General features: G+C 39.5%; 1 protein-coding gene and 1 pseudogene across 1 annotated transcript; both read right to left on the reverse strand.

The window, feature by feature from the left end:
- Nucleotides 1-1,707: 1,707 nt before the first annotated feature.
- On the reverse strand, nucleotides 1,708-104,175 carry wdr11 (WD repeat domain 11). Its single transcript, XM_061961438.1, has 29 exons — nucleotides 103,966-104,175; nucleotides 98,436-98,547; nucleotides 78,266-78,419; nucleotides 77,855-78,028; nucleotides 77,477-77,678; nucleotides 68,513-68,678; nucleotides 58,772-58,883; nucleotides 57,942-58,140; nucleotides 55,310-55,410; nucleotides 54,512-54,688; nucleotides 39,420-39,504; nucleotides 36,905-37,011; nucleotides 35,733-35,808; nucleotides 28,952-29,060; nucleotides 28,205-28,326; nucleotides 27,896-28,043; nucleotides 24,969-25,075; nucleotides 24,605-24,719; nucleotides 22,764-22,935; nucleotides 22,490-22,598; nucleotides 22,102-22,164; nucleotides 21,307-21,372; nucleotides 19,116-19,305; nucleotides 15,365-15,460; nucleotides 13,436-13,601; nucleotides 13,010-13,107; nucleotides 11,936-12,081; nucleotides 11,360-11,442; nucleotides 1,708-2,620 (listed from the first exon to the last, which is right to left on the reverse strand). Exons 1-29 carry the CDS (start codon nucleotides 104,049-104,051, stop codon nucleotides 2,427-2,429), a joined length of 3,735 nt encoding a protein of 1,244 aa, XP_061817422.1. The 5' UTR covers nucleotides 104,052-104,175; the 3' UTR covers nucleotides 1,708-2,426.
- LOC140679505 (uncharacterized) lies at nucleotides 17,902-18,568 on the reverse strand (annotated as a pseudogene).
- Nucleotides 104,176-144,179: the final 40,004 nt, after the last annotated feature.

Raw genomic sequence — 144,179 nt, forward strand, 5'->3', positions numbered from 1 at the left:
GATTGCCAAGTCTTGGTCCAAATATTTTTTTTATTTTTGTCTTTATTTTGTCAAGTAAAGCAGACATTGCGTTGCATGACACAAGTAGTCAACATAAGCAATATTTAAACCTCTTTTGGGCAACTGATATACATACAAGATGATTGCAATATATCATTAGCACAATAAATATATATTTTTGTACAGTTGTTTATCCTATGAAGCTATATCAGTGGAAATAATAAAATTATGAGATTACATAGTGGTTGTGTAGCTTTGTGAAATCCAACCATTTGTACTCCAACCGTGTCATAAACTCCCAAAGTCTAAATGTATTAAGGAACGATGAATGTAATCATTTTATAATCTTTCAACATGATTTATCTAACAAAATATTATGCTGCAATCCAGATTTTTTGGTCTTTAGTCCAAAAAAGTAATGATTGACAGTGTGGCCACACACAAAGTAAAATACCTCACAACCTATTCACAAAGTGCTATGCAATTCAATTCAAAATGAGTAAAATAAACAACACTTCAATGACCCACTACAGTACAGCTACATGTAAATAACTACATGAATACAGCCCTATATTTGGATTAGTAGGCTCTAACAAATACACAATATATCCACGATTAAAGGAAGGCTTGAACATTGTGAAATGTGATGTGTTTTTTATGCGAGTATGACCTTTACTTCGGGCGTCACTGATTTTGTGTCTGAAAAGTTTTGCGGAAGATTGCGTACGAAAACAAACCTTTTTCTGTGGTCAAGTTTTCTACAAATTCCAACGTTTGCAGAGAAAGTTACTTACAAACATTTCAACCCTAGAGGCCCAACTTTTCTCAGTCTGCCAGAGAATAAAAAGATGTGCCATAAGGGATCAGTATTTAGACCCCTTCTAGGGGTGTACGGTAAATGTATTCATATTAGTTCATGCTCATATTACTATATTAGTCAGATCTAGATTACATCTGAACGATCGTATTCAGAATTTTCGGCACGCAAACAGTCGTACGGAATTTTCACACACTGCCATACGCTTTAAAAGTGAAAGACAGGAAGTGTATCTGGTGTCAGATATTTACTCGTTAATCAAATGCAAGCAGCTCCTCTATTTGCAGTGGGAACAAGATTCAGATTTGCAGGGCACCCCGACAAGCGCGTGGAGTGTGTATTACCAACTCCGCGAAAGGCAAGGTGTGGAAGCGTGCAGCACACTTTACCAAGTGTGCAGCGCAGCCCAGACTAGCGATAAAGCTAAGAGGGCAGAACCTGGAGGTGTACACCAGGGGTGTCCAAAGTGCAGCCTGTGGACCATTTGCAGACTACGCCTTGTTCTGTATGGGCCCAGGACACATGACAGAAATAACATAATATAGTAAACATTTTTTTTTTATAAAAAGTCCCTTCCTGGGGCGATTTGTTGTCAGCAACATAATCTAAAAATAAAAGTAAACTCATCCTGCAGAAGAACATTACAAAAAAGTAATATGACTTGTCTGAAATATGTTGACATATTGAATGTAAACATCTATCCAACATACAATTTGTTTGGTCTCATGTTAACATAAATCTGCATTTTAAAATGTTTCTCTATGCAAGAGGAAAAATGTTTGGACACCATTTTTAGGAACTTACCTGCAACACATTGGATATGCCTGTGTTAATGTATAATACCTGTAACTAGATTTGGATATGGAACTTTCTGGCAGAATGTAAGAAAATACTGAAAATTTATTTATTTTGTCTCATGCATTTTCAACTAAAAGATAGTTATTCAACAAATTCAGCAATCAAAACCAACAAAAATGACCCGACTATGAATAATTTCAGGCTTTACATGTAAGTTTCAAATAGGAATGGATTATGCACGTTTGGTCGTTAATTTCAAGCCTTCTTTTGCAGCGCAACACTGACACTCTCAGCTCTTGCAAGTTATTATTCTCATTTAGGTTCAATCAGAAAGTGCAATATTTTGGTGGAATGAGCTAACAGTGGGAGTAATATTTCCTTAAGAGAGTGCATACTCAAAATGAAAATATTGGAGGGTGCAACTAACTCATACGTTTCATCACAGCAGCAGAACAGCAATTTTTGCTACACTAATTAACACACGCACACGCAATAACCACTATAATAAATGAGTTAAATTCTATAGTCAGACGTCACTGTGAACAATAATGTGCATTACTTTACCTTTTGGGAAAATAACATATAATCTTTAAAGGCAGCAGCATGCAAACACAGCTGCCCACAAACAACAATGTTTGCACCATTACAAAAAACAAACATTACGAAATGTCAATCCTGCCCCAGCCACAGATGCGGGTAGACCGAAACAAGCAATAAATGACAAAATGGAAACTCTTCTGTCTTCTAATGATGCAGATGATCACAGTTCCACGGAAAAAAGGTTTATTTTCCGAACGTAATCCGTCCATCCTCATGCGTCAGTCGCCAGCTTGGCTTCATCATCATTAAGTGTGACTTCTGGCCCTCCTCCGTCCCCCTTGAACAACTCTTCCATCAGCTGCTCCCCCGCGGTGCCTGCCCGCGATGCCCAGAGAGCCGCTCCTTCTCGTAGGCCAAGCGAGCGCAGCAGCCGTGCGTACTCCAAAAACGTAGCCTCGATGAGTTTATGTGAAAAACACCGGGTCAAGGAAGACGTACAAGGTCAGAATCAAACACATGTCAACTCATTATGTAAACAAGCCTAAACATGCATTTTAAGACAATGAGTGATGACAATGCATTTTCTTGCTTAAAGGGGAACATTATCACCAGACCTATGTAAGCGTCAATATATACCTTGATGTTGCAGAAAAAAGACCATATATTTTTTTAACCAATTTCCGAACTCTAAATGGGTGAATTTTGGCGAATTAAACGCCTTTCTAATATTCGCTCTCGGAGCGATTGTGACGTCACATCGGGAAGCAATCCGCCATTTTCTCAAACACCGAGTCAAATCAGCTCTGTTATTTTCCGTTTTTTCGACTGTTTTCCGTACCTTGGAGACATCATGCCTCGTCGGTGTGTTGTCGGACGGTGTAACAACACGAACAGGGACGGATTCAAGTTGCACCAGTGGCCCAAAGATGCGAAAGTGGCAAGAAATTGGACGTTTGTTCCGCACACTTTACTGACGAAAGCTATGCTACGACAGAGATGGCAAGAATGTGTGGATATCCTGCGACAATCAAAGCAGATGCATTTCCAACTGGACTGGACAGATCAGCTTTCAGGAAAAGAGAGCGGATGAGGGTATGTCTACAGAATATGATGAAAACTGGGCTGTCTGCACTAGGGATGTCCCGATCCAGGTTTTTGCACTTGCGATCCGATACGATATTGTTTTTGCATTTTCGATCCGATACCGATACTGACCGATACCGATACTGACCGATACTGGCCTATCCGAGCATGTATTAAAGTTTAAAGTTATTTAGCCTACTTAGTTGTCAGAATCATGTTGAAAAGGGTTTTAGTACTCTTGATAACAACTAGCCAGCTGAATTAGGGGAGTTTGAATAATACACAATGGTTGGTAACAAGAAACTGACCTGTTTATTCAAAGATAAACACAAAATAGACAAAATTATACATGACAAACAGAAATGGCATCATTGAACTAGGGCTGGGCGATATGGCCTTTTTTTAATATTGCAATATTTTAAGGCCATATTGCGATACACAATATATATCTCGATATTTTGCCTTAGCCTTGAATGAACACTTGATGCATATAATCACAGCAGTATGATGATTCTATGTGTTTTGATTGATTGATTGAGACTTTTATTGGTAGGTTGCACAGTGAAGTACATATTCCGTAAAATTGACCACTAAATGGTAACACCCCAATAAGTGTTTCAACTTGTTTAAGTTGGGGTTCACTTAAATTGATTCATGATACAGATATATACTATCAGATATATACTATCATCATAATACAGTCATCACACAAGATAATCACATTGAATTATTTACATTATTTATAATCCAGGGTGTGGAGGGGGGCGCCAAAAAGACAGCCAAAAGAGTTTGATATGAGAATAAATCGAAAGTTAAAATATAGGGTAGAAATGCACCCATTTGCAGGAAATGTCTTGATTTTCAAAATGTTCTTTCAAGGCTTGCATGTCTACATTAAAACATTCTTCTTCATACTGCATTAATATATGCTACTTTTAAACTTTCATGCAGAGAAGGAAATCACAACTAAAAAAAATCACTAATTTTTTCATACGGTGTTGATGTGGAAATCTTTGCCATTTTGATGGTGTGGAGTCTGGACGTGTGGCACCGAATGGAGACAAGCGTCTCGACAGACATCACAATATTTGAACAATGATGACGAAAACTGTTGTCTCTGTCGTGTCCGTGTGTCGAAAATTGTTATGCGCTTATTTTTTTATTTGATTTTGTGCGTGCATAGATTTGCCGTGCGCAGAGGACGCTTGAGCAGGCGCGCACCTTAGCGGCTGCGCTAGCATCACAGCTAACGTTAGCCATGCCGCTACCTCGCTCTCTGCTGGGAGAGGACGTATACGTATGTGACGTATGACGTGACAGTATGTGACATATGACGTGACAGTATGTGACGTGTATAAGAAGGTGCGCTCGCTGTCTGTGAGAGGGAGACACAGGAAAGAGTGAGAAGAGCCTGTCGTGTAATGCCAGCAGCTAAAAGCAACTGCGTGAGAATTGTGGATGTGTTGAAGGTGTGCTGGAAAATGCGGAACGGAAATTACGGAGCAGCAGAAAAGTGGAATGTATTATTTAAATCGGTGCGTTGGAAAACACGGACCAGAGTTTTTTTTTAAACTGGATCTGGATCGGCATTTTCCCATGCCTTGCCGATACGCAATTTTTGGCAAATATCGGCAGCCGATCCGATCCAAATATCGGATCGGGACATCCCTAGTCTGCACTCTCAAAGTGCATGTTGTTGCCAAATGTATTTCATATGCTGTAAACCTAGTTCATAGTTGTTAGTTTCCTTTAATGCCAAACAAACACATACCAATCGTTGGTTAGAAGGCGATCGCCGAATTCGTCCTCGCTTTCTCCAGTGTCGCTGGCTGTCGTGTCGTTTTCGTCGGTTTCGCTTGCATACGGTTCAAACCGATATGGCTCAATAGGTTTAGTTTCTTCTTCAATTTCGTTTTCGCTACCTGCCTCCACACTACAACCATCCGTTTCAATACATTCGTAAACTGTTGAATCGCTTAAGCCGCTGAAATCCGAGTCTGAATCCGAGCTAAAGCTATAGCTTGCTGTTCTATGCGCCATGTTTGTTTGTGTTGGCATCACTATGTGACGTCACAGGAAAATGGACGGGTGTATATAACGATGGTTAAAATCAGGCACTTTGAAGCTTTTTTTAGGGATATTGCGTGATGGGTAAAATTTTGAAAAAAACTTCGAAAAATAAAATAAGCCACTGGGAACTGATTTTTAATGGTTTTAACCCTTCTGAAATTGTGATAATGTTCCCCTTTAAAGATTAGCCAGATGTCAGAAAGTTTTATGAATTACAATTTACCTCCAAAGAAAAACTGTGCACTCAGACTAGTCTGTTTATTTTTATTTGGCTTTGTCTCTGCTGTCACAAGTCTTGACATATAAAAAGTAAAGAACAGCAGGATTAGATGGAAGGAAGCACATACAACGGTAACTCAACTTAAGAGTGCCCCAACTTAAGAATGTTTTGAGATAAGAGCTGTCTTTCGGCTAATTGTTATACTTTAGAGGGGAATTGCACTTTTTCTAGAATTTTGCCTATCGTTCACAATCATTATGAAGGACATGGCAACGGATGGATTTTTTAAAATTGCATTCTAAATATTAAATAACCGTAAAGAAAAGTCTGCTTAGAGCGTAGCCAATGGGAACTCCACTTACGCAGACAAACCATTTATAGCGGCGCTGTGGTCAATTCCTGTATTACATCATCAACTGGTCAGCTGCTTCCTCCTTTCCCTGCTCCCACTAAGTTTATTATAGATTATAAAGCATGCCTCTGTCCTGAAAAATAGATGGCTGAAGATATAACCCGACAATTTGATAGCCATTTAGGATCTGGAACTGGCGAGAACGACACCCTGTTTTTTCGCGAGGATTTTGAGACATTTTTCATCAAAATGGGAATATATGAACATCCTAGCAATCGGCATTCTAATGACAGCGAACCTTATACAGTAAGTAATGTTTTATTATGTTTGTTAGCTCTCATCAAGCTTGCAGTGATGAACAAAAAAAAAAGCAAACGTGATAGGTTTGTGAAAATAATGCGCCGTGTATGCTTAAGATGATCAAAATACGTACATATTAAATGGCATGCCACCCAAAATTCTCAGCAACTTCTATAGAAGTACGGTTGAGAGTGTCCTTACCAGCTCAATCACGGTCTGGTATGGAAACTGCACTGCTAAGGACAGGAAGGCACTCCAGCGAGTGATTAAAACTGCTCAGTACATATCAGGAGCAGCCTTCCCCTCACTACAGGACATGTACTCTACCAGGGCAACCAGGGGAGCACACAACATCATAAAGGACAGTACACACCCCCAGCACAGTCTCTTCAGCCTCCTACCATCAGGCAGACGATACAGGAGCCTGAAATCCAGGACTATGAGACTGACAAACAGTTTCTACCCACAGGCCATCAGGCTTGTGAATGCTAACTTGTGAATGTTATATTACTTACTGTGCCTTGTATATACATTTTTATTTTTTATTTTTTTAGCTAAGTACCATGTGACTTGTTGAAGGGTGGACTAGCAAATCAAGATTTTCATTGTACGGCAAACTGTCTGTTTAACTGTGCATATGACAATAAACAATCTTGAATCTTATTATAAATGTGCCCGTTACTACATTACATATAGACTTACATCCTGTATGTAAAACCCTAATGGAGGTATTTGGATGTTTTTTTAGGGGCTCTACAGGCAGAATTGAACGGCTCCCATAGGTTCCATTGTAAGCAAATTATAAAATATTTAGAATGCATTAAAAAAAATCCATCCGTTGTCATGTATTTCATAATGATTGTGAACGATAGGCAAAATTCCAAAAAAAGTGCAGTTCCCCTTTGAGTTACAAGCAAGACTGAGTTACAGGCATCCCCGCCATTAGTTGGTGTATCAAATATCACAGTGAACCACGCAAGATCTGACCAAAATATCTGGTCTTACTCAGCATTAGTACTTAGCATTAGCTTATAGCTAGAGATCGACATGACATAAGAAAGTGAGTGTGAAAGAAAGTGCTGAGCAGGAGAAGCGGGTGATATTCATTTAATTAATACAAATATTAATGAGAATCAGAATCAGAATCAGAATCAGCTTTATTGTCATTACGCAAGGTAACGAGATTGAGGCCATTCCATACAGTGCGATGTGTGCATGCTAGAAAAACAATGTGCAAATATATAAAAATATAAAAAATGTAGAAGTGCAATGAATATGGTGTGAAATGAATATATACATGAAAAAAAAACAAAAAAAAACAGGGTGGTTGGTGGAATGGGTTATTGCACCGAAGAGAAGGCAGTTATGAGGGACAATGGGGCAGTCCGTTCAGGATGGTTATGGCCCTGGGGAAGAAGCTGTTCTTTAGCCTGTTTGTTTTGGTTTTAATGCACCTGTAGCGCTTCCCAGAGGGCAGCAGGTGGAACAGGTCAGAGCCAGGGTGGGTGCTGTCCTTGATGATGGCACTGGCTCTGTTGAGGCAGCGGGAGGTGTAGATGTCCGTCAGAGAGGGGAGAGGGCGGCCGATGATCTTCTGAGCCGTCTTGACCACTCTTTGCAGCCTCTCCCTGTCTGCTGCAGTGCAGCTGCCGTACCATACCGTAATACAGTAGGTCAGCAGGCTCTCGATGGACGAGCGGTAGAAGGTCAGCAGCAGGTCAGGCTTCAGGTTGTACTTCCCGAGGACTCTAAGGAAGTGTAGCCGCTGCTGAGCCTTCTTGATGATTGATGTGGTGTTGACTGTCCAGGAGAAGTCATTAGAGATATGGACTCCAAGGTACCTGAAGGTGTGGACCCTCTCTACACGCTCGCCGTTGATGTAGAGGGGGGCAGGGTCGGTGCTGCTCCTCCTGAAGTCGACGATGATCTCTCTGGTCTTGCTGGTGTTGAGAGCGAGGTTGTTCTCCGAAGACCAGGCCGTCAGCTTCAGGACCTCCTCTCTGTAGGCAGCCTCGTCACCCCTGGAGATGAGCCCGACCACTGTGGTATCGTCGGCGAACTTGACGTTAAGGTTGTCACTGTGGGCCGGACTGCAGTCATGGGTGTAAAGGCAGTAGAGGAGGGGGCTCAGCACACAGCCCTGTGGGGAGCCGATGCTCAGCGTGCGGGAGGATGAGAGGTGCGGGCCAAGTCTCACATTCTGGGGTCGGTCCGTTAGGAAGTCCCTTATCCAGGCGTTTGTGAGAGGGGGGAGGCCAAGAGTGTCCAGTTTATTGCAGAGTCTGTCCGGGATTATTGTATTGAAGGCAGAGCTATAGTCCACAGAGAGCATCCGGACGTAGCTCTGCTGCTGCTCCAGGTGGTTCAGAGCAGAGTGGAGAGCAACAGCGATGGCGTCCTCTGTGGACCTGTTCGCCCGGTATGCGAACTGGTGGGGGTCGAAGTCTGGAGGGATATGGTCCTTGATGTGCTGGAGAACAAGTCGCTCGAAGCACTTCATGATTACCGGAGTGAGGGCCACTGGTCGGTAATCATTCAGGCTGGTGATGGGAGACTTCTTCGGCACCGGGATTATTGTAGATGACTTCAGGCAGGATGGGATGACTGCCTGAGCCAGGGAGAGGTTGAAGATCCTGGTGAGGGGGGGAGCGAGCTGGTGGGCGCACGTCCTGAGCACCTTTCCAGGTACTCCGTCTGGTCCGGTAGCCTTCCTGGGGTTCACAGCCAGGAGCACTCGTCTGACACTGTGCTCCTGTACAGTGAGTGGAGTGGCGCCGGAGCCCGGTGGGGGCGGGGGCAGGGCTGGAGCAGATGAGTGTCGCTGGGGGGTTTCGAAACGGGCAAAGAAACAGTTAAGCTCCTCTGCCAGTGTCGCACTCTGATCCGCAGTTGTCATATTGCAGCCTCTGAAGTTCGTGATGTCATGAATGCCCCGCCACACCTCCCGTGAGTTTTTGCTGGACAGATGGGACTCTATGCACCTCCTGTGGTCCGCCTTTGCTTTTTTAATCCCTCTCTTCAGGTCGGCTCTAGCAACACTGTACAGTGCCCTGTCCCCTGACCTGAAGGCTGCGTCGCGGGCCCTGAGGAGTGTGCGGACCTGGCTGGTCATCCAGGGTTTCTTGTTGGGGTAAACCCGGATGGTTTTTTCCACAGTCACATTCCCGATGCAGAACTTTATGTAGTCCAGCACCGTTCCTGTGGCTGTCTCCAGCTCCTGTTGTTGGAAGAGGTCCCAGTCTGTGTGTTGGAAGCAGTCCTGAAGTTTGGGGAGTGCATCGTCAGGCCAGGTCATAACAGTCTTTGTGATAGGCCTGGCCTGGCGTCTGATGGGGGTGTAGGTAGGAGAGAGCAGGAGGGAAAGATGGTCTGACTGTCCAAGCTGGGGGAGGGGTGTAGCTCTGTACGCGTGCTTTATGTTGGTATACACGTGGTCCAGGGTGTTCTTGCCCCTTGTAGAACACTTCACGTGCTGGTAGAACTTAGGGAGTACAGTCTTCAGATTGGCCTTATTAAAATCCCCTGCTATGATATGAACACCGTCGGGGTGGGCCCGCTGCTGTTCGTTGACGGTGTTCAGCAGAAGAGAGAGCGCTGTGTTTACTTTGGCGTCCGGTGGAATATACACAGCCGTGATGATAACAACAGACAGCTCTCTCGGGAGAAAAAAAGGCCGACATCTAACAGACATGTACTCCACGTCCGGGCAACAGTGCTGTTCAGTGATTGTCCCGTTGTTGCACCAGTTCTCATGCACGTAGATACAGAGCCCCCCTCCTCTGCTCTTACCGGAGTCCTTAGTTCTGTCCCGGCGGAGCAGAGTGCGTCCGGCTAGCTGCATGCTAGCATCGGGTATTTCCGGGTGAAGCCAGGTTTCGGTGATAATCATAGCACAACAGTCCCGAACATAGCGGTTTCCAGCAAGTTGTAACTCCAGGTCGTCCATCTTCTGTACAAGGGATCTGGCATTAGAGAGGAACAGGCTCGGTAGAGGTGGCTTGTGGGGTTGTTTCCTAAGCCTGAGCAAGACGCCGGACCTGCGGCCACGCTTCTGCTTCCTCTCCCTCCTCCGTCTACGCCGTCTCCCAGACCCGACAACAAACCACGGAGAGCCCTGTACTCTCGCTATGTCATCTGGGATGTTGTGCTCGTGGTGAAAGTCGCTCGAAACAGATATCTGGTGCGAGTTACCGATATCCAAGAGTGACTGGCGGGTGTACCGGGTGTTTGCAGTACAGGTGGTGCACAAAAGGAAAAAAAACATGAAGAAAAGAAGGAAGAAATAGCACTGAAATGGAGAGCCGTAAGCCGCTGCGTCTGTGCGCGCCGCCATCTTGGATTTTTTTTTTTATTTATTTATTTTTTTTAATGAAATTGAAATGAATATTTAATGAATGCTGAGTTTGAGCTTAGCATTCCTAGTCTGCATGAAACTGAAGCAGAAGTCAGCTTTAGTGCCAGCCAAGGACATTAAAATAATATTTAAACGGACATTTATTTATGAAAATATGTAAAAGCTGCTGATGATGTGTTTGACGGAAAAGCAGCTCGAAGGACATACCGTAAAAGTTCAAGGTGAATATTTACATTAGTACTAAAATACTTCATAAAACTATTGTAGTTGTTGGTAGTACAACGTATCATATTGTTTTTCGAACATTTATCTAAAAGTGTTTATATTTTTAAAAAGCATGTTACATGTTAAAATAGTTTTGTTTTAGGAGACAAAGCACAAATTAAAATTGATTTCAAATAATTGTAATGGGCGAAGATGATATTGGATGAGTGTTTTGTAAGTTAAGGTACACTGTATTTATAAATTATTACCGACCACAGGGGACTGAGATGAGTGTTTTGTAAAAAAAAAAGAAAAAAAAAAGGGAGAAAATCTTATACAAATGGGCAGGTTTTCCCACAAATAAAGTATTTCTTTAAGTAATAAGATATCTGCAAATATGCAAAGCATACATGCTGAATATGCAGGGGTCCACTTCTTAGATACTTAAGTTGTTGTATATTTATGTTGAAATTGTCTGCTAAGGTTTGATATCAGCCTCAACAATTGAGAAACCAAATAGCTCTCTGAAAAGCGCTCGCCCATCACAGAGAAGCCATAAAAAGTTACCGTAAAAGCTAAATCTCGGGTCCTTGGAGCAGCGTAATGGGTTTTCGAAAAGGATATTAGACGAGTCGTTGACCTCCATGACCCCGTATTTCAGACAGGCTTCGATAAAGAGGGCGGCGCTGTCGAAGTGCCTCATGCTGGCCGCGAGGCAGGAGGAGGAGAAAGACACAGACAATTGTCAGAAAACAGCACTATGCCTCCTTTGATGTTCGTGACCCTGATACATCCACCACAGTTGATGTTCCGATGCCTCCTGAATGTGCTTCAGAACATAAGGTGTCATAAAAGAGGATGAGATTACCAAGAAAAAAAAATCAATACCGAGGAACCATGACATAAAATAAGATAAGTGGCCACAATAAAAACTTGTTTAAAATTACTGATGGTGATTTCAAAAGGAAGATAGACATTCTTTAAAAAAGCGGATAAGAAGCATTCATATTACATTTTCCAGTTGCTTTTAGTCGCTTAAGATTTTGGTATATTAGATGGCATACTTTACCTTGAAATATTCCATCTATTATACCCAAAATTGTGTCTAGTATATTCAACAAGAAGACATGATGAACCTTGTTATATCGTGCTCGTACAAAAATGTAGACAAAAATTACAATAAAGGTTCCTTCATACCTGTGCAGCATCTCTCCTACTTTGTAAAAGCAGCCCAAGGATAGCAGCACCAGAATGGCTTTAGACTTCTGATTGACCTGAGGGGAGCACAGATGCTCTGCCCATCGCTTCAGCACGTCTGAACTCTCTGCTGGGCTGAGACGCACCTGACAAAAGAGCCATTCGTAGGGCAATCAATCAACCTTGTGCAGCAACACGGCATAGTATTTTGACAAACAGGGCAGTTCACATTATCCTACACGTGGTTGTGTATCCCAGCACAGAGATTGTGATAAAAGGTCAAACAATCTTAATTTGGCTCAGCACAAAATTGTATACATTTGCAGATACCCACTTCCTGCATATGGATGAATCTGATTATTAAGATTCATGCATTATTCACTTACAAGATAAGGAACATTGTGGAACGATGCCCCCATGCCCTCTAGAAAGATGCCTGTGCAGCAACATTTTAATGTGTTCTTCCTTGACCCATATACCACCCCTCTCACTATAGGCTGTCAATATGACAACAACAACACAGCTTTTTATCAATGAATACGTATCTCGCGCACGCACAAACACACACACGCGTGCACGCACGCAAAATTAGCCACAATGGGGCCAAAACAGTTCGCCAAAACAAGAGCCAGCACTTTGGTAAAGATGACAAAACACTATTAAATTAAAACAAACTTGTAGCAATGTACAAAGGTACCTGTCTCCTCTCTTCCTCCCTCTTCACTTATCGCTAACAAGTTTACACTTAAAGGGAAAAGTGATGTTAAACGTTCATTTCCATGTACTTCACATGGTTTTCTGCATGTACAACTTTAATAATTCTCTATAACATGTGTTTTGTGCTAATATTTTGGGAGGTCCAGATCAGATTAATTGGATTTGCATTATTTATTATGAGAAAAATAGCCTGAGTGTTCGTATAATTCGGTCATAAAGCTGTTGGATTGGACTGTTGTGGATGTTTGGATGCTATTCTGACCTCCTATATAAATATAGATACATATCATCTAATTACTGCTCACCCTCAACATATCTGATGTGTCCTATTGATGGACAGTGTTATCAGTAAGTTACCTTAGCCAGCCAGGCGGCACGATTCCATTCCCCGTAGGTCTGCAGGTAGCGGCAAGCATCCGCAGCCTTGTCAATCAAACACAGCAGCTGCACCCCCTCTAGTAAAACAAAAGGGCATGTTGAAAAGCTATTTATGTGATGACAAGTGATGATGTCCTTCATAACTTTCTTTCAACGCTGTAAATTTGCCATAGTCTTGATGCACCATTTGGATGTGATCCAAAATGACATTTTTAAACAAGTGGCTGGTTTTTGTGAGTGGGTCAATGAGACACCACTCCTGTAATAGATACATTTCAATTAAATTAGCTTCAATTACATGCTTGAAGTTTTGCTGATTTAATTAAAGCTGTATGACATTCAATAGAACACACTGGCTTCTGCTTGCAGAGTACAAAAAGGTTCATACGAGGTACTAAAACATACCAGCTAGCTTGCCATTGGCGATCATGTTAGTGGCCACAAGTTTGATGGTAGACTGGGAAGGACCAGATGAGGTGATTGTGGTCACCAAGCACGCCTTGAGTGAATCACAGTAGTAGCTGGGGTTGTCTGCACTCGTCTCCAACAATAATTGAACAGCGCGGTCCGTCTGAAAGCAAAACCAGAATGCACTAGAAGGTAATGTCTGAGGTTTTACCTGAGCTATGGCTGGAGCTCCTAAAAGGCAGGGAGTGATGACCAAACTATAGGGGGATATTATGTTCATTATCATGCTTTTTATCTGGTGGAGATGAAGGCTCTGTGCTCTGGTCAGAGCTTTGTCGAGAGAGAAAGACAGGTCCAATACACAGCCTGCTGATTGCAGCCTGTGATTAGAGCAGGAACAGTGAGAATGGGAGGTGACTACAATCACTGTGGGCTGAGATACAAGTGAGGAAAGAGGGAGCGGTTATCCTCCATCTTGATTCATTTGGTCCACACTGCACAGGTATCCTATCTAACCGCATGACAATATATGGGTACTGATTTCGGTACTTTTATAGGCATTGCCGCCGGTACTACCGAGTACCCATCCATCTAAAATCAAACAGTGCCATATTTTGATACCTTCGTTGCACGTGACATCACGTCTTGTTGCAGCCTCGGCACTGGCTCAATCACATAGCTGGGAAACATGCAGTCAAGCACTCAAGAGCGGACTGCCTTCAAGTAATGTTACAATTTTTCATGTCAACAAAGCAAGAAAAAGGCGCTAGAAATGAGAGTAAGTCTCCACTTTTAGAGAGGCGCAAACTTGATGCTTGGATTTGCCATAGACATGCTCCCAATTAGCATTAGCAATTTTACATTTCAACACTTCAAAATTTTGTAATCAGAACTACAACTAAGATGCACGTTATAATCAAACAGCTGGTGTGTAATGAATACAGTATTTACAGTATAAACATTTTGTAACAGTGAAACATGATAAACGAATGAGTAAAAACAAGACTACATTTACTCTAAGTTTAGGATGTCACCATGGCTGCTATTTATATATTTGACAAAGCGCTAATACGCATAATTAATAATAACGCATCTCAACAAAAAAAGTAAGGCATATGATTTCCGCAAGCGTTCATGTAACCGCAAACAGAGTCACATAATTTGCTGCTGTTGAATCCGCTGTTAAACACAGAGAATATCAGGGAAATTGACACACATGTGAGTCAAATGTTGTTGGAGAAGGAACATTTGATTGGGAAAATAATGTTTTCGGGACTGCGAAGCTAAAGCAAGAACGATCCATACACCCACAACACATCTCATCTGCTTTTTTTGTAGTGAATGACATCATCGATGTTGCTACATGAGAGGCTCTCTTTTTTACAGCCTCAAATTGTCTCCTTAATCATCAGGCTGAGAACAGCAAAGCAACTTTCTCACTTCACAATATAAGTGCGCTAACAAAATAAAGGTTTCAAAAAAGTACTTTACACACGCAATATGCACTTAAAACACTTATTGATACATTCCCACAATTATTATGCTTTGACCTAAAATACTGGTCAAAATTGTCCAAAGATGTATTGCACCAATAAATGTGAGAAAAAACTGAATGTTATTGTTTTTTATATTGCCATTGTTATTTCTAGTATTCTTATTCATTACTTGTTTTTGTTTATTTGTTACTAAGTTGAGTTTTGGTGGGACAATATATACTAATGTTTTCAAATTAATGAATATTTGTGTTATTAATCATGATTACAATATCAATCAAAATAATTGCGATTATTATTTTTGCAACAATCGTCCAGCCCCAGTATGCAGTAGAAAAATAAAATGTTTTCAAAATACTAGATCAGACTGTGTATGTAAACAAAAAGGTAAAGTGGGACAATAGAAACTCTTTTGTGACAGTGCAGCACTTACCTGGCCAAGCAGAAGAAGCTGGTCAGCACATTTCTTAGTATGCTCATAACTGGAGCGCTTCACCTCCTGCAGGTGCACACGATCCAACTGGAATTTCTGAGGAGCAATAAAGTTATCAGTTCTTGCTCGCTATTTCCCAACAAGCCTTATCAAACAGAAACAAGTAAAATACTTTTTAAAAACAGCAAAACGTTTTCATGACTAAACAACAAAGATTAAGCTACAGGACATTAGCAGTGATTAGGAAGAGCGAAATACAAAAGACAGAAGATAATTATACAGACACTGCATGAATACAGATGATTTAATATTCATTATGCAAGCTTTTAAATATTCAGGAGTTTCTAGGTTTAAGTGTCGCAGTCTGTATAATGGTGCATTATTTCCAAGATACCAGCGTATGTGCACTGATGAGATATTTTGTTGTTGTTTTGTGTAAAACATGAAAACAAAGATATATTTCAGAGTCAGAAAGCTCATTATATGCTTTTGACAGCTCGAAGAAAAATAGAAGAAAGGGAGCGTGTGTGTGTGTGGGGGGGGGGGGCTCTAAGCAAACTGGACTATCCACTGTATATCAGAGACAGAAGCTTTATTTTTCTTCATGTTGTTATGCTCAACTCTTTAGTGAGTCACAGCCCAGGGTGTACATCAAATGTGTTTAAAAGCTTCTGAACTGTGTACACTCCGTCGGAGTCTCAGATATTAGTAATTACAGCCACGCTGCTGCCACAGCGGCTGTTTCATGACAGCATGAGCCAAACGCAGTTACAGATTGTCGGTGTAGTTCTTTGAAACTTTTCCATTTGTAATCACTATGAGGCTCCTCATTAAAAAAGTGGTACAACTTTTAATAAAACAAAATGGTTTATTAAAATGTTTTTATTACATAAGAGCTTTCCTAGCTGAAATTAGAAAGTCAAATTGCTTTCACATTCTTCAGTGTCATCTAAAAGCTTTTTCTCGTAATTTGTTAATCTTGCTTCATAAAATGTGAATGTGTCTTTTTATCTATTCTTTATGCAAGTTAAAGCCAGACGCTATTAGTCTAACCTTGCTTCATGCCTCTGAAATATTAAAACATTTTTTTCTTTGAAAAATTAGTACTTTAATTTCAGTGAGAGCACATGTCTGTAATAGGGTTTGAGGCTGAGCATAGAAACAACTGAAGTTGAAACATTTAAAATTGTATTTAATCCAAAGGAAATCCACCACCACCAACAAGCTCCGAAATGCCGGACCACCACGCTCCAAAGAAAAAGGCACAAGCCCACAGGCGAACCGCCTCTACACGCAAGTGAAAACAAAATCTAAGCAGAGAAAACACCGGACGAAGCAACCCTGAGGACCCTCAACTCGGACACCGAAGAAGATGACCCCAGCATCCCCAGCACACAGAAGGAGGAGAAAGAATAAAGACAATGTTATCCGGTCGGCTACTGTATGCCGTGTTACAGGCATTGTCTTTAGTTAAATATTTCATATTTCAATGTTTTTACCTGCGACTAATTGACGTGTGCGGCCAGTATATATACAAAATACAATTTGTCTAAAAATTAAGTGGGTGCGGCTTATATTTGGGTGCGCTCTATAGTCCGGAAATTATGGTTCTATTTTTTTTTGTAAATAAAGTTTCTTATTGCCTGATGTGCAGCAATAATAGTTCCAGCTTGTAGCCCTATTTCCGATCTCTACTGAACAACACCGGCACACTATTTTTTTCTTATTTATTTGCCTGTGTTCGTTAATGTATTTCATCGAGGAAGCAGAACCTGTGTGAAGCGGAGTGTTCCCAAACAGGACATTTTAACAACTGTAGATCATTTTCATGCTTTGGCTTTTTTTCCTTGGCACCATCGCTAGCCATGAACTCTGGTAGCCAAGCCTGGGCTGCACTGTATTTATTTATGTAATAAACGCTTGAAAATAGGCATTTAAACTTTCTTAACCCCCTTAAAGTGTGCCGTGTGGTTACTCAGTACGCCTCACTGACGAATGCTTCTTTACAAAAAAAAACGGATTATAATTAATTAATTAATAAGTACAGTTGGTTTATGTGCTTACAAGTGCTCAAAGATACTCTTAAATATATACAGGGCATCCGGAAAGTATTCATAGCGCTTCAATTTTTCCATATTTTGTTACGTTAAAGCCTTATTCCAAAATGAAGATTCATTTTTGTCCTAAATTTTTCACGCAATACCCCATTATGACGTGGAATGAATGTGGAGAAGGTTTTTTTTTAGAGATTTTTGCAAATGTATGAAATATAAAAACTAAGAACTCACATGTACAAAAGTATTTACAGCCTTTGTTCAATACTTTGTTGATGCACCTTACAGCCTCAAGTCTTTTTTGTTATGATGCCACAAGCTTGGCACACCTATCTTTGGGTAGTTTTTCCCATTCTTCTTTGCAGCACTTCTCAAGCTCCATCAGGTTTAATGGGAAGTGTCGGTGCACAGCCATTTTCAGATCTCTCCAGAGCTGTTCAATTGGATTCAAGTCTGGGTTCTGGCTGGGCGACTCAAGGACATTTACACAGTTGTCCTGAAGCCATTTTTTTGATATCTTGGCTGAGCGCATATGGTCGTTGTCATGCTGAAAGAAAAACTGTCGCCCCAGTCTGAGTTCAAGAGCGATTCGGAGCAGGTTTTTATCCAGGATGTCTGTACATTGCTGCATTCATCTTTCCCTCTATCCTGACTAGTCTCTCAGTTCCTGCCACTGAAAAACATGCCCACAGCATGATGCTTCTACTACCATGCATCGCTGTAGGGGTTGTATTGGCCTGGGGTAGAGCAGTGTCTGGTTTCCTCCAAACATGACGCCTGGCATTCACGCCTAAGAATTCAATCTTTGTCTCATCAGACCAGAGAACTTTGTTTCTCATGGTCTGAGAGTATTTCAGACACTAAGGAATGGCTTCCGTCTGGCCACTCTACTATACAGGCCTGATTGGTGGATTGCTGCAGAGATGGTTGTCCCTCTGTAAGGTTCTCCTCTCTCCACAGAGGAATGTTGTAACTCTGAAAGAGTGACCACCGGGTTCTTGGTCATCTCCCTGACTTGGACCTTTCTCCCCCAATCACTCAGTTTAAAAGGCTGGCCAGCTCCAGGAATAGTCCTGGTGGTTTTAAATGTCTTCCATTTACAAATGTTGGAGACCACTGTGCTCATTGGGACCTTCAAGACAGCAAATATTTATCTGTACTCTCCCCCTGATTTATGCCTTGAGAAAATTTTGTGTCAGAAGTCCACAAACAATTTCTTCAACTTCATGCTTGGTTTGTGCTCTGCCATGCACTGTCAAGTGTGGGACCTTCTTTATAGATAGGTGTGTGCATTTCCAAGTCATGTCTAATCAAGTCCAACACAGTTTGAAACTAAACCCTTTTGAGCTACATGGCAAAGGCGGTGAATACTAATGTACATGTGAAAAGATAAATAAACTTTTTTACATTGTCATTATGTAAAAGGGTAAAAAATTGTTTTTCATTTTTCAATAAGGCTGTAACAAACCGTGGAAACAGTGAAGCGCTGTGAATACTTTTCAGATTCACTTTATACCTTATCTACATGCATAGAAATATATGATGACATTGATTGTTTGCGATTCACAATTTAGTCAAACCAGTGAGCTAATGAATGGATTCCATTATTTAGTCAATGTTTTTGCTATAGGACACTTACAGATTATATTGATCTGAGGTCAAATAAAGAAAGGACATTCTTCTCTCTTTTCACTGACCTGGAAATAGGAGCTCTCACACAGCACGTCATTGCAGATGTCTAGGTGATTCTGAGGAGACTGCTGGGATAAATCACTTTGAACCTGGCCCTCCGCTGTGGCTACACTGAGCTGACGAGCCTGGGCAAATGACTGGAGGTAGTGTGAAGCCACAGTCCAAAAGTGAAGGTCAGACTCATCCCCAAACAGCCTGCGGTGAGCCACAACATGGTATCAGTCTGAATCAGCATGCCGGGTTGTCTTTCTAGTTGTAGCTCTCTAATGACTCCATTTCTTGCATCTTGCAGTCCGCATTTTTTTCTCTGCGCAATCTGCCCGCCACTTTCACCAACCACATTTTCCTGTTATTTATTTTTTCAACCACTTTCCTTGTCCTATAGCATATCTGCCCTGACACACATCTGTTGCTAGGTTACCAAACCACATGAACAATGGCCTGCCAACAGATGCAGAGAGATTACACATTCATGAGTACTGTGAAAGCACACTCTCATTATTTACAATGCCAGAAGTTTATTTTTATTCGTTCCAAGTTAATTGTGACACAAACATAGGAGTTGCTATGTAGCGATTGTTCCAGATTCGCTGGAGCAAATTACAGTTGGAGCAGAGATGAGAGCAGAGTTGCAGACACCTGCTGCCATGTGATATTTCTCTGTGGGGATGCAATACAGTGATGTGCAATTAGACAAAGTACATTTTGGCAGATTAAAGTAAATAATTGGCCTGCTCTTATGACTAAGAATGGGCATAATACTTGAGTATTTGATTAATTGATTAGGAAAAATTATGTTGATTGCGTAAAATTAATTGGTGATGAGTGCTCACTTGATGTAACTTAGGCAAAATGAAGTGCATCACTCACTGCAACCAGCAGCGTTGTTGTTGATATCTAGTTTTGTATTTAGTTTGTAGCCAGAGGAGCAATGTTTTGTTGCTTTTGTGGTAAATTATTTCATTTTTTATTACCTATAAATAGTGGTATATATTTTATTTTTGAAATTAATTATGTGACAAAAATGCATCTAAAATATATATTTTTTAAATTCAATTGTTTTTCTCACATTCTTTATCAAAGTACTGGCACCAATGACTTTTTCTTGCCCCATGGTTGGTTATTTTACAGCCATATTCAACTATTAAAAGAGGCACAGTCTGTCTAAAAGGCTATTTTAACATTTCACGGCGCTTGACACAAAGAAAAGAGACTAAACACGTTTTTCATCGTACTGTGTGTGTTTTATGAACAAAATAAACCACACACGATAAAAAATATTCAAGGATTCCCTGATTGAAATTTGTCTATAATGTCCTGACCTAACAGGGGTGTCCAAACTTTTTTCAGCTAGGGCCACATACAGAAAAAATTAAGTATGTGGGGCCCACTTTGATACATTTTGCGGATTAAAGACACTTAAAGCAACACAATTTAGGTGATAGAATAAATGCCTAACTATTTAAACAAAACATCCACATCTTAGCTTTGTGTTACAGCTGACAATGCGAGTTAGTGTAATATCTAATGTAACCCCATTGAGATATTTAATTAATTTTTATAATTCTTTATTGACATGATTATTCCGCCAACTAAAATGTTTTTAAAGGCTTTAGCACACTCGAAAACGTATATCTTGTAAAAAATGTGTACACATGTTCATCATGACAGGGCACACGTAAATCATTGAAGACCATATACAGTAGAGCGCACAGGTCATTGGCCGTTTTCTTTTTCAGGTCCCACTTTTAGTAAGATTTGGACCAGCTGCATTTTTTATTAGTTTTTTGTTTCATGTTTTAATCCTAGATGTGTTTATTTTGGATTTAGAACGGGTCTCGGGCCAATAAAGAATGAACTGCGGACCGTAAATAGCTGCACTTTGTACACCCCTGCTCTATAAGAAACAATATCCATTTCTTCAAAAACTTTACAAATTACTGTATAAATCACTGCATAGATAATTTACTCACAGTATAGTGATTAGTCAAAAATGGTTTTGTAAAATATATGCAGTACTGCATTTTAGTAGTCCCTTTGTATGTGTTACTGTACTACTGTGTTATTTTATTTTCACCTTTTCTATCTTACACTAGATATGTAACTGTGGTTATAAGTTGCTTTAAAAATCTAAAAGATTGTGTTGACCAGCAAAGCCTCAAGAAGAGTGCTCTGTGTGTACTGCCAGCAACTCACCGTGAGACCAGCAGGCAGCGCTGCAGCAAGCTGAGCTCTGGGTCCTGCAGCACACTCTTCATATCACTGGAGAGCCAGTCAAACAGACACTATCACAATATAGCTTGAGCAAGCCCAATTTTATAAAACTGTCATCAATGGGATTGTTGCTACTTTCATTAAAACATTCATTAAATAATCTTAATCAGAGGTCTTCAACAGGAGTCTGCAATGCCTAGGCTGTCTGCATATGTACTGCTGGAGTTCGAGAAAATTTGGGTTGATTAGGCACACGTCAAAAGTGGTAAGGAATGGCTAAATCAGGCTAGAATTAAGTTTTTAGAATGGCCTTCCCAAAGTCCTGACTTAAACATGTGGGCAATGCTGAAGAAACAAGTCCATGTCAGAAAACCAACAAATTTAGCTGAACTGCACCAATTTTGTCAAGAGGAGTGGTCAACAATTTAACCAGAAGTTTGTGGATGGCTACCAAAAGCGCATTATTGCAGTGAAACTTGCCAAGGGACATGTAACCAAATATTAACATTGCTGTATGTATACTTTTGACCCAGCAGATTTGGTCACATTTTCAGTACACCCATAATAAATTCATAAAATAACCAAACTTCATGAATGTTTTTTTGTGACCAACAAGTATGTGCTCCAATCACTCTATCACAAAAAAATAAGAGTTGAAGAAATTATTGGAAACTCAAGACAGCCATGACATAATGGGTCTTGGCCTTGGTCTGGAAAATGTTGAAGACCCCTGATCTAGAAATTAATTTGTCCAAACCGAGCAATGTAAAAACTTACTTTGACAATGAATTGAGTTGCTCCTGAATTAGGCCCTTGATCTCATCTTTTTCATTGTAGTCTCTGAAAATGCAATCACACTTAGTCAAGAGGCTGCTGTAGTCTGTATATTGTAGTTTAATTAATATGCTGAGATAGCAGGCAACAGTATACTGTATAGTTAGTTTGTATATAGGATTTATAAGACGTCAGTGTATGTGAAAGCAGTACCACACTCATAACTAACATGCCATGTTAAACTATTGCATTTGGATGTGGAATGATTAATGTAATACTTCTATTTAGAATTGTCAAATTTTGGGAGATAATTGTAGCTCTACTTTCACCCAAGATACACATGATGTGTGAGAGGATGCTTATTGACAAATGATTGAATGGTTGAACATACACTTGTGTAATGTCCATTGTGAAGGTTCCTGACCAGGGCTGCAGCAGGAGAAAAGCCTTGAGAGTAAGGGCTGCTCGTGGTAGCAGCAAATAAGGGCACCACACGGAGTCTGTGCATATCGGCCACAAAGCAGGCACAAAAACAACACAAGATGAAGAATTACAATTTGTCAGAATACAACTGAAAAGAACATTGAAAGCAATCTTGCCTCAACTTGCTTTTTTTAAACTCTACATAGAGTATGTTTCTATTGTATTTTTCTGAAGTGCCTTACCAGTTAGATCTTGTTCGTCCATACGATAGCTAGCAGACTTCATGGCCATCTCCAGCACACGAACGCAGCCGTCGTCTGAAGCCAACACAACTTTGTCCGAAGTGCACCAGTCAATGTCGAGGACCCGGTAGTTAACATTGCGACCAATCCGCATGCTGCTGACCATTTGAACCTACAATAGGTTAGAACGAATGGAGATCAAAATACAAGTGTGCAATTATTGGACATCCCTAGCGATGCAATACAAGGTTTTGTCAGATAAAGAAATGTTGATCCTTATACAGTGCAACCTTGATTTAAGACCCCCTTGTTCTTTTAACTATTCTATTTACAAACCACAGACCAAATACAAATATGCTTTTTTGTACAAACTTTGTCTCAGTGTACAAACAATTATTCCATACATTGTGTGTCTCGCAGTGCAGCCATTTTGTGCCCGACAGAACAGCAATTGTGGGTGGGCTCATTGATTTCCGATGCTCATTCAGTCAGCAGAGCACAGTGCTGTTGCTAGCTACTGTGCTACTTTATGTGCCTTTTAAAAATATATACATTTTTTAAATTTTTCTGGACCAATACGAGTACAAAGAAAGCAATAGACAAGCGTTGTCAAGTTTCATTGAGGAAACATTCATGAAGTATCCACAGCGTTGTCAACACTGTCTCCTCCGCGTGTGTCGGCACAGTGGCTGAAAAAGAGGACAGTTTAGCTAGTTGTTTTGTTTTGTTATTAAATATAAAGCTGATCCGTTACCCCAGTGTTATGTTTGTTTGATCTACAACACTGTATGGCGCTTTATAATATGTTCAAAGTGTACAAACCTTTGCTACTTTTGTCGCGACTTGAGCCCATCATTCATTGATATTTACATTATTTTCTATGGTGAAATGTGCGTCAATATAGGAACTTTTCTATTTATGAATCCTGTTCAAGAACCAATTCGTAAATCAAGGTTCATGTGTATTATGTTGAATAAACAGCAGAATGTGGACTGCAAAAAACAGACTAACCAACCAACTAAGGGGTGCAAATGGCTCTCTCGTATGGTATTGGAATGTACAGAAGTGAGTACAAGGCAGCTGTCAGCAGAGTGCTGAAGCATTTGGGAGCTTTTCCTGCTCCTCCCGCTCTCCATTTTTCTATGACTGACTTGTTTCCCTCTGTGACTTGATCCATCTGCTGTCTGCCTTTTACGATTGGGGACTGAGCACTGCGTCTTTTCTCTCCCCGTGTCTTTTCTCCGTTCCCATAAAGCATCTTCCTACTGCCGGCACTACTAAATACATCAGAGACCAAACCCGTGTGCACATTCATCCAAAGCAGTTTGCATCACTCCTTCATCCTGGAAAAGTAACATGTTACTTACTGATGAGTACATGCAAAATAAAAATAAGTCCAGTCTGTGACCTTAGCTAAGATGATGAAAATAAGATAGAAGCATCCAGAGCTTTTCTTTAACAAGATATAATGAAGACAGTGCAAAGAGAGGCCTGCATTGTAAAGACAGCCGGAACTGAAGCTGCTTGAAAAAACATGTTCATTCAAACTGCTATGTTTGAGCCTATACTTGTCAGCGCAGCGTTTATAAGCCTGTTTGTACAGAGTAATGTTGCATAAGGTTTTAATATTTGTTTACATGTACAGAACAATTAAGCTAATACACTACAATTAATAATAAATGGACTAGGCAATCAAACTTGAAATCAATACCACCAGAGCCATGCATAACTAGAGTCCAAACGCAAAAACATTATTTAAACTTAGAATCAACCAACACATTCGTTGATCAATATTAGATATTGCCAGCAAGATTGTGTTACCCTGGCAATTTGAGTCCTACCTCTTTGGTGTCCCAGACCTCTGCTCCATCTGTGTACATAACCAGCAGTTTCTGGTTGCCTTTTCCTGGTGCAAAGCGAATTTTCTTCACCCAGGCGCGATGAGTCGGTATTCCCCTAAAAATACCAATGGCATTGGAACATTCAATATCATCATTTAATTTTTCGGAATAAATGCAGCTTATTGTATTCTTCTACTGTATACACACATTAATTTTAAACACTAAACATGACTGTGCACTAAAAAGTTCTGCCAAAAATAATACTCAAATGTGCATGCAGTTTTAAAATAATATTAAGTATACAATCATTTTGAGAATGGTCAGCAGTGATGTAGCTTACAATGACAACCTTTATTACAATTACCTGGACAAACGAGCTTTAAGGTCCCAGAAGTTGAGATTTCCATCCACATCGCCAAGCACCAATGTGTCACCTTTCCAGGCAATGCAGGCAATACTACCCATACTTCCCTGCAACATATTCAATAAGCAAGAACACATGTTTACAATTCCACATTTCCCAGCATTTTCTAACATAAAACTATCCCTGACATGTTATGTTCAGAGGCAAAAAGATAATTGGACAAGAATATATAAATATTTATGACAAATAAGTAAACAAGCATGGATGAGTTCAAGTTAGATTATGTCGCCAGACAAGTGGCAATGTGAAGTCGCTGCATGTCAGTGTGTACGCAGTGGCTGACAGGATAAAACCTTTAAGAAGTTTCTGCCTGTGTGCTGACAGATATGAAGGCTGCAAAACCTTTGGGGTATGCAAATCTTTCTGAAATGAATCTGCATCAGTCATGGAGAAGTTATGAAGGACTTGAAATCCCCAGGTAACCCCCTGGTGTCTATTGCTGTAGAATGAAAACCTGCAAGTAGAGTGTAAAAAAAATACCCTCCCTAAGAAAATCCAATTTGCTTCTAAGGAACAGAAATATTTGCAAAACAGTAAATAACAGAAATTGCAAACCAAGCAAAATTGCCATTGTATTTTCAACCATCAGGGGTATGATAACACTTTCGTTAATAAAAGCAAATTTTCTATTACATTTGTAATATTTTATCCTTGAAGTAAGTTCAGTGTCAAGCTAATAGTACCTGTGTTACCTAAAAGTGAATTTTCCTTACCCTTGTACCACAAATAAAAATCACTCTATTCTGCCTGTGGGGCATTTAAAAAACATCCAAACACTTCCATTAACATCTTGTATACATGCCGTAAGTACATTTGTAATGCACGGTAGTATGGTAGGCACATTCATATAAACATGTAATATTTGCGTATGTTGCTCATTTAAGCATACAGCAGCGGCGCACTAATTTCACAAACATCCCATTGATGGCTTTTTCCTTCAACAACATCACTGATTACTACTAACTGCAGACAACATGAGAGACAACAAACGTAATTAAACATCATTTACTGTACAATGTTTGCTCTCAGTGGCATGCCAATGATTGGGATGTTCATATATTCCAGTTAAAATGAAGAATGACCCATAATACTCGCGAAGAAAAAAGGGGGTGGAACAAAGCATTTTTGGCTTCATTTGGCTGCAATGTAAGATTCCTTGTATTTACCTTTATTTACAAGTTAAATTGCATAAACAAATAGACACACTGTAGGTGTTTTGTCTCTCATAAGGATTGTGAATTATAGGCAACATTTAAAAAAAGTGCAGTTCCTCTTTACCAAGGTCAAAAGAGTAATGATATTGGCTTACAGTATAGAGTATAATTTTCCTAATGAGCTCTAAAAATGTACCTTGATATCTAAACACACTAAAAGAGGACTAAATTGTGATTAGAGGGATGTAAGGACATTTCTATTTAGTGAAGTCAAACTTTGGTACTTTATTTTATAAACTATAATAGAACATAAAATACAGTGGGACCTCAATTTATGAGTACCCCAACTTACAAGTATTTTGAGATACAAGCTGTCTCTTTGCTTTTTGTTATGCTTTAAGTTGCCAGCATGCATTTGAGTTACAGGCTTCCCCGCTGCTAGTTGCCGTAGTGAACGTCAAAGTGAACACCGTAAGATTTGCCCCAAAACATCCGGTTTGATTTGTTAGCAATAGCTAATGGCTACAGATTGATATGACTACTCCAGGATGCGATGTCCAGGTGTTCTGTAATGCCACAGCGCACCAAACCGGTGGTGTCGTGCTTGTCTGGCCCTGCTGCTTCACAACATAATTAAGGATATCTGCTTTTTTAACACCATTACTCACTGCTATCTAGGAGCCAAATGTATGGACATTGCTAACGCCCTCCCAGCCTTATTGACCAGCCTTTTCTTCTTCAGTAACTCAGCTTATTTTCTATGTTGAATGAGATGGTAAGACACCAATCAGAAAAAATAAAATTAAATCCTTGTAAGTGTGCTGGGAGAGGTAAATACTGTACATTATTACTATATTACATTACGTATGTTTGTTTATAGCACATTTTACAATATTGTTGTTCAAACTATATGTATCTAAAATTTGTTTTTCCTTCTTGTCTCATCGAATTGTCATCAAAGCTTAGCTTTATGCATTTACACACAGAGCCAGCAATTGTGAAAAAGATGAAGTGGTATCAAAGGGAGTAAAGTAAAAATACACATTTATCTGTAGCAGTGACGGAAAAAGTTATGTACAAGTTTCACTTTTGCGTCTTAAAGCACATACAGTAACTGTAATGCATTCAAGGACTGTCAAATAAAATGTGTTTGACGAAAAACATTGGTGGTGAAACAAATATATAAACCTCTAAAATAGTGTGGGCTTTCTGATCATTGAGTGTCCCATGTACAGTCTGCAGAAAACCAGCTGATGAGTGATTGATGGAACAATATACATACAGATATATAATCTAGATCTTAATCTGAATAGGGTTTACATGCATTTTAAAAAGCTGGTTTCAACCAAATGTATTCAATAATGTTTTACTGTGTGTAAACAAATTGTGTGCAGGTAGGGTGGGAGGCGCCTTCAGGAGGCTTATATATTCTTTAGATATTTTATCTACCAATTATATTCACTCACAGTTGCCGGCGGCTGACGGCAGCTTCATATATGATGGGGTTTAAATTCTGATCCACTTTCTACGCAGGAATCAATAAACAAAACTATTATGCACTAGTGTCTTATATTTACTACTTGGACCCTTATTGCACTTATGGATAATGTCTCATAATTCAGCGTTATGAGGAGGAGGCATTCCTTATGCAAAGGAAAAACAAAAACATACAGTTCAAACACAACAAAAAAGTGTAATAAATCCTGGACTCACATCAGGGGGAATTCGGGCACCATCTTTGACAGTGTTGCCTTCTACGGTGATATGGTAGACCTGTCCGTCAGTGTCAGTGAACACAAAATGCTCCCTGGCTGATATGGCCTGGCTGGTCTCAGACTTGCTCTCTGCATCCTGCAGCAGACTAGAGAAGGAAAGATACAATTCCTTTTAAATACTCAATGTATATAGATCAGGTACATTAACCGTAAAACAAACATAAGATAAACAAAACCATTACCATAAACAGGCAAACTAGTTGAGAATATTTTAAAAAGTAACATTCAGATGCTTTCTAGTGCTGACCTGATAACTGAGGACTCAACAATATTTTGTTCCGCATCTGACACAGTCTGCCGAGCCATGGCTTCTCTCGCTGCCATCTGTTTCTTCTTTAGACTTTTTAGGTTGTGTGATGGGGACCATTCCTTTTCACACAGAAAATGTGAGGTCAAAGGAAAATGCCTATACTGTATGCATGCAGGGTTTCCATTACAGGGTTAAAGGCAGACATACATTGGAGAAAATAGATGGGTTTTCATAGTACAGTTGCTGCTCAATTACAAAGGAAGTAAAGCACACACATGTATACCTTAACCTTTCAGGAGTAACTTTTGGAGCACAGTGGGATTGGTCTTGGATCTCAGGCTTGTAATCAATATGGAAATGAGGCAGCAATATGGTACTAAATTTATTATTAAAGCTACTTGTGGTTTTATTTGCTGTGTCAAGGATTTTACAGCCCCACTGTAAGGTTTGGCCTACATAACATTGCTTTTATTACCACTCAGACTAAAGATGACACTGTGCTTTTTTTTTAAGAAAATCATGCAAATGGCCCTCATGAGCTAAGGATGGACGGTATAGAAGACAAAAAGACAGAAATAAGAGGCAGTGTCAACATGTTTTTGCTAAGCACTTTAAGAAAACATACTATAATCCATGCATTAAAATGGATAACATCAAATATTCATTTTAGTTACAGAAGGTAAGACACATGTTCCCAATATTGCTGTCCATTAAGTATTTCATTGGCAGTATATTTCCTCATACCAGAGCTGTAACAGTAGGGAAGTTCTTAGCCATCTCTCGTAGAAGCGTCCCCGTCCTGATGTCCCACAGCTCAAGGGGCTTCTCCCTGAACACCACGACCAGGTACTGCCTGAGGATGAGTTTGGGATACAACATAAACACACAGGAATTTTCTTTATTTTGCAGTAGTTAGTCCTGTATCCTACAAGTAATGTTCCGCTTCAGTTTGTTGTGTAGGAGTCTAATTGTAAAAGTACATTTGCATGAAGGCAGTCTTGTGCAAATGCCACAGTAACCTTTTGTGCCCAACTTGTCATCACTTTGCTGCAGTTACAGACTAGTATGTAATGTAACAAATTATATTTGGATGACTGTTAATCCTAGTGAGCTTTTTATTTTGAATACTGTTCATTGTTGTGACTATGGTTTTAGTTCATTTTTGGAACGGTATTAATAGTCAAAGTTCATTCATTTTTATCTTTTTTTTTTACATTTTAACACTGTTTCAATGTTTTTTTGTACATGATGTGTCTTTAATCAACTAAGCAAAACCATGCAAATTACAGTAGGTTACCTGCCTAGCCATTATTGCCCTGTTTGAGTTTATTTCGAACATATATACTATAATAACATGATACATCACAATTTCCAGTTTCTCTTTTTAACATGTTCAAAGAGGATTAGGAAGAAGCATAGCTTATTTAGTCCTACCCTTTTTCCATTACATAGCAATTGCTCATACTTTTGTTCACTTTCTGTTCTCAATTTATTCACAATATACTCCATAAATAATAAGTTTAATAAATAAATAATAATTAGTGAAGTAAGTTGTACTTAATATTGTAAGATAAATATGATTATCAATAAGTTCAGAATGTGTATCATGGTTCTTCTTCTTTGTACTTTGTAAACACTTTGAGTTTGAACAGTTTCTTACATTGGATCATATTATAACACCGTTAGATTTATTAACTTAATCCATTCCCTAATCTTATTCCACATACAGATTTACTAAAGGTTTGTAGTGTTGTGCATGCATACAAGTACTTTAAATTACATTTTTCTCTAAGGTTATATTTTTCCTCTTTTGTTGAGAAGAATTGTTATATGTTCTTGGGTATCAGGTTATAGTTTGCTCTGTGCAAAATTTTAGCTGTTTGCAAATTCACTATATTGTAGAATTGAAAGATTTTCGATTCAAAAATAAAAGGTTTGAATGTTCTCCATATACAACATTATGTATTATTCTAATATTTAATGTAACAGTTAGTGACTGAAGCGTACTTTTGAGGTTATTTCCCCATATCTCAGCACAATAACTTAGATTTGGTAACACTAGTAAGCAGTAAAGAATATCAAGTGATTTTTGGTCCAATACATATTTACCCTTATTCATTATTGATGTATTTGTTGCCACCTTATGTTATGTATACGCAGTGTTGGGACTAACGCGTTACAAAGTAACGCGTTACTGTAACGCCGTTAGTTTCGGCGGTAACTAGTAATCTAACGCGTTATTTTTTATATTCAGTAACTCAGTTACCGTTACTACATGATGCGTTACTGCGTTATTTTACGTTACTTTTTATGTAGTATAAAGTGTGTTTTATCGGAGCGCTGCTCTGTCATCGTTCTGATTCTTCTTGTGTCACAAGCCGGAGAAGAGAGACGTGCGCTCTGTGTGTGTGAGTGTGGAGGGAGGAGAGGGAGGGAGGGGAGGGAGGGGAGGGGGGCGTGTCTGATCATGGCGGAGCCAGAAGTCGAGTTTGCTAACATGGAGATATTTTCACTACTTTTCTTTTGTCGAGCACAAAGAAAAGAACATTTTAGTTAAATGTAAATTGTGCTTTGGATCAAAGATCCCATCTACTGCCCAAAACAGCAATTCAAATCTGCTGAAACAAGCTACATAAGCAACATGCTTCGACGAAGCTAGTAAAGAGAGACAGAGACTCTGATGCCACTTCACCTCCACCATTTAAGGATTAACTTTGCCTCTTCTCATCATTCACCGCTGAAGGTACACACTCTGTCAATCAATGTTCCCTCTAATTGTTCATGTGTGTGAGCAAACGCAAAAACTCCCTGAGCATTGAGTGGAGCCCATGTGAGCAACATCACACGTGCACACTGTGGCTACACCAGCAGCACACCTGTCCCAAACCTCACTAAATAACAAGTTCAATCTCCATCCATCCATCCATTTTTACTACCGCTTGTCTCTTTCGGGGTCGCAGGAGCCTATCTCAGCTGCATTCGGGCGGAAGGCAGTGTACACCCTGGACAAGTCCCCCCCTCATCACAGGGCCAACACAGATACACAGACAACATTCTCTTATTATTATAATCAAATGACAGCAGTCATTTCCATTTCTAATATAAGTGTTTAGGCCCACTTACAATGACAATAACAACAAATATTGTTTTTCATGAACTGTGTACTTGTATTGTTTGTCTGGGTGGAGGTCCTGCTTTGGAAATAGTTTGTACCCCTTTTATTTAGTTCCCATTAAAACATTCACATGTTGCACAATGAGATGTAAGCAGGGGATCATGTGTACATTCCTGCAACTTCCTGTTTGTAAAAAATATATTTTTATTAGTATTTATTTAATATACTAACAGCATTTAATAATTAATATTTATAAATTAAGATTCCTAATAAATGACACTAGAATAAGCACACATTTGATTGGTAAATCATAGTGTAACGACCTGGAATTACACTTTATGTGTGGTGTTGGAGTTGTCTGACTTTTTGTGTGGCTGTAAACTCATCACTGGCTAAGTGCCATATGTGCAAGTGTTGGCACACGTGAGAAAGAGCTAGTGGCTGCTGTTGATATAACAAAGTAGCTTTTGGTCTGGTTTGTACTGCAGAAAATGACCACTTTTGCTAGATATCATTTTTTTTACTAATGTTTTGGTGATGTGTTTATGGCCGACAATAAAGAGTTTTGCTCAGTAAAGAAAATGCCTGGTTAGGCTTTGTGTATGTAGTGTGTGCCTTTCTTGGTTTACATCTATGCTGTTATTATGCTGTTTGTTACTTATGTACGTTATGTTGCAGCTATTTAAAATAGTTTTGTCAATTTGTTCTGGCCAGAAACAAATTGGCCTTTGTAACATATCTTTGTCTTTGTGTGTTGTATGTAGAGCACATTGCTTAGCAGAGTTCAGTGATGCAAATGCATGTCAAGTTGATCAACATATTGTATTATTCTCCAGTGCAATAACAGTACTGAAATGAAGGCTAAAAGGGCATTAATGGGAGCTTTAAAAAAAAAAAAAAAAAAAAAAAAAGAAGTAACTAAATAGTTACTTTTCACAGTAACGCATTACTTTTTGGTGTAAGTAACTGAGTTAGTAACTGAGTTACTTTTGAAATGAAGTAACTAGTAACTGTAACTAGTTACTGCTCTGCAGTAACTAACCCAACACTGTGTATACGTTATATTTTTTACATGAGTTTTCCAGTTAATTTTATCGTCAATCATTACACCTAAACAATTGATATAATTTACTCTTTCAATTTCTATTCCGTCTATTTGTATTTGTGTTGGACTTTCTCTTCTACTGTTACAAAATAACATTATTTTATTTTTACTGAGGTTTAAGGATAATCTGTTTGTGTCAAAGCATCTTTTTGATTTATTCATTTCTGATGTTATTATTTGTATTAGCTTCTGTGTGTTCTCTCCTGAACAAAACGCTGTTGTATCATACGTCTTTTGTAACTTTATCAATGTCATTTATATACAGAACAATTTGAACAATGTTGGTCCCAGTATTGATTCCTGTGGTACACAACAGGATATATTTAGTGTTGTAGATGTGTGTTGGCCTAGCTAGTATTCTTGCTTCTGGACATCCATTCAGCTTGATGTACTTTTTACAGTTGGCGCTCCAAGTTTCCTGAATTGTTCCCTGCTTTCTCAAGTTGTGTGCTGTTTTGGGGATTGCATTATTACATTTTGTGAGATGCTCATTCATGGACACAATTCTACTCTTCTGCTTCTTTCCCTGTTTCAGCAGGGCCATTTTCGATTTTCTGTTAACGAGTATCAAGAGAATGACCGACGTGGTGCTGTTGTTTCTTCCATTCAGTGGTATGCATGTTTCGATAATATTAATGTCGATTTCAATTTCCTTTCATTACAGAAAGTTGACCACTTGCTGTTCTGCTGAGGCTACATCCATTTAATCTGGTTCTCCTCCATTATTCACAGCTTTCGCCTGGGATCTTGGTTTAATTCGGTACCCTGTCACGATGATATAATTAATTTGTTTATCCTGATCCATTTCATCTATGATACTGCAATATTTTCTTCTTAGAGAATCTTCACTTCTTGACGCATTTCCTGAAAGTCCCTTCTTATGTTATTATTCCGAGTTTGCAGACTTTCTATATTTTCCCGCAGACTTCTCAGATCTTCTTTGTATTCTGCTGTTGCTTTTCTCAGATCTTTACGTTCTCTTATTACTCTTTCCAGGTCTGCTTTGTGTTCTAATCTTGCATTTTCTATGTCATGGCCTTTTTTTTAGCATTAAGTCTTGCTTGTCATCGTGTCCAACATCAAATCTTGCTTCTCCTTTTGTCCTGTGTCCAGAGAATAATTTTAATCAGATGACACCGCAGGTTTCGTGATTTACGTTTTTCTTTTAGATTTTGACATCGCAGCAGCTAGCTGACATCAGTGCCTCTTGTATCAGCTTGCTAACGGCAGTTGCTTCTTTAGCAACTTGCAGCACTTTTATCTGGTTTATTTCAACAATTTCGTACCTTACACTGTTCAGAGATCAACTTGAAGTGTCAGCCTGTCAACTTATATCACTCTGTGTTGTCGGAAGCACTTCAAAACGGCTTCAAACTCTCGCCGTAGTTTCCACTTTTAATTGCGGGGGGCTCTTCCAGCTCGCCTTATTTCAGCAAAACAATGCCTCTCACCAGACCACAATCAGTTCGAAGATGCCATGTAAGCAGTGACGTGCGGTGAGGTTCATGGCTGGTGAGGCACTGACTTCATCACAGTCAGATTTACAAACATATGAACCCTAAAGAGTATCTTATTCACCATTTGATTGGCAGCAGTTAACGGGTTATGTTTAAAAGCTCATACCAGCATTCTTCCCTGCTTGGCATTCAGCATCAAGGATTGGAATTGGGGGTTAAATCACCAAAAATGATTCCCGAGCGCGGGGCCGCTGCTGCCCACTGCTCCCCTCAACTCCCAGGGGGTGAGCAAGGGGATGGGTCAAATTCAGAGGACAAATTTCACCACACATAGTGTGTGTGACAATCATTGGTACTTTAACTTAAGTTTAACTTTACACATACAAACTGTAGCACACAAATAAGCACATTTAATTTAAAAAAACGTTATTATGGTCTTACCTTTACTTATATGTGCGGGAACAGTGGTGTTCGTGTTGGAGGAGTTGTGAATGAATGAAATATGAAATCCGTGCTGCAGTCTGCAGGTGTACCTAATGTTGTGTCCCTGCAGTCGTTCACGGCTCCTCCGGCGCAAGCAATGTTGTTTTTGCACTTTTTGGCTTATTGTTAAGTGACTTTTTTGGGGTGGATTCGGTCTTGCACGTGGAGGGTTTGGGTGTGGGCTTTGGCTGGTGTGGCGCTCCCGTCGGGGGGTGCAGTCTGCGGCGGAGGTGCAATAACCGGCACCAGGAGGCGGGATTACGCGAGCCTCACACAGTGCGTCTTCGCAGCAGTTTTATGATTGCTCAGCACAAGAAATACGTTACACACATACAGTTGTTGACAAAATACACTGTACATTATATACCTCAGCTAACTAAACTATGGAAATGTATAATATAATTCATATAGCAATACGGTCTCACTGCACAGCAGGCCAGCAGTTAGCCGAGTCCGCAATCCATGGTGAGGCACAACTGAGTGACGTGCCTCAACTGGCTGCTGATCACCGCACCGTCTCTTCTCAGTATTTGAACGGCAAATGTGAAAATTCAGCCATTTTGAATAAAAATAATCTAAAACTGGTGAAGTTAAACGGAAAATAACTTTATAGTATAATCACTGGATACATATAACAATTTAATTAATTTTTTTTCTTTCCATGATGGCAGGTGAGGCGCAGCATGCAGTGACCGCACGTCACTGCATGCAAGTCTCCTGTGGCTGTGATCACAAATCAGTGGTCACAAATCTTCAAATTTATCAAAAACCCCAAAAGCAAAAGCAGAGCCTTTTTTTTTGCGTCTTCTCCCATTGACAGGAAGTGACAATTTATGACTATCTTATTAATGGGACTGTTGAATTAGTCAAAGCTCAATTCTAACCTGCTGCTACATACTGGCTTTCAACTAAAATTTGGCAATATGTGTTTGCTTAAAAGTTGTAATAGGAATACATCAAATAAAAAACAAGTGGCAATAAGCCTCATGATTAAGTGACTGTCACTTATAATCATACAGCAAAGTAGAAACATTAGCCTGGGTGTCAAACTTTATTAAGAAGACAATCCATGAGTCTAGGCAAGGGCTTTATATTGCTGCAAATCAATCACATATTTTTATATTGCAGCTGAGTGCACAAACAGAAAAGAAATGCTCTCAGAAAATTAAGGGCAACACATGTAAAAACGGTGTCATGAGCTTCATATTTGGTGATGCTAAAACAACACAGAGGACAAATAACTCATAATTGTGAATTAATTGTGGAGTTTTGTTGAAGTTAGAAACAATAGGTACCACTAAGTAAGTATAGCAAATGGAGGATTAGTTTGTATTTGTAAGATTATGTGGAAAACGGGAAACTCACTTGAGATGAGACACTTTAATCATCTCAATGGGTGGCTCATCATTTCCTCTTTCTCCTCTGAATGCAAAGCACCGGCCTAAAAATCAGAAAAACACATATAGGAAGAGGTAAAGTTAGAAAGGCTTGATGAATAAACAGAATATGGTAACTTATGTTTGCACTTGTAAAAACAACTGATTCTTCCTATTTTACATTAGTCCCAGCGCCAGACGGTATTACCTCATTTTTTGAAAGTTGGGGGACAAAACGACGGACAACTTATTTTCACTCGAGGTGGACCACTTTTCTATGTACAGCTGGTGACGTCTCTGCACTGCGGACTTGTCTACATGGAAGAAGATCCCCTATCCGATGGACTGGTCTCTCACATTATCTATTAATGTAACAATTCAATAATTGTACACATTTGGCATCTATTACAGCCGGTCACCCTGTCGGGCGGTCGCCACATCTTCAGCCCTTTTCAAAGATTTCTTAATTTCCCAGTCAGAGGGGGCCCAAAGAGGGAAGCGGGATCATGCCCAAATTCAGCCACATATTGTCTAACGCAGTGGTCCCCAACCACCGGGGATTGATACTGGTCCGTGACGCATTTGCTATCAGGCCGCACAGAAACATTAAATAATTTATAAACAAGTGCATTTTCTCCAGCCTAAACCCAATAAACTTGTTTATTGATGTATAATACAACTCCTGATTGGAAATCACCATTTGTTGTATTTGCTATATCTTTGTTTCATGGGATATGGCACATACTGTATAATGAACATATACAATGTATAGTACATGTGCCAGATTATAGCAAAAGGCTAATTTTCATCTGCATGGGATGGTATGTTGATGGTATATATAGTATATGCACCATTAACATGCAGGAGACCATCTCATCTTAAAGAAACAAACCCCAAGGAACCACTAACTCAGCGTTATGGTGTGTTGTATTTTTCATACACTTATTCTTGCTGTATTTATCTGCGACACATGGAATGCCGGTCTGTGAAAATAATGCCTACATTAAACCGGTCCCTGGTGCAATAAAGGTTGGGGACCTCTGGTCAAGCGTGTGTAAGTATTAAAATATGCTATACCAAGTACATCAGGGGTTTCACATTGGCTTTAACATCAAACTATTTTTACACCTGCCTAAACTTTTTCTTGTGTGTGTCTCTCACCCGTTGGCAGATCAACATGCTGCAGCTCGTTTCGAACCAGGCCCATGTTGTTGGGAGAAGATGTGGCGAAAGATAGGAAACTGGTGAGACTCACCCACTCAATACCCCTGTGGAATTAACATACATGCAGTGTTGAAATTGCACTGTAAATCAAATAGACCAAAAGAGCAATATACATTTTTTTTAAAGGACTCTGGGAGCAAAAACTGCATCGTGAGATGGTAAAGACCCATGTGATTAATTAGTCAATTTCCCTCAGTAAATGTAAATGAGATGCTAAGCAGTATGGCCTCCTTGGCTGTGATGGGGCATCGGTTGCTTGGCTAATCTGTATAAAGCCCTCATGTCCCTCCCATATCATCCAACTGACAGCAGTACTGCACATGAGGGAGAAAACCCCATTCCAAAATTGCAACTTTAATGACATATGCAAAATAAATGTGGAACATTAAATGGCTAAAAAACATTGAGTGCATATCTGTGTGGGTGTACTTGCAGTGGTGGGAATAATTATTTGATCCCCTGCTGATTTTGTAAGTTTACCCTGTTACAAAGACCTGAACAGACAATATGTTTATGGCCATTTTGTTAGGGAGAAAGGCAGAATATCAATGCAGAAACAAGAAAAAAAAGCATTGACTAAAAGGTTGTAAATTAATTTTTATCTGAGTTTGTGAAATAAGTATTTCATCCACTGATTTTGAGCCCCACAGACGGTTATGTGCCCTGGATGCACACACATGAGTTATGACCCTTCAACAAAATTCTTGGGGAAAAAGAGACCCGCTCAGATGACTTCAGTTACTTTTTAAGAAAAAAATAATTGATTTGAATTACCGACAGTGAGCAAGTACACAGTCTCGGGTGAGCATAGGACGACGTGCCACACATTGAAAACCCCTGCCATAGAAAATCTGTGGAGGGAGCTGGAACATTGTGCAGCCAAGCAACAGCCTGCTGATTAACATTTTGGTGACCACTGTACTTGCCAACAAGGTTTCTCCATTAAGTATTAAGCCATGTTTATCTTGGGATGAAGGATTTTACTCAATCAATAAATGAATGAATGTATAACTTTAACTTCATGATTTTTTTTCTAGATGTGTTGTTGAAATTATGTCAAGAAAATGATGGACTGTTCATGTCTTTGTTAGGGGGTAAATGTACAAAATCAGCAAAGGATCTAATAATTATTTGCATCCACTGTATGTGCATCTGTTGAGTTTTTCCTTGAGTGTGCAATTTAAGAAAAAACAATTGAAAAAATAATTTCTCTGAGTAAAAAATGCATGTGGCATGGTTTTAAATACAGTGAATTGTTACCAAATACTCATTACTGAATAATAATAGCGCCTAAGTAATCCTATTAAAAATACTTAGCCCATTAAAGATAAATGCTGATACTGACCATTATATTTTGCTGAAGCAGCAATACAACAACCAAACATCAGCTGTCATAATAGTAAGAGTAACTAAAAAAAAAAAAATCTTAAAAATCTCACCCATACGGGCATGATGGTGAGTAAAACATCCCCCTCTCTTGATATCTAAATAGAACCATTCGGGTTTGAATGAAAGCAATCCAATATCAGAGTGGCGGAATGAGAGAGATGATTCTTCCAAAATTAATCTTTCATATTTTATGAATTGCTCTGTTTTTTTGTCCTAGTTTCTATGAAGTATTCATGTTTGAATTGAACCAAAATCTTAGACCTCTGTCCCCAAGAGCCTGGGTCTTTTCCATTGCTGAAAGTTTCTACCCTGCTCCCTGCTTGCTGTCTGTCTATCCTCAGGTCCAATTAAGCTCACCAATGACAAGGCTCAATTTGAAGTGCTAAAAAATCCGAGTGCACAGTTTTCCCCTGTAACATTTCCAACTCAAAATTCCCTCTCATTCTTGTAACTTTTGAAACATCACTGAGCTTGACAATGACACATTGTCATAAAATAGTCAAAATTAGAGGCATTGTCAGAAAAAATAGCAAAGATCCTGAAAAAACAAATAGTGGTGACTTTAATTTAGCTGATCTGAAAGTAGTCTAGTCTCAGATAAGGGTAACTCCTTTCTATGGCGAAGTAGGAAGAAGGAGTGGCAGGGTGAGCTTTCTGCCATCGCTCTGCCACCAGGTGATGTACTGGGGTTAACATCCATGACCGATGGTCCCCAGTTGATGGCGGCCCACAGAGGTGTTCAGAGGAACATAATTGCACAAAGGCACCGATGGAGGTAAGTCAGGCAGCAATGACCGTTAAACTGTAACTTCATAAATCAGGATATTTGTGATGGATGACTAGGAGAATGTCTTTAAGAGCTTCAGGTACATCACATGAGGTTCACATGAATTACTTAGAGCCTGGTGGGTTTCGATTGGCCAAGTCAAAGAATGGATGCGACCACTCCTACTTTTGAAACAGAAAAGGCCTATTTCAAAGCTGAAAAGTAGTAAGATCTTGTCTAATTCTCAATGTATGTTCACTCAATGTCAAATGAATGTTAACGTTCACAGCATCTTACCTGACTTCACAAGAGTGGACACTGAGCTCCTTGTGCAGAAGACCACTGGTAAGGTTGTAGACCAGTACAGACCCATTACTGGTGCCTTAGAAGGGACAAAGTTAGTGCAATAGATTAATACAGAATATACTACAATGCAGCATCTATCGTTCAGCATGAAGACAGCGTGTCAGTGTCAAACATCTACATGATGCCTGTCAATGCAGTTTGTCAGTCAAGTGTTTAAAGTGGTCTTAGCGAGAATCAAATCGGTGACCTTCTTGCCATGAAGCAAAAGTGTTAATCATGCTTCCATCCTACAAATGCATGAAAGCAAACAACCAAAAACAGGTACGTGGATTTGATGCTGACCGAAATTAGTATTGTTTGGTTTGATGGAGCCGTGCACTACAAAGTGCCATTTAGATTGGCATCATGTAAATGTCAGGGTTAAGGTCCAAGCTTTAACCATTAAAGTCATTGTGCATTGTAATTGCATGTTTTCCCCTTGAATTAAAAAGCTTTTAAGGATTAACAGAACAAAAACAGGACAAAATAATGGTTAGGGAAAGGAGGCTGCGAGGTGCTGCAATTAAAATAATTACTCAAATGGGGAACATTGTAAAATACATCAACATAGTGAGAGCATATAAGTAAATGTTTATAGATATGGGAAGTATTTTTTCCATCATAGGCAGAAACACATTTAGAAGTACTTAAGCATATCGAGTCATGTGGAGGGCTACTTGATTGACATTATGTTACTTTTTATAATGACGAATTGAAAGGATGAATGAACATTTGAAAGCACTCGTGTTATTTTCAAGGACACATGGACAATGACTGTGCAATTACACACATTCTGTATGTGAGACAGTGCTCTACGACACAACATGTCACCCTGTCGCACTGCACAAGTGGAAAAAAATGCACAAAACTGACGCAAAGGTTGCACAAAATAAGACCAATTGAAATTAAAAGGTGTGGAATTAAAGTAATGGGACCTAAAATGGACCAGATGCACAGTACGAGTACAAGCTAGTGTACAAGTGGATAAACAATCCTCCTTAAGGGCCAAAGAAAAAACAAAACATATTGGGGAGGGCTGTGCCAAAAGTCTGAAATCATTTACACTTAATATCAGTTCTATTTCTTTATAAAAGCAGAAAAAAAAATAAAAAAATTCTGACTTGTATGAGGAAATGCGATGATTAAGCAATGGAAAAAATTTGAAAAATCCTTCTTTATTATATGTCCTGTAAATTACTCAAAACACCAGTAAAAAGAGTGTGCATGTTCAGAAATGTAACCTGCAAGAAATGTATCCTTGCAAACCATAGCATAATGAATAACCTGAGGATGGGCTGAATTGCATTGACCAAGATGGGCGCAAAACAAAGCACTGATTCATACCTGTTTGTAGAGTGAGAGGGGAAACATAGCTTACTGTAGCAACATAGATTGAAATTGGACATCTTTCCGTACTTTATTTCTTGTGTGTTACTACATTCAGAGGGCGTACAGCGCACCTACCGTAACATCTTCTAAAATTTTGAATCAACATCCGCAATTAATGTGACTGTTGTAACACATCGATTAGTAAGCAAACAAGGTAAAGGAAGCTTATTGGAATTAATCACACAATTAGAGATAAATAACCTTACATGCAGCAGTCACGGACCGGCATAGGGGCAGATGTGGCCCGTGGGCCATATTATGCACAGATCCGGCTTAAAGTGAGTACAGCTAGACTGCAACATAGTTAACATTGAATAAGAGCACCTATGCTGCCAAAAAGAACACTTAAGTTTGTCTCAACTGACATGCACCTGGGGATAGGTTGATTGGCAACACTAAATTGGCCCTAGTGTGTGAATATGAGGGTGAATGTTGTCTGTCTATCTGCGTTGGCTCTGTGATGAGGTGACAAGACAACACTTCTGTTGTCTTATCCTTCGTAATGATTGTGAACGATAGGCAAAATTCCAAAAAAAGTGCAGTTCCCCTTTAATACAGTAATTTCCACATGCTATTTAATATAACAGATGACCGTTTTTAATATATACTCCCCACAAAACATTAAAGATGGGTGGGGGAAACAAACAAATTACTATTCACTAGCTCATGAGATGTGTATTATTTCAAATCAATTTATGCTTTAAGTTTTATTTCATGTACTGTAGTGATTTTCTTTCTTTTTTAATTTTTGAGAGTCTAGTTGGGGATCTTTTTTAAGATGTGTTTGAAAGTGTTTTTCAATACATATCGTAACGGAAAATGACACATGGAGAACAGCGCATATTTAAGTTATGTACAGTAGATCAGTGGTATAAATGAGAAAATGCAAAGTGAACTTTGCCAGCCATTCCATATTCGTCATTGTACCAAATCCGGGACAGCTAGAAGCAGCTGTGCCATGCCAAGGTTGAAAGTGTCATTATTCATTCCCTTCTCTGCAGGTCTTGGGAGGCAACGTATCTCTGAGGTAAGATTAATTTATGTGGGCCAAGTCAGGAGATTGAGCATAGCCTATTTTTTAGCTTCATAACTAAACTGAGAGTTTGATGTGTTTGGAAGGTGCTTCTGCAGCACATCTTCGTACACAAACATGGAGCCAGCAAAAAGATACAAACTATACACACAGCTCTCATTCTTTCAATTTTCTAAACACATTGTGACTTTACTCTGACAGGACTTTAAGGAGCATCAAATGAAGAAAACAACAATGTTCATCATCACAAAAAAGAAACCCTGCAAGAGCAGCCTTGGTAAGTCACATACAGTACTGCACATTTTACCTCGTGTTCGATTGCAGTTGTAGTTATAGTTTTGGTGCACTCTAGGAAAGCTTTGCTGCAATCATACATTATTCAATAAAAGCAAAATACCCTACGGATTCGAAGACAGTACTTTTTCCCTGAAAAAAGTCGGTAGGTGTCTTAGTCCATATTCAGGAAGAGTTTTAAAAATGCAAACCAACAGTGGCAGAAAATAACTGATCAGCAGGGTAGTCAGAGCTTTTTTCCCTGTCACTCTCACACACCAGTAAGCTGGAGAGTTGCAGCCACAGCACAGAGAAAAATGTTGGGCAAGTTTAAGAAAGAACACAAAAACTTGCCAATTTTAAGATGATGGTGAAAAAGACAATCAAAACAGTTCAGCAGAAATATATATTTTTTTATTGCAGTCGTTTCACTGATGTTCTGTCACAAATATTTTGAGATTGTTGTCTAATTGTGTAATATAAAAAGTATTATACATGGAAAATAGTGATTTATAGATTATGTTGTTTGTGATGTAACACCAGCACCACTTGTGATGCTGTGACTGCAAGTATTTTCCTTTATAATTACAAATAACAAACCCCCAAACCAGTGAAGTTGGCACGTTGTGTAAATCGCAAATAAAAACAAAATACAATGATTTGCAAATCCTTTTCAACCGATATTTAATTGAATAGACTGCAAAGACAAGATACTTAACGTTCAAACTGGAAAACTTTGTTATTTTTTGCAAATATTAGCTAATTTGGAATTTGATGCCTGCCACATGTTTCAAAAAAGCTGGCAAAAGTGGCAAAAAAGACTGAGAAAGTTGAAGAATGCTTATCAAACACTTATTTGGAACATCCCACAGGTGAACAGGCTAATTGGGAACAGGTGGGTGCCATGATTGGGTATAAAAGCAGCTTCCATGAAATGTTCAGTCATTCACAAACAAGGATGGGGCGAGGGTCACCACTTTGTGGACAAATGCATTAGCAAATTGTCGAACAGTTAAAGAACACCTTTTCTCAAAGAGCTATTGCAAGGAATTTAGGGATTTCACCATCTACGGTCCGTAATATCATCAAAAGGTTCAGAGCATCTGGAGAACTCACTGCACATAAGCGATGATATTACGGACCTTTGATCCCTCAGGCGGTACTGCATCAAAAAGCGACATCAATGTGTAAAGGATATCACCAAATGGGCTCAGGAACACTTCAGAAAACCACTGTCAGTAACTAGTTTGTCGCTACATCTGTAAGTGCAAGTAAAACTCTACTATGCAAAGCGAAAGCCATTTATCAACAACACCCAGAAATGCTGCCGGCGTCGCTGGGCCTGAGCTCATCTAAAATGGACTGATGCAAAGTTCAAAAGTGTTCTGTGGTCTGACGAGTCCACATTTCAAATTGTTTTTGGAAACTGTTGACGTCGTGTCCTCTGGACCAAAGAGGAAAATTGTTGTAGGCGCAAAGTTGAAAAGCCAGCATCTGTGATGGTATGGGGGTGTATTAGTGCCCAAGGCATATGTAACTTACACATCTGTGAAGGCACCATTAATGCTGAAAAGTACATACAGGTTTTGGAGCAACATATGTTGCCATCCAAGCAACGTTATCATGGACGCCCCTGCTTATTTCAGCAAGACAATGCCAAGCCTCGTGTTACAACAGCGTGGCTTCATAGTAAAAGAGTGCGAGTACTAGACTGGTCTGCCTGTATTCCAGACCTGTCTCCCATTGAAAATGTGTGGCGCAATATGAAGCCTAAAATACCACAACGGAGACCCCGTATTGTTGAACAACTTAAGCTGTACATCATAATTCCACCTGAAAAGCTTCAAAAATTGGTCTCCTCAGTTCCCAAACGTTTACTGAGCGTTGTTTAAAGGAAAGGCCATGTCACATAGTGGTAAAATGCCCCTGTGCCAACTTTTTTGCAATGTGTTGCTGCCATTAAACTATAAGTAAATGATTATTTGCAAAAAAATAATAATACGTTTCTCAGTTCGAACTTTAAATATCTTGTCATTGCAATTAAATATAAGTTGAAAAGGATTTGCAAATCATTGTATTCTATTTTTATTTACGAATTACACAACATGCCAACATCGCTGGTTTTGGGTTTTGTACTTTGATATTGATCTTCTGTAACAGTAGTTTGACTGAATTATTCTACACCAAAACATCTTCTATTTCTGCCTCTTCCTATAGCTGGGTTGTAATCATGTGACCGAGAGGTACTTCCAGGTTTCAGGCAATGGTCTACAGTCCCATTAGACTACTGTTTATTTACCTACATCAGTGCAAATTTGGGCGTATTTTGAAAGGTTTAGAGGCAAATACAAAAGTGATCATGAAAAAATATTTAAAGTGGGTTTGACTGAATTTATACAATACCGTATTTTTCGGATTATAAATCGCTCCGGAGTATACGTTGCACCGGCCGAAAATGCATAATAAAGAAGGAATAAAACATATATAAGTCGCACTCGAGTATAAGTCGCATTTTTGGGGGAAAGTTATTTGATAAAATCCAACACCAAGAATAGACAAATGGAAGGCAATTTAAAATAAATAAAGAATAGTGAACAACAGGCTAAATAAGTGTACGTTATATGACGCATAAAAAAACAATTGAGAATGTGCCTGGTATGTTAACGTAACATATTATGGTAAGAGTCATTCAAATAACTATAACATATAGAACATGCTATACCAGGGGTCGGCAACCTTTACCACTCAAAGAGCCATTTTGACCCGTTTCACAAATTAAAGATAACAATGGGAGCCACAAAACTCTTTTGAAATTTAAAATGAAATAACACTGCATACAAAGTTTTTTTTTGCTTTGTGCTATGTATAAACCAGGAGTCTCAGACACACGGCCCGCACCTTAATAAGAAAATGTAATGTTCGGCCCACAAGTGTTACATGAATGGCGCTTGACAGCGTCATACTTGCCAACCCTCCCGATTTTTCCGGGAGACTCACGAATTTCAGGGCAACTATTCTCTCGATTGTCTATTGATTTTCACCCTTACAACAAAAATAAGGGCGTGCCGTGATGGCACTGCCTTTAGCGCCCTCTACAACCTGTACATACAGCGTGCCAGCCCAGTTACATGTTATATGCTGCTTATGCTCACACACGTAAGTGACTGCAAGGGATACTTGCTCAACAGGCCGTATAAACAACTTTAACACTCTTAATAATATGCGCCACACCAAACAAGAATGACAAACACATTTCGGGAGAACATCCGCACCGTAACACAACATAAACACAACAGAACAAATACCCAGAATCCCATGCATCCCTAACTCTTCCGGGCTACATTATACACCCCTGCTACCACCAAATCCCGCCTCAAACTCACTTCCTTGGACACTTAACATTATTAAAAAAAAAAGAGAGATTGGAGGCACATGTTTACATCTGGAGGGGTCCACAAATTATCCATTAATCTGTGAAAGACAATGAGGGACTTATTTGTGCATCGTTAAGTAATGTATTTGATTGACATAACGTGTGCCGTGCTGCTGTTATTGTGAAGCTAATGAGAAAAAGGATAAGTTTGCTTGCATTACATTTTTTCCACTAATATTATTCTCGTCTACAATTCATGTCTACAGTTGTTTTTATGGTGTGAAGTTCATATTTTGCCCCAATATTTAGCTATAAATGTCCATGTTGTTCGGCATTGTTTGAAGATTCAGTATATGCTGTTGAGCTTCCAAGAGAATAATTCATGTAGTTTATTAATACTATTAAGGATATGTTCTTGAAACTAACAAATAACATTAAAGACGTTATAGTGTGATCATCCGTGTCGAATAAAGCACTTGGCTTTTCTGCGTATCAACAATTTAGCTTTTAGTTTCTGTTAATAAAATCGACAACGAAAATACGGTGGATTGGACCAACAATTACAAAATGTATTACTAGGACTTAACATGACATTAGTTTATTTGTAAAACCAGGTCTTTTTAAGTTATATTTAAGCATAGCAACCACACAAGAAGACAAACTAAAGCGATCTATTGTCCTTTCTTTACATTTAGTACTGCTCTCAAACACTACTAATATAGTAGAGAAAAACAGAAATGTTCTCAAACAAATCAAAAGTTCAAACAAACATTTTACAAAGTCATCGCTGCATGGTCCGGTTGAATTCTACAAGATGATGAAAGTCATATTTTTAAGAGCCATTTTTTTAACGCACTTTCGAGTTTTTTCTACCTGACTATTACTATTATGAACAACTTATTTTGGGACTCTTTGAAAGCTCTTTCCTATCTCCCTATTTGAACGATTGGAACACCCAAGAATAGAACAGCAATACAGCATTTTTTGCTCAAACTCACTCTCACTTGTTTTAATGCTACGCTCAAGCTGGTTGACCATCATGTGAATTAAGCCGCAAAGAAGAACAAATAAATCCCAACTATTTTTTCCCACAGTTTATCCGGTTGGAACCGTTCAAGTAGCAAAACGTTCGACTCGATCATGACAACCGAGCTACCATTTTTTTCCGATTTTAAATCAGAGATTACCTAAAATTCCAGGTTTTCAAGGACATTTTTTTCAATTGAAAATTGATTGGCAACTTTTCAAACTCGCCCAATTCCCACATTTCTTAACCCATTTCAACCATTGCAGCACGCACACAGTCCACTCATTTTGGACATATAAACCAAAATTTTTGCTTGTTCCAAAAATTTCCGCTATTCCGATAATTACCAGAAACCTTTTCGCCAGTGAAAAATTAATGGGCAGTAGACAAACCTCTGCAAATCCCGTTTCTCAACCGATTCAAACCATTCCACAATCCAGACACTTCACTCATCCTAGATATTCAAACCAACATGTGTCCCCGTTCTGAATATTCACGGTTTTCCTATAGTTACCAGAATGTTTCCTCCTTTGAAAATGAATGGGCACTATACAAACTTCTACATATCCCATATTTCTCAACAGTTTTGAACGGTAACAAAATCAAAGTTCTTGCTAATGTTGGTCACCCGCCCAACATATTAACGTTGTGGCATGCTACCATGCTAACATTAGCATGTTAACTTTTTAGCCAATTTTGTATGCGTATGCTTTAGATTCATATAACCTGGTACTTGATGTATTTCAACTGTTATCATGCCAACATTAGCATTTTAGTTTGGCTTAAACATTTCAACATTCATACTCTATTTCTTCCAAAATTGCTTATTCTAGTCTCTGTATGCTGTTTTAACATATGAACGGATGTAAAATTACTTTTTCACTATGCATTTACTGTATTGTTTTTAATGCAAATTTATTCAAATTAAATAAAAAACATGTATGCCAGGTCAAAATAAATGACCTTGTGACAAACGCAATCACTGAGTAGAAACTATCATACCACAATCAGGCTAATTGTTACTCAACGACTGTTCAACACACTATAATTAGTGTGAACTGCCTTTTTTTTGGAATTTTGCCTATCGTTCACAATTATTATGAGAGACACGATTTTAAAGTTGATAACAAACGCTTGGAAGATGCAGCTAATGGGAGTCACCGTTGTTGCCTTCAAAAACCTCTAAAACAACTGCAAACCCTTCAGCAACATTTTATATACAGTGATCTCTATATATGGAGTAACATACACTTTCATAACAATATGTAATATGTTAAATTGTTACCGTATTTTCATAATTGTAATCATTTCCATGACTAATTTTTTCCGTGCATTTATTTCTGTATTCATAGCAGCGCACGTCTGACTTCTGGCAACACATATGTATTCCTACTTCCGGAATCAAACACGAGTGTGTTTTCTAATCATGGCAGACTTGGTAACAGACAACGAAGACTACTATTTTTGGACAAATGAGGATTCGCAACATTATACTTTTTAAGCCAAATATACTGATGCTTATAGAAACAAGCACGAAGGAAGAGTGAGACGTTGGAGCAGACAGAAGCCCGGAGAGGGGGATGAAAGCGATTTTGACGCTATAAATATGGAACTTGCAGACAGGCTATTTCAACATGAATGGATTGCTTATCCAAAATCAACAAGAAACTTCCCCAGCCAGCTGGATCAGACGAACAACTGTCCATTGAATGAGTCACTTTGATATTGATCATGATACACACAGCACTTCATGCGTGTTAGTACAACTAGAGTACATACGCTGTCTGGCGAACTGTGTACAAACAAAACGTGAAATGTGGGCTAATACTTTACAGATACTTTAATAGGATTGTTAATGTGGTTCAGTCAGTACAAATTGGTGTTGTATCGCAGTGTTGTGCATTACAACCTTAAACGAGTTGCGTGCTGTTGTAGAAGCTATCTTATCTCTTGCCGTAGTGAGCTTTTACGGCTAATACCAAAGCATGACGATGTGTTACTACGATAGAATAATAGTTCCTCCGTGTTCATTCTCACAATAACAATGTCACTACAGCTTGGTTATTATACGGGTTACGAAACGTAAATTAAGTATTGTTGACGGTTTTGAATGCATTATTAAAGTGGTTTAGAGGTAGAATTGATTGCTCCCATTGGCTGCAATGCTAGCCACCAAGAACAAACAATTTGTATATGTTAGGACGCGAAAAAAACAACAACCTTTTGTCTTCTTGTCTCTAATGATTGTGAACGAACAAGAAAAAATGCAGTTCCCCTTTAACAGAAATCATATGTACAACACATTTCCTCAGTAAACACAAATCACCCCATTCAATTCTAATTACACTATTTACCACATTTTACTGTCAACATATTGTCAGAGACAGTAATTAACAGTATGTTTCCTTAATTCAACAGCTGGGAATAATAACAATTAATAAAACAACTCAGGCTTATGGCAGAAAATACATTAGATTAAATACTTTAAAACAATATATATATTTTCAACCAGAGATGGGCATTTGACTTTAAAAATTAACAGGGTGTCTGAAGACTTTTTACCTGAGAGTTAGATATATTCAAAGGGGATTCATCATGCAAAATCAACTTGTTTACCTATTGGTAACTGTTTTTGTTTATTTGGGATCTGCAAAAGTCCCGGAAATTTGAAATCAAACCATGGCAGCATGGCGGCGATATTTATAAATCTTATATAATCTTGCCTTCCTCCATACTTCTTCCTAATGAGCCATTTGAAATGTCCCCAATTTGGAATGTTTTTCCCATTGGTGACTACAGTGGATATCTCTATATATGGTAAAATGTTACCCAAAAAGCTTTGCGCAAGTCTGCTATTGTCTCCGTGCTGGAGTCAATAAGTGCCTATTTTGCTATCCTCTTGTTGTGGGGCAGAATGGCTCGTACATGCACATGCATTCTGCTCTGTTGCCATTTCTAATACAAATTAGCATATAGTTCAAACATATATCTGTCAGTAGACTCGCTATAAAAGCGCTAAAAACTATAACAAGGATGACGAGGAGAAGACGCTGTCGAAGTGGAGCCATGTAAATAGGACCGCACACAAAACGCAGCATCCTGAAGGCATCAGAAAGCAGCTTGAAAACGATCTGCAAAACATAATCTATGCAACATTTTAACCATTAAATGTTATTTGGAATTGGACGACAAAAAAGTGTTATAAATGTAGAAAAAAAAAAATCATAATATGAGCCCTTTAAGGATGTGGGAGACATAGAATTATAACTTTTTTGCCTTTGATTTATTAATCACACTGACTTCTATTTAATTCTAATATTATTTCAAGGTATGTTCAGCAGCTTATATATTTAACGATAAATGCTGCGAATTGCATCTTAGGTTTGTGTTATAATGATGATCTCAGTTCGATATCTTGTAACAACTTTTTTTTTTAATAAACCGTTTGTTTTTTCAATGTGGCCATTTTTGTCTTTGTTATTTCAAGAAAATGCTTAACCAATAAAGACATGAGCAAATTGCTACACTTTGGACAGTCCTAGTTTATGGTAAAAAAGAACAATCAGTTTATAAATGAATAGTAGAATATAATCCACATTTTTCCTAATTTTTGATTCTATGCAAGAGTTATATTGAGCAGACGTTACAATGCTGTGTCATTTATTTTGCTATTACACAATAAAGTGTAAAGCAAAACAACTCACAGCAATTTAGACATTTTTCCAGCTACAAAGTGAACTTTGGTTGAAGTGTGGATGTATTTTGAGATATTAAATGTAATAAAATATTGATAATAATGGCAGGAGTAATAATTTTGGTCAGAGTAATAATCATTATGTTCACAGATCATTTTCATGATTTTCCATTGTTTATTACCAGCCGTTTTGCTTTAATTAAAATATAATTTTTGATGACAAAAAACAAGCATGAGCTTTATTTCTTCTAGTAATTGTAGTATACAACATACCGTACTGGAATGGAATGTCCCAAAACGTTTTTAAGAAATCAACAAGGTTTCCACAAACAGACAAAACAACACAAAGTTAACTTGCAAAGTAAATTAGGAACAGAAGCACCAGCGAGTCTGCAAATAAGCTGTTTCAGACGATCGAGAAGCAGTGAATTCAGCAGAATAACTCCCTTGGGCACAAGGTTCTGGCCTTAAAAACTCAACAGATATTTCAAATGCACCACAGCTATATAAAACAAAAAATAAAGTGGGAAAGCAAATAAAAAACATTTGCTATAAATAGACTCTTTAATAGTCATTTTGGGGCCTGTAATTAGTGGTGTTCTTATGCCATTGTTTCAAACAGAGATAAAATCTCAATACGCCAAATGCACATATACTATTCATAAAAGCAATAACCTGCAATTAATAGGCAGCCAAATATGTGTTCTGCTTTATATAGATGCAGTGTTTCCCATATGATTGTGTATTTGTTGAGACCTGCCATATATAAATCGAGACTGCCATAAATACATTGAGTGCAAGTTGCTAGCGGTTGTTCATAAACACATTATAATGGGACAATATACAAATGTAGCCTCATTAAAACACTGCAGAGAAGATGGGATTGTAACTCTGCTTCTTGCACACCTACAAAATCTATAAAAATGGGACCCATTACCTCCCTGCTTGGCACTCAGCATCAAGGGTTGGAATTGGGGGTTAAATCACCAAAAATGATTCCCGGGCGCGGCACTGCTGCTGCCCGCTGCTCCCCTCACCTTCCAGGGGGTGGAACAAGGGGATGGGTCAAATGCAGAGGACAAATTTCACCACACCTAGTGTGTGTGACAATCATTGGTACTTTAACTTTAACTTTAACACCTCGTCTGCCAAAGAACAATCAGATACAGCAAGAACATTAGTATTGCAAACTTGCAACTATCGCTATATTTGGTTATTCACATCTCTCTAGGTACCGTATTTTTCGGATTATAAATCAGTTTTTTTCATAGTTTGGCCGTGGGTGCGACATATACTCCGGAGCGATTTATGTGTGAAATTATTAACACATTACCGTAAAATATCAAATAATAATATTTATCTCCTTCGCGTAAGAGAAGAAGCAAATGGCAGCAATCGTCACTCACACGTCAACCAATAAGAATTCGGCGGGGTAGGGTCATGGCAGAAGTGCATTGTGGGTCATGAGATGCTAACTGCTATATGCTATATGCTACTGCTGTAGCTATTTAAATGGATCACATCAACATTGGCGGCAACTTATAAAAACTGAGAAGGGCTGAACTGGATTTTATCAAATAAATTTCCCCAAAAAATGCGATTTATACTCCATTGCGACGTATATGTTTTTTCCCTTCTTTATTGTGCATTTTCGGCCGGTGCGACGTATACTCCAGAGCGATTTATAGTCCGAAAAATACGGTAGTCTTTTTCAACAAAAAATAAATAAATAAAAATAATCCAGCTACAAATCTAGTGACTTTTTCTGTTTTTATTGGACATAACAAACCCACAAAAATAAGCAACAGGAGAAAGTGTACTTCTATTTCTAAACATATTTGTTTTGCTTTTCATGTTTTTTGTTAAAGTTTTGTTTGACCCATAGTGTCCACAAGAAATGTGTCATGGCCAGATATGCCAATTAGACTTTGACAGCATTTACTTTGAATTTGATGAAGAGAATATGTTTAATTATTTTATATTTTTTATTGTTGTGTAAGTATCATACTTAACAAAACACATGGTTATTTAATGTTGTCATGGTATGTCTTGGTATTAAAATGTCTTATTTAAGAACAATCTGGAACTTGTTTATTAAACAGGAAGGTTTTTATTTCATCATATACTTTAAAAATATTGACCTATTTCAGCTTTTTATCCTGAATTTGTATGCTTGTTGTTTAAACACCACCCCCAACTCCCCTGGCTTTGTCTTCTTCACTCATGAATTTAAAGTGTAAAAAAGTGGCACGGGCAGAGACTGGTGCAAACAATAGGTTTCCATATTAATCATCTTAATCAATCTGGTTTTTAAAATGCTGAACGCCATCAAATGAAGGCGTTCAAATCAGGGCTGGGTACTGGCAAGGATTTCATGATTTGATACGATACAGTACAGTATTGCAATATTGTGATACATTGCGATATTCTACATGGTCCAGAGATTAATTTAAAATGTGGCTTAAAATGTTAGCTATCGGGAACACAAAAATATATTCCTTATTAAGACGCAAATGATTAAACTTATGGGTCTGAAATTTTTAACTGGAAGTAATGATTAAAGCAATACATAATCTGCTGCCACCAAAAATCTAGAAAAAGTTCAAAGACAGAAATGGAAAATATAATTTGAGGGGTAGGGATAGGCACCAGCATCCCCCGCAACCCAGAGAGGGACAAGCAGTAGAAAATGGATGGATGGATAGAAATTGAATTTAAAACAGCAATGTATTAACTCAACTCCAAATAATGTGCATATCAGTTTGTAGGGTAACTCTGTGGAATCAATTGCACGAGGAAATCAAACAACCCAATAACATTGTTCAATTTAAAAAGAAATACAGAAAATATTGTTCATGTTTACAACAAAGAGGAGAAAACAAAATATCTTATGGGTATATTTTATTAATATAAACTACTTTGATGAAATGTAGTTTATTTTTATTTTGAGTATTCCAGGTGTAATTATATATGATATGTATCTGGTAGTTATATACTAATTATATACTGTACTACTATACCATAATTTAATATATACTATAATATACACTAAATTAATTGTGTTAAATAAGGTCATATCATATTCTGTTGTTGATAAAGAATCCGATTATTGTATCTGAGTGACGGGGCACGACTTCCTGCCCCTTTTCGGACACACCATGTTATTTCCTTTGTTAATTTACCTTTTTAAAATTGTATAGATAGAGAGTAATTATGTTTGTTGTGATTGAAATAAAGGTTGAAGAAAGAAAAAAAGAACAATATATTGTTCAACTATATTCTGACATCAGTATTCAAACTTGGGAGTGTTCTTGCAATACTAGAGGGTAAAGAAACCAGATTATTGTCATTATGCTTTGAATGTGCACAAAGCAAGTGAGTTCATTTCTTTTTTGCTTTCTCTTTGAAAAACACTGATGCAACAAAAGAGCAATACTGAAAGAACAAAAACCTACAAAGTGTACAAAAAATTCTGATGAGTTTTAGACAAAACAAATATGTAAAAATGTTATCACCATGTTAAGAAATGTTCAATGTTAATGTTAATTGCGAACACAATGTTACCATTAGAAGCATTCATAGAACCCACAACTTAATGCAATCTCTCCAACCTCAGCATACACAAAACCATTGCACTATAGCCAAAGGTCAGTGCTTTCAGACTCTCTTGGGACCTTATTAACTGTGCAGAGTTCGTTTTCCTCTTTTGTGCGTTTTACATCTTTTGGTCAGCAACGATATGTAATCAAAATCAAACTTCAAAATCAGCCATCCTCGGCTTGATTCCTCTACAATACGTTCCCAGACAAATTCCAGCATTTTTCAGTTGTGGTGAGAAAGTGATCCAACTTTGACTATATCCAAATGGTAAATCAACAAATCAGCTAAAACCTAAGGTATGATCATGCTGACTACAACATATACACAAATAATACCATTGTCTTACCAAATACACATTTTGTTTACCACGTACGCAGTTAGCATGATGAAGTCACACAGGCTCAATTGACTGCCATGTGTAGTTACACCTTCTTATCGTCTTATCGCAGAACTTATTTTCATTATAAGGAGAAAGATCATTTGCTCAAGATGTTCCCCTAAATTGCACTTGTGGTATATTGTCCATATAATAACATTAACAATAGCACTGTATGATACAAACCCATTTCAAAATTGGTCTATTTAATTAGTCCAAGAAAGTGAACAATTGGTGTGAAAGCACCCTTGGTATGTGTGTGTTTCCAATATAACCTACCAACAGCCAGCATCGGTTGGTAGTGGTTGATGTTTTTGGTGGTAAGAGGTGGACACATGCGGATGGCAAATGGTGGCAGTGGCAAACCAGAGACAAGGCCAGTTAACAAGAATTTAAGCTGGACTTCTTTCTGGTTGGATGATGGCAGAGGGGCCTCACCAGCTATCAAGGTCTGACCTAGAGATAAAAATATACATCAGAAGTTAGCCAATATTGTAATTTTCCTTTGTTATTGAAATAAACTTTTGCTGAACCACTTTTCAAGATGAGCAGAAGTGAAGCACACAGATTTCCGAAGTTTACACAGGGGCATCATTATGTTTTCCCCACTTAGCTATACTTTGATTTATTAACAGCCTAATAGCTGGGAACCACAAAATGTAGCTTGAGTTTTCGTCACTAAACAGCCCCATGCTTCTTGATATATCCCTGGATACAAGTATTTTTAAGAGTTAAACACAGCTGTAGTTATATTTTTTGAATGGATACCATTTTTCTTTTTTTTTTGGAGAGGCGCTTAAGGCAATAACTGACAATAAATGAAATATGTATTTTTTCTTTTTGGTATTAGCTATCATTAATATAAAACTGCAAATTTAAAAACAAGCAATTTACAAATAATGCTGCTCTGAAATTTAATGTGACCAAAAAATAGACAAGATGCTGGCCATAGCTATGATATGCATGTTTGAGCCAAACTGGCAGTCTTCCGTGAAAATTATTCATTCATTCACAGAAAGAAGATTACATAACAAAATTACAGGGAAAAAAAATCACCCTGCTAAAATGTAACCTTACCTATCATGCTGTTGAGAGAGAGATTCTGAATATGTTTCTGGTATGGGCCCAGAGGTGCTCCACAAAAGAACACTGGGGAGTAGAGTGGTGACAGCCCTGAACTGCAACAAAAAGGGCAAGATAAAATACAATAATCAATGAAGGCGCAGTATATCAAGTCAAATTCCTTGTTTGTTCAACATACTTGGCCAATACATCTGATTATGATTCTGATCGAGATAATGGGAAGTGATGATTAAATGATTATGTTCTTTAAAGATATATACATATTTTTGGCAGCAGCATATGAAATAGTTGTTTCATATTATTTAGGTAATGTTACACAAAGAAACAGATGGTAAAATGAAAAATTGTGGGGCTTTTAACTACAATGTAGTGAGTGGTCTGATACCAACTGGTTTTAACCTATGATCATAAACAGTAAACTCAGTGGTCATAAGATGATCTAAACAAAGATGAACTTATCTCTAATTAGCTCATCATAGTATGACCACATGTTCTCAAAAACACGTTTTCATTCTTATTTCCATGACACGAAAATCTGTTTACTATATGCTTTGATTGTAAAACGGGAACACTGATCTCCTGGGCCTCATGTATTAAGCGTGCGCACCCGCAAAAATCTGGCGTAAGCCCTTTTTCACAACAAAATTGAGACGTTTAAAGACTGAACTGAACGTGGAAATGTGCAGTGTTTCACGCCAACTTCATAGCTGTCGTACACACATTTCAACATGCTGTGGATATTTTGGCCACACTCAGAGGTGATGGTGAGTACGGTAATTTTCGGACTATAAGTCGCTCCGGAGTATAAGTCGCACCGGCCGAAAATGCATAATAAAGAAGGAAAAAAACATATAAGTCGCACTGGAGTATAAGTCGCATTTTTTGGGGAAATTTATTTGATAAAACCCAACACCAAGATTAGACATTTGAAAGGCAATTTATAATAAATAAAGAATAGTGAACAACAGGCTGAATAAGTGTACGCTATGACGCATAAATAACCAACTGAGAACGTGCCTGGTATGTTAACGTAACATATTATGGTAAGAGTCATTCAAATAACTATAACATATAGAACATGCTATACGTTTACCAAACATTATGTCACTCCTAATCGCTAAATCCGATTAAATCATATACGTCTAGTCTCTTACGTGAATGAGCTAAATAATATTATTTGATATTTTACGGTAATGTGTTAATAATTTCACACATAAGTCGCACCCCCGGCCAAACTATGAAAAAAACTGCGACTTTTAGTCCGAAAAATACGGTAACTATTTAAATAAAGAAATATCAAGCAATTACTCCTCAGAACGATTGATGTGCACACCAGACAATGAACAATTAACACACTCCTGTGTGTGCAATTCACGAATGGATATAAAAGCATAGGCAAAGTGGTGCAAAAAAACTACACTGAATTATCGGCAAGGTAGCTAAGTATAACACATTCCCACACAAGGTAGCTTCACAGGCCGGAATTAAAACGCAACTTGAAGCAATAGCAAGCTTTCCTAATGTAATCGGAGCTATCGATTGCATACACATTGCTAAAAAGCACCATAATATGACGAATACGTACCGGTATATGTCAACAGTAAACATTTTCATTCGATCAATGTACAGAACATATGTGATGCGCAAATGCAATGAAGCAGCATTGTAGCGATGTGGCTGAAGCTGGTTCTACGTATGATTTTTACTTTTGGAACTTAAGAACTCACATCACTCCTGTCTCCAACTGGCCGTCCACACGCTATTCAAAGCGTCAAAGCAAATGTCCTACAAACATTTGCTAGAACCAAAATTATTGTCCTCTTCTTTCTTACTCTTTAACGCACAATAATTTGGTTCTGAAAATCTTTTTCAAATCAAATTTTGATTAGACAAAATCCTTGAAATTGCCACAAATGTGCCAGGACTTAAACCTACTAGAACTTGATTGGAAATGTTTACTTCTGTAAACACTGCAGGACGTGTGAGGTTATGACTGCACGCGGGTCAGATTGCGTTCACATTCAACATCACATTTTGTTTGTAATGTAAACGACTACATGAAAATATTGGATTTGAAAAAAACAACAAATTTGGAAATCCTATTTTGCAGTGTGGACTGTGAACGTAGTCATCAAAAGTCCCCTTTAAGTTGACGGAATATCCATGTTGTGTGTGTCTTAAAATTTAGAAAATGAATATGTATTAAACCTAAGCAGTGTTATCACAAAGTGAAGAGCAAAACACATTTTTCTAAATTTAATCCTGTGACTTAGATGTATTTGCCTATATTAACTTGCTAGCAGGCACACAAATCCATCTTTGACCCACACAGGAAACAAAACTAAAGGAGAAAAAAAGTCATGTCTTCGACAGGAGCTCAGAGTCTCCCATCAAAGGAAAGTGAGACTCATTGGTGATAGCATAAGTCCCTGCATGTCCGACCTGTGACAATAGCTGAGAAGCCTACATTTGGGTCACAGGATTATGCAGTTTTTAAGGAAGTTTATTTAAGGTAACTTACAAAGTAATGTGACTCTTACCTCACCTTTTTTCAGGCCAGTGCCTGCAAATGTGTGATATAGGCCAGCAGAATTATTGAGTGCAATATGTGTCTGTATACGTGTACCTTTGGTTGACAGCAGCTCTGCCTGTGTAGGCTTTGAGCTCCCATAGCATGACTCTACCGTCACTGACCATGAGAGCTACATTGTTTTCGTTGACAGGGCAGATAACCATGCGATATGGTCGAACAGTCTTGGTAACACGGATAGCATCGCACTGAGAGCGGAGGTCATACACAAGCTCCTGGGTACTTTGTTCTGGGTCTGAAAAAGAAGGATAAGACATAGAATGATGCATCTGCTGCTGAAAAGTACATAGAGACAGCCTGAAAAGGTTAGGAGAATGGGAAACATCAAGGTAGAAGACTAGGAAAGAGAAGATCTTGAAGAAGTGTTGGGCATGTGAATAAAGAAAGACACAAGAGTGGGATAAAGCATTGATTAGTGTTAATAACAAAAACAGAGGAGAGATGAATGGTAGGAGATTGTAGAAAAGGTAAGCTTGAAGGCAAATGACAGTATGAAAATAAAAAGAGGGGATTTAAGGAGATAAGCACCATGAACAGGAAAAAAGCATTTAAATGAGTGTGTGAGTGGCTCATAAAAGGAAATGTCAAGGAAGCAAGAAAAAGATCTGGCAGACATCAGCAGGGAAGAAATAAGTGAGGAAGAGAGAGACATTTGGACTATACACTCCCAACGGCCTGTAACGCTAAGCCAGAAGATAAATGAGATAGTAAGAGTCTGAATGCCCATTGGAGCATAAAGAAAGGCTTCAGGCTCTGTCAGTGCTATACGCAGAATAAATTGAGGGGAAAACAGCATGGGAATGATATAGAGGTGTCAGTGAGCAAAGCTCAAATGGTGTCCACTGCACGTGTAAGAAGAGGCATACCCGCTACTCCTGATGCATCTTCTGGAGATGTAGTGGAGCGGCACACTCGCAGGGTGATGCATCCGTTCTCATGGAGGCAGTATAGAGCATCTCTCTGGGCACAGGGGATTACCTGACACATGGTCAAGAAAATATAGGAAAAGGCAAGGAAGAGATGACATGACGTTTGGCCTTTCTGCTATTTACCACCACCAATCATTGTGTTCATGTTCATGGGTTACACAACTTCTCTCGCTAACGCTGACCTGACAAGTATCATGTTTGGCTTATTTACGGTAGAGGAAAACAATGTGAAGGCAGTCTGTTGAGGTACAGCGCTAGGAGTAAATGATCTGAAAAAATACCTTCATTTTAATTCCCAATAATGTCATATGCAGTTTTTATTTTTATTTACTTTATTGCATAGTGGGGATGTCTTAATCAGCATTTTTGGCTTCCGATCCAGATTCGATTTTTTGGCCTCAGTTTGAATTCGATACTTTGATAATATATTATGGAATTGAAAATGTTTTTAGCAAGTAACTATAGTAAACACAATAATAACTTTTCATTCAGTTTATTTTATTAAATTTAGAATGTACTAGCATCATTGTACATAAAATGGTGCATTAAATGTATGGCACTGGTCGCAAAATAAAGTGGATCATGCACGATAACTAAACAAAAGCAAAAACTTTTATTGGTTTCCATTCAGGCCCTGTGATGAGGTGGCAACTTGTGCAGGGTGTACACCGCTTTTCACCCAAATGCAGCTGAGATAGGCTCCAGCACCCCCTGTCACCCCAAAAGGGACAAGCGGTAGAAAATGGATGGATGGATGGGTTCCCATTCATTTGTATCATTGGTTTTTGCCCTCAAAATCCTCCTATAGCCAGAGTTTGAGTTTGTAAACAATAAATAACAAAAGAGACAAAACAATATTTTATGATAATTAGGGCTGTCAAAGTTAACGCGATAATGCGTTAACTATACATTTCAATAACGGCACTATTTTTTTTAACGCAAACACTTCCTTTTTGACCCTCGGCCTGTGCCGTGGCGGGGGGAACTTGGCTGCAGTTCACTTGCTACTGATGAGCCACAATCGAGCAGAAATGGACAAAGAAAAGTCAACCTTATGGAAATATCAGGTTCAAAGCCATGGTAAGTTGTTCTCCCGGCAAAAAAGAACTATAATTCGCCGTGAGAAGAGGTGACATCCCTGGAGCAAACACCTACTACGTGCGTCGTAAAGAGGTGGGTGGTGCTTCACTTCCGTGTTCAGATTACGGTTAAGGTGCAGTGATAACATAACATTTAAATTGTTACTGTGACTTCTTTAGTAAGTAAGATGACATTTATTGCAAATAGTCAACATCAAAACAAGTCAAGACATTTTCTCAAACCAAACACACACTTTTCCAGCTTAAAAATAAAAGCGCTACGCTATACATCTGGTTTCCCCTTAATGCAAAGGCTTCGTACTAACCGTCACACTTAACAAAATAAAGTAATATATTGTATTGTACTGTAGCGTCCAGAAGAAAACCAACAAAGTCTGATGCTCTTTTTAGCTTTTGAGGCCAATTTTAATGCTAACAATGAGCCAAATTCCAGTATTTCCTCTGTGCACACACATCTGCTTCTGTGCTTCACTCCTTGACACACACTTGCTTGTTCATTCTCCGCCGATACGGTGTGTTCACAGACCATGGGAAACATGACCACCATAACACACTAACACATTAACACCAGGGTGTTAATGTTTGGAGTGGAGGCAGCATGTCCGCACTGTGGACATACTGTAATATTTTCGAGATATATCCGCGGACAGCGATCTTCACAATTTAAGGGGACACTGGCGGCTTTTGATGAGAGAAAGGCTCCCAGCAATGCGAAGCAAGTGTGACGTCAGGGTCTATGCAGCTCTCTTTTCGTCACAGACACGGCGCGACAGAATCAAAACAGAGTCTCTAAACAGGAGTACAGTCGCCAATTATACCAACATTTATGCTAGATTTGTTGCCAATCATTTTTATTACAGAAAAAGTGACAACGGATTGGAGAAATAACTTAATAACATATTTGTTTTAAATGTATATTCACATGTATTTCCTTTTTAAAGAATATATGCAGCGCAAATCATGTAACGTCATATCGACCACACCCCACCGCTACAGGTATTTTGGCAATTTAGGGGAAACCCTGACATTAATGTCGTATATTACGATCATGCTTTGTCAGAGATGTTTTGTAATGTTATTCTGACATATTTGCACCTAAAGAAATGCTAGTACATCAGTTTAGGAATATGGGGGCGGTTGGGAAGGGGGTGGAGATTTTTCTGGTTGGCTGAAATATTGTGTACATTTTTTTAAAACATGTTCTGGTCGAGTCCTTGATTACAGAATGATTAGCAGGCTCAATATTAAATGTAATTATTTAATAGAGAAGGTTAAACCATTGTCATTCATCAAAATGAAGCCACCCCCCCTGAAAATTATTTGTCGAGGGTACACTTAATGATGAACATTATACCTATCGTTTGACAGCCAAAATGATAATGAAAACAATTATATTATACAAAATATTCATCTAATCACTGTAATATCTTCCATATACTGATACTATACTTGGTATTATAACTATTAACAATAATAGATTAGATTTACATAGTGCATGTCCAGACACTTAAAGCGCTTTACTGACAAAACTGAGAAGCCATCATTCATTCAGTCCACATTCCCATAAGTGGTGGTAAACTACATTTGGAGCCACAGTTGCACTGGGAGAGACTGACGGAAAAGTGGATGCCAATTTGCGCCTAAGCCTCTCCGACCACCATCAAACATTCATACACAAGTGTGAGTGGCACTGGGAGCAAAGTTGGTGAAGTGTCTTTCTTAAGGACACAACGGCAGTGACTAGGATGGCAGAAGCTGGATTTGTACCCGGAACTTTCATGTTTCTGGACGACCGCACTACCATCTAAGCAACACCGACCACGACTATCAATATTTGTATCAATCCAATCACCCTTGTTTAATTCAAGAGCTCAAGCTTGGCGGTAAGATGCTTCTGGTAGCTTCTAACGGTGTGTAGTGTAGCACGTTTAGCTTGTAAGAAATGTTGTTTATTTTTCGCCATGGAGTAGAAGCGGCTCCGCACTGTGGACGGACATTAGCTGCACTGAGATGATGTGTTCGTTTCAAGCTGCTTTTACATTCTAGCCTGTGTTCTGGCAAGAGAGGCACTCTTTTGGAATTCACATGCCTCCTACATGCCTGAGTAAATCCTTTAGACGTGTGAACACCAAGACACCAATGCGGTAAAAATCTGCTGGGCTTGTCAACTCATAAGACAATCTCAGATCAGTTAAAAAAGGCAACTATCGGTGCCCGATTCAATCGCATGATGTGGTTGGGGAAGAGTGGATGGCAAGCAATATCAACAGCCTCAAGTATCAAGAAATTGTTGCTGCCCATTACATTCGAAATCACAGGAGAGGGAAACTTTTTCAGCGGGATGGCGCTTCTTCTCATACTACACTTCACATCAAAGTTCATGAAAGCAAAGAAGGTCAAAGTGCTCCAGGATTGGCCAGCGCATTCACCAAATATGAACATTATTGAGCATGTCTGGGGTAAGAAGGAGGAAATCTAGAAGGAACTCTGGGAGTCCTGTAAGACTGATTCCTTTGCCATTCCAGATAATTTCCTTAATAAGTTATTTGAGACAGACACGTCTGTACAAAATCACAATGACTTTATGTTCTGATGTTGTAGCATGTACCGTATTTTCCGCACTATAAGGCGCACCTAAAAACCTCCAATTTTGTCAAAAGCTGTACAGTGCGCCCTATAATCCGGTGCGCCTTATATATGGACCAATATTGAGCCTCCAACAGGTAAAAGTTTCAATCAATCAATCAATCGCAACTACGGTAAGCAGCCGCCGACTTCATTTTACTGTAAGCAGCCGCCCCCGTAGAAGAAGAAGAAGCGCACGGTGCATGCTGGGATATATGACTGCGCGAGGCGTGCCGTTTCATTTCCATTTTTTTGTTTATGTAAAGACCCCAAAATGGCTCCTATTAAGAGACACGCTTACGACGCAGAGTTTAAACTTAAGACGATCAGTCACGCAGTAGAACACAATAGAGCGGCAGCGAGAGAATTTAACATTGTCACTGAACTGCTAGATAACAGCAGCGACACTGACTCGATTAATGACGACTTCGACGAGACGGAGCCGGGCATGGTGGATGCCGTATTCGCCCAACTGTTTAATTCGGACACTGAACAAGAAGAATTCGAGGAACTCGTGGATGAGGAATAACTTCATAAAGTGAGCTTTACATGTTTATTTTGTGTGTTGTGTTGTGTGACATTAACGTTTGAGCAACGTTGAGTTGTTGATATATTGTTATTGCTCTGCACTATTTTGAGTGTTACTATATTGTGATTGCAACATTTGATTTACCGTAACAGTATCACTGTTTTTTACGTGTTTATTGAATCAGGGAAAGTTCCCCTCCACTATGTGATATAAATGTTGCACTACATGTTATACCTTGCTGTTGTTAAAAGATAAACAAAACACCACGTCACTGACTTTACCTTGGGGAAAATAATAAAACAGCTGTTTATTCATTTTGGGAGTGAACAGAGTTGTCAGAACGCTGGTTTGTAATCTATTAATAAAGTTTGACTGACCCATCTGACTGTTTTGTTGAAAATGCCTTTAGCACAGCTCAATCTAATGGATGCATAACGTAACCCATGCCTCTACTGTAGCGTCTATTTTATGCGCCTTATAATGCGGTGCACCTTACATATGAACAACGCTTACGCCATTCATTGAAGGTGCGCTTTATAATCCGGTGCACCTTATAGTGCGGAAAATACGGTAAGTGATTTCAAAATAAAGCATAGTTTAAATAAAGCACTTTTTTGGAATTTTGCCTATCGTTCACAATCATTATGACAGACAAAAACGCATATGATTTTTTTTTTAAAGATTTCAAAAATGATAAAAAAAACACTTGGAAAATGGGGCTAATGGGAGTCACTATTGTAGCCTTCAAAGACCTCGAAAACCACTGCAAACACCTTCCATCAATGTTTTATAAACATACTGCAAGTCGATATATAATATAGTAACAAACACTTTCATAACAATCTGTAATATGTGCAATATTTACCGTATTTTGTCTTCCGCACATTGATTTCTGTTTCCATAGCAGCACACTTCCGAATTATGGCAACAAATGTGTGTTCTGACTTCCAGAAACAAACAAGTGTGTTGAAATCATGGCAGACTTGGTAAGAGACAAAGAAGATTACTATTTTTGGACAAAGGAGGATTCACAAAATTATCTTTTTGAAGCTGGAAATACAGAGGATTAACTACTGCTTCGAGAAGCCAGCATGAAGGAAGGGTGAGACGATGGAGCAGACGGAAGCCGAGAGAGTGAGGTCGGCGTGACTCAAAGCTGTAAATGTGAAACTGAAAGTTAAGCTATTTCGACATGTGAGTGCTTACCTAAATAAACCGGATAAAACATCCCTGGCTAGCTGGACCAAACAGACAACTGTCCATCGAGTGAGTCACTTTAATATCGATCATGCAGCATGTCATGCGCGTTATTACAGCTACATACGCTGTCTGGCTTGCTGACAGACAGAAATGTGGACTAATACTTTACAGATACTGTAATATAATTGTTCACATTTTTAGTCAGTAAGTTTGGTGTCATATTGCATTGTGTTGTGCATTACAAACTCAAATGTGTTTCGTGCTAACGTAGATACCGAAGCATGCTGATGTGTTACTATTATAGAAAAATAGTTCCTCAGTGTTTGCGCTTACAATAAAAATGTCGCTACAGCTTGGTTATTATACAGGTTACGGAACTTAATGAAGTATTTAGAGGTAGTTTAGACGTAGAATTGATTGCTCCCATTAGCTGCATTGCTAGTCACCAAGAACGAGAAGATTTCTACAAGTTAGAATGCAAAACAAACCTTTTTGTTCTCTTGTCTCTAATAATGATTGTGAACAAAAAGAGGCAAAATTCCCTCAAAAAAGTGCAGTTCCCCTTTAACTGCACATTATTTTTTTAAACTCCTGTCCAATACAATCTATTCTTTCTGTCCTAATTTGTGAAGTGAAGTGAATTATATAAAATTCACTGGGATTTTACTCAGTCCTGTCAGCCAAACAAATTACCCCCTCTGAAAAATTTGGAATATTGCACAAGTCAAATGGTGAAAAGTGCATTATTCAGATCCTCTGCAAACTACGGCAAAGCCAACTGTACATTTGACTATATTTCAACAATGAATAGGGGGGAGGGTAAAATCTGAGTCCTGCTACATATATTATTTTTGATGTTATTTGTGAAGTGAAGTGAATTATATTTATATAGCGCTTTTCTCTAGTGACTCAAAGCGCTTTTACATAGTGAAACCCAATATCTAAATTACATTTAAACCAGTGTGGGTGGCACTGGGAGCAGGTGGATAAAGTGTCTTGCCCAAGGACACAACGGCAGTGACTAGGATGGCGGAAGCGGGGATCGAACCTGGAAACCTCAAGTTGCTGGCACGGCCACTCTACCTACCGAGCTATACCGCCCAATTACAGTACCGTATTTTTTGGATTATAAATCGCATTTTTTTTCAAAGTTTGGCCGTGGGTGCGACATATACTCCGGAGCGACTTATGTGTGAAACTTTTAACACATTACCGTAAAATATCAAATAATATTATTTATCTAATTCACGGAAGAGACGAAGCAAAATGTCAGCAATCGTCACACACACGTCAACCAATAAGAATTCGGTGGGGGAGGGTCATGGCAGAAGTGCATTGTGGGTCATGGGATAGCTAACTGCTATATGCTATATGGTACTGCCGTAGCTATTAAAATGGATCATTTCTACATTGGCGGTAACTTATAAAAACTGAACAAAAATGGCAACGACAAGGAAATCATATACTGCAGATTACAAGCTGGACGTAGTGAAATATGCAGCAGAAAACGGCGATCGAGCAGCAGAAAAAAAGGATGCTAGCGGCGCATACCAGGAGCGACAACGAGGAAGAAGATTTCATCGGATTTAGCGATCAGGAGAGACAGATTGTTTGGTAAACGTATAGCATGTTCTATATGTTAGTTATTTGAATGACTCTTACCATAATATGTTATGTTAACATACCAGGCACGTTCTCAGTTGGTTATGTATGCGTCATATAACGTACACTTATTCAGCCTGTTGTTCACTATTCTTTATTTATTTTAAATTGCCTTTCAACTGTCTATTCTTGGTGTTGGATTTTATCAAATAAATTTCCCCCAAAAATGCGACTTATACTCGAGTGCGACGTATATATGTTTTTTTCCTTCTTTATTATGCATTTTCGGCCGGTGCGACGTATACTGCGAAAAATACGGTATATAATGCAACTCAATCAATACCAGATACAAGCCTTTATTTTGGTATTGTAAGCACAATTTAGAGTCATTTCTAATTCCAAATGATCGACTAGCCCTGCGATGAGGTGGCAACTTGTCCAGGGTGTACACCGCCTTCCGCCCGTATGCAGCTGGGATAGGCTCCAGCACCCCCCGCGACCCCGTAAGGGACAAGCGGTAGAAAATGGATAGATGAATGGAAATGATCGACTAAAATTTAAAGGGGCTGATTGCAACCTTTTGCAGACTGGACTGCTAACTTTCTAATGTAGTGTAACCAACCATTATATCCCACCCTTTTACGGCTTTGAGCACGTAACGTATACTGTAATATTGTACATGGTCATTGGTATAAATTGTATATATGTTATAGACATAATATAATATATCTGTATATATATTATTCTGTACACATATTATGTACAGTATATATTCGTATATATGCTAGATTTTTTTTTTATAGCTATATTAGTCTATTTATACCTGCATTGTCCTTTCCATCCTTACACTCTCCATCATTGTAACTGAGCTACTGTGTTGAACAATTTCCCTTGTGGATCATTAAAGTTTGTCTAAGTTTAAGTCTAAGTCTAAATAACTACGCACCACATAACCCACATGCATTAGCTTTGAGCGTTGTCAGCTTAAGATAGTGATTTGGCTAAGTTTATTTACCGTTTCAACAACATGACAAATTGTTAGTTGCTATTTCCTCAGGCCAATGAGCAAATTTGCATTCAATAGTATTAGTATTTGTAAAAAATAGACATTTTTATAAATATATACATGTTCCGTTAAACCATGAATGGTAACATAAACTAGTCTGTGGTGTTCTTGTTATATGTTGTGGTTAGAAATATTTAACTTTAAACTAGTTGCAAACAGTCACAAGTTGTATTTACTGTTCCTTCAACTTGGATACGCGACAAGACTTTAGTCAGGGACTTTATCTAGAAGGGTCTGATTACCCGCTGAATATAACAACAAAGCTGATGAATTGACAACATTGAACCCTCCTGGGCCATCATCTTATTCTCTGGCAGAACAAGCGCGTTATGTATTTACGAGGAAGGGTGAACAGGTAATCCCAAATCTATTTGTGGTGGTTCGAATCTATTTGTGGCGGTTGGAATCTATTTGTGGCACCCCACCACCCATGATTGTATGGGAAACACTGATGTTTGTGTTTCTATAATGCAAAAATTAGAAGAAGCACCTAAGACATGACTTGGTGTGATAAGCCATGCAATTGGTACATAACAAAGAAGTGTGCACTGTGCACTTCTACGATTGCGTAGTCAGACGTGTTTGTTTTTTCCGGTGTGGACAATAACCATTTAGGGTTTCTCAACAAACCTTCTAAAAACGTGACAATTCCATAACATCAAGTAATTGTCATACTCAAGGAATAATAAATGTTTCATACATTAATAGAACTGAATTTAAAAATGGAACAAACAAGTTAGAAGCAAAATGACAGAGTAAAACATGTCTTGAGGTCTATTGAATAAACCAGACTAATTGCTTCATATACCTCGGTAAGGAGTCTAAGCTTAGTTCAGAGACAGTTTATATTCCATTACTTGCTCTAGAGCCTTGATAAATATACCTTTCCACCGGATTTAATCTATTTCCAATTAGAAAACCAGTCTCTAGTTGAAGGACAATTGGCAACCAAAGGTTACTGGTGGTACTGAATCAAACTGGGAATGAACAAGACATAATATATCAAGTGCGGTGGTAGGATCATTTTGCTGTGAACTACGCAGCCCTGCTCTGCTGGGCCCTCATTTCACAGTGATGAGGTGAGCACAGAGAGAGGAAGAAAAGTAGACAACTTTATCATTTGTGCCAGGGGGAATTGCTCTCTTGGAAGATTCATCCATATAAAAATACAGACTTTAGTAAAGCCTGGAGAATAATGGAATAAAACCAAAGAAGGGGGGTCTTATAGGGGGAATGAAAGACAGTGATGTATGAGGTATGTTACAGCTTAACACCACCATCACAGATTCATGTATCTTACCTTAACTAACCAAACTATCAGAAAAAAACTAATTCTAAATACCAAAGGGTATTTAATATCAGTTTTGGAAATTAAAAAATCCAGAGAGTTAATAGTATTCAGACCTTAAAAAAATCAAAGTAATTGGCAATTTAAATATATTAATCTCACACAAAAATCAAGCCTGATTTATATAACGGGGGGTTCACAAAAAATGTAATTGCACAAAAACGTCACAGAATGTTTTTATGACATGATGGATATAGGAAAGCCTCACCTGGATGAAGGGTACTCCAGAACGTTCAATGGCCACTACTCCCACTGTTTGGCTGAGCTCTAGGTCCAGGATGAGAATCTCTCTGGGATAAAGGAGCAACATGTGGTTCCTTTTGGAAGGCAGGTAAGACAGCTGCAGACAGTCGTTTAACGTCACTGCCTCTGCACTACAGGACACAAACACGAAGTACAACGTTAATGGAAAAAAAAGGAGGCGATACAACGTATCAAAATGTTTGTGTATACATTATCTTCTTAAGGATAATATAGCTAATTCCAGCAGCACCTGGGCAGAGGGCATGGTACACCCTGGACAGATGACCCTTTTAAAAGTTAACTCGTAAGCACATTTTTAATTTACACTTTCACAGCTCTTTTAATGATTTAATTATTGTTTACAGATCACATTACACCATAAGTCATACTTGCCAATCTTGAGACCTCTGAATTCGGGAGATTGGGGTTGGGGAGGTATAGGTGTGTGTGTGTGGGGGGGTGGGGGTTGGGGGTGGGGGGTGGTGGGGTGGGGGGTGTGGGGTTGAGGTGGGCGGGGGGCGGGGATTGGTGGTAACGGGGGTGTATATTGTAGCCCGGAAGAGTTAGGGCTGCAAGGGATTCTGGGTATTTGTTCTGTTGTGTTTATGTTGTGCTATGGTGCGGATGTTCTCCCGAAATGTGTTTGTCATTCTTGTTTGGTGTGGGTTCACAGTGTGGCGCATATTTGTAACAGTGTTAAAGTTGTTTATACGGCCACCCTCAGTGTGACCTGTATGGCTATTGATCAAGTATGTCTTGCAGTCACTTACGTGTGTCTGCTGAACATGTGATTGGGCCGGCACGCTGTTTGTATGGTGAAAAAGCAGACGTGACGACATGTTGTAGAGGATGCTAAAGGCAGTGCCATCACGGCACGCCCTTAATATTGTTGTCCGGGTGAAAATCGGGAGAAATTCGGGAGAATTGTTGCCACGGGAGATTTTCGGGAAGGGCAATGAAATTCGGGAGTCTCCCAGAAAAATTGGGAAAGTTGGCAATTTCGCCTTAAGTTCTTAAAGATAAGGCTATTTATTACCTTGCATTGTTGTTTTTGTACTTTTAAAAAATTATCTTACCCAAACTTTAAAAAACATTGAAATGAATTTCATGTTAACATATTCTGTCAACTTAGACAGTGGTGCATACTGCATCTGAAAATTATAAATACTGTGCCCAAGAGATAGATTCCTATAGTTGATGTTCATTTGTTTTCATACAGCAAACAGAGTGAAATGCTCTATGTTAAGGGGTGTGGGAAACTTTGAAAATTGGATGCAATATTGAATAGCTGATTAGTCAAGCAAGTACATTTGCAGCCAAATTCCCGTCTAGGAGTTTGTATGTATGTTTTAAATTAGTTGGGTATTTATTTGAGCTGTAACTTATCAAGTTTGCTTCCTTCCTCTTGATCTTAATGCAAGATCACAATACAGCAGCGACAAACATCAATGAGATTGTTATTATACAGTTAAGGCATTGAAGAGAAAAATGACTCAAAAGAGGAATATTTCAGAGTTGCTTAGCTCCACACGATTAGCAACTCAATGATGCTGGCAATTGCGCCTGAAATGTCTGAGCCACGAAAGAAGGCTTTGGATAGAGACTGTTAAAGACTTCTAAGTCTTAGATGCAAAGGGAAAAGCAACAGATCTTCAGAGAAGAAGGGCCAGAGGCAAAACATTGGATGTCCAATTTCAACATCACACGTTGGCTCTGATGTGACGTAGTAGACAATGTTTTAATAGCAGTAGTAAGACAGTGCCTTGTGCTTGCATGTATGACAATTATACAAAATATAACAAGTGTGACGTGGGATTATTGGATTAGTTTATGTATGGTGGCCTAGAATTTGGTGCTACTCCTCTGCCTGCCCAATCGAAACCGACCCAATACAAGCTTTACAACAAATATGCTGTCAGTGGTGGTAAGTAGGGCTGCGAATCTTTGAGTGTCCCACGATTCGATTCAATATCGATTTTTGGTGTCACGATTCGATTATAAATCGATTTTTTCGATTCAACGCGATTCTCGATTCAAAAACGATATTTTTCCGATTCAAAACGATTCTATATTCATTCATTACATAGGATTTCAGCAGGATCTACCCCAGTCTGCTGACATGCAAGCAGAGTAGTAGATTTTTGTAAAAAGCTTTTATAATTGTAAAGGACAATGTTTTATCAACTGATTGCAATAATGTAAATTTGTTTTAACTATTAATTGAACCAAAAATATGACCTTTTTTAGCTTTGTGAAAATATTGGACACAGTGTGTTGTCAAGCTTATGAGATGCGATCCAAGTGTAAGCCACTGTGACACTATTGTTCATTTTTATTTATGTTTTTATTTTTATTTTATAAATGTCTAATGATAATGTCAATGAGGGATTTTTAATCACTGCTATGTTGAAATTGTTACTAATATTGATACTGTTGTTGATAATATTCATTTTTGTTTGACTACTTTTGGATTGTTCTGTGTCGTGTTTGTGTCTCCTCTCAATTACTCTGTTTATTGCTGTTCTGAGTGTTGCTGGATCGGGTTTGGGTTTGGAATTGGATTGCATTGTTATGGTATTGCTGTGTATTGTTTTGTTGGATTGAATAATTAAAAAAATAATAAAAATAAATAAAAATAAAATCCGATTTTTGAAAAATGAGAGTCGATACTGAATCGTACAACGTGAGAATGGCGATTTGAATTTGAATCGATTTTTTTCCCACGCCCTTAGTGGTAAGAATCATTTTAAAACCTATTCCTGCTGTAGTCATAGGGATAACTATCCATCCATCCATTTTCTACCGCTTATTCCCTTTGGGGAATGTATGCACAAACATGACAAAATGTGTATGATGACAGCACTGAAGATGACAGACTCTTATTTTAAATCTAGCACTATCAACATTACCAAAAGGAGGCGTAGTAGTGTTTTTCTCATTTTAAATTGTAATTGCAGTACACATGAAAGAACACAGACATGAAATGGACATAAGAGAAGTAAAAAAATACAGGCAAGTAAGATGATTGGTGAATGTATGTGTTGTTTTTTCTGGGTGTGTAGACAGAGAAAGCAGGGCTGTACTCTTATAAATAAGCCAGTATAAATGTTGTGTATAGACTAAAGGGGAGGTGACGGCTCAGACACCAGGGAGCAGTATATACAATAATTTATTATATATAATAAATATATATATAATAATAAACAATACAACTAAACTATAGAAATAGAGTGTGTGACTAAAATACAAGAGTGTGTGTGTGGTGTAAGACTATGTGTGTAGATATCTGAAGTGTGTTACCAAGTGTTGATGAGAAAAGGCAGACAAGTCCAAAGAGGGCAAGGCAAAAGGGGTCCAAGTTCAGCGAGGGGTCCGTGGGGCAGAGAGAGACGTCAGAGTCCAGGGGCGAGTGAGGAGTCGGGAAAGAAGAAGGCAGTCCAAAACACCGGGGAAACAACGGGAGATCTCGAGGAGGGAAGACTCGGGAAGGCAGGTACACCATGAGAAAACTAAGTTCCCGTGCCGATCCTTGGGTCCACTGGTCCTTTATTGAGCCTGCCCTCATCGGACCCAGGAGTGTAGATTGCCGGTGAGTGAATGCAGCTGTTGGCTGCTGCAGGGCGGGGACGCTCGCGGCGCGTCCCTGGATGTGCGCACCCGTGGGCGTGTCCCGAGGTGCGCACAGACGGATGAGCGGCGTTGGCAGGAGCCTGAGCCGTAACAGTATCCCCCCCATGGACAGATTCCAGATGTCCAACATACTCACGAAACAAGGGAGGGTGGAGGGGAGAACTGGTGGTGGGTCGCCGGCCCCAGTGTCCCCGAATCCACAGAGGACGAGTCTGATGGCGGCGGCGAGAAGAACGCCGCTGAAGCCGGCGAGGCGGGCGACCAAGGGACGGCCACCATCTTGAAGGCGGACGTGATTGGTGCCATGGTGCGTCTCGCCGGAAACGAGGATATGACGTCGGCGGCGGCATGGAAGCGGCAGACGTCGGCGGCGGCGTGGAAGCGGCAGACGTCGGCGTGGAAGCGGCAGACGTCGGCGTGGAAGCGACAGACGGCGGCGGCGGCGTGGAAGCGGCAGTCGTCGGCGGCGAGGAAGGCGTGGAGGAAGACGTCATCGGCGAGGCAGGCGTGGAGGAAGACGTCATCGGCGCCGTTGAAGCGGCAGACGTCATCGGCGCCATTGAAGCGGCAGACGTCATCGGCGCCGTTGAAACGGCAGACGTCATCGGCGCCGAGGAGGGCAGCTGAGGAGTTGGCCGAGGTGCTGGAGTCGGCGGAGCAGGCCGAGGTGCTGGAGTCGGCGGAGCAGGCCGAGGTGCTGGAGTCGGCGGAGCAGGCCGAGGTGCTGAGGTCGAGGCCAGCCTGGGAGCTGGTGGAGACGTGGGGGCCAGTCTGGGAGCTGGTGGAGACGTGGGGGCCAGCCTGGGAGCTGGTGGAGACGTGGGGGCCAGCCTGGGAGCTGGTGGAGACGTGGGGGCCAGCCTGGGGACTGGTGCTAGCTCGGAGACTAGCCGAGGGGTTGGTGCTAGCTCGGAGACTAGCCGAGGGGTTGGTGCTAGCTCGGAGACTAGCCGAGGGGTTGGTGCTAGCTCGGAGACTAGCCGAGGGGTTGGTGCTAGCTCGAAGGCTAGCCGAGGGGCTGGTGCTAGCTCGGACGCTAGCCGAGGGACAGGTGCTAGCTCGGACGCTAGCCGAGGGACAGGTGCTAGCTCGAACGCTAGCCGAGGGACAGGTGCTAGCTCGGACGCTAGCCGAGGGACAGGTGCTAGCTCGGACGCTAGCCGAGGGACAGGTGCTAGCTCGGACGCTAGCCGAGGGACAGGTGCTAGCTCGGACGCTAGCCGAGGGACAGGTGCTAGCTCGGACGCTAGCCGAGGGACAGGTGCTAGCTCGGACGCTAGCCGAGGGACAGGTGCTAGCTCGGACGCTAGCCGAGGGACAGGTGCTAGCTCAAACGCTAGCCGAGGGACAGGTGCTAGCTCGGACGCTAGCCGAGGGACAGGTGCTAGCTCGGACGCTAGCCGAGGGACAGGTGCTAGCTCGGACGCTAGCTCGGGGACAAGTGCTAGTAGCGTGGTTGGTGGGTGCGGCCAGGCAAACTGAAAGATAGATGGTAGCGGTCTTGCTGGCCGCAGCTGTGCTACCTCACCAGCACGGCTGTAGGTACCATTCCCCCCCTCCAAAGGCGGATTCCAGACGCTTCCAGTACACTGAGGAACAGACACTGAGGGTGGAAAGAGGGTGTCCAGGCGGCGAGAAAATTCCTCCTTGCTCACATCACTGCTAAACATGCCTTTCCATGACAGTTTGGCAGGACAAGAAAACTCCTCCGGTGTGGAGCGAAAAAAAGAAAAAGACATGGTGAATGGGGCAAGAGGCAGAAAAAGAAAAAAAAACAACAAAAAAAACACAGGGGGCGGACTTAAAGTCACTGGGGGCGGGGCTAAGGAACTGTGCCGTCAGGTCCTTTAATACTTTTGGCGAGAACTTACTGTTGTGTATAGACTAAAGGGGAGGTGACGGCTCAGACACCAGGGAGCAGTATATACAATAATTTATTATATATAATAAATATATATATAATAATAAACAATACAACTAAACTATAGAAATAGAGTGTGTGACTAAAATACAAGAGTGTGTGTGTGGTGTAAGACTATGTGTGTAGATATCTGAAGTGTGTTACCAAGTGTTGATGAGAAAAGGCAGACAAGTCCAAAGAGGGCAAGGCAAAAGGGGTCCAAGTTCAGCGAGGGGTCCGTGGGGCAGAGAGAGACGTCAGAGTCCAGGGGCGAGTGAGGAGTCGGGAAAGAAGAAGGCAGTCCAAAACACCGGGGAAACAACGGGAGATCTCGAGGAGGGAAGACTCGGGAAGGCATGTACACCATGAGAAAACTACGTTCCCGCGCCGATCCTTGGGTCCACTGGTCCTTTAATTGAGCCTGCCCTCATCGGACCCAGGAGTGTAGATTGCCGGTGAGTGAATGCAGCTGGTGGCTGCTGCAGGCGGGGACGCGCACAGCGCGTCCCTGGATGTGCGCACCCGTGGGCGTGTCCCGAGGTGCGCACAGACGGATGAGCGGCGTTGGCAGGAGCCTGAGCCGTAACAATAAAAGGGGTAAAAAATTGTCATTCGTTTTCATAATACAATTAAAGGGATTTGAGGGCAATTATTTTTTGTGAGATGCTTTTGTTACCCTTTGTCATATTGTACTGTTATGGTCATTACAGTCGTGCTCATAAGTTTACATACCCTGGGAGAATTTATGATTTCTTGGCCATTCTTCAGAGAATATGAATGATAACACACAAACCTTTCTTCCACTTAATGGTTGTGTGAAGCTATTTATTGGCAAACAACTGTGTTTACTCTTTTTAAATCAAAATGACACAAGAAAGAAAGTACCCAAATGACCCTGATCAAAAGTTTACATACCCCAGTGACTTTGATCTAATAACATGCACAAAAGTTGACACAAACAGGTTTGAATGGCTAATCAAGGTTCCAATTCTCACCTGTGACATGTTTGTTTGTAATTAATGTGTGTGTATAAAAGGTCAGTGAGTTTCTGAGCTTCTGACAGACCATTGCATCTTTCATCCAGTGCTGCACAGATGTTTCTGGATTCTGAGTCATGGGGGAGGCAAAATAATTGTCAAAGGATCTGCGAGAAAAGGTATTTGAACTGCATAAAACAGGAAAGGGGTATAAAAAGATATCCAAGGAATTGAGAATGCCAATCAGCAGTGTTCAAATGCTGATTAACAAGTAGAAAATGAGGAATTCAGGTAGACCAGCAAAGATTTCAGCCACAACTGCCAGGAAAATTGTCTGAGATGCAAAGATAAATCCACATATAACTTCAGCTGAAATACAGGACTATCCGAAAAATTGTGGTGTGGCTGTTTCAAGATGCACCACAAGGAGGCACTTGAAGAAAAATGGGCTGTATGGTCGAGTCGCCAGAAGAAAGCCATTTCTGCGCAAATGTCACAAAGTATCCCGCTTACATTACGCCAAACAGCACAGAGACAAGCCTCAAAACTTCTGGAACAAAGTAATTTGGAGTGATTGCTTTCTTCTGGCGACTCGGCCATGCATCCCATTTTTCTTCAAGTGCCTCCTTATTGTGCATCTTGAAACAGCCACACCACAATTTTTCAGTTATTTGTGGATTTTTCTTTGCATCTCGAACAATTTTCCTGGCAGTTGTGGCTGAAAACTTTGCTGGTCTACCTGAATCCCTCATTTTCCACTTCTTAATCAGCGTTTGGACACTGCTGATTGGCATTCCCAATTCCTTGGATATCTTTTTATACCCCTTTCTTGTTTTTTCCAGTTCAATTACCTTTTTTCGTAGATCGTTTGACAATTCTTTTGCCTTCCCCATGACTCAGAATCCAGAAACATCTGTGCAGCACTGGATGAAAGATGCAATGGTCTGTCAGAAGCCCAGAAACTCACTGACCTTTTATACACACACATTAATTACAAACAAACAGGTCACAGGTGAGGATTGGAACCTTGATTAGCCATTCAAACTTGTTTGTGTCAACTTTTGTGCATGTTATCAGATCAAAGTCACTGGGGTATGTAAACTTTTGATCAGGGTCATTTTGGTACTTTCTTTTGTCAATTTGATTCAAAAAGAGTAAACACAGTTGTTTGCCAATAAATAGCTTCACACAATCATTAAGCATGAGTGGAAGAACGTTTTTTGTGTTATCATTCATATTCTCTGAAGAATGGCCAAGAAACCATAAATTCTCCCAGGGTATGTAAACTTATGAACACAACTGTATATACAGTACATTATGTTAAAACTACTCGGGTTTACTTATTGAATTATTAAGTTTGGACCTTCTTTTCCATTCTGTAGCAAGAGAAACTGTGTCTTGTTAGGCATTTATTAATAATATGTTTCCACGTAAAAAAAACCCCTCCTTTTTTAGTTGTGGCGGCTTCAATTCAGCTGTGGTGCTGCACCACGATCAGACACATATAGGGGAAACCCTGTACTTATAAACAAAACAATTTTATGAAGATGCAAATTGCATATATATGACGAATGAAGTGGACAAATGACTATTTAACATCATTATATTTGGTAAAGACTCTTGATGGCGATAAGTAGCAAGGAAAGTGAACTTACAAACACCACCTCTATGCTTGGACTTACTTCTTGAATTCTATGCTGTTTCTCACTCTATATATCAAAGTGATGGCAAGGTTTTTATATCCACTGTGTGTGCTCACACAACTTTGTCAATCACACGCATGCGGGAGAAAGCATTACGGCACAATACGTCACGCTGTTGTGAATCAGCAACAATACATGCTTACTTGTTCTGGCAAAATGCCTGGTTGCCCTATTCCCTTTAAATCAGCAGGGTATATACAGAAAAAAATTAACTAATCTTCGAGGCAATCGTAGAGTGCCAGGTACATTTTAAAGTGGTGGACCGCAATCAGCGCATGTAGCCCTCTTAGCGCGTGCAAATTCCATTTCTACCGTTAAGGTGAAAGTGCAAGAGCAGACTCTGTACAAAACTACAAAAGACAGCCGGTACGCGTAATATTACTCTTGAATATTTGGCGAGGCTTACTGTAGCAGTGTGGTGCATTCACTGACTCTAAAGCACTCATTAAATTTGATTGGATTATTACAATAAGCGACTGGTACATCTTTATTTGGTGCTACGGTGGGTTATTTTGCAGTTGTACTCAATAATTTAAAAAAACGAAACTAAGCATGTCTTTAATCGTACTAAAACCTAGACAGTGTATAAAAACTGAGCAATATTTATGTGAAAACGTTTGCCTAAAATCAAATCATATTAAAATCGGAGCATATGAAAACAAAGTTACAACTGTATTATAGCATTATAATATTTCCATATCCAAACTGGTGGCTCTTACGTGGGTTTTTCATTGGTGATTAGCACTTTGACCTTGTTGAGAGCCTTCTTGGCACCGGTAGGAACTGGTGCAGCAGTGGGTGCAGGTTTGGTGTGGGCGGGGCTTGCATGGGGGCTGGCAATGTAAACTTTTTTCCCCGTACTTCCTGGTGGTTTTGCGTGAGAAAAGTCTGTAATAAAGACTATTCCTTCACTCGTCAGCACTGTTGACAAAATTGAAATGAAACTTCATGAAACAGAATGTAGTCATTGGACAAATTGAGGATAGATACTATGCATTAGTCATTTGTGGAAAAACATTTAGTTATTTCAAGAAAAATTAACTACATAATTAGACAATACAACTTAAATAAGAAACAAAAACAAATAGGGCACATACATGCCATGTTGAAGGGGTCAAATGGGTCAAAGGAAAAGGACAGGATGTTCTCAGCATAACTCTTCTTCCACAGTTTGGTTCCTGTGTCTCCATTCCACAGAACAATGTAGTTGGGTGGATGTATGGCTAACAACAGATCACGAGACACATCCTGATTCCACAGCCACTCCAAATCTGAAAGAAAGGATGGGAAGCCAGCAAGACAAGAAGGAATGAAGAAGATGAATGCTTGATATCTGCAGCAGGACTGACAGAATGACAGCAAAATCCTTGTAATGAAAACAAATAGAGCACAATGTAAGATGTACTAGTCAGAATAGACTGTTATTTTGGCAGGCCTTGCCCCATAATGTCCTACCCCAGGATACAGAATCAATTCAGCCTGCTATAAAAACAGCAATGATATCTTACCCTGGATGGGTTTGGAGTGCTCTTGTATCTCACAATGGGCAGTGCCACTAACAACATCCCACACTATGATTTTCCCTGAGGCATCTCCTGAGGCCAGCCGCAAACAGTAGGGCGAGCTCAAGTTATGGTAGTAATTTTCTCTCGACCACTTCACCTGTAGGAAAAAATAAAAATAAAGTCAACCACCTCTGATGCAAGCCATTATAGGATGTAACTATTTAATTTGTTGATCCATATAATGGCCACAAAGTGAATCACGGGCATCTACAAAGGCTTTGCTATTGTCCACATCTGTAAGTGCTGTAGGTGTACATGGGTGCAACATGAATTTAAGTGGCAAAGTAATTAATATTACCCTATAATACAGCCCTTTACAAGCAGGTCTGCATTTATGTTGGACATAGTTGACAAGGCCGAGAAGAAATAGGGTTGAGAAAAATATAATTGGTTCTTTTAGACAACGTCAGAAGCTGGACATTTAATTGTTCCTCCTTTCATCAGTACCTGGAAATTGGCTATCAGGATGTGACAGCATGCATGGACACGTAGTCCTCTGGACATATGAATTAAAATGAAGAAATATTAATTTATTTGAGAGTGCGGGGGTTGTGATATGAAGGTTTTTTTTTTTCACTGAATAAGTGTCTTTCTCAAAGGTACTAAAGTAAAACAGTTATGATTTATTTTCCTGCACAGGTCTTACAGCTGCAAAGTACTCATGCAAAGTTAAGTTCTTACAGACTACATTACTGCTTTCCATAATTTAATTGAAAAATCCACACTGAGCATTTAGCTGGACAGTTCACTGCGCTTACCATCATACCAGCTAAGGATTTATTTGTGGTATAACTCCAAACTACTTTTAGATAACTTTGTCTGTGACCTTCTCTTTTAAAATAACATACAATTTATCGAACAGATAAAGTGTAACCTGTCAGGATTCTTGAGACAAAATGAATCACTGGTTGTATGCTACTACTACATCTTCATCCAGATAGTTATATAAACAAGTTTGTACTACAGTGTTTTCTGTAAGCATCTGAGTGTGCGTTGAATAGTTGTTTATCAATGTATCTGTGAGAAAGATTTTATGTTGATGTGTATTTGCTGGTTTTGTGTAAACATGTTTAAAATGAAATAGCAAGCAGAAAAAAACAGACAGCCAAGCTTTACACTGCTGTAGGGTAGAACTGCTTCTGAAACCTTATGGCTGTTTTTATAATCATTTTCACGTACATGCTCAGAGGTTGTTGCAAGTATTTCATTTGCTACTCAAACATTGAAGGTACAACATTAAAATAAAGTCCCAAAAAGTGTTGTTCCTGCCCATAGCATTAAACAGTTTCTAACAATGAACTTTTGCCAAATATTCTTTAAATGACACTCTAAAACCCAATTAGACATCCACAATTCTTCTTAAGTTATACCTTCTTCATACGACTTGGCAATACCTTATCACCTCATTACATGTTTCAGTATTGTGTTTGGGTCCATTTACCGTTATAACTTTCTGGCAACAGTACTGTATTTTTCAACCTGGATATTTGTTATGGGAGTGCATTCTTCAAACTATGTTGCTGTTTAATTTGCTGTGCATTGACATGTCATCTATATCTTGTTTTAGTAGAGATGTTCCATATTTACGTTTTAGATTAGAAAAACACTGTGCTAATTGTCAAGCATAGTGGCAGTGGCATCATTCTCTGGAGGTGTTTTGCTGCCAGTGACATTAGTGCACTACACAAAATGGATGGAATAACGGACAGGGAAGACTAATTTCAAATGCATCTCAGATTTGGATACAATTGTTTGTTCCAATCAGACAATGATCCCAAACACACATCAAAATGGTTTTGAAAAGGTTAAGGAAGGCTAATACTGTATTTACCTTTTGGAATGGCTTTGCCAAACAACTAACCTCAACTTTACTGAAGATGTATGGACTATGCTTAAAAGATGCAATATGTCACAATGAGGCAGCTGCCTCGATTGCATGAGCGTTTGAATGAGCTGCAAGCAATACATACCCCCCTCTTTGTGGTCTAACCATGTAAGCTATGCCCCACTAATAGAAAAACGTTGTTACAAAGGCAGTGTTTGGAATAGTGAATGATTTCGCTCACCAGTTCAACAGCAAAATAGCAACCAAAGCATCAGTTTTTAAATCTTTGTGTATGCAAAGACTTCTTTTGTGTATGTGCCCGTGCAACAGGCATGCATATTGACAGCTGTGATTGACAGCCTGATTGCCACTCATTTTGTGGCAATTGCAATTTGTACAAGTTTAATTTAATTGTGACAAATACAGACATTATTTGTTAAATCTGTTCTTATAAACCACTATTAGTAGCATGTGCTAACCGTTGTGGTGTTCTTATGCTTTTTGGTATACCGTCAAAGTTAACGCGATAATAATGCGATAATAATGCGATAATAACGCATTAATTAAAGTTCCTTTAATGGCGATCATTTTTTTAAACGCGCGATTAACGTTGTTGACCCTCGGCTCGTTCCGTAGTTTGGGGAAAAGTGTAATGGGGTCCAGTTACTGTTGAGCCGCAGGTTCAAAACTAGCTCACAGAACTGCACAGAGAAAGGGAGACCTTATGGAAATCTCAGATCCAAAGCCATGGCAAGTCGTTTTCCGGAGAAGACAAGACAATTTTACCTTCAATTGGCGTGGGTAAACATCATTGGAGTGAACGCTAAGCGCGCATTGCTGCTTGGCGTGAGGAGCAGCTTCACGTCCGTGTTTGGATTACAGTTAAGTGCATTGAAAACATAAAATGTAGATTGATATTCAAACTGTTTTAGTAAGATGGAATGTATGCTCAGCAGAAACAAAGACGAGAGAGAGGAAGTCTGAAGTCACTTTTATCTGAGATTTTCGTCAAAACATGTCAAATCTTTTCTTATACCAATCACAGACGTCCGGTTGGCGGCTTCACAATAATAGCGCTACACTTCACATCCGATCTAACCAATAAAACAAAGAAAAATTGTCTTACAATACAATCATGCTATTCTGTGTTATGTGATATTTCTACCTAAATAAATGTTTTCTGGTAGATTGAAATTAAGTGTATTGTAATGGCGGCGGCAATATGAAGGAAGATCGTCGTTGATCTTCGCTTCTTCACTACCACTGAGACAAGGTCTAATACTGCAGGCATGCCTGCCACTGCCCTCTGCAGCCCACATCGGGTAATTACAGTTCACTATACAATATTAACATTGCTATGGTATATTCTTTAACAACGTGTTCTGATTGATTGTCCGCAATTGCAGAATGTTTACCAGGCTGAATATTACATTGTATGGTAGGTAGAAAAGGTTAAAACTTTGTCACGCAGAGATATGAATCCCATTAACTTGCACTACTGTGCAGAAGTTTGGAGCAATAATTATATAAGCACACTATATCCACTTATCATCCTGCAGAAGAAAGCAATAAGGGTCATTCATAAGGCAGGATAAAGTGATCACACAAATGGATTTTTCTTACATTCAAAACTATTGAAATTTAAAGATCTTGTGTAACTACAAACAGTACAAATTACAAAGCAAAAAACATTTAACTGCCTTGGAAGTTTTGTACTGAAAGGGAAGGAGGTTACAATTTAAGGGGTAATTTTCAATGTTTAATTTCAGAATGTATGCACAACACAAAGAAGCTTTTGTGTTTCAATAAGTGAGATTAAGCTATGGAACATTTTGAAAAAAAGAATACAAATACATGATTTTCAATATGTGCAAGAATGAGGGTTTCTAACAATCAAAGTATTTACATTATTATTATTTTTTGGGTAGTTATTTTTTGGCAGGTGTTACTATCAATTAGTACTTGTAGTCATGTGACGATATACAGTACGTGTATATCGCACGTATGTACTATAATTTTGTGCCAAAGGAAAGTGAGGAAAGTGGGTAAAAGATTATTGATATGTTGTTGACTGGTAAGTGTATCATTGTATGTACTAATAATGATGATAAGAAAGGTAGTTATTTGATTTATAAAATAAGGGGTGAAAGTAAATAAGTTTCACTTCTTCCCACTCCTTTTTGGATATGAAAAAAAACTAATGTATTGTTTATGTGTATATATATTTACTAGTGTGCATGCGTCGATCTAGACGGCCGCTGCTGCAGTTCACTCCGTCTTTGTTCTTTGTTCGCTTTGTACTTTTAACATTTACTTTTCATCTAGTCGTGCCCTTCTAAACATGCAGTTTAGAAGTGTTTTGTTTGTCCTACTGATGGTGGGGACACTACTGAAGAGCTCAGACGGACAAGAACAGTGGAGAGGTTCCTTTATCTGCACCAGGGAACAGTTGTTAGCGATACCTGCTGTTAGCATGCAGCTAACGGACCCGGCGCTAACTAACCAGATCCCGGAGGAGCTAAAAAGGACTAATGGAGGTTAACGTGGCTGTCGGGGGAAAGGGAGACGTTCGAGACAGAAGAAGGCTGAAGCGAGGAGGGAGAGAAGGAGATATAAACCATATCGTCCTTCCGTCATCATGGGTAACGTGCGGTCTCTGGCAAATAAAATGGATGAGTTGTCGGTGCTTGCCGGTAGTCAGAAAGTACATCGTGAGTGTAGCCTAATGTGTTTTACTGAGACGCGGCTGCACGACGATGTTCCTAATAGTAATGTCTCTATAAACGAGTTTCAAACTGTGCGCTCTGACCGGGACCGAACCAACTGCAAGCGGAAAGGAGGGGGGCTTGCTTTGTTTATTAATAAGAAATGGTGTCATCCCGGTCATATCCCAATAAAAGAGCGACACTGTGACCCGAATATAGAGACGTTAGCTGTAGGACTCAGACCATATTATTTGCCCAGGGAGATTCCGCATGTTATCATGATGGCAGTATACATCCCCCCCTCTGCTAACGCCGCAGCTGCGAGTGACGTCATCCACAGCTCGATAGCCAGACTCCAAACCAAGCACCCGAAAGCTCTCATCCTCATCTCGGGGGATTTTATCCATGTTACTATGGACAAATCACTACCCAACTTCACCCAGTATGTCAGCTGCCACACCAGAGGAAATAAGATCCTGGACCTGCTGTACGCGAACATCAAGGATGCGTGTAGCCTCATACCACTACCAGAGCTAGGCCGGTCAGACCACAACCTTCTTTACCTCAACCCCTGTTATGTGCCTCTGGTCAAAAGACAGCCTGTGACCAAAAAAACAGTGAGAAGGTGGTCAGAGGGGGTCCAAGAGACCCTACAGGGCTGTTTTGAGGTAACTGACTGGCAGGTGCTCATGGAGCCTCATGGAGAGGAGCCGTGGGTGTCCAAGGACATCAAAGCCCTATTGAATTAGAAGAAGAGGGCATTCAATGCTGGTAACAGGGAGGAGGTGAAAATAGTTCAGGGGCTGCTGAAGACCAAACTCAGGGAGGCCAAGGAGAACTACAGGAGGAAGCTGGAAGGGAAGCTGAAGGACAACAACATGAAGGCGGTTTGGAGAGGTATGCAGACCATCACTGGCCTCAAACTGTCGGGAGGTAGGGGGGTGGACGGAGACAAAGAGAGGGCCAATGAGCTAAACCAGTTCTTTAACAAGTTTGACACAGTGGCTCCAACAAGCTCCTGCCCCCCCGAGGCATGCCAGCCAGCCTCCTGACAACTTCAGCGAACCAATCCACTCCTCTCTCTCCTCACAGCCCCCCAACTCCAATGAACACCTCACCCTCAGCTTGACGACCACCCCCCCCTCCCCCAACTACCTGAGACCTCCCCAGTGTGTCTGTCTGCAGAACAGGTGAATGCACAGCTAAAGAAGTTACACACAGGCAAGGCCGCGGGTCTTGACGGTGTGAGCCCCAGGGTGCTCAAAATCTGCGCCCCACAGCTGTGTGGTGTGCTTCAGCACATCTTCAACATGAGCCTTAGGCTGCAGAACGTCCCCACACTGTGGAAAACCTCATGCGTGATCCCCATCCTCAAGTGCACGAGACCCAGCACGTCGACAGAATACAGGCCGGTGGCTCTAACCTCCCACATCATGAAGACCATGGAGAGGTTGGTCCTGGAACAACTCCGTCCGACGAACAAGCCCCACCTGGACCCACTCCAGTTCGCCTACCAGCCCTGACTGGGAGTGGAGGACGCGGTCATCTACCTGCTGAACCTAGCCCACACCCACCTACACAAGCCTGTGAGCAGTGTGAGGGTCATGTTTTTTGACTTCTCCAGTGCTTTCAATACCATACGGCCCGGGCTACTGGGTGTGAAGTTAGAGACGATGCAGGTGGAGGCCCCCTTGGTGTCCTGGGTTGTTGATTACCTGACTGACAGACCACAGGACGTGTGACTGCAGGACTGTGTGTCTGACAGACTGGTCAGCAACACCGGGGCCCCGCAGGGCACAGTCCTCTCCCCCTTCCTCTTCCTCTTCACCATCTACACCACCAATTTCCACTATCAGTCAGAGTCCTGCCACCTTCAGAAGTTTTCTGATGACTCTGCGATAGTGGGGTGCATTGAAGATGGTGATGATGAGGAATACAGGGCACTGGTGGAGGACTTTGTCACATGGTGTGGAAAGAACCACCTCCACCTCAATGTGACGAAGAGCAAGGAGCTGGCTGTGGACCTGCGAAGGAGGAGGACTACTCCGGCGACCCCTGTTTCCATCAGGGTGGTCAATGTGGACATGGTTGAGGATTATAAATACCTCGGAGTACACATCGACAACAAGCTGAATGGGTCAAAACACGCTGAGGCACTCTACAAGAAGGGTCAGAGCCGCCTCTACTTCCTCAGGAGGCTAGGATCCTTCAATGTCTGTACAAAGATGATGAATATGTTCTACGAGTCGGTGGTGGCGGGCGCCTTCTTGTACGCCGTGGCCTGCTGGGGCAGCGGACTGAGAGCGGGGGACGCAGACAGGCTGGACAAGCTGGTAAGAAAGACCAGTAACGTGGTGGCCATTATGAACAACACCTCCCACCCACTACACTCGGACCTGGCGGAGAGAATGAATACGTTCAGTGGAAGGCTCAGACTCCCAAAATGCAACACGAAACGACACAGGAAGTCCTTCATACCGACAGCCATCAGACTGTATAATACATTGTTCCTTTTTGACTGTACTTAAATGTATAATGTATTTATATTATTCACATGTGAATAATGCTGTATAATAGACTGCATTTATGTTAGTCACATGTGAATAACGCTGTATAATAGACTATTTATATTATTCACATGTAAAAAAATACCTAAGTGTTTATTGTCTATTGTGAGCGAACTGTGGTGCTGAATTTCCCCCAGGGATCAATAAAGTACTTTCTATTCTATTCTTTTCTATTCTATGTATTGTTTTCATTTTTTAATGTGTTTTCATTGTAAAATATTTGTTTCTATTTATATACCTTACTGTAATTATATCAATATGATTCTTTTTTCATGATTTTTCCAATATTAACTACTACTTCTAAGTTGTACAACATGTAAAGTACAGAATATCAGAACAATTTACTCATGTAGAAAAAATATTACCTAACATCTTTGACAATCAAAGCATGATCGTAACAAGCCACATTTTGTGTTATTAATGCGTGAAACTGCTATCTAAACATGGACGTGTAGCTCCTCTCCTCTAAAGCAGGAATACAAATTATGTATTCCTACAAAATAGGAATTCTGGCAAAAAATTATCTTTATTAACATGTTTATATCCTTTTTGTGTTGAGCTGTTTCAAAAAGCATAATGTTTAAAAACATTTCATTAAAGCAAATTAATTGTACAGTCATGGTATTAAAAACCTAAAAATTATCTGTCCAGAGTACACTTATTGACGAAAAATAATATCTTTCTGCGATTAATTTTGAGTTAATTATGAACAAAATGTGATTAATCTTGGTTAAATATTTTAATCGTTCGACTATCGTTTTTCTATTTAGAGTCTGTAACATACAACAGTTTATAAAGCCCTGTCAATACCAGAAAACAACTAATTAAGGGCTATTCACACTTGGCCAATTGTACTGTAAAGAACTATGTCCGACCCCATTATTTTCCTGTCCCTTTACTTCTACACCACTGTCCTACAGACAGTCACCACACATCGTATATTCTTTCCAAGTATTTCAATCTGATTGTTTTCTATTGTGCAAAGGGGCGGCTGTCACTAAATACTTGTTAGAGAAGTGATTGCATTAATTAAATGGCTATCTTTATTACGCACACAAATGTAGTTACAGGTGAGCAGAGGTGGGTAGTAACGCGCTACATTTACTCCGTTACATCTACTTGAGTAACTTTTGGGATAAATTGTACTTCTAAGAGTAGTTTTAATGCAACTTACTTTTACTTTTACTTGAGTATATTTATAGAGAAGAAAGGCTACTTTTACTCTGCTACTTTTATCTACATTCAGCTCGCTACTCGCTACTAATTTTTATCGATCTGTTAATGCACGCTTTGTTTGTTTTGGTCTGTCAGACAGACCTTCAAAGTGCCTGCCTTACTGGTGACGTTACACTCCGTTCCACCAATAAAATGCAGTCACTAGTGACGTTTGACTCCGTTCCACCAATCAAATGCAGTCACTGGTGACGTTGGACCAATCAAACAGAGCCAGGCGGTCACATGACCTGACTTAAACAAGTTGAAAATCTTATTGGGGTGTTACCATTTAGTGGTCAATTGTACGGAATAAGTACTGTACTGTGCAATCTAATAATACAAGTTTCAATCAATCAATCAAAAGTTTGAAGGAAAAAAGACACGTTTTTATTTCAACCGTACATCCCGTCAAAAGCCTAAAGACTGACTGCACAGTTCCTGTCTTCACAATAAAAGTGCCGTTCCATCGCGCCTGCACTTACAAAATAAGAGTCTACGAAAGCCAGCGCAAACAAGCTAGCAAGCTACGGAATTTGCCGCCAATGTATTTCTTGTAAAGTGTGTGAAAACGAATATGGAAGCTGGACAAATAAAATGCCAAAAACCAACCACTTTCATGTGGTATTAGACAGAAAGGAGGAACTTTTCTTCTCCTCCATTTGAAAACGTGGACGTTACCAGCACTACTGTCTGATTACAATCAATGCAAGTCATCAGAATCAGGTAACACACCAACTTATATTCTTGTCTTCATGAAAGAAAGGAATCCGTATGTTAAACATGCATGTATATTCATTAAAACACCTTTAACATGTAAACAAAAACGGCAAACTAAATAAATATAAATGATATACTGTATATATCAATTTATGTGTATATAAATATATATATATATACATACATATATATATATAAATACATACATATATATAAATATATATATATATATATATATATATATATATATATATATATATATATATATATATATATATATATATATATGATATGTGTGTGTATGTTACTCATCAGTTACTCAGTACTTGAGTAGTTTTTTCACAACATACTTTTTACTTTTACTCAAGTAAATATTTGGGTGACTACTCATTACTTTTACTTGAGTAATAAATCTCTAAAGTAACAGTACTCTTACTTGAGTACAATTTCTGGCTACTCTACCCACCTCTGCAGGTGAGCAAGCGTGGTGGTTTTTTTAATTGTATTTTAAGTATTTTTTCTTCGAACATGACATGTGTTTGTTATCAGTAAGAACTTGCAAGGAGCATTACAGTAATTTGATGACTCGGCTGTTGCAAGCCTGCATGTGCGTGTGGACTCAAATGCTCAGTGCCCTAGTCCACCTCTTCTAATGGTCAAAGCAGTGATGTCAAACATACGGTCCACGAACAGGTTTAATTCGGCCTGCGAGATGACTTTGGTAAGTATATACAAACATAAGCTGGATTTTTTTTTTATGAAAGAAACTGCTTTTCTAAATGTGTTCACTCAATGACGCAATTGCAATTCTGTTGACAAGCAAACACTTGTTACAAGTATGCCAGGCAAGAGATACACAGTACAGTGTGACTGTGGCTCCTCCCCCTCGACCTAACCCGACAACCCGACATTGTGCTTTGGCGCCCTTTTGCCGCAAAATGTCTCTCAAAAAAGGGAAAAGTGGACGCAGAGTGCAGTGTTGCAAGAAAAATTATCAGCCTCTTATTTATTCACCGAAGTGAAAGGTAAAGCTATGAGTTTGGTGTGTTCACAGCAAGTTTCAGTGCTGAAAGAATAATAATCTTCGTCGCCATTATGAGACTCTTCATGCCAACAAATACAACCACTTGCAAGAACAGAGAAGACAGAAGGTGAATGAATTGTTGGCAGTTCTGAAAAAAACAGCAGTCTGTATTTACTCATAGTCGAGAAGTCAGTGACGCTACAGTGAAAACTAGTTATCGCTAATGAAATCGCAGTGGCTTTGAATCCCTTTACTGAGGGTGAATTTGTAAAGACATGCATGCTAAAGGCTGCGGAGATTGTGTGCCCTAAAAAGCGCCTGGCTTTTGCAAATATCAGCCTGACAAGAAATACAGTTGCAGAAAGAATTTTTGATCTTTCGGCATATTTGGACAGCCAGTTGAAGCACAAAGTAAAGACATTTATTGCGTTTTCAGTTACAATTGATGAAAGCACGGACAATACAGATGTTGCACAATTGGCTATATTGATCCGCAAAGATGATGACACTTTGACCATCACAGAGGAGTTCGTAGAGTTGGTGCCAATGACAGATACCACAACAGCAGCTGATGTTTTCACCACATTTGTCGCCGTTCTGGACAGAGTGGGAGTGGACTGGTCCTGCAAAGTCAGTCTGGCTACAGAGGGTGCGCCCTCAATGGTCGGAAAACAAGCAGGTGCTGCGGCAAAATTTTAAAAGAAAGTGCAGACTGCAAATGTAGGAAGTGCTTTTTGGACTTTTCACTGTATTTTACATCAGAAGGCTTTGTGCTGCAAGTCATTAAAGACGGATGACGTCATGAGGGTGGTCGTCCAAACTGTTAATTTCCTACAATCAAGAGGCCTGAATCACTGTCACTTTGACAACCTCGAGCCCAACCAAGGCCTGCCATACCACACCGAGGTAAGATGGTTAAGCCAAGGTGCTGTGCTGAGGCCTTTTTTTGATAATTGAGTGGAAATTGAACATTTCATGGAAGAAAAGGGCAAACCGGTGTTAGAATTTCAGTCAACAGAATAGATGCAGAAGCTTGCATTTATGGTGGATGTTACAGAGCACCTAAATAAGTTGAACAAAATGCTGCAAGGGCGCAATAAAGTTGTCACGCAGTATTATGACAACATGTGCATTCAAGTTGAAGCTGTCATTGTGGGAGGTGCAACTCGCACGTGGTGACGCAGCTCACTTTCTTTGTCTGAAAGATGTGTGTGCGACCCAACATGCCACAAACGAGAAGCGGCTTAAAGATAAAATAATGGCACTACTGCGGGAGTTTAAGCAATACTTTCAGATTTTTTGTGAGATGGAGAAAGACTTCAAAGTTGTTTGCTCACCATTGATTGTGAATGCCTATGATGTGCCCAGCAACTTCCAACTAGAAATAATAGACTTACAGTGTGATTCTGATTTGAAGGGCAAATTTTCCACAGTTAGCTAGGACACATTTTATCAGTATCTCTTGCCAGGTTACCCCAACTGAACAGCCCTTGCTTACATCTTTGTGAGAAAGTTTTCTTTCTCTCATGAGCATTAATAAAACAAAGTTAAAGGCCTACTGAAACCCACTACTACCGACCACGCAGTCTGATAGTTTATATATCAATGATGAAATCTTAACATTGCAACACATGCCAATACGGCCGGGTTAGCTTACGAAAGTGCAAATTTAAATTTTGCGCGAAATATCCTGCTGAAAACGTCTCGGTATGATGACGTCTGCGCGTGACGTCACGGATTGTAGAGGACATTTTGGGACAGCATGGTGGCCAGCTATTAAGTCGTCTGTTTTCATCGCAAAATTCCACAGTATTCTGGACATCTGTGTTGGTGAATCTTTTGCAATTTGTTCAATGAACAATGGAGACAGCAAAGAAGAAAGCTGTAGGTGGGAAGCGGTGTATTGCGGCAGGTGTTGTGCTGGATAACGCACCCCTGTCGTAGAATACACCCCTTGACTGGTGTGCCGGATAACACAGCCGGTGTTTCATTGTTTACATTCCCGAAAGATGACAGTCAAGCTTTACCATTGCCCTGTGGAGAACTGGGACAACAGAGACTCTTACCAGGAGGACTTTGAGTGTGATACGCAGACACGGTACCGTGAGTACGCATGCAGCTGCGGCTTCCAAACATTCGCTTGCCCATACGTGCGTGCTGCTATGTGCATGTCACGTACGTAACTTTGGGGAAATATATGTGCTATATGAACTTTGGGGAGGTGAACGGTACTTTGGGCTGTGGGATTGAGTGTGTTGTGCAGGTGTTTGAGTTGTATTGGCAGGTTATATGGACGGGAGGGGGGGAGGTGTTTGTTATGCGGTATTAATTTGTGGCATAATAAATATAAGCCTGGTTGTGTTGTGGCTAATAGAGTATATATATGTCTTGTGTTTATTTATTGTTTTAGTCATTCCCAGCTGAATATCAGGTCCCACCCGCCTCTCACAGCATCTTCCCTATCTGAATCGCTCCCACTGCCCTCTAGTCCTTCACTCTCACTTTCCTCATCCACGAATCTTTCATCCTCGCTCAAATTAATGGGGAAATCGTCGCTTTCTCGTTCCGAATCGCTCTCGCTGCTGGTGGCCATAATTGTAAACAATGTGCAGATGTGAGGAGCTCCACAACCTGTGATGTCACGCGACTCGTCTGCTACATCCGGTACTGGCAAGGCTTTTTTATCAGCTACCAAAAGTTGCGAACTTTATCGTCGATGTTCTCTACTAAATCCTTTCAGCAAAAATATGGCAATATCGCAAAATGATCAAGTATGACACATAGAATGGACCTGCTATCCCCGTTTAAATAAGAAAATCGCATTTCAGTAGGCCTTTAAGCTCAAGACATACATATACACATACATATACAAATATATATATATATATATATATATATATATATATATATATATATATATATATATATATATATATATATATATATATATATATATATGTATGTGTGGGAAAAAATCACAAGACTATTTCATCTCTACAGGCCTGTTTCATGAGGGGGGGTACCCTCAATCGTCAGGAGATTTTAATGGGAGCATTCGCATACCATGGTTTGTATAGGGCACAGAGTGGGTGGGTACAGGCTGGCCTAGGGGCGTGGTGATTGGCTCATGTGTTACCTAGGAGGTGTTTCCGTCTATGGCGGCATGCTGTTACAATTTCGCTGCGCTTGTTGAGGGATGACAGGTCTGGACGGTAAATAATAAACAGTTTCTCTTTCAAGCATAGGTTGCATCTTTTATTACCACTATTGTAAGGTGTGCTGGATGCAAGAATTTGCCATGTTATTGAATATTCAACATTATTGTCTTTGAGGTCCCAAATGTGTTTGCTGAGTTCTGTGGTATTTCGCAGGTTTTTGTTCCTGAAAGAAGCCTTGTGATTGTTCCATCTGGTTTTGAATTCTCCCTCGGTTAATCCTACATATGTGTCGGATGTGTTAATGTCCTTGCGTATTACCTTAGATTGGTAGACAACTGATGTTTGTAAGCACCCCCCGTTGAGAGGGCAATCAGGTTTCTTTCGACAATTACATCCTTTGTTGGTTTTGGAGTCGTTCTGTCTGAGGGCCGACGGCTCATTTGCAATTGTTTTGTTGTGGTTTGAGATGATTTGTCGTATATTGTTCATGCAGCTGTAGCTCAATTTAATGTTGTTCTTGTTGAATACTTTTCTTAGGATGTTGTCTTTGGGAAAGTGTTTGTCAATCAGATTGAGGAATTTGTGTCCAATGTTCGTTGAGACGTTTTTGCTGTATGGGGGGTTGTACCAGATGATGTCGTTCCGTTTTCTGTTCTTTTTTGGCTGGTTTCCTGGCGTGGGTTCATAGGTGAGGGTGAAATTGTATCCGCTTTCATCAAGGGCTTTTTGGTACGGGGGGTTGCTTGGTCAAATTCAGCTTTGCTAGATGACAGCATCGATAGCCTTTTATTGATTCCGGTAGGTATTCTTTTCGTGGTGGTGGGTGGATGGTTGCTGTCATGGTGCACGTATTGGAGTGTTGTGTTGGGTTTCGTGAATGGTTGGTAGCTGTTATTTCTCAGGTTGAAAGTGACGTCAAGGAAGTTGACGGTTTGCTTGTTGGCTTCAATCGTGATCCGTAGGCCGTTCTCTTTGAAAATTTGGCATATGCGCTTCTTGGTATTCTCGCTGCTCCTTGGCGAGGCGCGACACACTGCCAGTCCGTCATCACGGTAAATACCAAGGTTCAGATTGAGGCTATTATTTATACACATATACACACACATACAGTTGTGGTCAAAAGTTTACATACACTTGTAAAGAACATAATGTCATGGCTGTCTTGAGTTTCCAATAATTTATACAACTCTTATTTTTTTTGTGATAGAGTGATTGGAGCACATACGGTACTTGTTTGTCACAAAAAACATTCATGAAGTTTGGTTCTTTTATGAATTTATTATTGGTCTACTGAAAATGTGACAATATCTGCTGGGTCACAAGTAAACATACAGCAATGTTAATATTTGGTTACATGTCCCTTGGCAAGTTTCACTGCAATAAGGCGCTTTTGGTAGCCACCCACAAGCTTTTGGTTGACTTTTTGACCACTCCTCTTGACAAAATTAGTGCAGTTCAGCAAAATTTGTTGGTTTTCTGACATGGACTTGTTTCTACAGCATTGTCCACATGTTCTCAATGGGGTTTAAGTCAGGACTTTGGGAAGGCCATTCTAAAACCTAAATTCTAGCCTGATTTAGCTATTCCTTTACCATTTTTGACGTGTGTTTGGGGTCATTGTCCTGTTGAAACACCCAACTGCGCCGAAGACCCAACCTCCGGGCTGATGATTTTAGGTTGTCCTGAAGAATTTGGAGGTAATCGTCCTTTTTCATTGTCCCATTTACTCTCTGTAAAGCACCAGATCCATTGGCAGCAAAACAGGCCCAGAGCATAATACTAACACCACCATGCTTGACGGTAGGCTTGGTGTTCCTGGGATTAAAGCCTCACCTTTTCTCCTCCAAACATATTGCTGCGTATTGTGGCCAAACAGCTCAATTGTTGTTTCATCTGACCACAGAACTTTTCTCCAGAAGGTCTTATCTTTGTCCATGTGATCAGCAGCAAACCTTAGACGAGCCTTAAGGTGTTGCTTCTGGAGAAAGGGCTTTCTTCTTGCATGGTAGCTTCTCAGTCCATGGCGATGCAAAACACGCTTCACTGTGGACACTGACACTTGTGTTCCAGCAGCTTCCAATTCATTGCAGACCTGCTTTTTGGTGGTTCTCGGTTGAGTCTTGATCATCCTGACCAATTTTCTCTCAGCAGCAGGTGATAGCTTGCGTTTTCTTCCTGATCGTGGCCGTGACAAAACTGTGCCATGCACTTTAGACTTTAAAACAATTGTGAGCACAGTTGCTCTTGGGACCTTAAGCTGCTTTGAAATGGCTCCAAGTGACTTTCCTGACTTGTTTAAGTCAATGATTAGTTTTTTCAGATCAGTGCTAAGTTCCTTTGACTTTCTCATTGTCGCATTTGTAACCGAGTCTAATGACTGCATCACATGAGCCCTATTTAAATGGGCTCAGAGAAGTCAACAGATGTCGTCAATCATAATCACTCACATGAAGTTAAGAGGCCAATGCCATGTAGCGAATTTGATTTAATTGTAACTTTTCTACATCACCCAAATTGATAATGTATGTTGCTGTATGTATACTTTTGACCCAGCAGATTTGGTCACACTTTCAGTAGACCCATAATAAATTCATAAAAGAACCAAACTTCATGAATGTTTTATATATATATATATATATATATATATATACTAGGGCTGTGAATCTTTGGGTGTCCCACGATTTGATTCAATATCGATTCTTGGGGTCACGATTCCATTCAAATTCGATTTTTTTTCAATTCAACACGATTTTCGATTCAAAAACTATTTTTAATTCAATACATAGGACTTCAGCAGGATCTACCCCAGTCTGCTGACATGCACGCAGAGTAGTAGATTTTTGTAAAAAGCTTTTATAATTGTAAAGGACAATGTTTTATCAACTGATCGCAATAATGTAAATTTGTTTTAACTATTAAATGAACCAAAAATATGACTTATATTATCTTTGTGAAAATATTGGACACAGTGTGTTGTCAAGCTTATGAGATGTGATGCAAGTGTAAGCCACTGTGACACTATTGTTCTCTTTTTTTTTTCATAAATGTCTAATGATAATGTAAATGAGGGATTTTTAATCACTGCTATGTTGAAATTGTAACTAATATTGATACTGTTGTTGATAATATTCATTTTTGTTTCACTACTTTTGGTTTGTTCTGTGTCGTGTTTGTGTCTCCTCTCAATTGCTCTTTTTATTGCAGTTCTGAGTGTTGCTGGGTCGGGTTTGGTTTTGGAATTGGATTGCATTGTTATGGTATTGCTGTGTATTGTTTTGTTGGATTGATTAATGAAAAAATTAAAAATTAAAAATTAAAATTAAAAAAATAAATTAAAAAATTAAAAAAATAAATTGATTTTTAAAAAATGAGAATCAATTCTGAATCGCACAACGTGAGAATCGCGATTCAAATTTGAATCGATTTTTTTCCACACCCCTAATATATACACACTGTTGGCGTTAAGGCACTTTTTGTGGTCTTTTTACGCATTGAAATTAGAAAGGACGCGCATTTCCGGAGGGACGCAGACTTATTTATTTTTTTACCGACCCTGCCTTCTACGGGGCAAAACTCTGGTTTCCTTTTTTTTAATCGATTAACACTTTCCGCCTGTGTTTTGTTTTGTTTTGTTTATATTTGCAGAGTCAAATTTTCGTCCCCGTTCATTGCGTTTTTATTGGTCGACTTCTAAGTAATAACTTTCCGGTACCATTTCTTAAATTTTGATTTGCCGAAAGTTTTATCAATCACAAATACTGAATTTCCGGTACAAGGACTTCCGCGTGTTATTGTTTTTGTCATGGCGAGTAATAAACCCAAGAAGCGAAGCTTCAATGTAAAGGGGCTTCAAGAGCCACTTTTCAGCAAAGTGGTTTCTGAAGAGCCACTTTTCAGCAAATGGCTCACTTATGAAGATTGAAAGATGTTTTGCACGCCATGTAAACAGACTAAGAAAAAAAACACATTTACGACCGGGTGCACTGAATTTCAAAGATCCAGCCTCACCAAGCATTAAGAAACATCATGTTACACCTTTCCTGCTTGTCGGCTTCCAGACCGTGGTCAAGGAGCGCAGGGGAGACGTTCCCTCCAGGGCCGATGTATAGTTGGGGGTAACACCCTCCACTTTACCCGGCAGTGTGTCCCTACAGATCCGCTCTTGGGTCAGAATGACGAGGCAGTCAATTTGTTACAACTCTTTATTTATGTTTTCCACAAAACCAAGCGGACATCCACCATGCTATTAACACTCCTGAACATGCTAGCGTTACCTCTCCTAACTTGCCCACTCACTTACACACGTCACTCACCTCACATATTTCCATTCCTAAAGGGGAACACAGCTTATGGCCATCACAAAGCCAGAGATGAAATGCTTGAGGCATTGAGTGCCACCATAAATTACATTGAAACTAACTTGCCAAATTCTAAATTTCTTGGCATTATTTGCCATGAAAGTGTAGATGTGGCGGTTTTTAAACGACTGATGATCTACATCCAGGTGAGAATAATCAATTAAATGTGTTACATGCATGTATGCCCTAGCACACGATTATCATAATTACATGACCGAAGAAAAAAGCATTTTACACTTTTATTCTGAAATAAATACACCTACAATTTATTAAATACAAATATAGAAAAACAATACCGGCAGCAGTAAAGTTTAGATCCATGAAGTAAAGAAGAAATTGAATTAATGTTTATAACTGAATACATTTACATATGCATAACATTTTTTTTCTTTTGTTTTTGTTTTTTTTATGAGTTAAGTAATGTTTATGACAACCTTTTTCCAAAACACAATATAGAATGTGAGTTATAACAGGATAATGCATACATTCATCATTTGTTTTGAAAACGGTTAAAAAAATGTGGGACCTCAAAAATTTACTGTGGGACCCCATTTTATGACTTGATGGGGTCCCTGTGACCCCATTTTGAAAATTCCTAGCGCCAACAGTGATATATATGAGCAAAATGACAGTTGTCAGCTGTTACCATATCAAACATGGTGGAAATGTATGTTACAAGATACTGCAGTAATAAAGAGTAGGGTTGCAATGGTACTTGGTATAATCCTGCGTGGAGCAATGCGCTTTTAATAAAAAAATTGTGATAATAATCGAGATCGGATGATATGACAAAAATAATGGTGATATTTTTTTTGCCATATTGCCCAGTTAATATGGGAGTAAAAGAGTTGAAACATAAGTAAAGGGTGTTATTTCATGTCTGGAGGGCTCTCATAATGTTTAAAAATGTACTTAGAAGGTCATAAACAGGGTTTTATGATGTACATATAAAATCTAAGTTTACTTTTATAGCCCTTAATCACAAATGTCTCAAAGGGCTGGACAAGCATCAAACGACATCCCTAAGATCCCACATCAGGGCAAGAAAAAACTCAACCCAATGGGAACAATGAGAAACCCTGGAAGGGACCGCAGATGTGGGGATCAATAAAGGCTGTTTGTTTTGTGCAGTATTAATAATCCATCAATTTTCTACCGCTTGTCCCTTTTGGGGTCGCGGGGGGTGCTGGAGCCTATCTCAGCTGCATTCGGGCGGAAGGCGGGGTACACCCTGGACAAGTCGCCACCTCATCACAGGGCCAACACAGATAGATTCACACACTAGGGACCATTTTTTTAGTGTTACCAATCAACCTATCCCCAGGTGCATGTCTTTGAAGGTGGGAGGATGCCGGAGTACCCCGGAGGGAACCCACGCAGTCACGAGGAGAACATGCAAACTCCACACAGAAAGATCCCGAGCCAGGGATTGAACTCAGGACTACTCAGGACCTTCGTATTGTGAGGCAAATGCAATAATAATAATTTTAAAAAATTTAGGGGCCTAAAATTAATATGACAGTCACGCCTACAATGAGTGCATGGACTTTTAACCGCAAACTGTATGTCCCATTTCCTATAACTCTGAACAAGGGAAATTTGGTATAGGTGCTTCATTTTCCTTAACTTGTTTCCCTAAAACAAAAAAATTATACATTTCAAAGGTCACAAAAATGAATGCTAAAAAAGCAAAACTTCTCAAATGACTATATGTACCAATTTAAAACAAATGCTTTGCATCAACAGATCCCAGTGTAAATGCGGTGCTGAGGGGAAAATTCCAATTGATAATCAGTGGATTCCACACAGCCAGTTCTGTACTTAAAAAGACAAACTAATCAAAGCAGAGTGTCCAAAATAATTGACTGTTTTATGTCTTTCTCTAAGGTGGCCGTTTTTTCTTTTATAGCTATAATCCACCATAATGCCCTGCATTGTGACTGTGTGTTGAAGAATTGCAAACTGCTGCAGTGGGCTTAAGAGTAAAGTGTTTTGGAGTAAAGAATGGAAGCCTCAGGCAGAGCGTAGCCTCTGATAATCACTGGATAATTTATGACCCATTATTTAGTTTTCTCCAAAACACGAATATACACACACAGAAATAAACACACAAAAGGACTCAGTCATTGCAGAGAAATATCCTCACAGGATCAATGGTGTCAGTCAGAAACAACTTAGCTCAAGGTCATACCATACTAAGTGTGGATAAATGATAGCGGGGTTAGAAGGTTCTCAGCCAGCAGCAAGTGTGTGCATCTTATCTGACAAGTATATTACGCCAAAAAGCAAGTTCCATGTGAGAAAATAAAATTAAGCTCACCCATATAAACCCCACATTTACGACTATGTATAACAAACAAAGAAAGAAGGCTATAATTAAATCAGTTGCTTTATTGTTGCGAGAGAACAGGAATAAAGAGCAACATTTTTATAATAAATATCAAGCCTACATTAAAATGCCCCAACGGTATTTTAACATCACTTTGTTTGTTTTAAAAATGTCAACACATTTGTTTGTGGCCTGGCAATAATTGAAACACTTACCTTGACCACATTGGCTCTGTGCCTTTCCAGCACTTGGATGGTCTGTGCTGTCTTTGGATCGATGATGAGAATGCTTGAGTGACATCCCTGAGCTATCAACCCCTGCCAGCCCCTATAAACCAAAAAAGAAGGAAGAAGAGGCTCTTTGTTGTTAAAAAGGATTGACAATTGAAAAGAAACTAAGTCAACTGCAGAGGGTAATTTCACCACACCTAGTGTGTGTGTTACTATCAGTGGTACTTTAACTTTAACTAAGCAAACAAACACTCTCCCTTGCAGACAAAAGGAAAATGTGCAAGAACAATATTGCATTACAAAAGACATATCTCACACTCAACGCTCTAAAGTCTAATTTATGAGCAGATTGTATTACTTTATATAGTGAAATGGCATAGGTGTCATCAGCACAAAAACAAAATGTACCATACAGCACTAGCAGATATAAGACACATGTAACTGGTGTGTAGTACATGTTTGCGTATAATTGTGCAGTTCAAGCACAGGCAATAAGTACATCTTAAGAAATATATCTTGTACAGAACTGGAATAAAAACTTGGATACAAAAGTACACAAATCCTCATACATTCACATACTTACCTAGCTGTATTTTTTTTAAACTATTATTAATCAGTCAAAACAAAACAATACACAACAATACCATAATAATGCAATTCCAATTCCAAAACCAAACCCGACCTAGCAACATTCAGAATAGCAATCAACAGAGCAATTGAGAGGACACACGACATGACACAAAATAATCCAAAAGCAGTCAAACAAAAATTAATACTAACAACAACAGTATCAATATTAATACAAATTCCAACATAGCAGTGATTAGAAATCCCCCATTGACATTATCATTACAGCCATTTATAAAAAATAAAAACATTCAAAAAAAAAAAAAAAGAACAATAGTGTCACAGTGGCTTACACTTGCATCACATCTCATAAGCTTGACAACGCCATTTTTTTAATATCACCCTTTTTGTTATGATGCATATTGAAAGAAATGCATTTTTACTCTTTGATTTATTTCCATGTTGATATACAATGTTGTTAGGGTGTACAATTAAAAAAAAAAGAGTCAAAAGCCTGATTTAAATGTGAAAATGTACCCAATAAAACATGAGTGAAATGTGAAACAAATACTTATTAATTCAATTGAAGCATTATTGAAGAAAAAGTATAACAAATATAGAAAATAAGCAAGACACCATACATTTATAATGATGTTGAAGATAAAATATTGATTTCTGGTACATTTTGACTTGGGCAATATTTGATATTTCACGCTTACAGTCGGTCAGATTGTGACAAACTCCATTTCTACAGGCGTCAAACACAAGCCCAGGAGGCCACATCTGGGCCCGCCTAGTACAGTGCTTTATGTGGCCGGCGACAGCCTGCAAATAATGTGTGTGAATAAGGCATTTCATCTTTATTATTAAATGTATTTACATTTTGACAGAAAACAATATAAGGCATGCGAATGCAGTTCTTAACTTGATATTATTGGACGAAACAAGCTAATCTAATCTTTTTTTGTCATTGAAACCCTTATCAAATCCAAATTCTACACTAAATATTCTACATCAGCTTGTCACTTTGACTTCTGATTCCAAAAGGAAGTTTTCCATCTGTTTGTTCGTAAACAAGATAGTATCCAAATGAAGGGGCTCGCTAACGATGATGGAGCCCACGTTGAAAATGAGTATGACACCCCTTGTCCTAAAAGTTCAAGTTAAAGTCCCAACGATAGTCTCACACACACTAGGTGTGGTGAATTTATCCTCTGCATTTGACCCATCTCCATGTTCACCCCCTGGAAGGTGAGGGGAGCAGTGAGCAGCAGCGGTGGCCTCGCTCGGGAAACATTTTTGGCGATTTAACCCCCAATTCCAACCCTTGATGCTGAGTGCCAAGCAGGGAGGCAATGGGTCCCATTTGTATAGTTTTTGGCATGACTCGGCCGGGGTTTGAACTCACCACCTTCCAGTTTCAGGGCGGACACTCTAACCACAAGGCCACTGAGCAAAATGTCCTATCCATCAAACTTTATAAAAGGATTTAGCTCCGAGCCATTCAAACATGCCAATCTTCTCCTCGCGAGGCTATTGACAGCTCATGTTCAATGACAGCTGATGCCTAGTAGAGGTCATTATGACAAACTATACTGCTGTTTTAAACTGTTTATCATTGCATTCACAGTGTTGGCGTTAACGCACTTTTTGTGTCTTTTTACGCATTGAAATAAGAAAGGAACACGCAATTACAGAAGCGGACGCGGATTTTTTTTATTTTTTTTTTTTTACCGCATTGTTTGTTTTTTTATTTGATCGATAATCGCTTTCCGCCGGTGTTTTGTTTTGTTTATATTTGCCAAGTCAAAATTCCGTCCGTGTTTATTGCGCTTTTATTGGTCGTAAATTTTGATACGCCGAAAGTTTAATCAATGACAAATACTGCCTCAGTTTGACTGGGACAACTTTAGCGTGAGGGGCTGTCAAAAGTGAGTGTAAAGCAGTGGTTCTTAAACTGGGTTCGATCGAACTCTAGGGGTTCGGTGAGTCGGGCTCAGGGGTTCGGCGCAGGTCAAAACACGCCTGACTCATCGTGTAAATAAAAACTTCTCCCTATCGGCGTATTACGGACACGGCAACAGCAGAAGTCAGACTGATTTGCAGGTGTGTAATTTGTTGTGAGTTTATGCACTGTGTTGGTTTTGTTGTTAGAACAAGGTGATGTTCATGCACGGTTCATTTTGTGCACCAGTAAAAAAACATGGTAACACTTTAGTATGGGGAACATATTCACCATTAATTAGTTGCTTATTAACATGCAAATTAGTAACATATTGGCTCTTAACTAGTCATTTTAAGTACTTATTAATGCCTTATTCGGCATGGCCTTATTATAACCCTAACCCTCTAACCCTGGCCCTAACCCTAACCCTAACCAAATAACTCTAAATTAAGTCTTTGTTACTTAGAATAGGTTCCCTATACTAAAGTATTACCAAAAACATATAATAACTTTGTCTTGAATTTGAAAAAAAAAAGGAGGGTTCGGTGAATGCGCATATGAAACTGGTGGGGTTCGGTACCTCCAACAAGGTTAAGAACCACTGGTGTAAAGTCAACCATTTTAACTTCATTCTGTGGCATGTCTCCAGTAAATGACTTGCTTTAGTCCTTATGAGTCCATGGAAACTTCACTTTTATCTCCCGCTGTATTGACATCCATCGAGGATGGAGACAGGCTAGCTGTTAGCTTCAAGGTAACCAGCAACCGACCAGACTCCTCCACCCACAAAAAAAATACTTTGCAAGTCAACAAATGGGGCAAATATGTTTGATTGATTGATTGAGACTATTATTAGTAGGTTGCACAGTGAAGAACATATTCTGTACAATTGACCACTAAATGGTAACACCCGAATAAGTTTTTCAACTTGTTTAAGTCGGGGTCCACTTAAATTGATTCATGATACAGATATATACTATCATATATACTATCATCATAATACAGTCATCACACAAGATAATCATCAGGGTTTGTACATTGAATTATTTACATTATTTACGATTCCGGGTGTGTGTGTGTGTGGGGGGGGGGTTTGGTTGTTATCATCAGTCATCAACAATTGAGAACAGAGAAATGGATATTGAAACAGTGTAGGTCTGACTTGGTAGGATATGTACAGCAAGTAGTGGACATAGAAAGAGAGAGAGAGATCAGAAGGCATAAGAAAAATATCTGCATTTGATTGTTTACATTTGATTATTAACAACAACATGTGCCTTTTGAAGTGATAATGTGCGAGGAGTGTTCAAAAGGATTTTCTTGGAGAAGTGGCTGACAAGTTAGCAAGTGTCGTGGGAGCTGCTTTTTATCGAAAGATTTATCAGATTACATTTTTTATAATCTACAGCAGGGGTATCAAAAGTGTGGCCGGGAGGCCATTTGCGGCCCGCAGCTAATGTTTTAAAGGCTCACGGCACATTCTAAAAATACTGTTAAAATAAACAAAAACACAACAAAATTGGAATAAAAAAGCTTACAGGCGTAATGTAATTTTAAAAAAGTTGCAATGTTGACTAATAAAACAACGCTGTTTATTTTCATTAAAACTGTCATTGCTCAAAACATAAAATTGAATCAAAATCAATGTTTTTATGAATTATTGACCAATCCAAAGCTCTGATTACTTAACATCAAATATTCCACTTTGAAAAATTGTTTTTGTGGAAGATTTTGCATATTTTGTGTGTTTGCCATAAAAATACATAGTTTTCTTTGACAAAAAGGGCAGAAAAAACCCCCCAAAAAACCAACAACAACAACTTAGAATTGAGGGATACATCTGAAGTTAATGTAGACTCTAGAGATTTAAGCGTCAAATAAATAATGTATGTATGCCCTGGCACAACATTATCATCATTCACCAAAGCAAAACACTTTTTACACTTTTATACTGAAATAAATACACCTACAACTTATTAAAAACAAATATAAAAAAAACCTACCGGCAGCGGTAAAGTTTGTATCCATGAAGGAAAGAAGAATGTGAATGAATGTTTATAACTGAATACATTTACATATGCATAAACATTTGTTTTGTTTCGTATTATTATTTTTAATGAATTAAGTAACATTTATGACAACTTTTTCCAAAACACAATATTTAAAAAGTTAAAGTACCACTGATTGTCACACACACACGAGGTGCGGTGAGATTGTCCTCTGCATTTGACCCATCACCCTCATCCCCTGGAAGGTGAGGGGAGCAGTGAGCAGCAGCGGTGGCCGCGCCCGGGAATCATTTTTGATGATTGAACCCCCAATTCCAACCCTTGATGCTGAGTGCCAAGCAGGGAGGTAATGGGTCCCATTGTTATAGTAGAATGTGAGTTATAACAGGATAATGCATACATTTATCATTTGTTTTCAAAACGCTTACAAAAGGTGTGACCCCAAAAATTTTGAAAATTCCTAGCGCCAACACTGATTCACATTGACTAAAGTGTATCCAGCTAAATCTATTAGGACAATTTCACATGCCCTTTTTCCACATATGCCATGGTCAGGATCCTTAAGACTTAAAGCAGCCACTTGAAGTGATGCTAGTTTCTGTTTAAAATATCACACAATATCCTGGGTCAGACATTCCAAAATCACTGTAGTTTTATGAGCAACATTTAATGAAGTATGTAAAACATATTGTATGTAAATATAAGTGTCTGGTGCATTCCTACACCAGAAACAGGCTTCAAAAATACAACAGGGCCAGGAAAGTCACATGACAAAAAAGATGGCTTACATGGTTTATTTGTATTACAGCTGGAACAATTCCACAATGTCAACCGCTAATAGGACATGCACCTAACTAACTATACACACACAAAAACAACAAATGAAGTGAAATTCACGCATACCAGCGGATTCTGCAAAATGTAAACATTGTCGTGCAAGTTCATTCAACCACAAGCTATCAAGGCATGCTAACGAGGCAGCTGCAGTACTTACCAATCTACTGCGGCTTTATTCTGCAAATTGAGAGTGCCAGTCAACGTCCGGGCTGCGAGTTTGATGTTGACCGTGTAAGGAATCATTGTTAGTGATCAGTTTTTGCACCTCATTCACGCTGCTTGGTCGAACGTGGCGAATGTTATTTAGCTTCGGTGGCTGACCGTGCTCTGTTTTGGATGGTAACAGGAAGTGAAACTGTGCCATGGAAAATAGAGTCGTGCGGGAACTCAAACCGGCACCATCGTATTTCCGCTGGCGCATTTACAATTGCCACTGTTAGCTTTTTTCTGGATGTTCATTTTCTGGAATTTAAAAATAATTAAATCAGTGTTTGATTTTTGCCTCTTTTTTCATCATGATTATAAGCAAAATAAAACACAGGACACATATTTTAGCAAAATAAAACAATGTCAGTTATCAGAAAACTTATTTGTGAATGATTTTGCAATAATTGCAACATAAAACAATGTAACAATATAAAAAATGAATGATCCTCTTTTAATTATGTACAAACCCCGTTTCCATATGAGTTGGGAAATTGTGTTAGATGTAAATATAAACGGAATACGATGATTTGCAAATCCTTTTCAACCCATATTCAATTGAATGTACTACAAAGACAACATATTTGATGTTCAAACTCATAAACTTTTTTTTTTTTGCAAATAATAATTAACTTAGAATTTCATGGCTGTTACATGTGCCAAAGTAGTTGGGAAAGGGCATGTTCACCACTGTGTTACATCATCTTTTCTTTTAACAACACTCAATAAACGATTGGGAACTGAGGAAACTAATTGTTGAAGATTTGAAAGTGGAATTCTTTCCCATTCTTGTTTTATGTAGAGCTTCAGTCGTTCAACAGTCCGGGGACTCCACTGTCGTATTTTACGCTTCATAATGCGCCACACATTTTCGATGGGAGACATGTCTGGACTGCAGGCGGGCCAGGAAAGTACCCGCACTCTTTTTTTACGAAGCCACGCTGTTGTAACACGTGCTGAATGTGGCTTGGCATTGTCTTGCTGAAATAAGCAGGGGAGTCCATGAAAAAGACGGCGCTTAGATGGCAGCATATGTTGTTCCAAAAGCTGTATGTACCTTTCAGCATTAATGGTGCCTTCACAGATGTGTAAGTTACCCATGCCTTAGGCACTAATGCACCACCATACCATCACAGATGCTGGCTTTTGAACTTTGCGTCGATAACAGTGTGGATGGTTCGCTTCCCCTTTGGTCCGGATGACACGATGTTGAATATTTCCAAAAACAATTTGAAATGTGGACTCATCAGACCACAGAACACTTTTCCACTTTGCATGAGTCCATCTCAGATGATCTCGGGCCCAGAGAAGCCGGCGGCGTTTCTGGATGTTGTTGATAAATGGCTTTCGCTTTGCATAGTAGAGCTTTAACTCGCACTTACAGATGTAGCGACAAACTGGATTTAGTGACAGTGGTTTTCTCAAGTGTTCCTGAGCCCATGTGGTGATATCCTTTAGAGATTGATGTCGGCTTTTGATACAGTGCCGTCTGAGGGATCGAAGGTCACGGTCATTCAATGTTGGTTTCCTGCCATGCCGCTTACGTGGAGTGATTTCTCCAGATTCTCTGAACCTTTTGATGATATTATGGACCGTAGATGTTGAAATCCCTAAATTTCTTGCAATTGCACTTTGAGAAACGTTGTTCTTAAACTGTTTGACGATTTGCCCACACAGTTGTGGACAAAGGGGTGTACCTAACCCCATCCTTTCTTGTGAAAGACTGAGCATTTTTTGGGAAGCTGTTTTTACACCCAATCATGGCACCCACCTGTTCCCAATTAGCCTGCACACCTGTGGGATGTTCCAAACAAATGTTTGATGAGCATTCCTCAACTTTATCAGTATTTATTGCCACCTTTCCCAACTTCTTTACCACGTGTTGCTGGCATCAAATTCTAAAGTTAATGATTATTTGCAAAAAAAAAAGTTTATCAGTTTGAACATCAAATATGTTGTCTTTGTAGCATATTCAACTGAATATGGGTTGAAAATTATTTGCAAATCATTGTATTCCGTTTATATTTACATCTGACACAATTTCCCAACTCATATGGAAACGGGGTTTGTACATGTTTTGAGCAAAATAAAGTCTGTTGTGAAAAATAAGTAAACAAAAGCAAAGACTACTATTGACTGTAATTTAAAGCCGTTGGCAAATTTCCCCCAAAGACCCAATCCCCTGGCCTTTATAAACATGTAAATATACCTGAAGTATATCAAATACAGTATGTAACAGTATGAACAACACGACAAAAAGCAGATATGTGAAAATAATAAATTGTCATAGAGGGTAATTGAAAAATATAGATATTATGACACTAGCTTACAGTAGAGACAAAAAACTGATACTGTCTTTGGTCGTGATTCTTTCATATTTGGACGGATCCACCCACCACTACAAAGATTGCAAGCAGCATAGTGGGTGACTCATTTTGTATGTTTTCATGCAGTACTCCATACTCTAGTTTGTGCTATGATTTACCACTAAACGATGTAATAGCGGCATCAATTTGCTGTGCACTGCTACGGTTATTACATCTTGTAATTGTGCTTAAACTATCGAAATACTGTAAATGCATTACAGCTGTCACATTACCTACCGCCACCCCATCTCCCGAATTTGGAGGTCTCAAGGTATGACATATACACACATATATACACACACTAAATGTTGAGTTATTTGGATACTCGGGCATAAACAAACATGTAAACACAAATTTGTAAACCATTCACATCAGCACCATTGTATTATAGCTTCTCAAGAGAGAATACTAAATGAGACTAAACTATATGTTGGAATAATTGTTTGTAAGTTATCACAAAAGAAACGTTGTATTATGAATGCTGTCTTTCGAGGCCTAACAAGAGGAAGAAGGCTCGTAAAACTCCACTGTGATTTCAACACGGACAGATGGCAGGATCTGCTCAACTTCCAGAGGAACTCTCTTTGAAGTGTTGAACGAACTCTCTCTGAAGTATTTCACAAACTCTCTTCCAACTGTTTGGTGACCGAGGTCAACGCTGTTTACGACCCGCTGCCCTCTTGAAGTCACTGTGGTCAGGAGACGGGAGGGCATTGTCCTCCAACACCTGCCCCAGCTGGATCCAGGAAGAGCCCAAGCCCGAGAAATCCCACTTCTTGGTCTTCAAAGCGACCGAAAACAATGACTGTTTTAAATACTTCCCATTCCTGCTGTGACATGTGTTGGTGCGTGAACATTGAACATCTGAATAAAGGAGTAGACGAAAACCTTCTTCGTCAGAGCGTGGTGCAGGACTGTACAGAGAGTGCAGTGGCCATGTCTCTCCTCAATATTGAGTCCAAATTGAATTCTGTCTCTGTTTGATTCCTTGCCTTTTGTCTTGTTTAATAGATGTCCTCAGTGTTTGAACGTGACACTATAACTTAGATAGTGTGCAGCTTGGAAACCAGTATAAATTTACGGTCCTCTTAAAAAACTTGGCACAGGGTCATTATTGTCTTGATAGGTGTGAACACGAGTTAGTACGACTTACTGTGAACATGTCCAAATTGTTTCCAAAGTGTGACTATTTAGTGTGAGCACAATTATCTGGCACTACCTTAATCATCTTGGGCATCAAATTCACCAGAGTTGCTCAGGTTGTTAATGAAAACCTCTTCCAATTCTCCATAATGACATGTTAACGCATCTCTTTCTCCTTCCTTCTGCTTGAAGATGCGCCACGGGTGATCAATTGTATTCAGGTGTGTAAATATACCTGACCACCTTCAGCTTCCTCAGCAAGGCACGTCTCGTCTTGGAAGTGTGTTTGAGTTGAGTTTGAGTTGAGTTTGAGTTTATTTCGAACATGAAAGCATACAACACGATACATCACAATTCCCAGTGGCCTGGCTGCGTGGGGCCGGTGGTCCCCGGTTCCCTGGGCGCCACACCTGCTTTTTGTGGGTTGGGCTCTCTGTGTGGCTGGGGCCGTACTCTGGCTCCCACACACACTGGGAGTCAAATATATTGTACACACAAATACACACCGTAATTCATACATACATACATACATACATACATACATACCTACGCTCCCATATACATACACAAATACAGTACATACCTACATACTCAAAGATCGTACATCCACAGTGTGGATTCCACACGCACATTCACGGTACAAACATACATATACACATTCTGTACATATACATTCACTGTACAAACATACATATACACATACTGTACATATACATTCACTGTACACACATACATTTACACATACTGTACATATACATTCACTGAACAAACATACATATACACATTCTGTACATATACATACATACACTAATGCACATAATCACGTTTCATCAAACATATATTAACGTTGTTGCCCTAGGGGAAACTGGGTAACACATGGCACATTGAGAAAGCTTAACCTATTGTTACTATAACAATCTACAAGGTTAATATTGGTTGCTTCTCTTTCTTCCGCTCCATTTTTCTGCATTCTTTTGTATCTGTAGTTATCATTACGTATATGTATTGTTACATTTGAACAGCTATATTGTTGATAATAGAGGTAAATTATTGGTATTGTTCATTATCAATAGCGCTATTTCTATTGGTATTTGTAATGCTCCATTTGTAGTGTAATAATGCTCATTGTCATTTCTGTATTATTATTTATTTCGCTAACTGCTTCTTTGCTATCACTTTTACCATCATATTTTTACATATCGTGTTTGCTGATGTTGCTCTATTGTTGTTGTTGCTGTTGTTATTGTTGTGTTTGCTGTTGTTGTTTTTGTCTTTCTGTCTAATACCCCTCTTGTCCCCACAATTTCCCCCTCTGTCTTCCTTTTTTTCTCTTTCTATCCCCTCCTGCTCCGGCCCGGCTGCACTAAATGATAATATAAATGCATTTAATAAAGTCCAATACAAATAAGGCAACAAGAGAAGTATCCTACACTTCTCTTTTGTAAAGTAAATCTGAACAGCCGATATGGACATCAACATCAACTATATGATTTGCCTGAGAAGCTGGACAGGACAAAAAAAAATAAATAAAAATAAAATAAATTTCCTGTTTCTCTTTTCAACATGATCGAAAAGGAGTAGGAAGAAGCAGAGCTTATTTAATCCTACCACTTTTCTTTTACATAACAGCTGCTAAAACTTTTGTTCACTTCCTGTTCTCAATTTATTCACAATATACTCCATAAGTAATCACAATAAAAATAAATAAATAATACTCGGTGAAGTAAGTTACATTTCATATGGTGAAATGAGTAAGATTATTTTGAAAATGAATGGATAGATGGATGAAATAAATTCAGAATGTTTATCATGGTTTTTCTTCTTTGTACTTTGTAAACACTTTAAGTTTGAAGAGTTTTTTGAAGTGGATCATATTAGTACATTATCTGATTGCTTTGCTTAATCCATTCCATAATTTAATTCCACATACTGATATACTGAAAGTCTTAAGTGTTGTACGTGCATACAAATGTTTTAAATTACATTTTTCTCTAAGATTATATTTCTCCTTTTTTTTTAACTTCTTATCCAGTTTAAGACTAACCCTCTGATGCCATATCGTTCTAGTTTTTTGATTAAAATATTGTGATTAATTGTGTCAAATCAAATCAAATCAAATCAACTTTATTAAATGCTTTAGTTAGATCCATAAACACGACTGCCGCACATTTTTTACTATCTATTGCATTGGTAATTTCTTCTGTAATTTCAATTAAAGCCATCAAAGTTGAAACATTAGTTCTGTATCCATATTGGTTCTCTTTGGGCTCGTTGTCTTGTTGGAAAACTGCAGTCCACATTCTGAAGGTATTGTGGCGAGAAGAGGGTGGTGTAGTACCAGGATGTATGTGCCCGACAACGCCACCTGGGGAACTGCACACCAGGAAATATCCATCCATTCATCCATTTTCTACCGCTTATTCCCTTCAGGGTCGCGGGGGCGCTGGAGCCTATCTCAGCTACAATTGGGCGGAAGGCGGGGTACACCCTGGACAAGTCGTCACCTCATCGCAGGGCCAACACAGATAGACAGACAACATTCACACTCACATTCATTCACACACCAGGGCCAATTTAGTGTTGCCAATCAACCTATCCCCAGGTGCATGTCTTTGGAGGTGGGAGGAAGCCGGAGTACCCGGAGGGAACCCACGCAGTCACGGGGAGAACATGCAAACTCCACACAGAAAGATCCCGAGCCCGGGATTGAACCCCAGACGACTCAGGACCTTCGTATTGTGAGGCAGATGCACTAACCCCTCTTCCACCATGCTGTCCCACCAGGAAATACTAAGCTTGAAATTTTAACAAAACAAAAGCACACAGGCTCGTAAATACCACCGGGCAAGAGACTGTTGATAATTTAAAAGTAACCAAACTGTATTAACTAAATCAAAGAAACAAAATAAAATGTCACACGCCAAACAATAAAGCAGACACTTGGGCAAGAAGTGGGGCTTACCAGGCAGCATGACACCATAAAGGGAGAAGAGATCCTCAAAATGAACCACCCGTGACACTGCACACATTACACATGCACCCACAGAAGCAAAATGGAAGGGGGCTGTGAAGTACGCACCACCACCAAGTGTTAAACTGCCGTTGTCGGCCACCAGCAATTGAAACAAAACACAAAATAGGGATTAATAAAACATGCCCAAGCGCTGCAACAAAAATGGTGCGGACTAAACTGAACACAATAAAATAATTTACAAAATAAGTGATTTAAAGTTAAAATAGTTGAAGTACCACTGATAGTCACTCACACACTAGGTGTGGTGAAATTACCCTCTGCATTTAACCCATCCCCTTGTTCCACCCCCTGCAAGGTGAGGGGAGCAGTGAGCAGCAGCGGTGGCCACGCTCAGGAATCACTTTGGTGATTTAACCCCCAATTCCAACCCTTGATGCTGAGTGGGAGGCAATGGGTCCCATTTTTATAGTCTTTGGTATGACTCGGCCGGGGTTTGAACTCACGACCTACCGATTTCAGGGCGGACACTTTAACCACAAGGCCTGTGCAGGCTAACAAACTATAATTGGAATTGTAATCAAATGTAAGAAAATAGAAATAACTAAAACAATTCACAATAAATGACAAAGGAAATCAAAGAAAACAAAGGAAACAAATGAATGAAGGATTTTAAAATATACTAATCATCATTTCTGGGCGTAGGTCATAGACCCCCAGAGCATGCAGCCTTTGGATACACAGCCCTGGCCAGAAAACGGAGCAGGTCCAGGCAGCAATCAGCGCTCCACAGTAATTAAAAAATAAACAATCCAATACAGAGAATACAAATCCAAACTGAAAGAATAAAATTAAGAATCCAAAATAAAGAGATCCAAAACAGCAGCCAGCCTCGAGGCGTGATGGTTGTAGCCAGTCAAATAAAAAATTGCTAAAAAAAAAAAGAAAGACAAAAACCTAACGTTTAATAAATAACTAATTGACTGAATTGAAACCTACTTAAGCTAAATTGAATACATACCAAGGTCAGGCTTGCACAGCAACTCAGACAATGCAGAGAATGCGAGCATTACAGGGCTGGGCTTTAACACACCGCCTGAGGAGGATCACACACCAGATGCAATCAGCTGGGAGCTGAGCAACAGATAGACATGAACAGGCAGACAACAAGCAGGTAGAAATATCGGAGCAGACAGGTAGCTGGACACAGCAGGGCTCCAGCAGGCCGCCCCCGCGCCCCCCGGACCAAGCAGTCTACGGACTGCCACACCAAACAAGGATGAAACAGTAGATACAAGCTACCACGCTGAGTGAAGCTGGGACGACAAGCCACAGCCACCACGGGAGACAGCAAGGAGCGAAAGTGAGAGTGCAAGGCACAGCCACACACCTGCTTTAAGAGGTGCACATGGCACCGCCCGGCGATCAGTGGCTAGAAAGACGGGCACAGTGCCAAACAGCGAGGAGGTAAACAACCTACACTCTGTTTCAGAATGTCACAGTTCATGTTGTATAGAGATGGGACTTATGGCTCTTTAAAGGCCGACTGAAACCCACTACTACCGACCACGCAGTCTGATAGTTTATATATCAATGATGAAATCTTAACATTGCAACACATGCCTATATGGCCGGGTTAGCTTACTAAAGTGCAATTTTAAATTTCGCGCGAAATATCCTGCTGAAAACGTCTCGGTATGATGACGTCAGCGCGTGACGTCACGGATTGTGGAGGACATTTTGGGACAGCATGGTGGCCAGCTATTAAGTCGTCTGTTTTCATCGCAAAATTCCACAGTATTCTGGACATCTGTGTTGGTGAATCTTTTGCAATTTGTTCAATGAACAATGGAGACAGCAAAGAAGAAAGCTGTAGGTGGGAAGCGGTGTATTGCGGCCGGTGGCTGCAGCAACACAAACACAGCCGATGTTTCATTGTTTACATTCCCGGAAGATGACAGTCAAGCTTTACCATTGGCCTGTGGAGAACTGGGACAACAGAGACTCTTACCAGGAGGACTTTGAGTTGGATGCGCAGACACGGTACCGTGAGTACGCATGCAGCTGCGGCTTCCAAACTTTTGATCGCTTGCCCGTACGTGCGTGCCGCTATGTGCATGTCACATACGTAACTTTGGGGACTTTGGGGAAATATATGTGCTGTATGAACTTTGGGGAGGTGAACCATACTTTGGGCTGTGGGATTGAGTGTGTTGTGCAGGTGTTTGAGTTGTATTGGCGGTTATATGGACGGGAGGGGGGAGGTGTTTGTTATGCGGTATTAATTTGTGGCATATTAAATATAAGCCTGGTTGTGTTGTGGCTAATAGAGTATATATATGTCTTGTGTTTATTTACTGTTTTAGTCATTCCCATCTGAATATCAGGTCCCACCCGCCTCTCACAGCATCTTCCCTATCTGAATCGCTCCCACTGCCCTCTAGTTCTTCACTCTCACTTTCCCCATCCACAAATCTTTCATCCTCGCTCAAATTAATGGGGAAATCGTCGCTTTCTCGGTCCGAATCGCTCTCGCTGCTGGTGGCCATGATTGTAAACAATGTGCAGATGTGAGGCGCTCCACAACCTGTGACGTCACGCTACTCGTCTGCTACTTCCGGTACAGGCAAGGCTTTTTTATCAGCGACCAAAAGTTGCGAACTTTAGCGTCGATGTTCTCTACTAAATCCTTTCAGCAAAAATATGACAATATCGCGAAATGATCAAGTATGACACATAGAATGGACCTGCTATCCCCGTTTGAATAAGAAAATCGCATTTCAGTAGGCCTTTAAAGGGAGCCGGATCTTCAGGAACCGTTGATTTCAAAGAGCTGTTCAAAAGTCTGGCTCGTTGTTATATTATATATATTATTTCCATACATTTCTTTCAGGTAACTTTTTTTTTTTAATCAAGGATACAATGACTAGTAGGAGTTATAAAATACAATTTGGATACAAAATGAATCAAATTTACACACCCGACCAGTATATTCTTTATTGATGGGAATTATTTTGATACAATAATATAATTTCGTCAGCACGTGCTGGTGCCTCACAAAAAGAAGGTCCTGGGTTCGATTCCAAGGCTCTGGGTCTTTCTGTTTGGAGTTGGCATGTTCTCCCCGTGACTACGCGGGTTCCCTCCGGGTACTATGGCTTCCTCCCACCTCCAAAGACATGCACTTGGGGATAGGGTGATCCCCCACCCACGCGACCCCGAGAGGGACAAGCGATAGAACATGGATGGATAGAATTTAATTTTGTTTTCATTGCAAACATTCCAAAAGGTGATGTCATATCCATATCCATACGCTTTAACAATGAGATCACATTTTCCCTTACCTAAAATACTTTGTGGATCACAAGTACACAACAATATACACATAATTCCCATCCATTTTCTACCGCTTATTCCCTTTGGGGTCGCTGGAGCCTATCTCAGCTACAATCGGGCGGAAGGCGGGGTACACCCTGGACAAGTCGCCAACTCATCGCAGGGCCAACACAGATAGACAGACAACATTCACACTCACATTCACACACTAGGGCCAATTTAGTGTTGCCAATCAACTTATCCCCAGGTGCATGTCTTTGGAGGTGGGAGGAAGCCGGAGTACCCGGAGGGAACCCACGCAGTCACGGGGAGAACATACAAACTCCACACCCCTCTGCCACCATACACATAATTAACTAAGAATAATATGTCTTTGTATATAAAAACTATCAATAACATTTATGACAATATAAAACTGTGAATGTGTGTAAGATTACTGAATCCAAATGTTTCAACAATTCTTTTGAGTCCGTCTCATTTTCTAGTCCAGTCAGGTGGCGCGTACATGCCTGGAACATCCATCTCTCCATCCATCCAGGGGCCTGGAACATTTGTACTAAAATGGCTTGCTAAAAAACAGCTCGCAATTGTGAATCGAATCTCATCGCTTACCTAAAACAGATGTTTCAAAGACTTGACTCGTTCGCAAATATCACATTTACAACATGTCATCCATTTATCCATTCATCCATTTTCAACCGTTTGTCCCTTTCGGGGTCACGGGGGGGTGTTGAAGCCTATCTCAGCTGCATTTGGGCGGTAGGCGGGGTACACCCTGGACAAGTCGTCACCTCATCGCAGGGCCAACACAGATAGACAGACAATATTCACACTCACATTCACACACTAGGGCCAATTTAGTGTTGCCAATCAACCTATCCCCAGGTGCAATTCTTTGGAGGTAGGAGGAAGCCGGAGTACCCGGAGGGAACCCACGCAGTCAAGGGGAGAACATGCAAACTCCACACAGAAAGACCCCTAATCCGGGAATCGAACCCAGGACCTTTGTTTTGTGAGGCACATGCACTTACCCCTTGTTCCACCATGCTGCCAACAACATGTCATAATGTTTGTTTTTTTCAATGAACAACAGCTATTCAGTGCTGGCAGAACTCATTTCTACCTAGTGTCTAGGTAAGGTCTTAGTCCTAGACCAAGATGCTATGACCACCCTGTTTGACTGTAGGCTGGAAAGAAAAACTTTAATAATCAAAACTGTTCGCTATACAGTGCATCCAGAAAGGATCCACAGTGCTTAATTTGTCCACATTTTATTATGTTACAGCCTTATTTTCAAAATGGGAAAAAAATATATATTTTTGTCCTCAAAAGTTTTTTTTTTTTAATTGTGCAAATCTTTAAAAAAAACACAAAAAAAAACACTTATACATATGTATTCACAGCCTTTGCTCAATACTTTGTTGATGCACCTTTGCCAGCAATTACAACCTCAAGTCTTTCTGAATATGGTGCCACAAGCTTGGCACATCTATCTTTGGGCAGCTTTGCCCATTCCTTTTTATAGCACCCAAGTGTTGGTTTTTATCCAGGATTTCTCTGTACATTTCTCCAAAAAAACGTTTTCACTTCCTGGATGCACTGTAATAAAGTTTTATTTCTTTAATAACAAAAATGGTTGTTGAAATGTGGGGGTGTGTGCTTGCTTTTGTAAGATACTGTACATAATCAATCACGTATTGGGAGCTTAAACACAAAACCTGGTTCCCATATTACAAAAAACGTAATTCCCAGAAGCACCCACACATTTCCCTATAAACACAATTCAACTATTTTCACACACACGTGTCACAAACTTGAAACATTCTTCTGTACCTCAGACAAAAGTGACCAAATAAATCATTAATCGCACTGTGTATTCATTCGGCACCTCATGCTCGCAATATAATTAACTCAATTTATCAAAACCAAAACTCATAGACAACACCTCTCTCCAAGTAAAAACATGCAGCCTAAAAATTGTTAGTTTTTTAGGCTTGCTTTCGCACTGTAAAGAAAAGCATCACACTATTAGAAAAACCTGACACTTAAGAAACAGACGGATTTGCACAATCATAAGCACACTGTCAACCTCACATTTTTGCGAAACAATGCATACAGTGATTTGCAAAACACCAAACACACCTAATATACATCACACACATAAATGTATCATAAAGTCACTTCAGTCTCACTGAAGGAGCCCAGTCTGGATTGTATTTTTTTACTCCTCCTCCCCGAGCGTTTAACTTTTTCCCATCTTTTACTGGGCGCCTTGTGGCGACCCATCAGCGTTCCTGTTCTGTGAACCTGTACACGGTTTGTTTGTCTAATCTTGAACGGGTTTGTGCTGAAAACAAAGTTTCATTGTACTTGTGCAATGACAATAAAGACCTACCCACCTACCTACCTACCTTTCTCGCAATGGCAAAGAACTGACTGAACTTACTAGACCATCCAACCAATTTGTTCAACACAGCCATCTGGTGTGCAAACAGTTTGCTTAAATTTAGACACACTAATCAACTGTATACGCACTGTATATGTATTTGTCAGTCTGCAACCACAATGTGCACAGCGACACAGTCCATAAGCACACATGATTGTATTTTTTTATGACAAAAAAACCCCCCAAAAAAACCCATAAACCCCCCCCTTTACAACCTATATTCAATTGAATAGACTGCAAAGACAATATACTTAACGTTTGACCTGGAAAACTTTGTTATTTTTTGCAAATATTAGCTCATTTGGAATTTGATGCCTGCAACATGTTTCAAAAAAGCTGGAACAAGTGGGAAAAAAAGACTGAGAAAGTTGAGGAATGCTCATCAAACACTTATTTGGAACATCCCACAGGTGAACAGGCTAATTGGGAACAGGTGGGTGCCATGATTGGGTATCAATCAATCAATCAATCAATGTTTACTTATATAGCCCTAAATCACGAGTGTCTCATCGTTTATTAAGTATCTGTGTTTGCTTAATGACTACAGCTTTGGACTTCAACTAAATAAAAACAGCTGACTCACGCAAAGCTCTTTGGGTAAATCTCTACCATATAGGGAAACATCTTGCTCAAAATATAAGACAAGGTTTTTAATAAATATAATTTTTGGGATTTATGAGCATCCCATCCATCCATCCGTCCATCCATCCATCCATCCATCCATCCATCCATCCATCCATTTTCTACCGCTTATTCCCTTCGGGGCCAAATACGCATAAACAGCTACAAACAGGTAAGGAAAGTTGGTATTGCATAATATGGCCTCTTTAACTAATTGATGGATTAGATTGATAAAGTGCTGTTCTAGACACTCAAAGCGCTGTACAGGGAGAACTGGGAACCCATCAGTCATTTACTACACATTCACACTTTGATGGTGTACCAGCTGCCCTGGGGTAGACTGACAAAAGCATGCCTGCCAATTTGTGCCCACGGCCCCTCTGACCACCGAACATTCATAGACTTTCCTACACTGGTGTGAGAATTGGAAAAGCAAGGACCACATTCACTATCCTAAATAAAATCTGGAAAGCAAAAAACATATCACTCAAGACCAAACTGCAAATCTTCAACTCAAACGTCAAATCCACCTTACTCTACACTGATTTGTGTTTCTATTGTGTCTTGTCTAGTGAGATCCCACAGGTTGGCATTGGAGATGGTGTTAGGCAAGTAGATACCTAGGAGGCGACAGAGGCAGCGGTTGAAGAATGTCTGTATTTTGTTGAGTATGTTGGCGGTGATCTTCCAGGTTTCTGAACTTACAGTTCAGAAACCTGGAAGATCACCGCCAACAGGTTTCTGAACTGTAAGTTCAGAAACCTGGAAGATCACCGCCAACATACTCAACAAAATACAGACATTCTTCAACCGCTGCCTCTGTCGCCTCCTAGGTATCTACTGGCCTAACACCATCTCCAATGCCAACCTGTGGGATCTCACTAGACAAGACACAATAGAAACACAAATCAGGAGGAGGAAATGGAACTGGATTGGTCACACACTACGTAGACACAATAGATCAATCACGAAACATGCCCTAACATGGAACCCGCAAGGCAAGAGGAAGAGAGGAAGGCCTCGAGCCACCTGGAGAAGAACCACAGAGCAGGAGATGAAGGCGCAAGGGCTGTCATGGCAACAACTGGAGCGGAGGGCACAAGACCGAAGGGGATGGAGGAGTTTTAATCAATGGCCTATGTTCCTTAGGGAATTTAAAGGCCTAAGTAAGTACGTTTTTAATAAATATAATTTTCGGGATTTATGGGCATCCCAAATACACAAAAACGGGTACAAACAGGTAAGGAAAGTTGGTAGTGCATAATATGGCCTATTTGACTAATTGATGGATTAGATTGATAAAGTGCTATTCTAGACACTCAAAGCGCTGTACAGGGAGAACTGGGAACCCATCAATCATTTACTACACATACACACTTTGATGGTGTGCCAGCTGCCCTGGGGTAGACTGACAAAAGCATGCCTGCCAATTTGTGCCGACGCCCCCTCTGACCACCGAACATTCATGGACTTTCCTACACTGGTGTGAGTGGCACTGGGAGCAAGGTGGGTAAAGTGTCTTGCCCAAGGACACAATGGCTGTAAGTATATCAGTTTTTACTGTAGAATCATCTCAGTCAACTACACCATCAATACTTATGGAAAGTGATAAATGTCACCTTTAATGTTAACATCCAGCTGTAAAGATTGCCGTATAAATGGCTTTGGAGGCAAATTAGTTGAAGTGCGTACTGGAATATCGGTTGGCATTTCAGAGTTGCAAAATCTTTCACCTTTGTATTTGGTTGTATCCTTTACATAATGTGTGAATAACAATATTAGGCCTGCATATTTTCAGATCAACCTATTTCTCGTAGAACAAGGTTGGGTTAGGGTTATTATTGGTATTATTACACGTTAGGGTTAGAGTAAGGTTATTACACGTTAATCCACACAGTCCAACTTTCTGTTCTACACTATACCTCCAAATATAATATTATTGTCACTTTGATTGATTATAAGGCTTCTATTGTTGTCCTCATTAAGCTTCACTGAAACAACATATCATTTTGATAGTTTAGGCAATATCAAACTTATGTTGTTTATTAGGATTCTTCAATGTTCATTGTCACATTGTACTTACCAATACTGAAACGTTCTCTAACAGCTGTTAATTGAATTTCTGTCACTATTAATTGATATCAGCTGCAAAATTTAAGTTGCTGGCAAACATGGTAAACATTTGTTGTAACCTTCATGCCTTGGAATGTTGTCAAAAATTCCCCTGTAGTCCTTATCTGATTTGTATTTTGATTGTGAGTTGTTGACTCAAAATGTTATTGACTGTCTCATACTAACACACTTTGTAATTGTCATGATTTTCCAGACATTCTGTCATATTTATCACAATGATAGCATGTCTATTGGGACTATCAGGCTGCTGTACATAGTAACACTAACCTTTGCCTGGGGCACAAATCAATCTCACATAGAGAAAGTGTACAGAGGTAATGTATGAACTTACACTTCAAAACGGTAAGAGAGTAAAGTAAGTCAATGAGTTTTTTTCTGCAGCAGCTTAGTTAATTTCTGAGCAAACTCAAAAAAACAAAATGCAGAGAGACCATATCTCGCAACACTCGTAAGTTAGGGTACTCTCGTAAGTTGTAATCGTGGTTCATAAAGTTATATACCAATTGGTTTATGACTTTTTTTTCTTTGAAAGGAGGGGTCATTTTTAGATGTGTCTAAAGTTTATAGAAGATGCTTCTTTAAAGATTATTGAATATGACTGTCTTAAAGTGAATAAGAACAGAACCACTAGCATGACATGAATTCATATTGACTTGTGTATTATATTTATTAGATTTAGTGCTGTAAAGCAATTTAAAAATCGAGTGATTAGTTAATTATGATGTAATTAAATAATCTAATTAATCACTTTTTAATCGCACATAAAAAAACTAAATTTGAAGTATTTTCATTTAAATTCACAAGGTTATTGTGGCATACTAACAGATTGATGTATAACCAAAATAGTGTCTTTATGAATTATTGTATTGTTTTCAGCTGTCTCAACCATTTACTGAAATAATACATCAAGTCCACATTAAATGCTGAAGTTAATATATCAAAACAACTCAAGCACAAAAAGCTCAACACATGAAACCAGATTTTATAAAAAGTTAGATTCAAAATTAGAATAACACAAATACAAAACATAATATGGTAAAAAGGACTCCAATCAATCGCAATTAATGCCATTATTTGAAACCCATAATTAGACTTTGGGATATAAATCCAGCTTGATGGAAGGACTTCTCTCAGAAATCAAGTGAGCAAGATTAGTATTTCACCCTGCTGATCACCTCACATGGAATGATAATGAGACTGGGTCAAACAAGTCAAGGACAGACTTTTTCTTTAAGGACTCTGCAGTCTTGTATTGAGGTAATATGATGTAGTGATGGTGTATGAATATCAGACACTTTATTAAAATACCGTGAAAATATTTATACTGATCTTAAGAACAGTGGCTGTAAGTATTAGGTGAGACCACACTAGTCTTATCAACAATAATAAATAGAGATTTGTGTTTGACTCGATTAAGTTTGAAAAGTATCGTGCTCTGCCTTTAATATTTTAATTTTTGTCTTTCAGAATTTCAAGGTGCACTGTTGAGATGTTTTTCAGTTTCAATCTTTCCTCTTCTGTTAAGTAAATATTCCATCAGTTATACAAACGTTTGTACATAGCTGAAGTATTTTATTCTAGAATCACAGAGCAGACCTGGTTAAAATTATTAAGCCTTTTTTCCACATCTGGACACGACCCTATTTTACTGAGTTACACAGTAGGAGATGAGAGCATTGGTGTATATTGTCAGCAGTGGTGTAATTTAAAAAACAAAAACAAGCAGAAACCAGCGTTTTTGACTCATGGGTATAGATTGGAGATGAAACGAGTAGGTATTTATCTTCTGATATACAAGCTCTTCTACCACATACAAAATACAAGATGCTTTATTTGTCATTGCACTTAATATGTACAACAAAATATGTTTACAGTGAACCTGTCCAAGAAACATAAATACAATATTACAGGGGGTACAGGACAGAAAGCTGATGGTCAGCCATATGGGCATATACAGTCGTGGTCAAACGTTTAAATGCACTTGTAAAGAACATAATGTCATGGCTGTCTTGAGTTTCCAATAATTTCTACAATTCTTATTTTTTTGTGATAGAGTGATTGGAGCACATACTTGTTGGTCACAAAAAACATTCATGAAGTTTGGTTCTTTTATGAATTTGATATGGGCTTACTGAAAATGTGACCAAATCCTGGGTCAAAAGTATACATACAGCAATGTTAATATTTGGCTACAAGTTTCACTGCAATAAGGCGCTTTTTGTAGCCATCCACAAGCCTCTGGCAAGCTACTGGTTGAATTTTTGACCACTCGTCTTGACAAAATTGGTGCAGTTCAGCTAAATTTGTTGGTTTTCTGACATGGACTTGTTTCTACAGCATTGTCCACATATTTAAGTCAAGACTTTGGGAGGGCCATTCGAAAACCTTAATTCTAGGCTGATTTAGCCATTCCTTTACCACTTTTGACGTGTGTTTGGGGTCATTGTCCTGTTGGAACACCCAACTGCGCCTAAGACCCAACCTCCGGGCTGATGATTTTAGGTTGTCCTGAAGAATTTGGAGGTAATCCTCCTTTTTCATTGTCCCATTTACTCTCTGTAAAGCACCAGATCCATTGGCAGCAAAACAGGCCCAGAGTACCACCTCCATTCTTGACGGTAGTAGGCGTGGTGTTCCTGGGATTAAAGGCCTTCACTTTTCTCCTCCAAATATATTGCTGGGTATTGTGGCCAAATAGCAAAATTTTTGTTTCATCTGACCACATAACTTTCCTCCAGAAGGTCTTATCTTTGTCCATGTGATGTCAGATGAAACAAAAATTGAGCTGTTACGCCCATATTGCTGCTGAGATAAGCTCCAGCACGTACCGCGACCCCGTAAGGGACAAGCGGTAGAAAATGGATGGATGGATATTACATTCATATTGTAATCATTTATAAATAAAACATAGAAAATAGAAAGAAATTGTCATGCAATCATATTCCAAAACTGAAAAACGTACATGTTTCTTCACGGCAAGGCTCAGGTGAACACAGTATTACTTCCTCCTCTCTAACAGCCTCTCCATGTGCCTATCGTGGCTGTAAATATGTTCTGATTGCATCGAGATCATTGCAAATAGCATCCATTATTTCATTTAAATAATAGTTTACATTAAATACTGTTTAAGTTGTAACCGACTTTTTCACCTTTTTTTCTTTTCACCTTTTTTGACTTTTTTAGTGCATTTCTGAATTCTTTTTTTTACAGATGTGGCTTATTTACTGTCGGTTTACTTCAGAAGTTCGCCTAATTGAGCTTATACAGTAGTTGTTGTGTTTTATCATTCTCCTGCCTTCTCCTTTATTTTGTCTGCATTTTGTCTGCATTTGTTCTTATGGTCTTTGTCTTCAGTTCATTCGTCCTTGGCGAGGGGCGGACCTTGAGGCACACTTGCAACTAATTAGCCTGTTAGTATTTAAGCTCGTCACTGACAGCTTGGCCTTGCCGGTTATTGTCTCCTGAACTCCTCACGTCTCATGCGCCCGCTTGGCCTCGCCAGTCCTGGTACGTTGGTCGCTCTTTGGTCCTGATATCCCTAACCTCTTTGTGTTTTCTTCATACCCTCCCTGAGGTAGAGAGGATTACTTTTGTTGTACTTTTTTATGTGCTCAGTGCACCCTGGCCTATCCCCCTGCCGACCTCTGAGGAACATGTTTTGGTCTGTGACACATGGTGTGCGCTTCTGCCCCATCGCCTTTTGTTACCCCTTTTTTGACTAAATAAAGTATTTCCTTTTTGTAATTCAACCTTGTCTCCCGTCTCTGCATCCTGGGGTCAACACCTTGACTGATACCCTAACAATAGTTACAGTTTGCGTACTACTCTCGCTGGTCTCGAAATAGCAATAAAAGCAAAACCAACCTGTTGCTGCTGTTAGCTCATATAAGAAAAGTCATGAGAGGGACAAGCGGTAGAAGATGGATGGAGGATGCCAACGCTAAAAATGAATTAGCTTAAATGTACATTCATACCTCTGCTTTTAGCCCGTATTTTCTCCTCCTCCTTCTTTCGCTTTATGGACTGCAGCGGATAATTTTGATGTCCTATTTTTCATCATAAAAGATTATCAATCAGATTAATATTGCTCCACTGGCCTTCTTCGAGCGTGACACGATGTGACGTGGCCCCTCCACCAGCAATAGCAGGAGTATACCAGTCAGGTTAATGGCGCAGGTAGCAGCACATCATGTCATAGGTCACAACTTAGATTGTTATGTTTTAAAGAAAACGTTCCAATTAAGTGTACAGAGTGTTCATTATACAAACATTTTTATATACATATTTTTATTGTTATTTTATTTTTTTTACATTCTGCTATTTTGCGCCCCCTCCAAAGGATGGCGCCACTACCTGGTTCACCTGTACAGTAGGGGTGTCAAACGTATGGCCCCAGGGCAGGATCAGGCCCGCGAGCCGGTTTTATCCGGCCCGCGGGATAAGTTTGCCAAGTATAAAAATTACCCTGAAATTTTTGAATAAAAAAGACAGCTGTTCTAAATGTGTCCACTGGATGTCCCAATAGCAATTCTTTGTATCTTTGTAGATGATGCTACATATGTACAAAATAAACCACACAATGTTAGTACATCAGTCGAGGAATATGATCAAACTACATAAATAACATACTGTAATTTGATTTTTATATAATTGATGAATATTATCACATAATTTATTCAGAAAACATAAATAACGACAAATAAAGTATATACTGTATACTATTAACCGCAACAGGCAATTGTAAAAAAGAAAACAATCTGAAGTTGCCGTGCCGTGATTTTACCAGTCCGGCCCACTTGGGAGTAGATTTTCCTCCAGTAGATTGGCCCCCGATCTAAAATGACACCCTTGGTCTACAGCCATGCTAATCCCATCAATCATGACAGGCAGCTTCTGGGTACCTTGAACGGCTTCCGTTGACTTCTGAATTTGTCGATGCACCAGGGCATCACTCACTCCAATCAGCAGATGTCTTGTTATCATAATACCAATAACGCCGATTTCTTCAATGGAAAGAATGCCCAGGCTCACAACCCTCCACTTCTCCCAAGCGTCCATCGTGTATCCAGCAGCAAACGTTCCATCAGGACAGACAGATTCCCATGAACCTTAGCTTCTCGTCCTAAAAAAATGTTCAATTGCGTTGAGAGACCAGTTTATCAATTCTATGTTTTAGAGCTGAGATGACACGAAGAAGCAAAAGTAGAGGAAAGTTAAGGGAGAGGGAAGGTAAGTGTCCACCTTCGTTGAGAGACATTTTTAACGAAATACCTTTTTAATGAAATACCTTGGAAGAGGACAGTGTCAAACAGTGGCCTTTGTTGTGAGAGAACCCAGTAACTTGTGTTCAGAACAACAGACATGAATATTGAAGTGCCCTGAAATCAGCACTCTGTCATAATGTGGCATAACCATTTGTAAAATTGTTCCACTGAGTTTTGCATAAATCTCTGGGGTCTATAAATCTATTAATTAGAAAGCATAAGTCAATGTGCAAGACGATGATGGAGATGTTTGCTGCTCCCTCAAAGCAGCAGGTGCTGTTGAGTTACGCTAGTCTGCCGGCAGTGCAGGGTGAGAATGAAGAGGTGGATAAATGAATAGGTGTTGAGGAAGACTCTCCACCAGTTGTGCCTTCCAACATGATGTTAATGGTTTACCTTCCTATTAACATTACTTGACATATTAAAAACTTTAAAAACCGACTTAAGTTAAAGTGTAATGTTTTTTCCAATTTGGGCCTGATTTACTAAGATCCCAATACCACGTGCTAAACGGCGTGTGCAATCAATAAAACCGTGGGTACTATGAGTGGGCGTGATGCGTGTACAATTGAAAAGTGGCGCAGACCGCCTTATTTAAATCATAATTTTGCATGTACTTCACTCGATCATTTACTGCACATTATTTGATAAGGCTCTTACCTGTGCCTTTTTGGTATGTTTTTAAACATGCAGAAGGCATCTACCACTTTTTATGGGCAATTTAGACACAGTCCAATGTGCATCTACTACGGAACCCACTTTTTTTTCTTTTTTTTCTAGTGCTGAAGTTGCGTTCATGGGCGAGAGCCTGCACTTGCTGCGCTCAGGACACAATGCATACTTCAAGAAGTTTCTTTGATATAGGAGATATGTTGAAATTATATTCTACATTTAAAAACAAATATCATTAAAACATACACCAGCAGACAACAAAACGAATACATTGAATTTGTTTTAATCAGCCCCTTAAGTCACCCAGCATGCAGTATAAAAGTATAAAAGGAAGTTGCTGAATAGACAATAGGTAGTATTCCATCACATGACTTTTGAACGGAAGTAAAGGAAGTGGTGGGCCACCAAAACAACATGGCTACTGTGCTGCAAAAGTGTGTGAACGCAAGGAGCCTAGATCTTACCACTAAAAGCAGATACGAGCAAAAAATGCAAACTATGCAGTGGAGTCCCCTAAGCCAGTGGTTCTCAACCTTTTTTCAGTGATGTACGCCCTGTGAAAATGTTTTTAATTCAAGTACCCCCTAATCAGAGCAAAGCATTTTTGGTTGAAAAAAAGAGATAAAGAAGTAAAATACAGCACTATGTCATCAGTTTCTGTTTTATTAAATTGTATAACATTGCAAAATATTGCTCATTTGTAGTGGTCTTTCTTGAACTATTTGGAAAAAAATATATAAAAATAATAAAAACTTGTTGAAAAATAAACAAGTGATTCAATTATAAATAAAGATTTCTACACATAGAAGTAATCATCAACAAGAAATCTTTAACATCAATATTTATGGAACATGTCCACATGAATATTGCATTGTTGCATTGTAATGAATGGAATAGCTTACTTGATTTGATGTTCAGTTTATGAACTTACATTCATATTTTGTTGAAGTATTATTCAATAAATATATTTATAAAGGATTTTTGAATTGTTGCTATTTTTAGAATATTTAAAAAAAATCTCACGTACCCCTTGGCATACCTTCAAGAACCCCCAGGGGTACACGTACCCCCATTTGAGAACCACTGCCCTAAGCCGTTGGTCGCTGTGACAGTTTGACCCCATACTGTCACTGTTTGACCTTAAACTTCCTTACAAACCGTGCACATTTGTTAGGAAGCTCAACATGGACAAAATACAAACATTCAATCTTGTTAGCCAGTGAAAAGCAAGTGCTCAACAAACAAATTGTTACCTGTCACTCACCATGGCTCTGAACACTTGACTAATAGAGTCAGGGTGGGGTTGAGGGCTTTATATAGGTGACCACAACTGCATTCACTAATTAGGCCAAATTTGGGTCGAACCATGATCTTCAAAAGCTGGGTGGTACAGAAGGACACTGGACATTTGAAAGTTGTGTTGTCTAATCCTGAATATACTATGTACAAAAATTACTGTTCTACACATGCAAAAGTACTATGTGAATACTTTTTAGACATGTGATGGTTATTTATGGTGTAATTTACAAAATAACTGTTTTCTTAATTCCCCCTGTCAAATTGGTCCCAGCTAGTGGGCGGGGCTAAGGGCTATTCAAATTGGAAAATGCCATTTTTCTGACAGTCTGCTGTCTGTCACTGCCAGAGGAGGTTCGCTGTCCTGAGCAAGAGTGTCGGCCTCATGCATCAAAAATCTACTGAGATTGTGGGTGCTTTGTTTTTCCTGTTGTTGTTGACCTTTTGACACTTTTGGAATTTCAATAAATGTTTGTAAACTGTTACCAACTGCGTGCCTTGCCATCCTTGATTTGAAAGTCTGGTTTGCAAAGGTTAAATTACCTTCACCCAAGCCGGGGTGTGACAGTCGCATTCCCAGACATATCAAACTACAGTATCTGATGCTCCAGACATCATTCTACTGGAAAAGCATGGGGATGTACAACTTATTTGTGTGTGGCTGGGTCAAGGAAATTGGTATCAATACTCCCCCGGATATGTTTGTTGCACACGCCGTTTACGAGTATGCGTGGGTTTCCCTGTCTTTATCAAAATATAACTATAGATCTCAACATATGTCCTGAACGCTTCATTTATGACTGCTGCCTTTGGTAGAAACCTAACACGTTTAGGTTTTGCTCACATTTGCTTTCTATTATTTAGACTCGCCAAGTTGGTGGTTTACGAAACACTCGCAGCAAAAATGCGTTTTAAGAATTTCAAATAAAATAAAATACAAATAATATCAAGATAACACTTGAATGGGAAATTCTAAATGTTATAAGTATATCAAACAAACCTTTAACAAAGTGATCAGTCAAAACTTGTGCATTCTTCGACTCGATCTGCTCCCTCGGACGGGAATGCGTGACACGTTTCTTGTCTCTTTTTGTAAAATCCTGACATTTTTTACCGTTCTCTTTTGGAACTCTGAAGAAACATTTATCCTTTTTGCGATTTGAAGGGTTCCAACAGCTTAAAACAACACAAGCATAGGGCACTTTTCTTCGAGAAAGGCAAAATGCCAACCAGAACGCCATGACAACAGATGCTCGCTGGCCGAGCACTTCGAGTCTCACATATTTAATGAGCTGGACGTGACGTCAGGTGAATACAACCTATATGTCTTAATGTTTTCATTTCTGACAGCCTATTGAAATATGTTGACACGCACACACGTATGATGGAACATTGTCTGTCCATCGTCTGTCATTGCAGCACGAGCACTGAGTTGTGTGTCAGTTTGCAGATTCTTTTCAGACGTGCTAAAAAAAACGCTACATGGTGCGATGAAAAACGGTGGTGAATGTTGATGAATCACATAATGAAGGTAGGGACGCAAAATGGATTGCACGCCTTATTCTGCTTACACAATCCACTTTGCACAGATTTAGTAGATCAGCTTTGCGTGTACTATCAAGTTTGCACGTGTTCTAGTGCAGGCAAACCTGTAGTATATCAGGCCCTTGGTGTTTATGGTCCTTTGAACATATTCACATTAGACAGTTGAATTGACTGATTAAGTACAGTTACAATAAAAGTGAAGTGAAGTGAATTATATTTATATAGCGCTTTTTCACTAGTGACTCAAGGCGCTTTACATAGTTAAACCCAATATCTAGGTTACATTTAAACCAGTGTGGGTGGCACTGGGAGCAGGTGGGTAAAGTGTCTTGCCCAAGGACACAACGGCAGTGACTAGGATGGCGTAGGCGGGGATTGAACCTGGAACCCCCAAGTTGCTGGCACGGCCATTCTACCAACCGAGCTATACCGCCATAAAACATGTGCATATATTGTCTATACATTATAGCGGTGTTTTCAACCACTGTGCCGCGGCACACTAGTGTGCCGTGAGATACAGTCTGGTGTGCCGTGGGAGATTATCTAATTTCACCTATTTGGGTTACAAATATTTTTTGCAAAAACCAGTAATTATAGTCTGCAAATGATGTGTTGTTGTTGAGTGTCGGTGCTGTCTAGAACTCGGCAGAGTAACCGTGTAATACTCTTCCATATCAGTAGGTGGCAGCAGGTAGCTAAAGTCGGAAACAGCGGTAGGCGGCGTGCAAGTAAAAAGGTAACTAATGCTGAAACCAAAACTAAACAAAAGGTGAGTGCCCCTAAGAAAAGGCATGGAAGCTTAGGGAAGGCTATGCAGAACGAAACTAAAACTGAACTGGCTAAAAAGTAAACAAAAACAGAATGCTGGAAGACAGCAAAAACTTACTGTGAGGGCATAGACGGTGTCCACAAAGTACATCCCAACATGACATGACAATCAACAATGTCCCCACAAAGGATAAAAACAACTGAAATATTCTTGATTGCTAAAACAAAGTAGATGCGAGAAATATTGCTCAAAGGAAGACATGAAACTGCTACAGGAAAATACCAAAAAAAGAGAAAAAGCCACCAAAATAGGAGTGCAAGACAAGAAGTAAAACACTACACACAGGAAAACAGCATAAAAGTCCAAATAAGTTAGGGTGTGATGTGACAGGTGGTGACAGTACACCTACTTTGAGACAAGAGCTATAGTGATGCATGCTTGGTTATGCTTTAAAGTCATATCCAACAATTGGGACAACAACTTTTTACTGTCAACTGAGTTTCATTTTTTAATGATGTCTGCTGGTGGTGTGCCTCCGCATTTTTTCAACGCAAAAAATGTGCCTTGGCTCAAAAAAGGTTGAAAAACACTGCATTATAGTCCTCCCCCTATCCAAATAACAAGTGCTTTGAGATGCAAAGTAAAAAAATCTGCATGTACTATTAGTGGGCGTGTTACGAGTAATCTACTAGGACTGCGTGTGCAATGAATAACAAGTGCAAACATGGTGCAGATTGCCTTTTTTAAATGAGGTTTTTGCATGTACTATACTGGCTTTGCCGAAGGAGGCACTTATTTCCCTCCATATTAATGATATCATATGCACTAACGATCAGACCTGTGCTGTTTAGTTATGTTGTGAAATATGCAGCAGACTGGGAATGGAAAGGGTAAGGATGGAAAGGATAAAGCAGGTATAAAGCAGACTAAAAATTTACCATAATAGCAATATAAAGTATAACATATATGTAATATTTACATATTATATATACAGTATATAACATATACTGATATATTATTATATTAAATTATATTTTTATATAATATATACAATATATAACAAATCCAAATTACCATGTACAATATTACAGTTTATGTAACAGCTGCAGCAAAAAAAGGTGTTACGTACGGGTCACATCTTCCTGCGGGGTCGTTCTCCCGGGATGCAGACGGACAACTCCGGACGAAGGCGTGAGGTAGGAGATGATTTATTTTCCATAAATCAGTCAAGAAAACAAGAATAAACAGAAAAGCGGGCCGATAGCATGGGGAGCTATGGTGAAGCTTAGCGTAGGAACAAAAATCAAGAATCACAGGAATAACCAAACGTAACTTGTTGCATGAAGCAAACAATGAAGCCAGACGTGGCGAGCAAGGTGAATAAATAGCTCTCTGATTAGTGGTCAACAGCAGGTGAGCGTGCCGACCACTAACCAGAGGCAGGTGAACCCAATTAATCCCCATGGAAACTAAAACAAACCCAGAGGTGCACAAAACAGGAACTAAGGGAGTCCAAAACTAACAGAACATAACTAAACAAAACATGATCCGGGCCACGGATCATGACAAAAGGGCAGCATAAAATAGAGAGTAGATCCCGCAGAAAATATACATTATAAACAAAGAGAGGTAGCTAACATAGAAGTGGTCAGGTAATAGACAGATATCATCTATTGCTGTATGGCGAGTTATTATACAATCAATCAATTCAATCAATCAATTCCTTTTATTGTCATTGTCGTAATAACACTTAAGTCATACATGTCAACAAGATTTTGTTTGGGCTTTGTCTAGCGGCATAGAAACTGCATTGAAGTGCAGGTTGACAATAGTTTACATTTTAGCATTGTCAAGAAGATTGCGAATAGAGGGGTGTGAGGGTGGGAAGAGTCAGATGTCTGATGGGTGTTACGTTGATGTTGCAGCAATGCAATGTCCAGAGCACAATTATTGAGGTAGCGAAGAGTGAGGTAATAAGATGGTCGGGGCAGTAAAGGGGCAGGCTGTTCATTTAGCAGTCTCACAGCCAGGGGATACAGACTGTGAGACATTCTGGTGGTCCTGGCGCGAATCGATCTATACCTCCTTCCAGAGGGTAGCAGGTTGAAGAGGCCATGTGCTGGGTGATGTCTGTCCTTCAGGATGTTGCGTACTCGCTTTAAGCAGCGAGCTGTGTACAAGGCACTCATCTCTGGGAGTATTGTCCTTGTAATTTTCCCCGCCGCTTTAACCACTCGCTGGAGGGCCTGTTGATTCGCTTTAGTGGAGATAGCAAACCACACTAAAAAGCCATAAGTGAGGACACTGCTGATGGCACAATTGTAAAAGTTTACCGTTAATTTCTGCGGAATGTTTGCGTATTTTAGTTTCCTTAGAAAGAAAAGATGTTGTTGGGCCTTTCCGACTATAGAAGCAGTGTTAGTGTCCCAGCATAGATCTTCTGTTATGTTCACCCCTAAAAATCTGAATTGTTTGACCCTTTCTACGAGATTGTTATTAATTAAAAGTGGAGGGTGTTTTTTCTGCCCTTTTCTGTGGAAGTCTACGATTAGTTCTTTGGTTTTGTTAGTGTTAAAGGGGAACATTATCACCAGACCTATGTAAGCGTCAATATATACCTTGATGTTGCAGAAAAAAGACCATATATTTTTTTAACCGATTTCCGAACTCTAAATGGGTGAATTTTGGCGAATTAAACGCCTTTCTATTATTCGCTCTCGGAGCGATGACGTCACAACGCAATCCGCCATTTTCTCAAACACATTACAAACACCTAGTCAAATCAGCTCGGTTATTTTCCGTTTTTTGACTGTTTTCCGTACCTTGGAGACATCATGCCTCGTCGGTGTGTTGTCGGAGGGTGTAACAACACGAACAGGGACGGATTCAAGTTGCACCAGTGGCCCAAAGATGCGAAAGTGGCAAGAAATTGGACGTTTGTTCCGCACACTTTACCGACGAAAGCTATGCTACGACAGAGATGGCAAGAATGTGTGGATATCCTGCGACACTCAAAGCAGATGCATTTCCAACGATAAAGTCAAAGAAATCTGCCGCCAGACCCCCATTGAATCTGCCGGAGTGTGTGAGCAATTCAGGGACAAAGGACCTCGGTAGCACGGCAAGCAATGGCAGCAGTTTGTTCCCGCAGACGAGCGAGCTAAACTCGCTGGATGTCTTGGCTCACACCGTCCCTTATGCCACCGAAGATGATCAAGAGAAGAATATCGACCCTAGCTTCCCTGGCCTGCTGACATGAGGGTATGTCTACAGAATATATGAATTGATGAAAATTGGGCTGTCTGCACTCTCAAAGTGCATGTTGTTGCCAAATGTATTTCATATGCTGTAAACCTAGTTCATAGTTGTTAGTTTCCTTTAATGCCAAACAAACACATACCAATCGTTGGTTAGAAGGCGATCGCCGAATTCGTCCTCGCTTTCTCCCGTGTCGCTGGCTGTCGTGTCGTTTTCGTCGGTTTCGCTTGCATACGGTTCAAACCGATATGGCTCAATAGCTTCAGTTTCTTCTTCAATTTCGTTTTCGCTACCTGCCTTCACACTACAACCATCCGTTTCAATACATGCGTAATCTGTTGAATCGCTTAAGCCGCTGAAATCCGAGTCTGAAACCGAGCTAATGTCGCTATAGCTTGTTGTTCTATGCGCTATGTTTGTTTGTGTTGGCTTCACTCTGTGACGTCACAGGAAAATGGACGGGTGTATATAACGATGGTTAAAATCAGGCACTTTGAAGCTTTTTTTAGGGATATTGCGTGATGGGTAAAATTTTGAAAAAAACTTCGAAAAATAAAATAAGCCACTGGAAACTAATTTTTAATGATTTTAACCCTTCTGAAATTGTGATAATGTTCCCCTTTAAGAACAAAGTTGTTGTTAGCACACCATGAAGCCAGCTGTTGCACCTCTGCACTGTATGCTGTGTCATTGTTACTGATGAGCCCAAGTACCGTGATGTTGTCGGCATATTTGACAGTGAGATTGGCTGTTGAAGAGGCTATGCAGTCATGTGTGAAGAGGGTGAAGAGCACAGGGCTTGGCACGCAACCCTGTGGGGCACCGGTGTTGATGGTGAGTGTAGCAGAAAAGTGCTCCCCTATTTTCACGTACTGTGTGCGGTTTGTTAAAAAGTCCAAAATCCAGTTGCAGAGGAAGGTATTCAAACCAAGGTTGTGAAGCTTAGATCTGAGTCTGTTTGGCCTTACTGTGTTAAATGCTGAGCTGAAATCGACAAAGAGCAGTCTTGCATAAGTGTCCCTAAGCTCAAGATGTTCCAAGAGTCTATGGAGTATAATAGCAATGGTGTCTTCGGTCGATCGATTCTCCCGGTACAGCTGGATGGAACACTGTGGGAATGAAGCTGAAGGAGCCGGAGTATGAGCTCTGCTGTCCCTCAATTGTCTGGTGGAGTGGGTGGGCATCTACATTTAAACCTGTGTAGGTGGCACTGTAAGCAGGTGGGTAAAGTGTGTTGCCCAAGGACACAACGGCAATAACGAGGTTGGCGGAAGCAGGGATGGATCTGTAACCCTCATGTTGCTTCCACGAAAGCTCTACCAACCGAGCCACGCCGCCCCAGTTGTGTGCACTATCAAGTTTGCAAGTCGTTTAATACACTCAAACCTTTAGTAGATTAGGTCCTATGTTGAGCGCTACTGTTTTTAGTAAAATACAATTATGTTTGTCCATTTTTCAGATTAATATAATATTATTGCTCCAGAATATAATGTCATATTGTTTATTATGCAATAGTGATGTTATAAAGGTGCTGATGTGTTTGTAAGCCCATCTGTTACAAACTGATACAATATAATAATATATAACCAATATACAAACCCCGTTTCCATATGAGTTGGGGAAATTGTATTAGATGTAAATATAAACGGAATACAATGATTTGCAAATCATTTTCAACCCATATTCAGTTGAATATGCTACAAAGATAACATATTTGATGTTCAAACTGATAAACATTATTTTTTTTGCAAATAATCATTAACTTTAGAATTTGATGCCAGTAACACGTGACAAAGAATTTGGGAAAGGTGGCAATAAATACTGATAAAGTTGAGGAATGCTCATCAAACACTTAATTGGAACATCCCACAGGTGTGCAGGCTAATTGGGAACAGGTGAGTGCCATGATTGGGTATAAAAAGAGCTTCCCAAAAAATGCTCAGTCTTTCACAAGAAAGGATGGGGCGAGGGTCAGCCCTTTGTCCTCAACTGTGTGAGCAAATAGTCAAACAGTTTAAGAACAACCTTTCTCAAAGTGCAATTGCAAGAAATGTAGGGATTTCAACATCTACGGTCCATAATATCATCAAAAGGTTCAGATAATCTGGAGAAACCAACATTATTCTATTCCATTCCAACCAGCATGGCCGGAAACCAACATTGAATGACCGTGACCTTCGATCCCTCAGACGGCACTGTATCAAAAACCGACATCAATCTCTGAAGGATATCACCACATGGGCTCAGAAACACTTCAGAAAACCACTGTCACTAAATACAGTTTGTCGCTACATCTGTAAGTGCAAGTTAAAGCTCTACTATGCAAAACAAAAGCCATTTATCAACAACATCCAGAAACGCCGCCGGCTTCTCTGGGCCCGAGATCATCTAAGATGGACTCATGCAAAGTGGAAAAATGTTCTGTGGTCTGACGAGTCCACATTTCAAATTGTTTTTGGAAATATTCCACATCGTGTCATGCGGACCAAAGGGGAAGCTAACCATCCAGACTGTAATCGACGCAAAGTTCAAAAGCCAGCATCTGTGATGGTATGGGGGTGCATTAGTGCCCAAGGCATGGGTAACTTACACATCTGTGAAGGCACCATTGATGCTGAAAGGTACATACAGGTTTTGGAACAACATATGCTGCCATCTAATCGCCGTCTTTTTCATGGACGCCCCTGCTTATTTCAGCAAGACAATGCCAAGCCACATTCAGCACGTGTTACAACAGCGTGGCTTCGTAAAAAAAGAGTGCGGGTACTTTCCTGGCTCGCCTGCAGTCCAGACCTGTCTCCCATCGAAAATGTGTGGCGCATTATGAAGCGTAAAATACGACAGCGGATACCCCGGACTGTTGAACGACTGAAGCTCTACATAAAACAAGAATGGGAAATAATTCCACTTTCAAAGCTTCAACAATTAGTTTCCTCAGTTCCCAATCGTTTATTGAGTGTTGTTAAAAGAAAAGGTGATGTAACGCAGTGGTGAACATGCCCTTTCCCAACTACTTTGGCACGTGTTGCAGCCATGAAATTCTAAGTTACTTATTAATTGCAAAAAAAAAATAAAGTTTATGAGTTTGAACATCAAATATCTTGTCTTTGTAGTGCATTCAATTGAATATGGGTTGAAAAGGATTTGCAAATCATTGTATTCCGTTTATATTTACATCTAACACAATTTCCCAACTCATATGGAAATGGGGTTTGTAGAAGAAGGTGTTTGTAAGCTATCACACAATTGTGATTTATCACTCTGAGGTCCAGATTTATTTATTATAATGTAAAACTGAGTGGGCTAAGTTTCGGATGGTTGATTTTTATATTTCGTGCTAAACAAAGATTATCCACAATCGACCCCTGTGGGCGTGAATAGATAAACGAATAGTACAACATCTAACTGGTCAAAGTTCCCAGCACAGGAGGCGCTGCTCGAGTGTTGGAATAAAATATATTTGCAGCCTGCATTTTGGATCCCGCGGTACTTGGATGTATACCATCCCTGTTAAAAACAATAGTTAAATGTGTCCGGAGCAAACTTCAGTGCACTGAAGTTTCAATACAATGTTGCGTTGAATAAAACAAAGAAACCAAGAGGCACCAGACATTGATACAACATTGATTACACATGCATGTTTTTTAAAACTGACTTTGAAACAATATTGCAAAATAGTTGTATTTGTAAACTAAAACATGTTGTTTAGACACGTTAGATCCATGTTGTTAGTTGGGAAATTACCAAATTTCAAAAGGTCAAATCAACGTCACAACTTGACATTGAATAAACGTTGTCAAAGAGCATGTTGTTTCAGTGTTGTATTTGTGTTGTAAAATATTGGTTAGAATAGAATAGAATATAATAGAAAGTACTTTATTGATCCCTGGGGGGCATTCAGCACCACAGTTCGCTCACAATAGACAAGAATAATAATAAATAATATAATATATATAATATATTATATATATAATATATACATAGTATAAATATATTCTACATATACTCTACATTTAAGTTGCAGTCAAGAAGGAACATATGCATTATACAGTCTGATGGCTGTCGGTATGAAAGATAATATGAACAACATTCAATGGCCAAATCAACGTCAGAACCCAACATTGATTAAACGTCCTAATTCAACGAGTTCTCAATGTTGTTTTAATGTCTTGTGCCTGCTGGGAAGAAACAAGAAATATTTGAGGTGCTCATTTGGGATATACCATTAATTTTGTAATTTGTTTAAACTAATGTAAATTAAATTGCAGTGTTTGCACTGCATAATTATGTGCAGAAATGAGACCATCTGTGCTGCACCTCACAAAAATATATTCTCACAAAAGTCAAATGTGACGCTTTGTTGATATTGTTTTTACCATCATGTTTTTTGTGCATTTTCATTATCAATTCAAAATAAGCAATTTATTCAGTATATTTTAGACTTTTAATGGTTCAAACTTTTTATATGGGAATGCTCCCAAACCTTTGATGTAAAAATAATATTGTTGAGCGTATTGCTTGATTGACATGTGTTTTAGCAACATAGTTATAGATATAACAGCTTTGAACGTCAGCAATCACTGGCTGTACTGTACGTATTTCATAAATAATTAAAAAAGACAAAACATAATTTATTAATAAACTTAGAAAAGCCTTCAAGTGTTATGTGTCATCATCAATGGCACACACATTTCTCTGATAAAGAAATTCAGCTATCATGTGAGTCACTTTTTTTCATGTCTTTCTTAAAACAGATCTACTGCTACGTTGAAGGACTCCCCCATATACCCTCACCCATGGCCCCTATGGGACTCTATGCTCTCATTTCTGCCACTGCTGGTTGCCATCTTCTTGATCTTTATGTGAGATGAATTCCCCCAGCAAGCAAACAGCACAGAGAACAAACGAGGCCGAGGCAGTGAAGCAATAAAATTCAAACAGATTATTCCAAAAACACACCGAGCTTCATTTAATTTTTCACTATCACAGGATAACTGAAAAAAACATTTCTGTACAAACAAATGAACCGTTCTTTGACCATCTTTCAAAGATATTTACAAGTTTATTCAATTACCTAAACAATATTACCTTATGTTCCTGGAGTGGACGCCAGATGAGTTATTGTAAGCTGTGTTTGTTTTTAATCATCATCTCGACAATTATTGAACATCTGCCATGTGAATGTCATTAATAATGAATCCTAAATGAGCTGTGCAGTAAAGACATTGTCATCTGTGTAATTGTCAGCAACACTTGTATTCCATCTGCTGTTATGAAAGTGAATCATTACTTGCAGAGGCTGGTTTTTTTTTTTACACTGGTAAAAAAAACAATGTGATCAAATAAATAGACTGTGAGCATATTATACACCATTGGGAATGCTCGGAATAGCATTCATAGATAACACAAATGGTAATTGCTGTGTACTTTGCACAAAATGTTTGCGCAATTAACATCATTACAAGTGTTAGGACTCTACATAAACAATTTTCATCAACAGTGTGCAAATGAAGGCTATGTATTTGTATTTTATTTTTACCGAGGCATAAAAGTATCTAGGCAACATCCACAGTAGGTAAGTGCAGCCTTGAAGCCTTAGTGCCACTAATTAAAAAAAAAAAAACATGTAAAGAAGACTCGCAGAGCTATAATAATGGAGAAAGCATAACCTTCATAAAGTGTAATTCCTTTTAAAAGTTATTACAAAAATACATTTTGGTGCATTTATCACAACCTCTTGAAAAGACTGAGGTCCTTTAGCGTGTGCGTGTTACTACTGCGGTGTTCAATGCCATTGTTTGCTGGGGTGGGTTGTCATCCACAATCTCCAACCTCTCTCACCCCGTGCACAACACTGTGCAGGCCTTGAGTTGCTCCTTCAGTATCAAACTGTTACATCCACAGTGCAAAAAGGAGTGCTTACTGCAGGTCCTCTCTACCCACAGCCATAAGAATCAGAATCAGAATCAGAATCTTAGCATCACTAAAGAAAAAATCTAATCTGCGGCAGAGAATCCCTCTGCCATTTTCAAGTATGTTTCTTTTTTTAAATTTTGAGTTGTCCCTCTGTCTCTGACTCCCTCGTCGTCACGTGACATGAGTGTGTGACAGTTATGATTTTGCTTACTTGTTTGATGACCCGCCTTGTCTTGCCTCTGATTGGCTAGTCTGTAATGTTTCGCCCTAACCTTAGCCAATTGTGACTCATTATACGAACGCCAACCAATCATCATGGATTTCTCCATACGTGTGGATGTTGTCATTCATCCAGGTCATTGTATTTTCTCTTTTTCGGGGGGGGGGGCTGGATTTGCAGTCCATTTTGTCTTTGTAGCTTGTAGCTTTAGACTGAGACAAACTTTATTGATCCACAAGGGAAATTGTTCCACACAGTTGCTCAGTTTCAAAGGATGGAAGGGTAAGGATGGAAAGGATAATGCAGGTATTCAGTAGACTAACAATGTACCATAGTAGCAATATAAAATATAACATATGTAATATTTACATATTATATATACAGTATATAATATATACTGATATATTATATTATATTATATTTTTATAATATATACAATATATAACAAATCCCAATTACTAGAGATGTCCGATAATATGCGTTAAAATGTAATATCGGAAATGATCGGTATCGTTTTTTTTATTATCGGTATCGGTATATATATATATATATTTTTTATTTTTATTTTTATTTTTATTAAATCAACATAAAAAACACAAGATACACTTACAATTAGTGCACCAACCCAAAAAAAACCTTCCTCCCCCATTCGCACTCATTCACACAAAAGGGTTGTTTCTTTCTATTATTAATATTCTGGTTCCTACATTATACATCAATATATATCAATACAGTCTGCAGGGATACAGTCCGTAAGCACACATGATTGTGCGTGCTGCTGGTCCACTAATAGTACTAACCTTTAACAGTTAATTTTACAAATTTTCATTAATTACTAGTTTCAATGTAACTGTTGTTATATTGTTTTACTTTCTTTTTTATTTAAGAAAATGTTTGTGTGTGTGTGTGTGTGTGTGTGTTTAAATATATATATATATATATATATATATATATATATATATATATATATATATATATATATATATATATATATATATATATTTAAACACACACACATATATATATATATATATATTTAAACACACACACACACACACACACACACACACACACACACACACACACACACACACACACACACACACACACACACACACACACACACACACACACAGCTCGGCCTCCGGGCAAATTTTCTTAACCCGAGTCAAAAAGTTTGGGGACCCCTGCGCTAATCGTATATATATATATATATACAAACCCCGTTTCCATATGAATTGGGAAATTGTGTTAGATGTGAATATAAACGGAATACAATGATTTGCAAATCCTTTTCAACCCATATTCAATTGAATGCACTACAAAGACAAGATATTTGATGTTCAAACTCATAAACGTTATGCATCGGTTGGGAACATCTCTGCGCTGCTGTCCCGTCTCCGCTCGGGATGGTTTCCTGCTGGCCCCACTATGGACTGGACTCTCACTATTATGTTAGATCCACTATGGACTGGACTTTCACAATATTATGTCAGACCCACTCGACATCCATTGCATTCGATCTCCCCTGGTGGGGGGGGGGGGGTTACCCACAAATGCGGTCCTCTCCAAGGTTTCTCATAGTCATTCACATCGACGTCCCACTGGGGAGAGTTTTTCCTTGCCCTTATGTGGGCTCTGTACCGAGGATGTCGTTGTGGCTTGTGCAGCCCTTTGAGACACTTGTGATTTAGGGCTATATGAATAAACATTGATTGATCAAAAGTGGTAAAGGAATGGCTAAATCAGGCTAGAATTAAGGTTTTAGAATGGCCTTCCCAAAGTCCTGACTTAAAAGTGTGGACAATGCTGAAGAAACAATGTCCATGTCAGAAAACCAACAAATTTAGCTGAACTGCACCAATTGTGTCAAGAGGAGTGGTCAAAAATTCAACCAGAAGCTAGTGGATGGCTACCAAAAGCGCATTATTGCAGTGAAACTTGCCAAGGGACATGTAACCAAATATTAACATTGCTGTATGTATACTTTTGACCCAGCAGATTTGGTCACATTTTCAGAAGACCCATAATAAATTGATGTGTTTGGTGTCATTTAATATTTTTTTTCCCATCCGTCCATTTTCTACCGCTTGTCCCTTTTCACATCGAAAATACATTATTAAAATATCTAATATGAAAAAAAATAAATCTTTAAGTATACATTTTTTGCGTGTGCAGCCTCTCACCAGTGAGCGCACGTTTTCTACAAAAATGTGGTCTATAAGTAAATGCACTGCAGGACTGCTTGTAAAATGGCCATAAAAAGTGGTAGATGTCTGCAGCATGTTTGAAAACATAGCAAAACGCCACAGGTAGGAGCTTGGTAACATGAATGTGCAGAGTGTGTCTGTGGTGATGCCCCATATAGTACAAGCAAAATCCACTGCACCACTTTTCAATTGCACACGCCGTCTTAGTACGTCACACACCCACTAATAGTACATGATATTTTATAGATTGCACACGCTGCTTACCGTGTGATGTTTGGATTTTAGTAAATCAGGCCCAAGTCACTGTTCTTACTTTGTTTTTTGTGAAATAAAGTGATTTCTCATCTCATCCAAACCCGTCTCCTCTCAAAACGTGAATGAAGTACAGCACAGAGCTTCACGTGTTATCAACTTTGCTGGTTGAACTCCTGCTGAGATGCCCTTATTTTCTTTTAAATGCAGAGAAACAAAAATATTTGTCTCATAAATCACAACACATTTCATTCAGAACTAGATTAAAACTGAATATTAATAGAGCCAAAACGGATCCTTGTCATAGACAAAAAGAGGCAGATAAATAAAGGAGGTTCAATCTTTATAGAGTGAAGGAATTCACAGAAGCGGATATGCTCATTATCACATCTTCACAACTGTACAGTCACACAATGAACTCCCTTGGCCCCATTCAACACTTCCTCTAATGTACTTTCTACCGACATAGCCCTAAAAATTACAGGCAAAGTCTCTTGTCTACATTGTTGCTGCTGTTTGTACACATTATAGCACATATTCTCCGATGTGCTTAAAGGGGAACTGCACTTTTTGGGGAATTTTGCCTATCGGCTGGGATGATGTTACTGCTGTGTTGTTGCTTGCTACAAAAAAACACATTAATAAAGTTGTTGGTCTGCAAGGCAAAACAGTCGTTTTTTCCAAGTCAAGTCCAGTCCAGGGCCATCGTTAGGAATTTTGGTCCACCTCTACCCTATTCATTGCCACCCTTCAATGTTCTTGTTTTTGAGTGTTCTTGCCAGTGCCTGGTGTAAAACACCCAATTTGGTTCTTTTTTTCTACAATTAACCACTGAACAAGTCAGAGTATTATCACATAAATTATGTATTTGAAGTTGTCTTTTAACCCTGCGATTGTCAGAGTATGTTGGTGACGAACCCCAAGATGCAGAGATGGCAGGCTTTGTCCAGGAAAACATGATTTATTTTAACACCATAGCAAAAAAACAAACAAAAGGGTACAAACAAAAGGCGTGCACAAGGCGGAGAACAAACTTGGCTATGAACTAAAATAGCACAAAGGCTAACTGTCGACAAGAAACAAAAACACTTACTGTGACACGAAGGAACTATGACATGAGCAGAGTGAACAAAAGTAGACAGAGCTACAACGACAAGTATTATGACAGGTAGTAGTGACAATAATCCAGCACTGACTGGAGAGGAAGGCAGGTTCAAATAGCAGCTGGCTGATTGACACCAGGTGTGGCCAGGTGCCAATCAGCCACAGCTGAGGGGACAAAGCACTCAGGGAGATAATCAGGAAATAACCAAAATAAGAGCGCTGACAGGAAACAAAGACAGGAAAAACCAAAACCTAACTGAACTGTCAGTGACAAACCTGACAGCGATGAGGTGGCGACTTGTCCAGGGTGTACCCCGCCTTCCGCCCGAATGCAGCTGAGATAGGCTCCAGCACTCCCGCGACCCCAAAAGGGACAAGCGGTAAAAAATTTATGAAAGTTGTCTTTTAACTTTTTTTGTATTTAGGCTATTCAAAATTTCTACTTATAACCAGTGTTGGGACTAACGCGTTACTAAGTAACGCTTTACTGTAACGCCGTTAGTTTCGGCGGTAACTAGTAATCTAATGCGTTATTTTTTTATATCCAGTAACTCAGTTACCGTTACTACATGATGCGTTACTGCGTTATTTTACGTTATTTTTTAATGTAGTATCGGCTAGAAACAGAAGAAGTGTCGTCCTTCTGTCTCACAAGGAAAAGAAAAGGCGTGCTTTCCTCGACCGAGGAGCGGAGCGCAGGGGAGACGTTCCTCCAGGGCCTATGTACTTCGGGGCTAACACCCTTCACTTTACCCGGCAGTGGGTCTTTACAGCTCCGGACTCGAGGGTGAATGACGAGGCCGGCGGTTTGTTGCAATTTTGTGACTTTATTGGTGTCTTGCACGCAGCCATCCACCAAGCTAGAGCAACTGCACGCATCCACTGTTGCGCTCCCTCACCTCTCTCGCCCACTCACTCACTGACGTCACTCACCTCACATGCTGTCATTTCTTAAAGGGCCACACACACACACACACGCTACTCTCATAACAACTAAAAAGACATCATGGCGAAGCCAGAAGTCGAGTTACATGGAGACATTGTCACTACTTTTCTTTTGTCGAGCACAAAGAAAATAACATTTTAGTTAAATGTAAGTTGTGTCTTGGATCAAAGATCCCATCTACTTAAAGTTAAAGTGACAATGATTGTCACACACACACTAGGTGTGGTGAAATTATTCTCTGCATTTGACCCATCACCCTTGATCACCCCCTGGGAGGTGAGGGGAGCAGTGAGTAGCAACAGTGACCGCACCCGGGAATACTGCCCAAAACAGCAATTCAAATCTGCTGAAACAGCTACATAAATGTAAATGGGTTATACTTGTATAGCTTTTCTACCTTTTTCAGGAACTCAAAGCGCTTTGACACTATTTCCACATTCACCCATTCACACACACATTCACACACTGATGGCGGGAGCTGCCATGCAAGGCACTAACCAGGACCCATCAGGAGCAAGGTTGAAGTGTCTTGCTCAAGGACACAACGGATGTGACTAGGATGGTAGAAGGTGGGGATTGAACCAGTAACCCTCAGATTGCTGGCACGGCCACTCTTCCAACTTCGCCACGCCACATAAGCAACATGCTTTGACGAAGCTAGTAAAGAGAGACACAGACTCCGATGCCACTTCACCTCCACCTAAGGATTTTAACGGAGGGACTGCTGGCCAGGACAACATTGATAGAGCCATTGCAGCGTATGTGCTAGAAGACATGCAGGCTATTTCTACAGTGGAGTCACCCGTTTTCTGGCAGCTAAATAGCATGATACCGGCATCAAACAACAAATGGCACAGAAAACATGTTCCAAGTACCTGGACAGTGAGTACATAAACATGGAAAGCGAGCTAAAGAAAACACTCCAAACTCTGCCTCTGCTCATCATTGAAGGTACACACTCTATCAATTCTCTTATATACTATTTCATTCTAGACTTCTAGAGTGTTTGATTATCACATCACTCTAAATGTATAGACTATAAAGTTCACAAACATAAAGAGGGATGCTAGTGGGCCAGGCCAATCTTTCATTTTCTCTAAACTAAAACTGGGGAAATGTGTAGAGTCTTCTGGGCTTCACTACAGTGTTGATCTCCTGAATACATGATTTTATTTCACAATTCCTTGAGAGAAAAAAAATGCCTGATTAGGCTTTGTGTATGTCATGTGTGCCTTCCTTGGGTGAAGCCAGCTTTACAGCTATGTTGTTATTATGCGGTTTGTTACTTATGTATGTTATGTTGCAGCTATTTCAAATAGTTTTGTCAATTTGTTGTGGCCTGAAATAAATTGGCCCTTTGAAACATATCTTTGTCTTTGTGTGTTGTATGTAGACCACATTGCTTAGCAGAGTTCAGTGATGCAAATGCATGTCAAGTTGATCAACACATTGTATTATTCTCCAGTGCAATAACAGTACTGAAACGAAGGCTAAAAGGGCATTAATGGGAGCCTTAAAAAAAAGGAGAAAAAAATAAGTAACTAAATAGTTACTTTTCACAGTAACGCATTACTTTTTGGTGTAAGTAACTGAGTTAGTAACTGAGTTACTTTTGAAATAAAGTAACTAGTAACTGTAAGTAGTTACTGCTTTTCAGTAACTAACCCAACACTGCTTATAACACATTTTAGAAGATTGA

The sequence above is a fragment of the Nerophis lumbriciformis genome, linkage group LG02, assembly GCF_033978685.3.
Source record: "Nerophis lumbriciformis linkage group LG02, RoL_Nlum_v2.1, whole genome shotgun sequence".
Lineage (NCBI taxonomy): Eukaryota > Metazoa > Chordata > Actinopteri > Syngnathiformes > Syngnathidae > Nerophis > Nerophis lumbriciformis.

Excerpts from the sequence above, each read along its gene's own strand:
- wdr11 (XM_061961438.1), bottom strand. The coding sequence starts at position 104,051 with ATGATTCCTTACACGGTCAACATCAAACTCGCAGCCCGGACGTTGACT. Across the intron at positions 54,689-55,309 it reads CTCTCTCAACAGCATGATAG|GTCAGACCTTGATAGCTGGT; the intron begins GTAAGGTTACAT and ends TTTTATCTCTAG. Across the intron at positions 35,809-36,904 it reads GCATGTTGATCTGCCAACGG|GCCGGTGCTTTGCATTCAGA; the intron begins GTGAGAGACACA and ends TCTGATTTTTAG.